Raw genomic sequence first — 142,143 nt, forward strand, 5'->3', positions numbered from 1 at the left:
GGACTTTTGCAGGCTTCTGCAGGACTTTTGCTTTATACCTCAGATGGCCCATCAAAGCCCATCCCCCCCTCTGCCAATCTTGAAAGGCGAGAAAAACTCTGCGCAGGCCCAGGGAGATGTTGGAGGCTCGTGACATGGCCCGTGACACTAACCACGGATATAATAACTCATAACTTCTTTGAGTGTGGGGGCTTCCCTCCTTCACCCCCAGCGGATCAAGGCCACCACTTCAACTGACAGACATGGAAGTTGCAACTACCGAGTTCCATTGCTGGACCCCATGGGCGGTGACTATATAAATTTTTCCACTCTGCATGTGAAATGACCTATGGCATGGCCACCACCCCACCCCAACCCATCGTTCAGAAGCCAGAAAGTGCCCAGGTCACCAGTCCCACAGCTGGGGTGAAGAGGCTCACCCTCTCTGGGGTGGAGGCTTTCATTCTCTCAAGCCCTCCCCCAGACCCAAACCAGGGGGCCAAAGTCATCCGGGCAGATCCTCAGGGATGGAGGAGGCACAGCTCAGAAACTTTCTTCTCCACCACCACTGTGACCTCAGTGTCCCCTTCCTTCGCACACAACCCCAAACGACACAACTCGGCCTCAGTGGAGAATGTGTCCCTGAGGAAAAGCGAAGGCCTGGAGGAGGAGCAGGGTAGCAGTCCCATGTGCCATGAGACCTCAGTTGGCTTTCAGAATGGCCTCAACCACATCACCATTGACATAGTGGATGGGTCCCTGGCAAACTGTGATCCCTACACTGCTGCCAGGCTGCAGAAAAGCCCAGGCTCAGCCACCAGGGATCAGCTAATCCTGAAGCTGAGATAGGTGCTGACCCAACTGAATTCCTTGAATCCAAGCCTGTGGATATCTCTGGTATAAATAACCTGCTCAGTTTTAGGTATCACGGGGATGGAGATGCACATAAGTTGAATAATCAGCCTACAGGCCACACGAATCACATCAGCCTGGACACAGGAGCCAGAGGCATCACTGCCTGTTTGGATGGAAAACTCACTTGCCAACCTGTCCTCCAAAAAACCTTCACCCCAACAAGCTGAACCCATCCCAGGCCTTCACGCTAAGGCAGGAGCAGAGACACCAGAGAAGGGATGCTGAGGATCACCCCTAGGAGAAGCTGGCACTCACCCCCTCAGCTGCATCGATGAACAGCACGACACTGTCCGAGATGTGAAGAGCCCTCAGAAGCCACCCCTGCTTGTGCCACCATCCTGCCCCCCACCAGCCTCACCTTGGACCTGCAGGTTGGAGAAGCTCTGCACAGGGATGGTGATCCTGCAGGAGCAACCAGGCCATTGGGAAGAGCATGGGGTCCTGCTGCCCCCCAGCTCCACCTGCCCGGGGCTGGGGCAGTGGGGTCTGGAGGATGGTCTCCAACTCAGCCAGACACCCCAGAGGGACCACAAGGATGTGGAGCCCCTGCTGTGCCGTCACCTGCTATCCTCGATCTCCAGCAACTTGTGGTATGTGGTGATCTCCATGTCCAGGGCCACCTTGACATTGAGCAGGTCCTGGTAGTCCTGCAGATGCCGGGTCATCTCCTCCTTGAGGCTCTGGATGTCCTCCTCCAGCCATGCCACTGTGTCCTGGTAGTCAGCCGTCTCCAGGGCATAGCGCTTCTCCAGCTCCTGCAGCTGCCTCTCCAGGGACTCCTTCTGGGGGGCCACAAAGGGTCGTGACACTCTCCATGGCCACCTTCTCCCAGGAGCTGGGGGCTCATCCCAGTGCCCATCTCCCACCCCAGGGGAGTTGCCATTCTCCAGCACTGGGTGGTGTCCCACTGGGGTTCCAGGGAACCTTACGGTGGTGGCAGCCGTGTCCCCCCTCTTGCACCCCATGGCCATCACCTACTGAGCCCCTCAGAGCTGCCAGCTCGTAGGTGAGGGCCTGCAGCTGTCGCCAGTACTCGTCGGCCTCCTGCTGGGCCGCATGCAGGGCCTCATTTTGCTGAGTGGCCGTGTCCGTCAGGTCTGCGAACTGGGACAGGGACACGGCCATGGGATGGGACCACGCAGCAGGGATGTGTCCTGGTGGCACACGGCCTGGGGGCACAGCTCTGCTGTGCTCCACAGGAGGGACATAGCCCTGGAAACATGGAGAAACATCCCTGACACAGGTGGGAACAGCGGAGATCCCAAACCCCCTCACCACCCCCCAACCCCGGGTGAGCAACCCCAACCCTGAGCAGGTGACATTGCAGGTGGGGACAGCCAGGCCACTCCTCCATGGGGCCACTAGCTCGCTCTGCACCTTGGATTTGTATCACTGCTCTGTCTCCTGGGTGTTGCTGGCAGCCATGGCCTCATACTAGCTGCGGATGTCATGCAGGGCGGCCGTCAGGTCTGGTTTGCTGGCGTTCACCTCCACGTGCACCCGCTGCTGGGACAGCTGCTCCTGCAGCCCCTGCAGCTCCTGGGGGGAACAGGGGGATCAGCACAGCCCCCCCTGAGCCCCAGGATGCCCCAGCCCCCCATGGTAGGGTTACCTCCTCGTGGACCTTGCGCAGGAAGGCGATCTCGTCCTGCAGGGTCCCCACATGCTGCTCCAGGTCCAGGCGAGACAAGGTGGCGTTGTCCACATCCTGTCACTGTGGGGGGACATGATGAACAGTCCCATGCTGGCCCCCTGGGTCTGCTCCCTCCTGAGCTGGCTGGCAATGTCCATTCCTGCCCTCTCCTGCCCAGCCCTGCCTGTCTCTGCCCATTGTAACATATCCTGGTCCCTCACTACCTGCTCCTGCCCATCCTTGCTCCATTTCTGCCCCATCTCTGTTCCCTTTCTGCCCTATCACTGTTCCATCCCTGCCCTGTTCCTGCCTCTTTCTGCCCACCATAACACATCCCACTCTCTCACTGCCTGCTCCTGCCCATCCCCACCCCTTTTCTGTCCATCCCTGCCCATCCCTGCTCCATCCCTGCCCCTCTCTGCCCATTGTAACATGCCCCAGTCCCTCACTGCCTGCCCCTGTCCACTCCCTCCCCATCCCTACCCATCCCAAGGAGAGGACAAGATGGGAGCTGAACTCCTGCAGTGCAGGATGTGGCCCCTGCCCTCACCTGCCTGTAGGCAGCCAGGTTGCTCTCGACCTCCAGCCATGGGGTCACCTCGTCCTGCAGCCTGTGCTGGAGCAGGGGCATCATTACACATCTGGCACCATGACCCCTCCAGCACCATGACCCCTCCGGCACCGTGACCCCTCTGGCACTGTGACCTGTCCCTTTCTGCCCACAGACACACTTCCCTGTGCCGACACAGCCCCACAGCCCCAGCACCTGCCCAAACTCCGTGCCAGTGCCTGCACCCATCCCACACCCCCTCCACCATCCCACACTGTCCCCAGGGGTCACCGTGGTCCCCACCACCAGCCTGGTGCACACCAGTGCCTGGTCCCCAGGGCTACCCTGCTCCTGCCTCCATGGCCACCCTGATCCCTGGGTACCCCCCAGTCTCCATCCTGGTCCCAGGGGTCACCCTTGGCCTTGCCACCACCATGGTCCCCATGACATCACCATTTTCCCGGCCACATCACCATCCCCATCACCACCGTGGTCCCCAGGACAACCCTGATCACCACCCTGGTGGTCATCCTGGTCCCTGCTGCCACTTTGGATACACCCTGGTCCCCATTCCAGTGGCCACCCTGCTCCTGCTAATCACCCTGACACCCATCCCAGTGACCACTTTCCATCCTGCTCCTGGTGGCCACCCTGGTCCCCAAAACTAGCCCCAGCTGGACAGTACCTTACTTCTGCTGGAGGCTGCTGAGGTCCTGGGCCAGGTTGAACCTCTCGATCTCCAGCCGGGCCTTGGCAGTGCCCAACTGCTCCACATGGCACTGCAGCTCCCACAGCTGCTCCTGGTAAATGTCCCCCAGGTGGGAGGGCTCCTGGTCCTGCACCTGGTTCAGCTCCAGCACCAGCACCTTGTTCTGCTGCTCCAGCAGCCACACCTTCTCGATGTAGCTGGCGAAGCGGTCGTTGAGCTCCATTATCTCCACCCTCTCGCTGGTGCGCATCTCCTGGAACTCCAAGTTGAGTGCCATGGCCAGCAAGAAGTCCATCCTGCCTGAGCCCAGTCGGGTGGCCGGCTGGGTGCCAGGGAATCCCCGGTGGCTCCGGGTTGGGGGGCTGGCGAGGGGCACCCAGTGCATGGGGGTGGCGGGGCCGAAGCAGTGGCTGTAGGAGGATGGGCCCTGGCTCTCCATGCCTGAGGTGGGTGTGATTTGCCCTCCCGAGGGTTTTTATGGAGCCTGGAGCCCCAGTCTCGCTGGACGCCTCGGCACTGGCCACCGGCCAGGGAGCCACTGGGCCAGCACAAAGCCAGGCCATGGCACCTGGCAGGGGTGTCTGTGCTCTGGCACCCAGCCTGAGCACCGTGGCACAGCCCCCTGCCCACCCCCGGCCCCCCGGGGGGGCCTGGGGCACATGGCAGGGCAGAGATGGAGCGGTGGCCAAGTTCACCCCCAGGGCAGCCAGTGGGTGGAGGCGGGTGCAAGGCTGGGTGCTGCGCCGTGGGAGATCCACACACATGTACATGTGAGATCGGTGTATACACATGTGGGGTCACCTACACCTCCACTTGTACATGTGTGCGCACCCACAGGCACACACGTGCACAGAGACACCTCCAGAGACACACACACGTATCTGTCCATGTCCACAGACACACACTCCATGTGCAAGGCACACACATGTGCCTGCCTAGCATACACGTGGGGGACACACACAGTGTGCACAGATACACACGTGTGCTGCTTTCCCTGAACATGTGTGTACGCACACACGGGACACACCCAGAGCTGCGCACACACAGTTCCCCTTCCACACACACATAGCATGCACAGGCACAGCCACCCTGTTGTGCACACACAGGCACAGCCAGGCCAACATGTGTGCATGTGCACACACATGCCCAGAGTGACACATGCCCAGTTACCCTTACATGTACACACAGCACACACACACACACAGAGCCATCTCACTGTGCACATGCAGGCACACACACACATGGGCACACACATGTACGCATGGGCGCACACACACAAACACGTGGGCACACACATCCACACGTGGGCACACACACCACACATGGGCACACACACCACACATGGGCACACACATGTACCCATGGGCACACACACCCACACGTGGGCACACACATGTACCTCCCCATGTCACATCCTCTAGGATGAGCCCTGGCACGAGCAGCTCAGCACCAGCCCCCATAAGCCCATCACTCCAGGCTATTAATTAAGGCCAGGTGTTAATTAAGTGGTTGAAGCCTTCAAAGTCTTTCCCATCCCACTGGATCTGTGGAAGCACTGGCTGGTGCCCCTGGAGCCTGAACAGGACTCAGGAAGTCTGTCCCCATCCTGGATCCAGAGGGGACTTATCCCACCTTAGCTGTGTGCGCGACCACGTCACCATCCACATGTGCACTGAGTTTAGGGGAATCTTTTGCCCCTTTTGCCCCGTTGGCCCATGGCAGGGAGTGGTGAGAGCCAGGGCCAGGTGCCAGGGGCTTTCCCGGGCGGCTGAAAGGGGCTTTGTGCGGGGCCAGAGCCATGTCTGCCAGGCATAGCCTGGAGGGGGCCTTTGTGCCAGGGCACGGCACTGCCGGGAAACACGGCGAGATGGATCCAGGACCGGCACGGCGCCACCGCCAGCCCTGTCCCCTCCCAGCCACGGCGTCCTGGCCACAAACTGGGACATGGATGGGCCTCGGAGACAGCCCGTGCAGGGGATGGGGGTGTTTTGGGGCCACCAGCAAGACGTGGCGGGGTGGGTGCCCCGAGAGGCAGCTGGGGTGAAGCTGCGGGGCAGGGGCGTCCCTGGGGTGCTGCTGCAGGGATGGAGACAGGGACAGGGACGGGGGCAGGGATCGGGACCAGCCTTGCTGCTGGCAGCAGGTGGCAGCCGATGGCCGGGGAAAGCTCCTGCCCTCTGCGGGACGAGGACACATGGCCGGACCGGAGCCATCATCGCCGGGCCACCGAGAGTGGCCGGTGGTCCCTGTGGGTGCAATCTGGGAGGACCCAGAGCCACTGGAGACAAGACTGGTGGGACTGGGGCAGCTGCCACATCCGCCTTTAATGCCCAGAAGCTCCTTGTCCCCAGCCAGCCCCGTGTCCCCGCAGCTGTCCTGGGCCGGTGTCACCAGCGACAGAAGGGGTTTGCCCTCCGAAACGCCAGTTTGGAGGCACCTACGCACCCCATAGTGGCACTCGGTGTCCCCAGCCAGAACAGTGGCATCCCTGGGGACACGTGCTGTGTGACAGCCCTGGTGACAGGGGACCTCCATCCCTCGCGGGGTGGGGAGGACAGAGCGGCGGCTTTGGGGTCCTGTGTGAGCACCCGCTGCTCCCCAGGGATTGATCCTCTCCCGGCTCCCACGCAGCGAGATCAAAGCACGGGAAGCTGTCAGTGCCGGCAGCCGCGGGGGGCAGAGCTGGGCTCTCCCCCCTCCTCCTCCTCCTCCTGGCCCCCCTTAATGAGACAAACGAACTGCGAGTGGGCTGCGAGTGTTAATGAGAAGCTTCCAGGCTGAAGAAGACAAAGGTGAGATGAGCCACTGCCAGGCAGGGAAGGGGCAGGAGGAGCCGGTGACCCCAGTTCCTGTGGGACAGCGGGACACCCGGAGCTGTTCCACATCCCAGTGCTGCTCCTCCCACTCGTGGTCACCTTTTCCAGGCCAGCTTAGCTAGGAGCTGCTTGTGAACCCCAGCTCCTCCCACGGGAGCTGCTGTGGGAGCCCAAAGAGGGGAGCAGGGCTGTGGGAGGGGACTGTGGAGGCCCAAAGAGGTTGTAGGGCTGTGAGAGGGGCTTTAGGGGCCAAAAGGGGGTACAGGGCAATAGGGGAGGCTGTGGCTTAAGGGGGTGTCAGGTCGTGAGAGCGGCTAAGAGGGCACAAAGGGGACAGCACTGTCCTAGGGGCAGCTGTGGGTGGCCAAAGAGGGTTCACAGGGTTCTAAGGGGTCACTGGCCAGAGTTGGCACAGTGAGGGAATCGGAGCAGGCCTTGCCCAGCCTGGGGCTCCCTCCCCACCCCTGCACCCCCCAGCTGAACCAACCCCCCCCCGAGTGCATGAGGACACAGAAAATGAGATCTGAAGCCATGTCCTCCAGCAGCTCCATGCCCCCACCCCAGCTCCCACCACTGGACACCCTCCTCGCTGGCTACAGCTGCTCCGGCACTCACCTCTGATCCTTGCAGGAGCTCCTGCCCCATCTGCTCCTGGGCTGGGTGGGCTCAGTGGAGCCTTGGATCTACTTTGGAAGCCCCTCAAGCAGCTGTGGGGGATGGGAGGACACAACAATGCCCCAAAACCACACAGCCTGAACCTGTGCTGTGTCTGTACCGGTGCTGAGAGTGGCTGCGTGTCCTGGGGACACAGGGGGTGTGACATGCCAAGGTGCCCCTGCACAGCTCCAGACTGGCAGCTGATGTGACCCCAGAATGCCACATGGATCTGCTGGATGCCTTGGCCCCAGTGCCAGGGCTGCCCCCTCGGCACTGAGCTGGGAATTGTGCTCCCCAGGGGCTCTGTCCACGTGCTTCCCCATTTCCGGTGCAAACCTGCTGGTGGATTTCAATCCCAGCAGGGCTCTCACCGGGCAGATAGAGGCTCTGACTGTCACTCCAGCCTGAACCTGGTGCTGTTTGCAGGGAGCAGTCCAGGTGTCTGGATGCTTTTCCAGCAGCTCTCAGCTGCTCACTGGGGGGTGCTGGATTCCTGCCTGCCACAAATCCCTGAGCTGTGCTGGAAACCTGCCCTTCCCACTGCTACCTCTGCCTCCCAACAAACAAACCACGTGCTGGTGTGGATACAGGAGCAGTTCCCAGCTTCCAGCACCTGTGTGACAGCTCCAGTCCGTGCAGGGGTGGTTCCTGGGAGGGCTGGGGGTGTTATAGCGTGATGGGGGAAGCAGGTTTGGTTCTACTGGGAGATTTTTAGGGATTAAGAGGGGAAGGCAGGGAGCAGTGCTGCCAGGTTGGTGGCTGTGTCCCTCCTGGCCTGCACCAGCCCTGGGCTCAGCACCCAGGGCTCGGCTGGTGCCTCCCTGGGGGTTCTGCAAGGTCATGTCTGGGGGCTGAGTTTGGGGGCAAAGTCCTCAAGGAGAGTCAGGGCTGAGGCTGTGTATCAGGGGTTAATTATGCTGATAGTTTTGGTCTGTGTTTGCCCCCGCCACCTGTGAAAGTTTTGCTCCTTCCCTGCCAAGTTATGGGAAAACAAGCACTGGTAAACGGGAAAGTTGTCCTTGAAGAGAGCTTCTTGTATAAACTGTTTTAATTGGTGTTCTGTGATTGGCTAATTGTCCTCCAAGGTCACTTGAAGGAGAGATTGAGGAGGAGGAGGATGAAGTAGCGCCCCCAGACTCAGTTAAGAAAGACCCCCAAAGCAGACTGCGCGTGTTAGGGGATTTCCGAAGTTCTCACACATGCACAGACATAACCGGGAGGTGAAACTGAGGGCCTCCGGCTGGGCGGTGCTGGCCACTTTTGGGAGGTTGCGGTCACGCATGCACAGAAGAGATGCACTTACAAAACCGGGAGGTGGGACTGAGGGCCTCTGGCTGGGCGGTGCTGGCCACTTTTGGAAGGTTGTGGTCACTCAGTTAATTGTATAAAAGCAGACAGTGCTTTCTTGGAGGGAGCTAGCTTTACCGCAAGGACAGCGTTGCCTTTGGCGGGGACGCCTGCCAGTTTGTGAACTTACTGACTCTCCAAGGATGCAGCTTCTGCTATGGGTAATTATAGGCATGCTAGGTCAGTAAGATAACTTTATGGGCAACAGTTGGGTAACTGGGAAGGTCGTGCTGGGGGCTTATTTCTCTCCTCCTTCCTCCCTTTTGGGTTTGTTCGTTTTGTTGGCCACCTCTTGGTAATAAATATTGGGATTTGTTAAGCTTTTAACGGTGTCATGGTTTCAAGATTCGATATGTTTTGAACCCTCCCTAATACAGGCTGCTTCCATGTGTGGGCCCTTTTGGGGTCATGCCGGCACTCTGGATAGGTGTGTTGCCCTTCAGGGACCCAAACAGCCATATCCCACTCCTCTCACCAAGTGTGGGAGGTGCTGATTGTTTCCTGTAACTCTGTCCCTTCCTGCCACATCCCTTCCCTGGCTTTGCTCCTGGTGTCATCACTGAGTGTTTGGCTCATCCTCATAAGTGCAGATTGTGTCCCTGTAGCCACCCTGGGCTCCCTGGGGGGGCCCTGGAGCCTGGAGCAGGCTGAGGAGCTGCCCTGCCCTGTCCTGGGAGAGGTGTCTGTGCTGCCCCTGTGGCCTTTAAGCTTTGCCTCAAACATTGACTCCCAACTCTGTGCTGAGTTGGGCGAGTTCAAAACAGCCCCAGAACCAGAGATGTTTAATCACCAGGTTAATTTGAAAAATATTTTTCCTTTGAAAAGTCGAAAGCAAAGAAAAAACAGTCAGAACATCGGAGATTTCCAACAGGAGGATGATCCGAGGCATCCAAGTGCCCTGCAGGGGAGACGCTACAACCTGGCCAGTTTCCTGAGCGCCCACCAGCAGCAGTGGCCCAGGTGGGCGAGGAAGAAGATGCTGGTGATGACGGCGAAGCTGATGCCCACGGCCTTCATGATGAAGATGGACTCGGGGTCGCGCCGGTGCTGAGCCGGGAAGGTGATGCTGAGCCAGAATCCCGCCATCATCTCGCCGTCCCTTCAGCAGAAGTAGGTGCCCCTGTCGCTCCTGCGCACCCGCAGGATGTGCAAGTGGTTCCCGAGGTCGAAGAAGACCCTCATGCCCTTCCCAACACCCACGAGGTACTGGGAGCGGTAGAGCCGGACCGAGTCCTTGTCCCAGCCCACGGTGTGCTCCGGGCGGGCCCCCGGGCACATGATCACCAGGTCAGTTTGGGATGGGGACACGGGCTTCTCCCCAATATTCTCTTGTAGATGATGTTGGAGATGGACTGGACTCCCTCCTCGGGCACCTCCTTGGGCAGGCACAGCGCCAAGCAGCTCTGGACAGCCACCTCAGGGCCGTGGAGGCGCGGGAAGCGCCCTTCCTTGGAGCCGCACAGGTAGTGCCCAGAATCCCTCACCTGGGCCCGGAACATGATGAGGCTGAACATGTGGATGCTGAAGCGCTTCAGCAGGTTGCTGCCTGCGGGGACATGGCTGGAGTCCAGCACCATGGTGCCGATGAAGTCCGTCAGCACCGTGGTCTTGCGGCCGCGCAGGTTCTTCTGGAAGTACCAGACGACAGAAGAGACCTCCTCAGGTTTGCACTTGCAGGGCAGCTCGAAGGTCATGTCTGCCAAGTAGGCGACGTTCTCAAATGTCAGGAAGGTGGGACATGCCATCTTCTTGAACACATCCCCTTTCTTCTCAATGGCAAAGGCCTGGAAGACACCAACCAGGCAGAGGAGGATGGTGGCTCCCAGCAGGCTCGGCCCCATTGCTCCGGGCCGGCTCTGCCCCAGCAGAACTCACCCAGCCCAGCCAGAGATGTGCTGGGAGCGACCCCCCTGCCCTGGGACAGCCTGGCCTCTGTGACACCCGCTCTGGAACCTTCCTACCCTCAGCAGCTCTGGAGAACTGTCACCTGTGTCCCTGGACATGATGGGGCTGTGATGGGAACAATGGAACTGCTGCCATCTTATGGAATCACAGGGTCACAGAATGACTTAGGTTGGACAGGACCCTAAAGATGATCTCATCCTAACCCCCCAGAGTAGAGGATGACCATCCCCTCCCTCACCCCCCTGGCCACCCCTCTTTTGATGCACCCCAAGGATGCACTTGGCCTTCAGTGCTGCCAGCGCTCATTGTTGGCTCATGTCCAGCATTTCCTCCACCAAAACCCCCAAAGTCCTTCTCTGCAGGGCTGCTCTCAGCCCTTCTCCCAGTCTGTGCTGATGCCTGGGATTGCCTCGACCCAAGTGCAGCCCCCTCCACTTGGCCTTGGTGAACTTCATCAAGTTCCTGTGGTCCTACTTCTCAAGCTTTTCCAGGTCACCCTGGTTGTCCCTATCCTTTTGTCGTGTCACCTGCCAGGGTGCTGAGGGTGGGCTCTACCCTCTAGTTCCTTAAAGGGAACCTGGGGCTGAGCTGATGAGGAACCTGGTCTGACTGTGAGAGTGGGATGTGTGGAGCCAAACAGGGCCCCCTCGTGTCACTGGAGCCACCATGGCAAAGGGGCTTCGGTCCCAGCAGTGTCAGCCTGGGGGGTGGGAGTGGGACTGTCGGAGCAGCTCCGTGATGGGAGACACAGCAGTTTCCTGAACTTCCAGTCCTGGGCTATGTCACGTGCTGGAGACAGTGCTCAATGTGTGATGATTCCTGCAAGGCACTTGTATCAGGGTGAATTTATGCTGATACTTTTGGTCTGTGTTTGGCCCTGCCACCTGTGAAAGCTTTGCTCTTTCCCTGCCAAGTTATGGGAAAACAAGTACTGATAAACGGGAAAGTTGTCCTTGAAGAGAGCTTCTTGTATAAACTGTTTTAATTGGTATCCTGTGATTGGTTACTTGTCTGTCAAGGGCATTTGGAGGAGAAAGTGATGATGGAGTGAGGAAGGCTCACCCCCAGACTCAATTAAGATAGACCCCCAAAACACACTGTGCATGCGTGCGGGGATCTCCGAAGTTCTCACGCGTGCGCAGAAGAGATGCACTGACATAACCGGGAGGTGGGACTGAGGGCCTTTGGCTGGGCGGTGCTGGCCACACCTTGGAGGTTGTGGTCTCTCAATTAATTGTTTAAAAAGCAGATAGTGCTTTCTTGCAGGGAGCTAGCTTTACTTCAAGGACAACGTTGCCTTTTGGCGGGGACACTTGCCAACTTGTTAACTTACTGACTCTCCGAGGATGCCGCTTCTACTATGGGTAATTATAGGTATGCTAGGTCGGTAAGATAACTTTATAGGCAACAGCTGGGTAACTGGGGGCTTATTCCTCTCCTCATTCCTCCCTTTTGGGTTTGTTCATTTTCTTGGCCACCTTTTTGTAATAAATATTGGTTTTTTGTTGAGCTAGCAACGGTGTCCGTTTTTTGTGTCTGTATATCTCGGACCTTTTCCCTGATAAAGTAACCCCTCCTCGATACAGCACTTCAATAACCCAAGACTGCCTTGTGCATCTCCCGGGCAGCCCCTTAACCCACAGCCTCCCCTATGGCCCTGCACCCCACCCGTGGGCCCCCAAAGGCCCTCTCGGAGGGCTCTGCAACTCCTTTACGCCTTCAAAGCCCCTCTCACCGAGCCCTGCCCCCTCTCCGTGCCCTCACAGCCCCTCGTACACACATTTCAGGCACTTACAGGCTCTCACTCTTCCCCACCACACCCCTCCTCGGCCTCCGCTCTCTCAGATACTGCGACTCCCCTGGTCCCACTGCCACTTTTAAATGGGTCGCGAAGCCCCGCCCCATGCCCTTATTGGCCCCACTTCGCCTCACGACTCCCCATTGGCTGCATGGGGCCTCATGGGAGCTGCAGTCCCACGGACGCGTGAGGCATCATGGGAGCTGTAGTCTCACCGCCCTCTGCGCCCCCTGTCGGCGGCTCCCGGCACAGCGGTGGACCAGAGCCCCGGGGGTCCGGGAGGGTCCGGGAGGGTCCCGGGACCCCCCGAGCTGGGGCTGCGGCCGACAGCCCGGCCCTGCCACCGCCTCTATGCCTGCAACTGGGATCAGAACAGCACCCGGACCTGCCAGGGTTTGGGGGACACACACACACACACCTGGGGGACATGGACACACACACACCCACCCCTGGGGGACACACACACACCTGGGGACACACGCACACCTTGGACACACACATACCTGGGGACACACATACACCCTTGGAGACACACATACACCTAGGGGACACACACACAGAGGCTGGGACACACACACACCTGGGGGACATGAACACACACCTGGGGACACACCCATACCTGGGAGCACACACACACACCTGGGGACACACACCCCCACTCACCCACCCCTGGGGAACACCCCCACACATCGGGGTGATACTCGCCCCCACCCCCATGTCCCCAGGGCTCCCATCCTCTGACCCCACCACGGCCACTCTGGATGCAGCCGCTGGCCCCGAGCACCTGCTGTCACCTCTAATTGGGTCACATCCTGCCCACGCCGAGGCAGCGGGGTAGGGGCATGTGAGCCCGACAGTCCCGGTGCCTCTGTGTGCCCTGACTGTGTCCCCCCCTCACAGTGACAATGCTATGTCCCCTTCATGAGGCCACCCAGCCTCTGGGGACAAGGACATGGTGGTGGTGGCACCCCCAGTATCCCCAGTGGAGGTGGCAGAGTGGCCACAAGCTGTTGGAGCCAGGGAGCCCCCTCCTGTCTGGGCTTGGATGAGGCAAGCGGGGTCTGGGGGGGGGTGGCAGAAGGATCCCGTCCCCATGGTGGGGGACACTGGGGACACAGACAGCAGATGGTGAGAGGTCACAGTTCTGCTTTACCATGTTGTCGCCCCAGGGAGGGGCAGGCTGGTAGCTCCCCCCGTCCCCCAGCGCAGCCCCCCAGCCCGGGGCCAGGTGGGCACTGCACGTCTGTACATCAGGACCACTCTGCCAGACTCCCGGCACCACCCCAGGGAGGGGGGGAACAGCAGGGACGGGGCACAGGGGGACAAGGGGAGACTCAGTCGGGGGGGGGGGGGTTGCAGTAGGGCTGCACGCGGGGTCCCCCAGCCTTTTTGCCACCCGCCCAAACCCTCTGTAGCCCCAAGCCCTCAACTGGCAGTCGCGGAGTGACTTAATGGGAAAAGGGGGGTTTGGGGCCCCGTGGGAAGCCACGAGCACCAGGTGGGGGGGGATCCATGGGCTGGACCATGGCAGGGGGATGCTGCGGGGCTGGGTGGGAGTGAGGGAAGGCTGTGGGGGCTGTGGGGCAGCAGGGAACTGAATCATGGCCCAGGGATGCTGTGGGCCGCGGCACAGGGATGCTGTGGGGCTGGGGGTTCAGGGGGTGCTGGGAGCGATGCCGTGGGTCCAGGCTCAGTCCGACTAGATGATGAAGCCAGAGAAGGTGCTGTACTTGTTGTTGCCGCCGTGGGCTTTGCCCCTGTCCAGCTTGATGACCACCTCGTCCCCCGCCTCAAGTTGCAGGATGACGCTGTTACTCGCGTAGTCGTAGTTCTGGTCGGCATCCCGTGAAATGGCGCTGGCCAGGACCTGCCCAGGGGACACCGCGGGAACGGCTCAGGGCACGCCCCAGCCCGCGGGGCCGACGGGACACCCCCGGTCCCAGCTCACCCTCAGTCGGAGGATTGCACCCCCCTGGATCCCCACCCATGGGTGAACAGGTCCCGCATGGGTGAGGCTGCTCCGGGCATCCCCCGGAGCCTCTCCCTAACCCAGCGGGCACAGATAAGGGACCACGGCTCTGAGTTTGGGTGGGGGACCGTGGCACAGACATGGTGCTGTGGCACTTGGAATCGGATGCAGGACCACAGCTCTGGGTTCTGATGTGGGACCACAGCTCCGACATGGCACCCCAATCTTGGTTGGGATGCACGACCAGACATGGGACTATCCCTCCAGACTCAGACATGGCACACAGACAGGACCCTAACTCAGGATTTGGATGCAGGACCCCAGCTCAGAGACAGGGCCCCAAATCCAGAGTCAGATGTGGGACCACATCTAGGACACAGGACCCCAGCTCCCAATTCAGATGTGGGATCACAGCTCCAACATGGAACCCAGATCCAGGTTTGGATGAAGGACCCCAGATCAGACACAGGACTCCAACTTCGGATGTGGATGCAGGACCATGGCTCAGATACGGGGCTCCATCTCTGGATTAGGATACAGGACCGTGCCTGGGATGCAGGATCTCATCTCTCAGCCCAACCCCAAACCAACCCACTGAATCCCACACATCCCTCAGTGCTTCCCACAAGCTGAACAAGGACCACAAGCATGTGGCAAGGGTTGAGCTCAAATCCCCCTCAGAGCCCCCCCTCACATGGACCCTAACCCACGGGATGCTCCCCCCACAGTGCTCTCCTGGGAGCCAGGATGTGCTGGGAGGTGCCGGCAGAGCCAGAGGAGCTGTCACCGCCTGGAGAAGCAGCTCCACGGCTGGACCCACTGCCGCTGCAGAATTCTTTGGGTAATCAAATCTCCACCAGCGCCTCACGGGGAGATCGCGGTGCTGGGTGACAGTGACAAGGTGGTTGCTGAAATGCAGAAGCGCTGCGCTGGGAGAAGGTGCCGCTAATTACAGCCGACTAGAATCGGCTCTTAATTGGCTTGTGCTGGGCGGGCAGGCACCGGGGTCTGGGAGCAGCAGGAACGGGAGGACTGTGCCCACAGAGTCCTGTCCTTTGCCCCCAGGACAGGGGTCCTGGGGTCTGCTGCTCCTCGGGGATGCAGATGCACCGACCCGAGCCCACGGGCAGCGATGGTGTGGACAGATGCTGTTAACTCTGGAACCTACTGATGGCCCAGCTGGGGATCCCATAGGATTTGCTCTCACCCCACCCAGCCTCGTGCCACCACCAGAACTGTCACTCTGTTCAAAGCCACCCTGTGTCTTCCCCACCACCCTGAGTGTCCCCAGGAAATCTCCATCGGTCGCAGTACCGCAATCTCCAGGGGACGCTGCCTCTCCCAAGGAAGAGGAGAGGGGGAAGAAACAGGAGAACCAGGAAAAAACAGGTTTGGTGCCAGGTTCTTGCCATGGACCCCCCCCCCCGTGGCAGCCGGCGCCGCCTGGTGCCATCCGTCTTCCCTCGTTAAGGAGCTGCCTCCTCACTGCTTGCCTGCCAGCCCTTCCCTAACCAGGGAAGATAAATGGCAGCGCTGGGCCCAGACTCCCGGCACCACGCTGGCAACAGGAGGGGGGGCTTCCACCCACCCCCGATGGCCTCACCCCCCTTGTCCTGTTCTGCGTCTCAGTTTCCCCGTGACACAGCTATGAGGTGGGAGCCCCGGGGATGACACAGTCCCAGCCCCGACTGTGCTGTGCCCGCTGCCCCTGACCCCAGTGATGGCGCTAGGGGTGTCCCTGGCCTTGGGGCAGTTCCCAAGGCGGTGAGCTGCACCCAAGGGTTTTCTGAGGGTGATGAGGGGCAGTGGGGTGCTCCCATGTCTAGGTCGAGCCACTCACGGTGACACTTGGGGCCTCAGGCACATCGTGTGCCCCACGTGCCATGGCCACCATGGCCCAGGACCCCAAAGGTATGGTAGCAGGCTCCCCCCAGACTCCCAAGTGCAGTAGCAGGTGCCCCTCAGGATCCCTGGGCACGGCCCTGGGAGCCCTCCAGGACCCTCAGATATTGTGGTGGGTGCCCTCCCAGCACCCCTGGGCACAGCAGTGGGTGCCCCCCCTCAGACCCTCTGGGCACAGCAGTGGGTGCCCCCCCTCAGACCCCCTTAGCCCAGCACTGGGTGCCCCCCCCAGGCCTCCTGGGCATGGCAGATGGTGCCCCTCAAGGCCCTTGGGTGCAGCAGAAGGTGCCCCCCTGGCCCCCCAGACAGGGCAATGGGTGCCCCCAGGTCCACCTGGCAGGTCCCTGTGTGCCCTTGGGGACTGTCCCCACTGGGGTCTCCTGGGGCTGTGACCCACCCTGAGCCATGGACGGCCCTCATCCCACCATTGGGACCCCAAAGCCACCTGGTGCCACCCCCCTGTCCATCCGTCTGTCTGTCCATACATCTCCCCCCTCCCGCTGCCCCTCGCCTCAGCTATGGGCTAATACAAATAATAAATAATGCTAATTAAGCACCAGCAGCAGCTCCCCTGGCTCTCATTAACTCCAGCCCTGACACAAGGGTGATGGGCTGCCCCCAAACCGGCAGCACGAGTGGAAATTTGGGGGCCCCCCCCACATCCTGACTCCCTCCAAAGGTGCCAGATCAATGCTTATCCGCGCGTGTGGGTGTGGCACTGAGGGTTGGTTCTCCCCATTGCTAGGTGAAGTGGGTAGACCTGTTCCCGGCGACAGGACTTAAGAGCCGGAGCGTCTGGGCTGACCCCAGCAGCAGGAAGACCTGTTGCCGGTAAGGGGACTTGGAGCCTGAGCACCCGGGTGGGCCCCAGTGGAGGGTAGACTTGTTGCCGGCGACGGGACTTGGAGCCTGAGGCCAGGGCTCGTCACGCCAGGCCGCCTGCCCAGCGGCGGGTAGACCTGGTCTCCGACCCCAGCCGGTGTCCGAGCTGGGGACTCCGACCCCTGGTCTCCAAACCCCGTGGGTAGAGCTCCTGTCCAGATCCGGCAGCTAGAGCTGGTCCAAGGGCTCAGCGAGGGCCCTTGGCTGGCGCCAAAGCGCTGCGATTTCCGGCCGGTGCTCCGAGCGTGGCACCGAATTCACAGAGCGAGCAGACGGCGTGCAACTGCTAAATCCGTCGATTGGCGCGCCGGTGTGCCCTTCCGGACCCACCCTGACCTCCCTGATTTCCCACAGTTCTTAGCGAGTCCTTCCAGCGGGCATGCTCCGTTGAGTTCTCTCTCCGGGGGCTTACTGTGGAGACTCCATCTCCCGTGGCCCTTTGCGGCAGACTTCCTCTCCGGCGTTAAGCCTTTCCCCAGCCCTGAGGGTGAAAGAAGAGACGTTCTCTGCGGGGCGGGGAAACAGGGAGAGTAACTCGGACTCTGCCTAGGTGGCATGGCTGTGGCCGCCTCGGCTCCGCTGCCGAGGCGCGCAGCCGGTAGAACTGTCACCTGTGCACAGCAGGTAGACCTCTTGTCCAAAACCAGCGGGTAGACCTGGTGTCCCAGTGCAGCAGGGTTCATTGGCTAGACCCGCTTTCTGAGTCAGGCAGCTAGACCTGGTTCCGAGGGCTTAGCCGAGGCCCTCAGCGGGCACCGAGGCACTGTGCTTTCTGCCCAGTGCTCTGAGTGGGAAAGAAACGGCATTGTCTGCGGTGCAGGTAAAGAGGGGGAGTAGCTTGGACTCTCATAGGCGGGAGTAACTATGACTCTCTTAGGGCGGGAGTAACTATGACTCTCTTAGTAGTAAGAGGGCTCTACGTTACTGACTGGGCGCAGCTGCAGAGGTCGCACCTCCACGCGGTCCCGCCGGATGCCCGTAAAGGGTAACGAAGTCGACCTCTGCCCCAGGTTTGGAGGGGTGGCGTTTGAGCCTCTCTCTCCCTGTCGCTGGCCTCACCACCCAGTGGCAGTATAAACCGGTGAAACCCATTTTTGGTGACAACTCGTTTGAGTCTGTTACCCAACCCCTGCCCACGGGGTAATTAGTTGGGCAAGGCCGGCAGTTATACTTGTATGCTGTCGGCTTCTGTCTCCCTCTACCGGACGGCGTAATGTCCTATCGTGCGAGCTGACCGAACGCACGATAGTACCAGGTCAAAGGTGTTCTGCGGAGACCATGAGACCGCCTCCGAATGTGGTAGGCACGCCATGCTGATCGAGGGCATCCCTGATTCTGGTAGCGGTTGTGCCTCCCTCCAGGCCCTGACCCACGGGGTGGTTAGCTGGGTAAAAGTCAGCAGATGCTCCGGGGGGTAGCCCTGCCTGACTTATGTGACTCCTCTACCGGCCGGGTACCGCCTGATGTCAGCAACCGGGGGCATGTCTCGGGTTGTCCTCTGCATCTGTTGCAGTTCAAGGCTCCCTGGTTTCAACCCAGGCGGTCTGGATCTTGTGGAGATGTATGGCAATTCCAGATTCATGTCTCTGGTACTGGCGGTATCCAAGACACAGTGGGAACTCGTAATGATTATAACAACTCATTGTGTGGTCATGGGTGGAAGGCGTATCGGTGGACGGGCCACTGTCACTTAACCCGGAAAAGGGATGCACTTTGTGTGTTCGTATAAGTAGGTGGCATGGCTGTGGCCGCCTTGGCTCAGCTGCCGAGGTGCCGGCGGGTAGACCCGGCGTCCGAGCCCCGTGGGTAGACCTGGCGTCCGAGCCCGTCGGGTAGACCTGGTGTCCGAGCCCGGCGGGTAGACCTGGTGTTCGAGCCCGGCGGGTAGACCTGGTGTCCGAGATCGGCGGGTAGACCTGGTGTCCGAGCCCGGGGGGGTAGACCTGGTGTCCGAGCCCGGCGGGTAGACCTGGTATACGAGCCAGGCAGGTAGACGTGCTGTCTGAGTTTTTCAGGTTGACCAGTTTTCCCACTTGAGCACACCTGGCCTGTGTCCCGCCGGGTGCCGGCGAGCATCAGGTCTACCCGGTTCCGGGGCCGGTCGCTTCCGGCTCCGCGGCCGCAGACGGCAACCTGTGCCCCGCGGTTGTCCTGGCGCAGGGCAACCAGGTTCTACCAGGGCTCCAGCGGGACTTAGGCACCCGTCGGCATTTTCGGGGTAGACCTGTTCTCGTGGCCGGCCCTGGAAGTTGGGCAAGGGGTTGCTGTTGGACGCTGCCTCCGGTTAGGTCCTGGTGAAAGGTGGCCTGCTCTCGCACGCCTCCCCGCTGAGGAGCCTTGAGCTGCTTTGGAGGCGCGGCGGGGCCAGGACGCGTCTGTCCGTACCATGGGCAGGGGTTGCAGAGCAGTGCGGGTTCCGAGGGCACCGCTTGCCCACGTCCGCTGCAAAGTGCGGCCTTCGGCACGTGCCACAGGCCAGCACCCCACAAGCAGCAGGAAGACCGGCGAGAAAGCCACGGGGCTCTCAGTCGGCTTCCTCAGGCGGCCCGATGATGGGAGGAAGACGAGAGCCAAGCGAAAGTGCAGCAGGGAGTGTGGGACTGGGACGGCCAAGGGGCACACGGGGGCCTAGCAGCTTCCAGCCCGAGCCAGTGGAGGCTGCCGGTTCCCCGAGGGCCCTGGGCGAAGGCGGTTAGGGCGGTGAGGTGTCGTCATCTCGTCCTTCCGGTGGCCGACCTTAAGCTGGCGCCTGTCCGGTGGCGGGTATTGTTATGGGCAGTTGGCGGCTGGGGCTCGGGTGGCCGAGCCAGCACGGGCTTTTTCCGGCCGCCTCCTGAGAGCCCCAAAGATGGCCCAGGCCTAGGTGGTGGTGCCCTGTCCTCCACTGACGACTGCGGCAGTGCCGGTGGCGTGCTGGGGACTGGCGGTGGGTGTGTGGCCTTGCCTGGGCCCGGCCGGTTGCTGGAGGGGCTCAGTGACGGGACTGCCCATTGTAGGGTGAGGCAGCACCCTTGGCGCGCCTTGGCTCTTTTGTTCGTTCCCCCTTCCTTGGCCCTCAACCGGGGACCCACCGAGCGGGCCGAAGGTGGCAGTGCCAGCCGGCCAGGGTGGCCAGCGGTCGCACCTGCAGACCGAGAACCTGACAGAGTTGCCGGAAGCCCTGGGGACGATGGCCGGTGGCGGGTGAGGCGGCGGCACCTCACCCCTCCCTCCTCTTCGGCCGGTGCCAGAGTCAGGGGAAGGGCACGAAAGGGCACCACCAGGAGTGGAGCGTGTGGCTTAATTTGTCTCAACACGGGAAACCTCACCCGACCTGGACACGGACAGGATTGACAGATTAAGAGCTCTTTCTCGATTCCGTGGGTGGTGGTGCATGGCCGTTCTTAGTTGGTGGAGCGATTTGTCTGGTTAATTCCGATAACGAACGAGACTCTGGCATGCTAACTAGTTACGCGACCCCCGAGTGGTCGGCGTCCAACTTCTTAGAGGGACAAGTGGCGTTCAGCCACTCAAGATTGAGAAATAACAGGTCTGTGACGCCCTTAGATGTCCGGGGCTGCATGCGCGCTACACTGACTGGCTCAGCTTGTGCCTACCCTCTGCCGGCAGGCGCGGGTAACCCGTTGAACCCCATTCGTGATGGGGATTGGGGATTGCAATTCTTCCCCGTGAACGAGGAATTCCCAGTAAGTGCGGGTCATAAGCTCGCGTTGATTAAGTCCCTGCCCTTTGTACACACCGCCCGTCGCTACTACCGATTGGATGGTTTAGTGAGGTCCTCGGATCGGCCCCGGTGGGGTCGGCCACGACCCTGCCAGAGCATCGAGAAGACGGTCGAACTTGACTATCTAGAGGAAGTAAAAGTCGTAACAAGGTTTCTGTGGGTGAACCTGCGGGAGGATCATTACCGGGGGGCTGCGAGGCCGGCGGTGGCATGTGCCGTGCCACGTCTCGTCGCGCTTGCTAGCTGAAACGCTCGGTTCCTGCCGGCGCCGCCCAAGCTCGCGGCGGGGTACACCGCTTCCTGTCAAGCCATGCGCTGCACCCAGGCAGGCGAGAGAGAAGGAACAGGGTGGCCAAGGCGCGCAGCCCACTTGGGGGGAGAAGCAGCCCCAGCCGGTGACGAGTGCCGCACGCCCACCACCGTGCATGCAGGTGGGGCCCTCCTTGCTTGACCGCGTGGCGCGGCCACGCGGCTGAAGGTCGGCAGCTGCACACTCGCCGCCCCAGAGGCTGGTCCTCCCCTCCGCGCCGCTCCGTCACTGGTCCGTTCCCCGCCAGAGAGCAGGGCACGGTCGGCCGGCCGGAGCCCTCGTCCCCACCAGAGAACACGGGTGGGCGGCGCCGCCGAACGCCGTCTGCGCTGGGTTCCTTCCCCGTGCGGCTCCGAGTTGGCCCGAACCTGCAACCCTCTCCTCTGCGCCGGCCCGCTGGCTGCGGGTGGGAGGGGTCCCCGATGGGGCCACTGCCGGAAGGCGCGCCACGCCCCTCCTTCTCATCTTTTGCTGCTCGGCGGCTGGCGGCCTGCTGCCGCCGCTGTGCCCCACCCATTGGCACCTCGGTCGCTTCCCTGTCCTCCCCGTGCGTGCGGGGGGGCTCGGAACCATAAACCCTAACCCCAACCCTAACCCTAACCCTATCTGTGTGCCATTGGACACTTTGTGATGTCATGGCCTATCCTCTCCATTCCAGAACAGCCCCAAAATGAAAGGACCAACACCCCACACTCTTACAGTGCCACCTTACCAATGTGCCATGTGCCTTTTTGTGATGTCACGTCCTACCCTCTCCATTCCAGAATGGTCCCTGGAACCCAAAGAACTAACGTCCCACAATGTCACAGTGCAGTTCGGCATGAGTGCCATAGGCCCCTTTGTGATGTCATGGCCTATTCTCTACTTTCCAGAATGGTCCCTAGCAACCAAAGAACACACACCCCACAATGTCACAATGCCGCCACACCGCTTTGCCATGGTGCCCCTTATGATGTCACGACCTATCCTCTCCATTAGACTATGGACCCTGGAAATGAAAGAAACAACCCTACAGCCCAACAGTGCAGGCCCCCTGTGTGCCATGGCGCCCCTTTTGATTTCACAACTATCCTCTCCATTCTGGAATCGCCCAGGGCAACCAAAGAACCAACACCCCACAATGTCACAGTGAAGTCCAACCCCTGTGCCATGGGCCTCATTGTGATATCACAGCCTATCCTCTCCATTCCGGAATAGCTTCTAAAAAACCAAGAACCAATGCCCCAAAATGTCACAGTGCAGCCCCATAAGTGTTCAATGGGCTCCTTTGTGATGTCACAGCCTCTCCTCTCCATTCTGGAATGGCCTCTGGACACATGCCCCACTCCCCAAAATTGCAGCCTTTCCTAGGAGCCGTGGGCCTCATTATGATGTCACGGCCTATCCTCTCCATTCCACAATGGCCTCAGGAGACAAAAGAACCAGCGTCTCACAATGCAACAGTGCAGCCTCACCCGTGTGCTTTGGGTCCCTTTGTGATGTCACGGTCTATCCTCTCCATTCCAGAATAACCCTGGGAACCAAAGAACCAACACCCCACAACGCCATGGACAGCCCCATCCGTGTGCTACTGGCCACATTGTGATGTCCCGGCCTATCCTCTCCGTTCTGGAATGGCCACTGGAAACCAAAGAACCAATGCCACACAAGCCCACAGTGCAGTCCCAGTTGTGTGGCATGGGCCCCTTTGTGATGTCACGGACTATCCTCTCCATTCTGGAATGGCCCCTGGCAACGAGAGAAACAATGCCACACACCCCCACAATGCAGCCCAACCCATGTGCCATGGACCACTTTGTGATGTCATGGCTTATCATCTCCACTCCGGAATGGCCCCTTGCAACCAAAGAACCAGCTCCCCACACCTGCACAGTGCAGTCTTACCAGTGTGCCATGGCCCCCTTTGTGATATCACGGCCTATCCTCTCCATTCCATAATAGCCTCTGGAAACCAAAGAACCAACACCCCACACCCCCAAAATGCAGCCCCACCTGTGTGCCATAGTCCCCTTTCTGATGTCACAGTCCATCTTCTCCATTCCAGAATGGCCCCTGGCAACCAAAGAACCAACGTTACAATCCCAAACATTCCAACCCCATCCATGTGCCGTGGGCCCCTTTGTGATGCACCTGTCCTCTCCATTCCAGAATGTCACCTGGTGACCAAAGAAACAGTGCCCCACACCAGCACAGTGCAGCCCCAACTGTGTTCCACAGGCCTCTTTGTGATTTCACAGCCTATCCTCTCTATTCTGAAGTCGTCCATGTCTACCTGTTTCGGCCACATCCTTTTCTTTTCCTGAGAGGAAGTTTTTTCCCCACGGGACACCTTGTGGAGGGCTAAGAGAGAGAGACTGGTCCATCTCAGAGCGAGGTATTCTGCCTTCGAGACCACCTGTGGAAGAGGACTCTTTCACTGCTGGCTGCGAAGCCATCGGTGGCTGCAAGCACGCGTGGCTGCAAGCAGATCTTGAGCTCCCGGGACATTTAACCTTCAGTGCCCCCCACCCCCCCGGGTTGTCGTGGGTTTCTCCCCCCCCACCTGTGGAATTGGGACTTTGTTTTATTTCTTCTGAAAGTCTTTGATTATACCATTTCTTGTTTATTCAGATTTTGTTAATAAAAAACTGTTCTTTTCCTTTTCCATAATTCCACATGAAGTTTCTTAATTTCTAAGTTCTAATCTTGTTAAACTAAGACACCTCTCCACTCCAGAAGGGCCCTTGGCAACTAAAGAAACAAAGCCAGATGCCCCTACACTGCAGGTGCATCTATGTTCCACGGTTCCCTGTGTGATGTCACATTCCGTTACAACCGCCTATCCTCTCCATTCCAGAACTGCCGTTGACAACCAAAGAAGCAACGCCCCTGTCTTAGGTTTACTTTTTCTAAAAGAAACAAAACCTGGAATTTTTTCCCCTGCACCACTGTGAAAGAAAGGTGTTCAACGAGGGAGGGGGAGGTGGTGGCTAGAGTGATTCACACACACACAAAAGAGCTCACCGGTAGCCTCACATTCCAAGCTAATTGGCCACAGAAGACCTGGGAGGGGGAAGTGTGGGGGGTTTTTTCTCCCAGGGAAACTGTAACTCTTCACTTTTGCCCTGACTCAAGGAAGGTGTGTGTGTGGAGGGGAAGCTCCAGGATTCATTTTCTTTTCGGCCGGGTCATCTGGCTGCCTTTGGTCCCAGTTTGCCTCCATTCTCTTGCACTCTTTTCTGCTCATGGCCCAGACTTGCCTGGGATTTCATTAGAGTAGTGCCATCTAGGCCGGACACTTCCATAGAGCCCTCTCTCCTCAGTTTTCCTCTGCACACCTTGCTTAGTCCATGCTGCAGTCTCTGGGGATTGTGCCTCCAAAGTTTGCAGAGGGGTCTTAGGAGGTGACAGGTGCCCAGAGGCCTTTTGTACAGACAGCTCCACTCTTTGTTCCCACGGATGGCAGGTCGACCTGTGTAACCATCCCCTCCCTGCGCTCAGCGCACCGCAGCCAAGCCCTCGGCAGTTTGTGCCATGGTCCAGCTGGCCACGGGTGAGCTACTGCAGAGCTCCCCCAGAGACCCAACACCGCCCCCTGATGGTCGTGGTTAGAATTGCTCTGAAAGGCAAAAAGAGCTGGGTTTGGGTGGGAATTTGGGTGCAGGATTGTTGTTTGTTTTTTGTTCTTTTGGTGTGCTACCTACAGACATATATCCTTCAATAAAAGGCTGGGTGTTTTTATCTTTCTCCACATTTCCGCAACTGGAGCCTCTTAATTTCGGATTTACAATTGCTTAGAGGGGGAAGCTTGGTCTTCCTCATAGCTTACCCTCCTTAGCAAACACTTCTGTCTCATTGAAGTGAAACATAATTGGTGCCCAATGTGGGGATCCAAGAGAGGAAAGGTGTAAAAGGAATAACTGCCTTTGCGTGATTTACACGCGTATGGAACCTGTAGGCTTGGGGTTGTTGCTTTCGTTTGGCACATAACTATGCCAAGAGGCCTGTCCCATCTCGGTTTGTTTCAGCTCAGATATTAAGGCCCTCATTGTGATAAGTACCTTCGAATTTGTGCATTAGATTTATGAAACCACAAATTTAGCACCTGTGAATCTCATCCAGGATATGTCCTAAAGGATGCACTCCTGCTCTAGCCTAAATTACTTCCTCTGGAGATGTCTCGGTTTAATGAGACAGAAGTGTTTGCTATGGAGGGGGAGTTATGAGGACGACAAAGCTCCTCCCTCTAAGCAATTTTAAATCAGAAATTAAGAGGCTCCAGTTGAGGAAATATGAAGAAAGAAAAGATAACTGCCCTTTATTAAAGGATATATGTGTATAGGCAGCACAACAAAAGAACAAAAACCCAAACAACAATCCTGCACCCAAGATTCCCACTAAAAGCAGTTCAGTACTTTTTGCCTTTTGGAGCAATTCTAACCATGACCAGCAGGGGGCACTGTTGGATCACTGGAGGAGCAGAGCCTGCAGTTGCTCTATCGCGGTCAGCAGGGGGCACTGTTGGGCTCTGGCAGCTGCCGAGTGGGCCTCCCTGTGCACGTGAGGAGCCAAATGGAGACCCCCCCACACACACTCTGAAAAGGGGAAGGAGAAACTGGAAAGGGGGTTCTTCCTATGGATTCATGCTGTCAATGGCTGGCTCTGGCTGGGATCCCTCTCTTCAGTGATGGGTACAAGCTGCTGCCAACACGGGAACGGAGCAGGGGAGGGGCTGCCTTTTCCCTCAAAAGTTCCTCTGCGGATGACCCAGATGATTCATAATGTAACAGTGCAGGACCACAGGTGGGCCATGGCCCCTTTTTGATGTCACAGCGTATCCTCTCCAGTCTGAAATGGCCCCTGGCAACCAGAGAACCAACGACCCACAGTGTAACAGTGCAGCTCCACCCGTGTGCCGTGGACCTATTTGTGATGTCATGGAATGTCGTTTTCTTTCCGGAATGGCCCCAGTCAATCAAAGAAAAAAAGCCACACTCCACCATGTTGCAGCCCCACCCATGTGCTATGGGTCCCTTTGTGATGTTACAGATAATTCTCTCCATTCCGTAACGGCCCCCAGACACCAAATGCTCCACATGCCCACCATGCAACCATACCTATGTCCTCCTTTGTGATGTCATGGTCTATGCTCTCCATTCAGGAATGGGCCCTGGCAACCTAAGACTGGCTGCCCCCAACATCAAAGTGCAGCCCCACTCGTGTGCCATGGGCCCCTTTTTGATACCATGGTCTGTCCTTTCTGTTTTGGAATGGCCTCTGGCAACCAAAGAAATACCACCTCACACCCCACAGTGCAATCTAACCCATGTGCCTTTGGCCTGTTTGTGATGTCAAGGCCTATCCTCTCCATTCCAGAATGGCCCCTGGCAACAAAAGCACCAACACCCCACAGTGTCACAGTGCAGCCCCACCCATGTGCCATGGGCCCCTTTTTGATGTCACAGCTGATATTCTCCATTCCAGAATGGCACATGGAAGCCAAGACCAACAAACCACAATGTAAGAGTGAGGCTCCACCAGTGTGCCATGGGCCCCTTTGTGATGTCACAGCCTGTTCTCTTCATTCTGGAATGGCACCTGGAAGCCATAGAACCAACGCCCCACAATGAATAGTGCAGCCCTACCAGTGTGCCATAGACCCCTCTGTGATTTCATGGCCTATCCTCTCCATTCTGGAATGGTCCCTAACAAACAAAGAACACAAGCCCAACTCCCTCACATTGCAGCCACACACATGAGCCACAGGCCCCTTTCTGATGTCACGGTCTATCTTCTCCATTCCTGAAAGGCCCCTGGCAACCAAAGAACCAAGACCTAGCAAAGACCCACCCTTGTGCCATAGGCTTCTTTGTGATATCACAGCCTATCTTCTCCATTTCAGAATAGCCCCTCGCAACCAAAGAACCAACACCCTGTCCTATGGTCCCTTTGTGATGTCACAGTCTGTACTCTTCATTCCTAAAATGTCCTCTGGAAACCAAAGAACACAGGCTCCACTCCTCCACATTGCAACCCCACCTTAGTGTCATGGGCCCCTGTGTGATTTCAGTGCCTATCCTCTCCATTCCAGAATGGCCCCTGGCAACCAAAGAACCAACGCCCTACAATATAACAGTGTAGCTTCACCTGTGTGCCGTGGGTCCCTTTATGCTGTCACTGCCTATACTCTCAATTCCAGAACATCCCCTGGAAACCAAAGAACCAATGTCCTACAATGTAATAGTGCATCCACACTATGCCATGGGCCCATCTCACGCTTCATGGCCTATACTCTCCATTCCGGAATTGTCCCTGGAAAACAAAGAACACACAACCTGCACACCCACAATGCAACCCAGCCCAAGTGCCAATGGTCTCTGGAAACCAATGAAACAACGCCCCACACCTCCACACTACAGCCCCACTTGCGTGCCATAGGCCCCTTTGTGATGTCACGGTCTATCCTCCCCATTCCAGAATAGCCCCTGGCAACCAAAGAACCAACACCCCACAATGTCATAGTGTAGCCCCACTCATGTGCCATGGACCCCTTTGTGACGTCGTGGTCTATCCTCTCCGTTCTGGAATGGCCCCTGGTAAGCAAAGAACCAACACCTTACACCCTCACAGTGCAGCCACACGCTTGTGCTATGGGCCCCTCTGTGATGTCACAGTCTATCCTCTCCATTCCAGAATGGCCCGTGGCAACTAGGGAACTAATGCCCCACATCCCCACAATGTAGCCACACCTTGTCCCATGCGCCCCTTTGGTTTGTCATGGTCTATCCTCTCCATTCCAGAATGGCTTCTGGCAACCAAAGAACCAACACACCATGATATCAGAGTGCAGCCCGACCCTTGTGCCATGGGCCCCTTTGTGATGTCATGGCATATCCTCTCCATTCTGGAATGGCCATTGCAACCAAAGAACGCACACCCCACAGTATAACTGTGCAGCCCCTCCAGTGTACCATGGGCCCCTTTGTGATGTCACGGCCTATCCTTTACTTTCCAGAATGGCCTCTGGAAACCACAGGACACATGCCCCACCATGTAACACTGCAGCCCCACTGGTGTGCCATAGGTCCCTTTCTGATGTCACTGCCTATCCTCTCCATTCCGGAATGGGCCAGGGCAACCAAAGAAACGACACCCCACGCCAGCACAGTGCAACCCCACCTGTGTGCCATGGGCCCGTTTTTGATATCATGGCCAGTCCTCTCTGTTCTGGAATGGCTCTGGAAACCAAAGAACCAACACTCCACACCACCACAGTTCACAACATCCATGTGCCATGGGCATCTCTGTGATCTCACTGCCTATCCTCTCAGTCCCAAGATAGCTCCTGGAAACCAAAGAACTACTGCATCACACCTCCAGAGCACAAACGAAACCATGTTCCATGTGTCCCTTTGAGATGTAATGGCCTATCCTCTCCATTCAAGAACAGCCCCTGGCAACCAAAGAACCAACACCCCACAATGTCATAGTGTAGCCCCACCCATGTGCCATGGGCCCCTTTGTGATGTCACGGCCTATCCTCTCCATTCCAGAATGGCCCCTGGCAACAAAAGAACTAACACCCTACAGTGCCAAAGTGCAGCCCCACTGTCTTAGTTTAACAAGATTACAGCCTAGAAATTAAGAAACTTCAGGTGGAAGTGTGGAAAAGGAAAAGAAACAGCTTTTTATTAACAAACTCTGAATAAACAACAAATGGTGCAATCAAAAACTTTCAGAAGAAAAAAAGTAAGGTCCCAGTTCCCCAGGTGGGGGGGAGAAACCCATGGCAACCTGGGGCTGGGTGGGGGGAAAGCAGGACTGTCCCGGCGGTTAAACGGTTGCTCGCAGCCATGTGTGCTCACAGCCAGCACTGAAAAAAAAGTCCTTTTTCCCACAGACAGTCAGAAGGCAGAATACCTCACTCTTAGATGGGTCGGTCTCTCTCTCTCGGTCATTTTCCGCAAGGTGTCCCATGGGGAAAAAAACCTTCCTCTCAGGAAAAGAAAAGAAGGCGGCAGAAACCAGGCTCCCCACTCTGTCTGGTTCATGCCAAACCCAAAAACCCCCAATCAGCAGACTCCCAGCCATCCCTGTGGCCACCGTGTTTCCCGAGAGTTCTTGCCCTCCCCCTGCTCCCACGCTGCCCAGTGTGTGCGGCTTTGCTCCGTTCCCCCCCATCCCCGGAAGAAACAGAAGGGGGGGAGGCATTGGGAAAAAATTCCAAGATTTTTTTTCAAACCTATGACACCATCCACCCCAGAATTTTCCATACTAACATGCTATATCGGATTCAAATTTTCCAACCACATACATACATACATACGTACATTACCCCAACTACATACATATTACAAATATTTACATACAAATACAGGCACAATGTTATGGGATATTCACCCAAAAATGAGGTCCCCTTGAGGTATACACTGTGTTTCTCCATCTTCCAGCATTACCCACCACATGCTACCTGATCCTTCAGCAAAAACAATGCCATGAATGGGTTTGCCTTTGCTCGAGGCAGGATTAATCCAAACTGTTTTACCTAATATACCTCTCAAGTGAATTACTGGGACTTTGTCCCCATCTATGGTGTGAAGGGACTCTGACTGGGCAGGGCCAGCTCGACTGACAGAGCCTCTAGTATTGACTAACCATGTAGCCTTTGCTAGGTGCTGATCCCAGTGCTTGAAAGTCCCTCCACCCAACGCCTTCAGGGTGGTTTTCAACAGTCCATTACACTGTTCAACCTTCCCCGCAGCTGCTGTATGGTATAGGATGTGGTACACCGACTTGATGGCATGCTCTTTCGCCCAGGTGGTATCTAAGCTGTTCTTGAAATGGGTCCCATTATCTGACTCAGTTTGCTCTGGGGCGCCATGTCACCACAGGACTTGCTTTTCAAGACCCAGGATGGTATTTTGGGCAGTAGCGTGGGGCACCAGATGCGTCTGTAGCCATCCAATGATGGCTTCCAGTATGGTGAGCACATAGCGCTTACCTTGCCGGGTTTGTGGCAGTGTGATGTAATCAACCTGCCAGGCCTCCCCGTACCTATACTTATTCCAATATCCACGATACCATAGGGGCTTCAGTCTCTTAGCCTGTTTAATGGCAGTGCATGTCTCACAATCATGGATAATCTGGGAAATAGCGTTCATGATTAAGTCCACCCCTCAGTCTCATGCCCATCTACAGGTGGCATCTCTGCCCTGATGGCCTGAGGCATCATGGGCCCACCGTGCTAGGAACAACTCTCCTTTGTGCTGCCAGTCCAGATCCACCTGTGACACCCTGACTTGTGCATCTCGGTCTGCCTGTTCATTGTTGTGATGTTCCTCATTGGCTTGATTTTTGGGCACATGGGCATCTACGTAGCAGACTCTCACAATCAACTTCTCTACCCGTGTAGCAATGTCTTGCCACATATCAGCGGCCCAGATGGGTTTCCCTCTACATTTCCAGTTGGTCTTCTTCCATCTGTCCAACCACCCCCACAGAGCATTGGCCACCATCCAAGAATCAGTGTAGAGGTAAAGCCTTGGCCACTTCTCTCATTCAACAATGTCTAATGCCAGCTGGACAGCTTTGACCTCTGCGAATCAACTCAATCCCTCTTCCCCTTCAGTAGCTTCTGCAGTTTGTCATGTGGGGCTCCATACAGCTGCTCTCCGTTTTCAGGTTGTTCCTACAACGCGACAGTAACCATCAGTGAAAAGGGCATAGTGTGTTTCTCCCTTGGGCAGTTGATTGTATGGTGGAGCTTCCTCAGCCCATACCACTGGCTCGTCTTCTTCTTCATCTGCTAGACTGAAGTGTTCAACTTCAGGCCAGTTCATGATGATTTCTAGGATCCCAGGGCGATTCGGGTTTCCGATTCAGGTGCACTGCATGATCAAAGCAATCCACTTGCTCCATGTAACATCAGTGGCATGATGTGTAGAGGGCACCTTTCCCTTGAACATCCAACTCAGCACGGGTAGTCAAGGTGCCAGGAGGAGCTGTTCTTCTGTGTCAATCTTCTCTGAGGCAGTTTGTACTCCTTTATAAGCTGCTAGGATCTCCTTCTCTGTTGGGGTGTAGTTGGTTTCAGATCCTCTGTAGCTTTGGCTCCAGAATCCAAGTGGGCAGCCTCGAGTCTCGCCAAGCACTTTTTGCAAGAGTCTCCAGGAAAGACCCTTGTCCCCAGCTGCAGAGTAGAGTACATTCTTCATATTTGGTCCTGTCCTGACTGGCCCAAGGGCTACAGCGTGGGCAATCTCCCGCTTCACCTGTTCAAATGCTTGCTGCTGTTTGGGGCCCCAATGGAAATCATTCAAGTAGAGAGGGCTTACTATCTGACTGTACTCAGGGATGTGCATCCTCCAGAAACCTGCGGTGCCCAGGAAGGCTTGCGTTTCCTTCTTGTTGGTCGGTGGGGCCATTGCTGTGATCTTATTGATGACTTCTGTCAGAATCTAATGACGTCCATCTTGCCTCTTCACCCCCAGGAACTGGATCTCTTGGGCAGGTCCCTTGACTTTACTCTTTTTGACAGCAAAAACAGCTCCCAGGAGAATCTGGATGATTTTCTTTCCTTTCTCAAAAACCTCCCCCCATACAATGATGTCATCAATATACTGCAGGTGTTCTGGGGCCTCACCCTTCTCTAGTGTAGTCTGAATCAGTCCGTGGCAGATGGTGGGACTGTGTTTCCACCCCTGGGGCAATCAGTTCCAGGTGTACTGCACACCCCTCCAGGTGAAAGCGAACTGTGGCCTGCACTCTGCTGCCAAGGGGATGGAGAAGAATGCATTTGCAATGTCAATAGTGGCGTACCGCCTCGCTGCCTTGGACTCCAGCTCGTGCTGGAGCTCCAACGTGTCTGGCACAGCAGCACTCAGCGGTGGGGTGACTTCATTCAGGCCACGATAGTCCACAGTTGTGGTAGTTTAGTCTGGGCCTTCCTTGGTGACCAATTTGTAACCAAGGAAGTGCCCAGATTTACCCAGTATTCCCTGCGATTTTTACGTAAGCCAGGGTATAAGAAGAAAGGAGGAGAGGCTTTCATCCCTCTTTCCTTCCAGCAGCTTTGGAGGTGTGGGTTTCCCTGCTGTTGAGTCTGTCATGTTGGGGAGTGAGGCCTGGTAAGGCCTTGCCGACCTTGGGAGGCGGAGGTTGTGGTGGTCGTTCCGGCACGACTTTCCGTTGTCCCAAGGAGAGTAGTAAAATATTCTTTTGCTAATTCTTTTAGTTGCTAGATCTTGGGCTATTGATCGTGTATATTTTATTTTGGTTCTGTTCCTTTTTTTTCCTTCCCCCTTCCCTTTCCCTTTTCCTTTGAAATTGTACATATATTTCAATTGTATATAAATGTAATATAAGTGTATATATATATATTGCTTTAGCTGCCTCTCTCTTGTTTCGGTTCTCTTGGGTTTTTTTTCTCTTCTCCCTTGGTTTTGTGGGGGGGGAGCTCTTGTGGTGACGTTTAGAGACTTGGCAGGGAGCCAGCTTCAAACCACCTCAACAGTCCATCTCCATTCTCCATCAGACTTATGCACAGACCAGATGAGGCTGTTGAAGGGTGAATGGGTCTTACCGATCACCCCTTGGCTCTCCAGCTCACATCATCTTATGGATGGGGATCATAGGGTCTCGGTTTGTTCAGTACTGCCAACGATGCACTATTGTGATGGCAATTGGCACTCACTGTTCTTCAACCTTAAACAGTCCCGCAGCAGAAGGATTCTCCAAAAGTCCATGTAACGAATTCAACTCCTTAGCCACTTCTGCCTTCACAGTGACTATTCCAAAAGCCCATCTGTGTCCCTTTGGGCCTTTGAAATATCCATTCCTGAGGTAGTCAATGCCCAGGATACATGGGACGTCTGGGCCAGTCACAATGGGGTGTGTCTGCCAGTCTTTCCAGGTCAAGCTTACTTCAGCTTCCAGCACTGTCAACTCTTGAGAGCCTCCTATCACTCCAGAGACATAAAGAGTTTCTGACCCCACATGTCCTGATGGCATTAACATGCATTGAGCACCAGTATCAACCAAAGACTGGTATTCCTGTGGGTCCGACGTGCCAGGCCATTGGATCCACACAGTCCAATAGACACGGTTCTCCCGTGCCTCTACTTGGCTAGAGGCAAGGCCCCTCTAATACTGGTCTTCATTCTGCCAATCACAGTTTTTTCCTGTGAATACCAACGGGAGGTACCTTCTAGCAGGTCAGATCCTTGACCACAGGATACCAGTACTGCACTCACTTTCATTAACTTTTCTTTTTCCTCCCTCCTTCAGCTCTCATACTCTGTCTGCTAGAACACGGGTGGGTTTCCTGTCTTACTGTCTCATGTCTTCTCCATGATCAGCTAGGAAATACCACAACTCAGTTTGTGAGGTCTGTCCGCTCTCTCTGGCTGGGGGGCTCACTGGTGCCATATGGAAGCTGTTTCCCTCAATCCTCTCTCTCAGTCTCTCCTGTTTATCTTTCATATCTGTAGTTAGTGTCTTGAGGTCCTTAACCAATGCCTCTACAGTGGAAATGCGGGCCTGTAGCAGGCCTTTGATCATACTGTCATACAACCAAAGTTTATTTATTATAGACATCACTGGGTCTTGTTTCTCCCCAGCCTGCAATGATGTCAGGTAACTAGTATGTGCGGGCAGCCCCATACATGTGAGGATCCACCACATCTGTGGTGTACACCTAACCCTGTCAGGATCGTTGATGGGTTGCCCGTCCCTTCCAAAAAGTACCTCCAACAGTGCCTTTTCCCTCAGGCGTAGGATGCCCTCCTCTATGGTCTTCCATCCCTTTGCATAATGGTCTGCCTGCAAGGAATCTCTGTAAATAAACCTCTCCCTCATACCATTCAAAAGCCAAGCCCAGAGAGACAGGGGCTTTGATTCTCTCACGAATGTCTCCTCGATACCCATATCCTGGGCAATAGACCTCAAGAACCTCGCTTCACCGCCATCAAGGTTTATGGCATCGCCTGTAGAGTCCCAAACTTGGATCATCCAAGTCAGAATGGACTCATTCGAGCGATGAATAACTTCTGTCCGTAAGCTCCGGAGGTTGTTATATGATAAGGACTCAGTGATGATTTCTGGCTCTGGGCCTGCTGCCTGTGAGGGTGCTACCTCCCCGTCATCATCAACTTGGCAAACTGATTTGGTCTTATATTTTCTCTTTTGAATAGGGGCAATCTCCATTGGTTTGGTCTGTCCCTTTGATTTGGCCCTATCCTGAGTCACCTTGGTATCAGGCATCTTGTTTTCGTCTTTTCATTTTCCCTGGAAGTGCTGCACCATAACGAGCAGCTTCCAGTAGGCAATGGCCAAAGCCCCACAGGCAGCCAACTGCCTCTCCATGGGTCTATCAGGATCTCTCTCCCTCATGGCTTTCATTATTTTTGTAAGGTTTAGGAGTTGCTTGAGGGTGAGCTTCCATGTTGTAGGAGCTGAACAACTTTCTAGGAATTAGCCCATATCCTCCCACAACCCATGCTATTCGAGATTTCCTGCCCCTGGGGCAGGCTTCTGGGTCTGTTCTTGATAATTATTTGCCCTAGCTTTGTATAGTAGGTATACCATAATGGCACAAACTTGTATGAAAAACCCAAAAAGTAAAACGTCTCTGACATCTAAGGAGAATTTAAACTTCCCAGAGGCAATTTCCAAAGGGGAAATGGATGAAGGGTTGGGCAAACATGCCTCCCTGCGTTCCTCCATAAGGATGGGTGCCATTATCCTTAAATTCCCAGAGGAAGCAGCTTAGGCTTGAGCAGAAGTGCATCCTTGAGGACATATTCCGGATGAGACTCACAGGTGCTGAGTTTGCCATGTCATAAACCCAATGCACAAACTCAAAGGTACTTATTGCAATGAGGGCCTTAATATCTGACCTGAAATAAACCGAGAGATGGGACAGGCCTCTTGGCATAGTTATGTGCCAAACGAAAGCAACAACCCCAAGTGTCATGGTGCTTACAGGTTCAATATGTGTGTAAATCACACAAAGGCAGTTATTCCTTTTACACCTTTCCTCTCTTGGATCCCCACATTGGGCACCAATTATGTTTCACTTCAATGAGACAGAAGTGTTTGCTAAGGAGGGTAAGCTATGAGGAAGACCAAGCTTCCCCCTCTAAGCAATTGTAAATCCGAAATTAAGAGGCTCCAGTTGCGGAAATGTGGAGAAAGATAAAAACACCCAGCCTTTTATTGAAGGATATATGTCTGTAGGTAGCACACCAAAAGAACAAAAAACAAACAACAATCCTGCACCCAAATTCCCACCCAAACCCAGCTCTTTTTGCCTTTCAGAGCAATTCTAACCACGACCATCAGGGGGCGGTGTTGGGTCTCTGGGGGAGCTCTGCAGTAGCTCACCCGTGGCCAGCTGGACCATGGCACAAACTGCCGAGGGCTTGGCTGCGGTGCGCTGAGCGCAGGGAGGGGATGGCTACACAGGTCGACCTGCCATCCGTGGGAACAAAGAGTGGAGCTGTCTGTACAAAAGGCCTCTGGGCACCTGTCGGTTCCTAAGGCCCCACTGCGAACTCAGGAAGCATCACCCCTGAGAGACTGCAGCATGGACTAAGCAGGGTTTGCAGAGGAAAACTGAGGAGAGAGGGCTCTATGGAAGTGTCTGGCTGAGATGGCACTTACTTCTCCAATGAAATCCCAGGCAAGTCCAGGCTGTGGGCAGAACAGTCCACGAGAGAACGGAGGCAGACTGGGGCCAAAGGTAGCCAGATGACCCGGCCGAAAAGAAAATGAATCCTGGAGCTTCCCCTCCACACACACACCTTCCTTGAGTCAAGGCAGAAGTGAAGAGTTACAGTTTCCCTGGGAGAAAAAACCCCCCACACTTCCCCCTCCCAGGTCTTCTGTGGCCAATTAGCTTGTAATGTGGGGCTACCGGTGAGCTCTTTTGTGTGTGTGTGAATCACTCCAGCCATCCCCTCCCCCTCCCTCGTTGAACACCTTTCTTTCACAGTGATGCAGGGGAAAAAATTCCAAGCTGAGTTTTTTTTAGAACAAGCAAACCGATGACAGAAGTGTGCCAAGAAAGAAAGCCTTCGATGTCCTACCCCTTCTAATCGCACCCTTCTATGCACTCACAATGGAGTGGCAGTCCTTTTTGCCTTGCAGCATTTAAACACTACCCACCGCACTCTGCCTTGCATGTTCTTCTCAGCTAGATGTACCCTGAAGCACTTTCAGGCTGGCTCAGTTCAGAGTGTCCACTACAGCTCCCACAGATTAAAATGGGCCAGGGCACAACCATTTGCTGGCTTAGCCCTTCTCCTTGCAGCCTTTCTACTACACATTACACCCTGGGGCTCTGCTCTTTCCTTCTCACATAGACGGACTTCCACCTTCTCTTCCACTCACGCACATCTCACTTGATAACCCTATAGACCCTAGCAGCTGAGCCTGTGCCAAATGTCCCAGAAGGAAAACTTGCCACTGATTTTGTTGATTTACCTCATACCCAAAGGCTACAGGCTTTCTTTCCTGGGGGATAGGGCTTTTGTTCACCTGCAGGAGCTGTGCACTGAAATAGCCATTATGACTCCCATAATGGAATATGGACAAAGATTCCTCCCAGGCAAAAGGTGTCAGGAGAGGAAGTTCGTGCTGCTTATGGAGTGCCCACAGAGGCCCACTAACTGTACCTGAAAGCCAGAGGTTATGCGCTTTCTTTCCTGGGGAGAAACAGCTTACATTCCCTTGCAGAAAGCCTGCGCTGAAATTGCCTGTCTGACTTTCTAAATTAAATACGGATGAAGATTCCTCACAGACAAAAGGTGCCAGGACAGAAAGCTTCTCTGTTTATGGAGTGCCCAGGATGGCCCACTAACTCCACCTGAAACCCAAAGGTTACAGGCTTTCTTTCTTGGGGCAAAGGGCTATCATTCACTTGCAGGAGCCAAGCATTTACATTATCAATCCAACTCCCAAAATTGAATACAGACGAAGATTTCTCCCAAACAGTGCCAAGACAGAAAGATCTTGCTGCTTATGGAATGCCCAGGGTGGCCCACCATCTGCACATGAGAGACCGAGGGTAAGGGCTTTCTTTCCTGGAGGAAAGGTTGTCATTCTCTTGCAGGAACACTGTGCTGAAACTGCCAGTCTGACTTCCAAAATTGAATACGGACGAAGATTACTCCCAGACAAAAGGTGCCACCACATAAAGCTCTTCTGCTTATGGAGGGCCCACAGTGGTCTACCAACTCTACCTGAAACCCAAAGGTTACTGGCTTTCTTTCATGGAGAAAAGGGCTATTGTTTGCTCGCAGAAGCCCTGAAATTGCCAGTCCAACCCCCAAAATTGAATATGGACGAAGATTCCTCCCAGACAAAAGGTTCCAAGACAGGAAGCTCTTGCTGCCCATGGAGTGCCAAGAGTGACCCACCACCAACTGCACATGAAAGACCTAAGCTAAGGGCTTTCTTTCCCGGGAGGAAGGATTGTCTTTTGCTTGCAGAAGCCCTGCAGTGAAATTGCCAGTCTGACTCCCAAAATTGAATACGGACAAAGATTCCTCCCAGACAACAGGGGCCAGAAAAAAAGGCTCTAGCTGCCCATGGAGTGCCCAGGGTGGCCCACCAACTGCACGACAAAGCAAGAGGGTAAGGTCTTTCTTTCCTTAGAGAAAGGGCTGTTGTGCACTTGCAGGAGCCATGTGCTGAAATTGCCAGTCTGACTCTCAAAATTGAATACATAGAGTCCTTCCAGACAAAAGATACCAGGAGAGAAAGGTCTTGCTGCACATGGAGTGCCCAGGGTGGCCCACCAACAGCACCTGAAACACAAAGGTTACAGTTTTTCTTTCCTGGGGGAAAGGCTGGCGTTCAGTTGGAAGAATTGTGCGTGGAAATTGCTAGTACAACTCTCTCAATTAAATACAGATGAAGATTCCTCCCAAACAAAAGGTGGCAGGATAGAAAGCTTTTGCTGCTTATGGAGTGCCCACATTGTTCCACCAACTCCACCTGAAACTCAAAGGTTACTGGCTTTCTTTCCTGGGGGAAAGGGCTATTGTTCGCTCACAGATGCCAGCCCTGAAATTTCCAGTCCAACTCCCAAAATTGAATACGGATGAAGATTCCTCCCAGACAAAAAGTGGCATGACAGAAAGCTCTTGCTGTTCATGGAGTGCCCAGGGTGGCCCACAACTTGCACCTGACACTGAATGGTTATGGGCTTTCTTTCCTTGGGGAAAAGACTTTCTTTTGGCAAGCAAAGGACAGTCCTTTCCCCCAATAAAGAAAGCCTGTAACGCTTTTGTGTCATGTGCAGTTGGTAGGCCACCCTGGGCACTCCATGGGCAGCAAGAGCTTTCTGTCCTGCTGCCTTTTGTCTGGGAGGAATCTTCATCCGTATTCCATTTTGGGAGTTGGACTGGCAATTTCAGCGCAGGGTTTCTGCTAGCAAATGACAGCCCTTTGCCCCAGGAAAGAAAGCCTGTAACCTTTGGGTTTCAGGTGCAGTTGGTGGACCACCCTAAGCACTCCATGAGGAGAAAGAGCTTTCTGTCCTAGCACCTTTTGTCTGGAAGGAATCTTCATCTGTATTGAATTTCAGGAGTCGGATTGGCAATTTCAGGGCAGGGCTCCTGCAAAGGAAAGACAGCCCTTTCCCCCAGGAAAGAGAGCCTGTAACCTTTGGGTGTCAGGTGCAGTTGGTGGACCACCCTGGCCACTCCATGGCAACAAGAGCTTTCTCTCCTGCCAGTTTTGTCTGGGAGGAATCTTTGTCTGTATTCAATTTTGGGAATCGGACTGGCAATTTCAGTGATGGGTTTCTGCAAGCAAACAACAGCCCTTTGCCCCGGGAAAGAAAGCCCTGACACTTGTGATTTCTGGTGCAGTTGGTGGGCCACCCTGGGCGCTCCATGGGCAGCAAGAGCTTTCTCTCTTGGAACCTTTTGTCTGGGAGGAATCTTCGTCCGTATTCTGTCTTAAGATAAAGGAAAAAAATGGGATGCTTTTTTCTTTTCTTCCGGGCTCCTTCTTTTCTTAGACTTCAAATAAAGTTCTCCACTACCCAGATTACCTGAAAGTTATAAACTCTTTCCAAACAGCTGGTGAGGTTTGCAGGTAATGGATTGATTCCATAGTGAGGCCCCAAGAAAAGTACAGGTGACTGAGAATAACAACATGAAAACTGGCCAGGCAGCCTTATTCCATAAGTGTAACAGGGTCTGCACAGTGTCATCCATGATATTCTCCTATTTTCTTCTTTCAAGGTGGGCAAAGGTTGCTGTCAAGAATAAGTAGCTGGAGACTTTCTGTTTATTCAGCAGTTCCCTGGCCCTGTATAGGGTCTTGCTATCTAAAATAGCTGTGCAAGAACAGCTAGTCCCTGGGGCTCCGTGTAGCTTATTTCTACAGTGCGTGCTGATGGCACCAGCTGCTGCTGTGGGCTTCAGTGTCCTCCAGTAGCTGGAAGAAGAATAATTCATTTGAAGTTTGTGTGGAAGAAATCTTCAGCCACAGAAGGTTCATGAGGGCTCAGCCCAGGGCTGGTGTGGGGCAGGGAGCTGATGGAAGTGCTCTTGGCTTTTGTAGGCAGCTGCTCCTCTTTCACCTCAGGTCCTGAGGCAACACAGCTGGGCAGTGCTGGAGGGTGGGATCCTCTCCCAGTGCTGGCGTGGGGAGCTGGCAGTGGCTCCTGTGTGTGATCCTACTGTCACAGCTTATAAGGACTTAAAGAGCCCTGTGGCCTGTCTCAGACACTGTCAAGGCCACAGAAGGAAGTTGCCACAAGACAAGCCACCACAGTGGGAACTTCAGATAAGCACAGAAGAGAGGAATTTGCAACAGGAAGGTGCTAATTCCAGGCCTAGCAGAGGCAAGATCTGGTCGGCACATCCTGGTTAATGCATCTATACAAAAATTCCCACTGTGGCAAACTGTGGTAAAGGAAGCAACTGCTCACACACATATCACCCCAAGTCACCACAGCCTCTGCAAGCACCCCATGGATATCTGGAACTTGGACTGTATACCAAGAAGAATGACTCTGGGACACCCCTCACACCAAGAAGCCCAAGGTGAAGAAAGACCAACAGGACACTGCCGGATACACAGGTGGTGACTGTCTTCTACTTGATCTCTCTCTCTCCTCTCTCTTTTCTATTTCTTTCTCTCTACTTCACATCTATTGTTAAATAAAATGTGTAGTATTATACTCGGGCATTTGGTCTCGTTTGCACCTTAATTTAGGCAGATGCATCTCTCACTAATCAGATCTTAATACAGCTCAGCCCTGAGCAGTGGCTTCAAGGAGGTTTGTGACCCTCTGCTCCATCTTGGCTGTTGAGCACGAAGACAGCTCTAGTGGCAGCTGTTGAGCTGTCCCCATAGCAGCTTGCCAGTTCACCAAGAAAGTCCTCTTTTGAAGCCAAGACTCCTGGAGGGAAATTTACTGGGAAAAGACAGGTTTTGAGGACAAGATGCTTTACCCAGTAAAGCTGGAAGAAAACAGTGAGTTTTCTATTGAACCAACCCTTCCCGAGCTATGCAGGGGAAGGAGACAAAGACCATGAGAACCACATCCCTGCTCAGGGCAGGTGACTCCAGCTCCATCTTTTGTGTAGTCCCACTGTATAATTCCTTAACATGCATATTTACAATCAAGTGCCCAAGCCCCTGTATCCCACAGACATGACACTGCAGCTCATGCCTTTGTTTGCAGACATCACATTGCGATGCCACTAATTGTATGGTGAGGATTAATAAAACATGAAGTTTAAAGATGCCTAAATCACAGTGGGAAGCTGGTAATCTCTGCCAACAATAATATTTGCACTTTATTTTCATCCTAACATCCAGCCATGAAGTGGAACCTGGGGCAGGGAGCAGCACGACTGCACGGAAATGAAGAGGGTGAGGATGGCACGGGGGTCCCAACCTGCTCCTTGGGCATTGCATGTAGCTCATATGGGTGGGATGTCCTTCCTCATCTGTGTTAGGGACCTCATCCCCCTGGGATACTGTGTCTGTGCCCACAGCAGGACCAGCAATTCAGGGCTGAGTTTAAACCAAGGTTGAGATAGGGATGAGACATGAAGTGGCCTCTCTGCATGTAGAGATGATATCTCTGCATGGATGTATATGCTCTGCTCTAACAGCATATCCTGTGGCCACCCACGGTCCATGCTCTGAGGACCTGCCAGCCAAGGGTTGTCCCTTTGGGATGTCCCATCTGGAGGGGACAAATGATCCAGGTCTCTGGTACTGGGAGACCTGTTAGCCACCAAAGGTGTAATTTGGCTTTTGCAGAGTCTGCCTGTGTCCCCTCTCCCTGCTACAGTCCGAATGCCAGTGACCTGGCTTGCTGGGCCACTATAGCCCGGTAGCCCTGGGGTTGAACTCAGAGCTGGGAATCTGCAGCTTCCATGGCGGGGCTGTTTCCTCTCCATTTCTTTTCTGCCTAACAGGCATCCTTGTCAAAATAGCTAATTTCCTTCCAGAACAAAAAGTCACCTGAATACATTTGGAAGCTGTATTGCACTATCACGGTAATCAGAATTTAATTTGATGCAGTCAAGGCTCTAAAAAAAATGTTATCAAGAGGAACATGAAAGCTGGATTCCTGCACTTGGAAATGCAACTGGAATTCTTAGTCCAGATTTCTTATTTTATTGGAAACTTTCAAAAATCAGTCTAAATAACAAAAAAAAATATTAAAAGCATTTGCAAATTAATGTCTTTTGTAATTGAACAAAAGGTCCACTTCTTTTGCATGTCTGGGACAGTATGTTATTAAATCTTACTAATTATATAATTTTGTTGTGTCTAATAATGTCTTTACCTGCATGAATTAAAGCTGAGGCTTATTTCCCCATATGTTGTACCACATTGCTCTTACGAGTTTCAGTCCCAAAAACTAAGGATACTTCCACTGAAGACAGGGAGACCCTGGAGGTAGGGAAATGGGGGGGGGGGGGGGTAAGTGGGATGGGGACCTGGGCTGCTTCTTTTGCACCTGTGTCTCTATTACATCCTTGGGGCCTTTTATCATTCCCAGCTCTTGGGATAGCTGAGGTAAAGCTCCAGCTCTTCCTAGTGAATGCAATTGTGTGACAACTACAGTTTTTATTTTAAAAGTACAATTTCAGAAAGAAGAAAGGTGCCTCTGAGTCTTTTGGGTGCCAGGAAGGTTGGAAATGTGAGCGAAACACGACCTGGGAGATGTGATGCTCCTTTGGGGGAGGTTTTGTTTGACATGGGGGGAACAATGTGTTTGTTAGTGCAGCAGCTGGCGCTGGGGCAAGGGATGACAGAATAGTGGCCTTGACCATTTTCACTTCAAACACCATGATTTCTGTGCCAAGCTCAGGCTGTTCGGCTGTGCGGTATGTGCCAAGCTGTTTGCAGGGGTGCGTGATGGCAGCCACTGCAGCCATGGACACCCTATCCTCCCTTAGCTCCTGTTTCTGCAGAGCCTGATCCCAAACACCATCACCCCCTTGCAGAGGGGACACAGAGGACAGCCCCAGAACCAGCTTTAGCCCTCAGAAATGTGGCAGGGGAGCTTTGGGGGAAAGGAGGTTTAGTCAACTTCATCAGGGAAATAGTATGGATCTTGTGTTCAAACCTTTGAAGTGTTAATTAAAAAGAATTATGCAAAGGAGTGAGGATTTGAAACATTTATTTGAATCTCAATAAGGCATCTGTATTAAAAATAGCAGCAGGATCAACTACAGATACAGCAGTTTTGGAGCAAAATGGCCCTGGCATCCCTGGTGCTGCCGGGCAGAGTTCTTGCCTGCTCCCTGCCCTGAATGGGTGCTGCCGAGTGGAGCACAGTGAAAGGCTGGGCAAACACTTTGTGCCTAATATTTAAAGATCTTGATAGCAACTCACTTAAGAAAAGATCCACTGGGGTGTGGTGTGGAATTAGATGTAGTACATGGGCAGGTAGAACAGATGTATGGGCTGGTATGGTGGGTGCAGGGCTGGGATCACTCCAGGAGCACTTAACACGAGGCACTAGACACCCCACGCAGACCAGACCCCAAGCCTCTGCCCAGCACAGCCCCTTCCAGGGAAACCAGGGGAAAGCACCTCTCCAGCCCGGCCCTTGATTAAAACCCCCAGCACGTCCTTGCCCTCGCTCATTCCAATAAAAAGCATCCAGGGTATTAATTACCAGATCAGCGGATAACGTTGTTAAGTTTGCTTTTGCACTGCACAGACCCAGCAGGAATGTCAATGCTTTCTGCCCTTGGTGTTGGCACTGGAAGGGCATGAGGGGGTGGGTGTCCCAACCAGCACTGAGGGGGCACAGGCCAGCAGTGCCATGGGGGTACTGGTACCAAGACCCCAGGTTTGCAGAGAACTCACGCTCTTAGTTCATTCCTGGCACGGGGCCAGGGGAGTGGCAAGGGTGTGGGGCCTCCAGTGGGAATGGTTTAGTCGGGCAGAGTGTTGGGGGGGTTGCAAACAAGGGCCAAAAGAAGCAACGGGCAAAGCTGAAGCCTCACTGCAAAATTCTGCAGCAATTTCAAAGGCTGTGGCTGTAACCTCAGCTGTGGGTTTGATTAAAAATGGATGAATAACAGCCTGACCTTGGGCAGGGCTCAGGCGGGCACCCCCACAGCCCCTTGCCATCAGGAGAAGGTGATGATCTCAGCCAAAATGTGGTGCAGGGATAACCCTGAGGCCTGCCTCCCCACCCCACGGAGTGAGATTTCCACAGATGGGGCCTTCTCTGTCCATTTGGGATGCCTGAAGTCTGCAGAGGGGATCTCGGGACCAAAGGCTGGGTTTTCAGCTTCCCCCTTGGATGCTGCTGGTCCCTGTGTGGGTGTGTGTAGGATTTTCCATCCCCTGCATTGATAAGCCAAAACTAGACCCAGTGACATCATCTTAGGAAAGGGCCTTTCCTCCTGGTGTCATGGAGGTGGGAACGATGGGAGAGGCAGAACATGGAAATCTGCCTGCTCTGTCCTCCAGTACACTCTTCAGAGGCTCCAGTTCAGGAGCATTTCACCAGCTCTCCATAGGATGGAAAAAATTCAAATCACCACAAGAGAGTTTGAAAAGCTTTTTAGCTGTTGCACCAGAGCAAAACCCTTTGAACAGTGCAGGTTGAAAGGACAGCAGGGCTGCGGGTAGTTGGTGGCCAGTGAGGTGTGTGAGGTGCACGTTGGCAGAGCAAATAGTCACTGTGAGCCATCACTGAGCCCCAGTGGTCAGGGACTGGAGAGAGGATGGGCATTTTTTTGGTCTTTCTACAAATATGTTCGGAACAAACAGATACCAGCTTAGGTTTCACAGGGAATCCTTGCTGGTTTTACTTGGTAGCACACATCTTGCAAAAGAACTAACAATGCATCCAGCTGCCTTGGAGCATGGCTTTTCCTGTAAGAGCTGGTTTGGGGCAGGATGGACTTGCTGCAAATACAGTGCAAACCTGGGGGTCAGTTTCTGGGTGCAAAGTCTTGCCCCTCCAAGTGAAAGTGAGCTGGAGAAGCTCTTCCCTCCCCCCACCCCAACTCACAAAATCCTCCCACACAGTTATGCAGATCCCAGTACTTTCTGCTCCGGGCTTTTCCTGGTGTGGTTTTTGCATCTCCCGGCCCTGCTCTGGGGGATGCCAGTGCCCTGTGGCCACACTGCTCACCGGAGACCTGCCTGAGAATGGGAGTTGGGGGGAGTGGGCTTCAGGAACATCCTTCTCTGTGATCTAAAATTTAAAAACCATTTTGTTTTGCCTTGGTCTCTTTAACCAGCAATTTGCTTAGCAAAAGAACACAATACCCCTTCAGGAAAGAAGAAATAAACTCATTCTTTCAACTAAATTTCTCCTGACCTTACTAAAACTTTTCCCCTGTTTCCTCTTCTGAAGAAGCAGCTTTTCTTTTTTTTTATTTTATTTTTGTGATCTCCAATTCCACTGAGACAGAAGAAATCAGCATATCAGAGAAAACAACGATCCTTGTGATGCCCAGCAGTCACTAATTAGCAAATTATTAAAAAAAAAAAAAAGACATCTCTCTGCAGATAGAATTGTTTTCTGACAACGTTACCTTTTTTTTTTTTGTCGGTGCTGTGACAAGGAACTTCTTTATTGCTGAATAAATCTCTATTGAGATAGAGCACATTAAACTATCTCTCTCATACTGGATGTGTTAATGTGGCTCATTCTTTCAGTCCCCAAATTAAATGTCCTGCCCTCACTTCTACCTTGTTATGGTGGGTTCCTGCCTAGATGGGAAAATTGCAAGAGCACATTTGAGCCATTGCGTCTGTCCCCTGGCTGGACCAGGCGTCCTTTTCATCACCATGAGCATCCCGAGAGGCGGGGGCTCAGGGGAGTTGAGCTCACCTGTGTGGATTCAATTCCAGTGGAACATCTGCAGAACAGCTGGAGTCCCCCCAGATGGTCCACCTCCCTCCTGAAGTCCACAGCCCCAGCTGGCAACAGCCCCAGGAGATCTCCTCAAGCGGCCCTGCTCTCCTTCCCACCATCTTTCCAGGTTTCTTCTCCAAATTTCAGGATTATTTTGTCCCAAGCTCTCACAGCCCTACTTGGGGACAGCACCTCAAGCAAAGGCTCTGTTGGGAGCTCCTACTGGCTGCAGGGGCTGAGCCCCCTGTTCATGCACTGGTGACCCAAGGTGGCACCCACAGGTCTCCAACCTCATTTTGGCTCATGGTCTCCAATGGTGAAGAGCAAAACAGGACCCCAAAGCCAGCTGCCACAGACTCATCCTCCAAGGCTCAGCATGGGGGTCCTAGCCTTGTGAGCAGGTCTTGGGGGCTCTGCTGGAAGAACGCAAAGGGCAGGAAACATCCCTGGGCTGTTGGAGAGAGCCAGCTGCTTGTCTTTGGCCAAAGAACCTTGTACTCCCTCTTTGCCAAAGTCCTCTCCAAGGGCCAGTGTCCTTCTGAGGGCTCTGAGAAGTGTTGCCTGAGGCCTATTTACAGCGGTGGAGAACTGAACACATCCTGGGGAACATTTAATTATTCCAATACCGACAACATCACGGTCCTTCGATTGTTCCATAAATGTTCCCTTGGGGCTGCTGGTACCCCCCAATACCCCATGGGGTGGGAGCATGGGGCACACCCCACAGAGAAATGATGAGCATGAGCCTGAGTCAAGCATGGCTGTAGGCAGGAGCCCTATGCTGCCCAAACCTTTGCATGCTGCCACCAGCACCACAGGGACATAGCCCTCCTGGCAATCACAGCACTGCCCAAACCTCTGCCTGCTGTGACAAGCAGTGTGGGGCCACAGTGCCCTGAGGGCACAGAGCAGGGGACATGTACAGCCCCAGCACAGGGATGTTGCATGAAAATACACATTTTTTTCCCCTCTTTTTATAAATCATACATATTTCCCTACTCAGGGGCCACAGGTTTGGGTGGGCAGTGTGTGGAGAGCCCTAGCAAGAGCGGGACATGGAAACCTGGTTGTTCTGTGCAGGCAGCTCCCTCATGCTTGACTCCTGTACTTGGTGACCTAATTAAATGAATTTTGGTGAGTGGTTGGGGTCTTTTTGGGGGGGGGGGGGTGTATGTGGCTTAAAGATAATTAGCCAAATAATGCCCTGATTTCTTTCTTCAAAGATCTGCCACTTTTCAGCTAGTGTGTTCTCACACACAATTCATGTTCCAACACACTGCAGATGTGAATTAAGGACTGGCTCTGAGCATCCCATTGGGACCCTGCCCCAAGGATTCCTACTGGGAACTTACTGGTGTTTGCTGGGATCCTGCACAGTGTCCAGCCTGCCACTACCAGTGCAATGAGTTTGCCAGACTTGATGGCATGAGGAGGGATGCAGGAGGTGCTGGATGCTTGTGTGTTGCTCGACAGCACAAAAGCCCGCTTTCCTGCTCCTCCAGAAACTGAAAAAAATGTGTTTCCTCCCAAAATGTTTTCTTCTCCCCATGGTCCTGGAGTGGTAATAAATCATCACTTATTTAACCCAAAATGCAGCTAATAGAGCAGCTGCCTAATGCATGCTTCCAGGGAAAGCTGTCAGCATTTCCGAAACTTTGAGGTTAAAATACTGTCAAGTTGTTTTTAACAGCTTTTAATTCATTTTAATTTTCCACTTGTTAACATGCAGCATGGGATGCTTCTTCCTGGTGGGTTGTTTTCCCAGCTGACAAATGTGGCCTCGGCCCACCCCTGTGCCACCAGCCAGAGCTGGGACTAGCCGAGCTGTGTCGTGCCATGCCAAATTGTGCCATACAGAGCCAGGCCGTGCCATGCTGTGCTGAGCCATGCCGACTTAAGCCATACTGAGCTCAACTATGTGGAGCAAGACTGTACAAAGCCATGCTGTGCCATGCAGAGGTGTGCAGGGACAGACTGTGCTGAGCTGAGCTGTGCTGTGCCTCTGGAACACTTCTGCTCTGGAAACATGCTGAGAGAGCTGGGGTTCTTCAGCCTGGAAAAGAGAAGGCTCTGGGGAGACCTTAGAGCCCTTCCAGAGCTTAAAGGAGCTTCAGGAGAGCTGGAGAGGGACTTTGGACAAAGACATGGAGTGACAGGACAAGGGGGAACAGTTTCACATGACAGAAGGCAGGTTTAGGTTAGATGTTAGGAGGGAATTTTTCCCTATGAGGGTGATGAGGCACTAGCACATGTCGGTCAGAGAAGCTGTGGCTGCCCCATCCCTGGAAGTGTTCAAGGCCAGGCTGGACGGGGCTTGGAGCAACCTGGGATAGTGGAAGGTGTTCCTGCCCATGGCAGGGGGTTTGGAATGAGATGGTCTTTGAGGTCCCTTCCAACCTAAACCAACAAAAGTCTATGGGTCTTGATGGGTTTCATTCAAGATTCCTCAAAGAGGTGCTGATGTCATCACAAAACCTTGCTCGATGAGTTTTGAGCGGTCTTGGGAATCTGGGGAGCTCCCAGCTGACTGGGAGCTGGTGAACACTGTCCCAATTTTCAAGAAAGGCAAGAAGGAGGACCCTGGAAACTACAGGCCCGTCACTGTCATTTCAGTGCCTCGTAAAGTTATGGAGAGGATTATTTTTGGAAAAATTGAAAAACATCTTAAAGACCGCACAGTCATTGGTCACAGCCAGCACAGCTTCAGGAGAGAAAGTCCTCCTTGTGAAACCTAATTTCCTTCTATGACAAGGTAACCCACTTGGCTGATCAAGGAAAGCCAATTGATGTAATCCTTTTGGATTTCAGTGAAGCCTTCGATCTTGTCTCTCACCGGATCCTTCTGGATAAACTGTCCAGCCCACAGCTGAATAAACACATCATGTGGGGGGTGAGCAGTTGGCTCACGGGTAGGGCACAGAGGGTAACAGTGAATGGGGTAACATCAGACTGGTGACCTGTCACTAGTGGGGTTCCACAGGGCTCCATCTTAGGCCCTGTGCCCTTCAACATCTTCATAAATGACTTGGATGCAGGACTGTAAGGGACACTGAGCAAGTTTGCAGATGACCCAAAACTGGGAGGAGCTGCTGACTCCCTTGAAGGCTGCGAGGCCCTGCAGAGACATCTTGACAAACAGTCAACAGCTGTATGAAGTTCAAGAGGGGGAAGTGCCAGATTCTGCACCCAGAATGGAGCAACCCTGGATGTACAAACAGAGTAGGGAATGAGATCTGGAAAGCAGTGCCAGGAAAGGGACTTGGTGGTCCTGGTTGATGGCAAGTCATACATGAGTCAGCAGCACCCTGGCAGCCAGGAGAGCCAACCATGTCCTGAGGGGCATCAGGCCCAGCATCGCTGGGCAGGCCAGGGAGGGGATTGTCCCGCTCTGCTCTGACCTGGGGCAGCCTCAGCTTGAATATTATGTGCAGTTTTGGTCACCACAATGTAAGAAAGATATTAAGCCATGAGAGAGCATCCAAAGGAGGCAACAAAGATGGTGAAGGGCCTTGAGGGGAAGCCATGTTGAGGAGCGGCTGAGGGCACTTGGTGTGTTCAGCTGAAGAAGACTGAGGGGAGACCTCATGGCAGTTTCAACTTCCTCGGGAGGGGAAGAGGAGGGCCAGGCACTGACCTCTTCTCTGTGGTGACCTGAGGGAATGGCCGGAAGTTGTGTCAGGGGAGGTTTAGGTTGGATATTAGAAAAAGATTGTCGGGCACTGAAACAAGCTCCCCAGAGGAGTGGTCTCAGCACCAAGCCTGACAGAGTTCAGGACACGTTTGGACGATTCTCTCGGGCACATGGTGTGACTCTTGGGGATGATCCTGTGCGGGGCAAGGAGTTGGACTCGATGATCCTTGTGGGTCCCTTCCTACTCAGCATATTCTGTGAATCTGTGATGCTATGATTCTATGCCATTCCACGTCCCGCCGGATCAAGCCGTGACAACCCACACAATACCATGTCAAACTGAGCGAAACCCAACCGTGCCAACACCAACAGGTGGCGACACGTCCCTACTGCACCCCAAAACCAGCCGCGCCGGGGACGTCCCCGGCGCGTCCCCAGCGCAGCGTTAAAGGACTTCCCAGAGCTCGTCCCCGCCTTCCTAAACCCCCCCTCCCGGTTTTCGGGCTGGTTAATCCCGTGTGTAAATGGCAGCCAATGGATGCGGCCGTTGCGCGGGGCTGGGATTAGCGGCGGGGCGAATGGCTGGCACTTTTACTGGGATTACAGAACAAAGAGCTGCGTTCCCTGCCCGATTTGAGGTGGGGGAAAAAAAAACCCAAACCACCCCCCCGGGTTTTTTTCCCTTCCTTTAGGCCCCCATCGGGTTATATCGGCTCCGCCCGGGAAGCGGCGGGAGGCGGCGGGAGGCGGCTCCATCCCGGCCCCCGCCCGTCCGCCCCCGCCGCTCCCGCGCAGCCTCACCGGGGGAGGCAGCAGCGCCGCGCCCCAGCCGCCCGCGGTAAGAAAAAGTTTTGCCCCCCATCCCTTCGTCACGGCTCCCCCCCACCCCCAGTCACGACTCTGGGGGGGCAGCGGCGGGAGGGATGTGGGGGTGGTAGGTGCGATGGAGTGCAGAGGGATATTAGCGCTGGGGGGATGCTGGGGGAGGATAGGTCTCGGGGATGCAGGGGGGGCATCAAGGCTCGGGGGATGATTGGAGTTGTTAGGGCTGGGGGGATGCAGGGGAGCATTAGGGGTCCTGAGGGAAGATAGTGCTGAGGGATGCAGCAGGACATTAGGGCTGGGGCGAGAGGGCTGGAGGATGCAGAGGGGCAACAGGACTGTTGGGGCGTGATCGGGCTGCGGGGGTACAAAAGGATATCAAGGCACAGGGGTGGGCAGTGGGTTGCTGGGGAAATGATAGGGATGCGGGGTGCAGGGGGACGGCAGGGTGGGAGGTCATGCTGGACTCTTTAGGGCTGGGGTATGCTGGGGGTGACAATGCTGGGGAATGCAGGGGGCAGTAGGGCTTCTGGGGGGATGATAGGTCTGGGGGATGCAGGCAGACATTAGGGCTGCTGGGGGGTGTTAGGGCTGTGGGGATCTGCAGGGCATCAAGGGTTGGGATGTAGGAGAGTAGTGGGGTTGCTGGCCTGGATGCCGAGCTCATTGGTGCTGGGGGGATGCTGTGGAGGGAATGCCAGGCTCATCAGTGTGGGAGAGGGCAGGGAGGCAATAGGGATACTGGGGGCTGATAGTGTTGGGGGATGCTGCAGGGCAATAGGGCTTGGCAGGGATGCTGGGGCTATTAGGGCTGGGAGGGATACTGAGGAGCTGTAGGGCTTGGTGGAGATGCTAAGGATATTCTGGAGCTCATTGGGGCTGAGGGTCATTAGGGCTGATGGGGGGAATGCTGGGGGTGATGATGCAGCTTGGGGTTGGTGGGATCCATGGGGGCTGTTGGGGAAATGCCATTAGGTTTGGGAGAGTGTTACGGGTTGAGGGCAATAGTGCTGCAGGGGAGGATGCAGGGAGCAATAGGGCTGGGGAGGCTGCTGAGGCAGTTGGACAGGGGATGTCTGGCTGGCCCTCAGTGCCAATGGTGTCCCACATCCTGAAGGCAGCTCCGGGGCCACCACCTGCCCTGGCTGTGTCCGATGGTGCCAGGCAGGAAGGGGAGCTAGAAGCAGGGCTCTGCCAGAGCTTGCCTCCTCTCCGACACCACAGGGATCAGTGGCAGCACTGCTGGAAATAGAAACACGGCATTGAGCTGACAAAGCGCTTGGGGCTTTGGCTGGGCTGGTTACCGGCCTTGGCACCATGGCCCACGGGCTGGAGGGATAGACATCCTCTCCTATGGCAAGTGGAAGATTCTGACCGTGATGAGGAGAAAGTCGCTCCCTGGAGATCGGGTGTCCTTGTCTTTCCAGTGCGTGGGGCTGGCAGTGGGTTTATCTGGGATAAGCTGTAAATTGGAGTGATCCTATTAATGCATCTTGTGCAGGAGCAAGTTTGCGACCCCTCAGGTAATCCTGGGTGTTTGTGGCGAGTGCCAGGCACAGCCAGGCAAGAGCACTTTGGGAGGCGATGGTGCCAGTGAGCACCACAGGGTGGGTGCCGGAGGCATTTTGGGGTGGGTCACCCGCCTACTGCTGCATCCGTCCGTCACCTGTCAGTGTGTGAGTTCCAGACATCAGAACCGCCTGGGGACATCAGCATGGAGCCTTGCATGACGGGAGCCCTCGGCTTCAGGGTGTATGCTCTTCACGCTGCTCTTACTTAAGGAGCTGCTGGAAGTGCTGCAGCTGGGGAATAATCCTGTGGATGTGAGCACCTTTAATTCCACAGGATCCCTTGTTTCCTGTCCCCAAGAGCACAGGCAGACCCAGTAAGTCAGTTGTTGCCCATCTGAACCCACAGAATCCCCTCCTGTGGAAACTGCTGCGGCACTTGCTCTGAAATGAGAAAGCTTTATGGGGACCTGACCCTGCCAGCAGCTTAGTGGCTGGGGTGCTAAAGGCCATGTCCTAGTGCCGCAGCCGGAGCAGCAAGCCCTGGCACAGCAGCACGTGCTGCCATCGGAGCAATGTCAGCAGCCGGTTGGATGTCAGGGTTGCCGTGTCAGGGCAATGTGGCTCTGTGACCACCCGCAGATTCTCTGCTCCTCTCCCTTCAGCCCCACACAGCCAGACTCCAAGTGACCACCAATGGACAGGTGCCCTTCCTTGGGGCTGTGCCACTGATTTTCCCATGCACTGTGGCTCTCCGAGCTGGTGTCACCTCTCCAAGGCCACATTTTGGGCTGAGCCCTGCTTGGGATGTGTCACCACTATGCAGGCAGAAGAAAAGTTCAGGCAGCTGCCCTCACAGGGTGCTTGCAGTAGTGGAGGAGTGACACCAGAAATATGCTCTGATGGCCACTGCTGCTTGCTTCTGCTGTCCCTCCTGAGAGAGCTTTCCATCCTCTGCAGGAGTGGCTGGTGTTGCCACTGGTTGCTACTCATTCAGGTTTGCTAATGAGAAGTTGGGACAGGAAAGCAGGAACCTGCTCAGGGACATGTTTATCAACCTGGCTCTACCAGCCCGAGTGAGAGACACAGTGCCCTTGCTGGCAGGCTGGTACTGTCATGGGAGCCTGGCACATCCTTGCGTGGGGCAGGAGGTGACAAGGAAGGTGGGCTTTGAGGCCAGTGCAGAGGGCACAGGTCTGGCTGTCCAACATGATGTGCATCACATATGACTAAAGTGATGCTCTGCTTAAAGGAAGAGAAAAAAAAAGTCTCAGGTCAAAGCACATGACCTCTTGCTGCTGGAGTTAACGGGGGATTCCCATCTGCTGCTCCCACAGGAAATAGCTCAGATTTTTTTTTGGCAATTATCAATCCTCTATACTTCCTTTGGGAATTTCAGTGACTGCACCCCAGCAGGCAGTCTGGAGGAGTGCAGAGGGACTGGCCAGCTGCCCGCTGCAAGGCTAACCCCTGGGGTGGGTGCAGGACTCAATGCTGGCTGAGAGCAGGGGTGCCATCAGCATCCATTTGCAGGTGCCAGTGGTGGGTGGATGTGCTGGTGGTTCAGTACTGCTGCTCCAGGATGATTGGGCTTGGTGGTGGGTGATGGTTTGAGGAAGGGGATGCTGAGTGGGTGAGGGGCTGTGTTGGTGTCCTTGCTTTACTTCTGGCCCTTCAACCACATCTGCCTTGTGTTACGCTTTGCTGGCAATGACAAACCTTCTTCAGGGGTTTGGGGGGAGTAGAGGCAGATGCTGAAGGCATCTGGGCTGGGTTTACCGCCACCAGAAGCCTTCTCCTTGCAGACAGGGAGGAGGAGAGGAAAGGACCTACTGAGTGCCCCTTCTGAGATGGAGATAGCTATCCAGGAGCTAAATATGTATTTATTGGTTCATTTATTGGGAAGAGCCCAGCTGGAAGCTGTAGAGAAGAGCCTCCAGTGTCCATGTGGATGGTGGCCAGAGCAGCGGGGCTGGGGGCATAGAGCAGCCCCAGATGGAGGTTCGCCAGTGAGGTGGCAGCTCTTTGCAAACCAGAGCGAGGCTTCCCAGGACCTTGCTCTGCCCTATGGCAGCCTCTTCTATTTACATCTCTTGAAACATTGTCTTTAAAAAGAAGTCAAGAGCTGCAGAAGGCTCGTAGCTGGACGGTGGTGTCTGTTGGACTTTGGGGATTGGGAGTTTGGGGGTTTCTGGTTCACTGTTTTGATGCTTCGTTTCTTGGTACAGCCTCAGTTGTTGAATTTGCTTCAGACCAGAGAGAAAAATGTGAAGTGGGTCCTGGTGGGTGCTTGCCCCTGCTGTGTGGTGCCCCTAGAGTGATGGAGCAGTGGGCTGGGATGGGGGTTTGCTGCCAGAGAGACCCCCCAAAGCAGCTAGGGCATTGGCTGGTGTGGGAACACACTGTGTCCCATCCTGGTTCAGGAGTTGCTGCCAAACGCCACCCTACAAATGATGGTGTTGTTTCCAAGGGATTTGCCTATGATGCAGCAAGGCTCCTTTCGCTCTGGGAGCAAGGGAAAGCATCCCTTGAGTTGGGATGCTGTGGAGAAAAGCATTGGGTACATGAATCCCCTCCTTGGGAGCAGGCTGTGCTGAGCAGGATTTACATTCCTGCATGCAAATGGCTTCTGTTGGAGTTTTCTGTCTTCATGGGGCCTTGTCTCTGCTCTGTGCTGGTCTGCCTGGTTTAAGAAGATAATTAACCTCAGTGGAATGAGCAGGGGACCAGCAAGGAGCATCACTCTGCTGCTGCACAGCCGTGTGGTTGACATAGTCCTTTGCCAGCGTGTCCCTCCTCAGAACCAAACTCCACCTCTCGCATGAGGGGTGAGATGTCCGTCTTATTTTCTTTAAACCTGTAACATTAAGTAGAGCAAATGCCAGTGGGGAGGTCAGTGTGGACCCAGGATGGGTCCTGGAAATGTGTCATCCAGTGCTCACCTGCGTGCCTGGGACCTCTGCCCCAGGAGATTGAAGAGGACAAGACGGAAGTTCCCTGCCCATGGGTGACACCCCCTATAGGTGTGCCAGGGTCTGGCAGTACCCCTGAGCCATTCAAGTGGGTGTGAGCAGTCGGGTGCAAAGGCTTGTAGTGGGTACCACGGACCTGCTGTTGATCTGTTCCCACAGCCCCATAGGCAGACTAAAACCTGGGAGCTCAGAGGGTGCTTTGGGGTGTAGATCCCTTTGGAGATGGTTGGGAGGAAAACTGGTGTGCAGGATGTTTTGTAAACATTTTTAATTTTTGGAACATTTCTTGAACTTTTTGGTGATGTGTGTGGGTGGTGGTCCCTGCCAGGGTTGTGTGTCCCACTTAGCTTGGATGTACCCTGTAGGAGAAACCTCCCCCCCAGTGGGTGGACAGAGGTTGGAGGGGTCCACATGCTTCTGAGAGAAATCCATGGTGCCTGGGCCCCGGTAACAAGCAGCAGGTTTTTCAGTCCCACTTCAAATCCCTGGACAAGGCGGGATAGAGGCATGGAATCCCAGCCATGGGTTGTGCCAGCAGTGTGGCCATCGAGGAGCCCTTAGCTTTCGTCTCCCTCACTTTAAAAAAAAGAAAGCAAAACCCCCCCCCTAAGTTTTCGTTTTCCAACAGATTGGAAGAACATAGAGGCAGTTGGTCTTGCTCAGGGAAAACTCATGGAGTGGGAGTCTTCCAGAGCAAGGTGACACTGGAAAATGAAACCAATGCAGTAAGTGAAGAAGATCTCCATGGTTTTATCTGGTTGCTGTACAGGAAGATGTTTCACCCATCTTTAAAGGGATGAATGCATCTCTGTGCCCAGGTTTCGGCAGAGCTCACGTCCTGCCTTTAGTTCCAGCTGCATCTGCTTCCCTGCCTGGGAAACCTCCCATCCCTTAGTGCCCACAAGAGGTGACCTTGCCTTAGGGCACTGACTGCCATGCCAGGTTGCTCATCTGCTGCTGGACTGCAGCCTGATGGCGCCAGAGAATTGGCCCTGGGCAGTGGGGACAGCTCTGGCCATTGCGCCAGGATGGAGATGGCTCCCTGGAGGTGGTCAGAGCCCTCCACAGATGAAAGGGACAAACCTCGCCCTGCCTCTAGTTAGCAGCAGCCCTCATGCCGGAAATGAACCAGGGGGTTAATTCGGAAGGGCTCAGTGCCAGGAAGCGTGCGTGGCACATCACGTCGATGAGGGCACCCGGGAGCAGTGCTGATAAGGCAGGCGCTGCCTTCCGCTGCCTGCCTGCCATCAGGGAGAACTGTGGGATGCTGAAAGGTTTTGGATAAGGCTTGAGGTGAGCTCCTGGTCCATACCCTGTTGCAGGGCAGAGACCATAGAAGGACATGGGTGGCAAGGGTAGGGTTCTCCCTGGAAATGCTGCCTCTTGGACCTTCTCAAAAGGGACCTTAAAGGATGGGTTGTGTTCATGGCAGGATGGGTACTGAGCTCAGCGGGATGGGTATTTTGGCATGTCTCTCTGGCACCAGTAGGATGGGGCTGCACCCACTGTGGCCAGGCTTTAGGATCTGCTTGAGGCTTCCACCAAAGCCACACTCCTCCCCACTGGGCTAGTTTTCTGCTTGTTTCGCTGCAGGGTAAGACACAGGGATGGAAAAACCTGTAGGGAAGGCAAGATTATGTCTTGCTAATTAGTAAGAGCCTGATTATCGTTTCTTCCCAGACCTCTGGTAATGATTAAATATATGGGAATTATCTTTATTATTTGTATTGCATTAGTATTTAGAAGGCTGGGACCCTGTTTGCTCTGCAGACAGGGAATGACAGTCCTTGCCAGGAGAAATGCTGTCTCTGGTGTTCTGAATGGGCTGGGTAGATTGGGAGTTGAGCTCTGTGCCCATGGCATCACCCAAATTGCTTCAGCTCCACATCCTGACACTTAGAAGTATTTAAAGTATTGAATCCTACATCCTTTTGCTTGCATGTGAGTCACATCTGCTTTAGTATGGGGGGAAAAAAATCAGTGTATTACCATGACCCCTAAAATTGTGATTTATATAGAGATTTAAAATACATACACGTATTTTTGGCACCAGGGTTGTCAAAGCGCAGGAGTTGGCCACTCCTTTTAGATGCTCTAGCTTTATTGTTGGAGGGCTACAATAAGGCAGTCTTATTAGGTAACCATAACAAAGTTAGGAGCCACCATCTGCTGAAGTGCTGCTGTAGGGAGCAGTGGGAACTGCCTGCCATGCCACTGCTCCCCTGCTACTTCCTGCTGGCATCTGCCATGTCCTAGGAGAAACATGAGTGGTTGGTATGGATGGAGAAAGGGCTTTTCCTTGTGGCTTTGTCCCTTTTAATCACCTGGGGTATGAGCTGTTGAACCCTTCCAGCTGGTGAGGACCAATTCCCATCGGAGTGTAGTGGGGCTGTTGGGGTGGTGTTAAGGTCCTTGATAAGTTTCCCAAAAACTGGGTCACCACGTTGCTGAGCTGTGGAGACCCAGATGTGTGGGGATGCTCTGGTCTGCAAGGACACCCCATGATGCCACCAGGTCCCTGGGTGCCACAGCATCATCCTTGCTCCCACCCTACTCTGTCCTGGTGGCAGCAGGGACCCCTGCACCTCCCTGGGCACTGAAAGCATTTTTGTAATTGCTGGCAGGAAGGGTTGCACTTAGTTGGCAAAATATCTGAAGAACCTTGCTTGTTTAAAGTACCTTTGGGGTATGGGTCTTAAACATCCTAGTTGGGGTTTGGGTTGGAGGTTTTCATCCTGGGAAAGGCAGGCGGGGGGAAGGGAGCCTCACTGATGCCCCAAGCCTGCTTGCACCTTCTGACAAGGTTATAAATTAGCTTCGTTAGAGGAGGATCACTAGAAATAAATTGCTCCACGCCCTTTAGGGGCATCGCTGGGCTGTAATTTCATTCATCTTTTTGGAGGAAAATGCCTAGGAACCCCTTAAGTGAAATTACAACATTTTACCCTGAGCTAGAGCTTGGTATTTTTGCTCCCCAAAATGCACGTGCTCCCATGCCCTCAGATGAAGCTCATCCAGGAGCTTGAATCATGCAACCATAGAATGATTTGGGTTGGAAGGAGCCTTAAAGATCATCTCATTCCAACTCCCTGCCATGGGCAGGGGCACCTTCCAGTAGACCAGGTTGCTCCAAGCCCCATCCAACCTGGCCTTGAACACCTCTAGGGATGGGGCAGCAACAGCTTCTGTGGGCAGCCTGTTCCCATCAAAGATGGGGGGTTAGCTGGGGTTCACTGCACATGGCAGTCCCCTGCCACCCCTGCCCCACAGCTCCTTGGGAGATGCTGAGCTGGGAGAGGAGCATGCTGGACATCAGGACCCTATGAAACAGCACAGCTCAAGCCAAGTGCCCCAGTGCTCTTAGTACAGATCCACGGACAGAAGTGAGTGGGCAGTGACCTTTTACAGGATGTTAGACATTTATTAAACCTGTTAGAATTAGCATCGGGTTGTATTATTTATTTAATTTTAAAAGAGAGGGGAGAAAAGATGTGTAAGAGGGGTGAGCCATGAGTAAGTGACCCGTGCCATGAGCTGATCAACCCAGTGCAGTGCAGCCCCGTCACTTCCCATGTGAACTCTTGGAGTGAAGACCTGGCTCCGGGACAGGTGTGCCCTTCCCATGGCTCCTTGCTGGATCCTGCTGCAGGGAAAAGCAAGTAGCATCCAATTCCACCTCTGTCCTGGGCCCCTCAAATAGTTATTGTTTAGGTGGCCTAATTTTTCCCCCCACCTGCTCAAAGGTTTATTCGTTTGGAGCGTGGGAGAGCATGAGATCAGCCCTACATCTCACCAGCATTGTCTTCCCAGAGCCACCTGCTGGCTTTCCCCATGCCACCCCTCAGAGGGTTATGTGGTCTCTTGAAAACCTCTTTGTTTCCTACATTTGCTGTTGTAATTTATGTATGATGTTGCTGCTTCTTGAAAAACAAGGTATTAATCTCCGTGGGAATTACACCTGCAGAAATCCAGCCCTATCGCTGCCTGTGCGAGGCTGTCCATGATAAAAACCAGCTCTGGTACTGCTGCAGCGATGCAAAAGTTTCCACTACTTTAGCATTCGACAAGGGCGACGCTTGGCTCCCCTCTGCACCTCATCTCAGTACTCTCTGAACATCAGCTGCTCAGTTTGGGGCTTCATTCCCCAATAAACTTTTTCCCCCTGATTTTTTTCTCTCCCCCCATCAGCATAGGATCCCTCAATATATTTTTTTGCCTTTTGGTTAATTTTTTTTTAATTTTTTTTCCGTAAGCAAGATGCATATTTCAACACTCTCTGACCTTTGGGTGCACTATGGACCTGACGTGGTGATGCTGATGGACAGAGTGTGTGTCCCACAGGGCCAAATCTGCCTGTGGCTGAGGCTGACAGCGCACTCCTGGAAAGGACTATTTGTAACTACTGGGCTGGTGCTGGGTTGCCATCAGTGCACTGGAGCACACAGGCATCCTTTATTATTTTAAATTTGAAAATTCAAAATAATGTGGAGTTGTCTCTGCTGTGGGGAGCTGCTGCTGACAATACTTGAGGATATGGCTTTCCCACATTATGGGGGGTCTTATCTGTGCCTGGACCAGCAGGTGGGCTTTGCTGTGGCGCTGTCCCAATGGGGCAGGTAAGCTGATGCCTGTCAGCATTTGGAGCTGGCCCTTTGGAGATGCAAGACCAGAAGAGCATGGGAAATGTCTTCTGTCGGGGCTGCAGGTGAGGAGAGCAGTGGGAGAGTGACTCTTCTTCTGGTGCTGGTTGATGACAGTTGGCTGCCCCGTATCCCTGCGGCTCCACACACTCCAAAACCAAAATGGCAGCATCTGGTGCACACCAGCATTGCCTGTGTGGGACATAGGACACAGTTCTTCCTCTTCCCCAAAACATCTTGTGGTTGGATCAGGCTCAGGGAGTGCCAAGCTGAGTCTGCACCCCCACTGTGTGCTCCCTGCCTGAAAGCCATCACGATGCCTATGGAAAACCTTGCAACAAACATGGTTCCTCTGTGTGCTGTGGGTGATGCTGAGTGGTTTTCTGTCCTCCCCACCTCACTAACCTGCTTTTCCCAGTGATGCTATGACAGGCATTTAAGCCCAGAACCTTCCTTCCAGTATTGATTTTGCTTTCTGCTCGAGACTCTGTATTGCCCTTGGTATTTGGGGAGCCGCTTGAAGGATGCTGTGGAGAGCCAGACTGCCACCTCAGGGTGCTTCATGTCCTTGGCAGTGAGGTGATGGGCATGGGGTTTGGGAGAGGCATTCATGGGGACGGATCCTTGGAGGTGCTAATCTCCGGGGGGTTGTGGGTTTGGGCTGTGAGAAGCACTCCTTGAAGATGCTGGAGAGGTGTGAGATCACACTCAGCTCCTGAGGAAAGCCTCTTGTAGGATGGCTGGGGCGGCTTCTCCTCCCAGTCCCAAATCACTAGCCTTGGGCAGAGGTTAAGGTGTTTCCATCCATCTTGAGGAAAAACAGCATTTTGCTTTGAATCAGATTTTGGGGCTCCATCTGGATCAACAGATTCACAGAGTATGAGGCACAGTGGCAGAGTGGCCAAAATAAACCCTATTAAATATTTACCCGCCCACTATAAAGAATCTCTGGGTTTACCCAGTCTGGCTGCCTGTGGAGCAAAGAGCCTTGCTGAGCACTTGCTGGCTCCCCAGGCATGGCACCCTTGCTGCACCCCTTGCCTAATTACTTCCCACCCATTTAAGAGAAACTGGTTGAGAAAGGAATTCACAATCCCAGGCTCTATGCGTCCTCATGTGAATGCTGTAATCACTGTGGAGCAGGAATGGATGCGGGCGAGTGTGCTGCTTCCTGTCCTCCTGGCTGAAACGAGAGGTCGTTAGAGGCCTTTGGTGTTGCGGTGATTTGATGTTTGAAAATTCTCATTTTTTTCAATTTCTACAAGTTTTGTGACATATGAGGCTGCATGAGTCTTGACAGGGCTTGGGGTATGGATCTGTGCTCAGCGATGTCCTGAATTGGGGTGATGGAGAGGCTGAGCTGATTCCCAGCAGTGCAGCCCCTTGTTGCCCATTTCATGGATGACCACACTGGAGGGTTCCCATTTTTCAACCCAACAAGTCCATGTGCAAAAAATTAGCTGCAAGCCCCAAAAATAAGCCGTATGTCATCTGCCTTCCATGTGACAAGATGCTCTCCCTTTTTTCAACCCCAAAAATCTCTTTTTTTGAAGGGTGAGCCCCCACCCCTGCTATCACCTCTCCTGCAAGTGTCACCATCACAGAGCTAAGTGATCATCAAGCCACTTCTCACATCCAAAGCATGATGCACATGTATTTATTTTCTGTTATTTATGGGGCACCTGAGCCAGGCTCTTGCTTTCCCTAATGGCAAGGAACCAGGGTGCCTTATGGCTGCTTTGGCATCCCAGTCCTGCCTTGGGCACACCAAGAGGTGGTGAGTACTGGGCCTTGGGTTCTTATTTCCATGCCATTGCACCTAAAGCAGGCTCAGAATTTGGGATGCCACTTCTCTCAATGCCTTGTTGGGTGCCAGAGTTGCCGATTAAGGGAAATGCGCCACAAGGCAGGTTTGCTTTGCAGGATTAAAATCAAATAAATATTTATGCGCTATGCAAAGCAGCTCTAATAAGATATGCGTGTCATTGGGAATTTGAAGCAGTTTCGACTTGGTCCTGAGATGAAGGGGTGTGCATGTCAGTGCAGTATGGGGGTTTAAAGGCATGTTTCTTCTGCTGCACAAAAATAAAAACAGAGAGAGAAAAATAAGGAGTTATTTTGCATCTTGGGCTGCTCTGGTCTTGGCTTTCACTGTCTTCTGCATCCTTATGTCTTTAGCTGCAGGGATGGAGAGGAGCCAGGGAGAGAGGGCAGTGCAGGCAGCATTTCGGATGCAAATGTAATGCTGGCCCCGCTCCTAATATTCACTGTGTTTACATGTAAATGCAAACAACTGTTGACTTAGTTTCAATAGATAATGTGTTTCATAACACAATGAAAATGAGAATTAAGCTGGAATTTAGCAGAGGGAACATGTGTTTGTGCAAGACTTCGGGCTCTGCTGGCCCCATGTGCTGTATTATGGTGATGGCAGTGGGTGATTGGCATCACTGGAAGCCCACTCTTGCTGGTATTGGGGCCAATCATTTCCCTGCCTAATCCTCCCTGAAACATGTGAGTGGGATGAGGGCAAGACTGGGTGGCTGCAAGTTTAGGGAGCTGAGCTGACCCATTGGGGAAGCTGGGGAGAGGGCTGGCGTCTCCCCGTCCAGGGTTATAGGGACCAGGGCTGATCTGGGCCTGTTTCACCCTGGGAAAGAAGGAGCTCATGTTCTCTGGGGTGGGTCAAGGTGTCAGGGAAGGGAAATGCTGTCCCAAGTTGCCATGTTGGAGCCTGAGTGCCAATGAGTCCCAGGAGGAAGGAAGTGTCAGCAGCCAGGTCACCTTGTCCTGAGATGACTCCAAGCAGAAGCATGTGGGAGAGGGCCTAGCTATGTTTTCGAGCCAGATCCTGGCCAGCCCGGAGCCATCCTCGCAGGGTTCCCTGAGGCCAGCCCCGACACCCACCCAGGCAGCCTTTGAGTCATGGCTGCAATTGCCACGATCAGAGCTGCTCCCACCACCTTTGCCCTAGGCTGCCACACTCCCCACCCCACTGCAGCCCACATGCCTCTGGAAGCGAGCCATAGCAAACCCCCCAGGATGCTGTGCTGCCCTTCCCAGGTGAAGGCACTGATATGTGTGGGCAGCTCCCTACAGCCCCTAGGGGAAGAGGCATCCTTGGAGAATTGGCAGGTTGGGACCAGCAGGTGTGTGATCACTGTCCCTGGGCGTGGGTCTGTTCCGTCTGTCTGTCTGCCTGCCCCTGTCCCTGGCTGGCTGCCACCTGTGCACCAAGCAAGGCTTATGGTGCTCGAGGCTCAGTGTTAAGAAACAGCTGAGCTCCTGTGAATGTGGTGGGGGTGTGGTGCACCCAAGCTGTATTAAACAGTGGAGAATCTCTCCACAGGAGCTGTGGGGATGGTCACACTGGTGGGGATGCCTTGGCTGGAGGTGGCATGGCTCTACCAGCCTCTGGGTGCCCCTGAGCCACAAAGCTGCTGCTCCTGGGTTTCAGGAGCAGCACAGCAGGACCTGGCATTGCAGCCCCAGTCAGGATGCTGGGCAGCCCAGGGAAGCTAAAGCTGCTCATGGCCATCCCCAGTGGCTCCTGGTGTGTTGCCTCACCATGGAAGGTGATGTCCCTGCTCAGGGTGAGTGGGGGCTGTAGCACCCGCAGGTGTTTGTGTCTGGCAGCAGTGGTGATCCCAAGCCTTGATAGTACCACAGTAATGGCAGGGTTTGCATGAGCAACTGCAGGTTTTGAGTGTCACAGCCAGAGGCTGCCCGAGGAGGAAATGGGAATCCCAGCTGGCTGCCCCTCCCTGGTGGCACTGCCTCTCTTGATGGGTCACACCAGGGCAGGTGCATGCTCAGCTTCACCCAAGACTCCTCCACTGCCGGTGTGAGTCACCTGCCTGTGCGGGATGCCCAGTTCTGGACAAACATCGAGGGCATGGGTGACAAGGAACAGCCAGCACTGGCTCTCTACACACATGCTCCCACTGTGGGGTCGGGGTGACGCAGGACCTGCTCTCACCTTTCTGACTCATTCCATAAAATAAAATAAGGAAGAAGGGAGAAGGGCTTCTGTCTCTGAGCCTCCTTACCTCCCCTTAAAAAGGCATTCTATTTTTTTTATTGGGTTCATTTATGTAGCAGAGAGACAGGCCTGGGATTAGCAAACAGCCTGTCCTGTAACATGGCAGTACTGAGAACCTGTAACTGGTTCTCAGTACTGAGAACCAGTAACAAGAGAGAAATATTAGAGATAAAATTAAACATAATGAGATAGGTGTCGGCTCTCTATCAGGGATCACCTTATGCAGAGTTAATTGCCTGTGCAGAGCAGAAAGTGGGTGACTAGCAGTAGTGACCGTGGGATGGGGTTGGTGAGGGGGAGGTGGGGAGGGGCTGGTGCCATCAGCAGAAGCTTTGCAAAAGGAAAAAGTGTTGGGGTTGAGTGTTGAGGAGAAAGATGAGGTGCCCAACAGCATCTGAGGTACTGGGGTGGACCATCCTCTGCAGAGCTCTTGTGAACTCATTGCCCCCAGCCCGGGCTCTCTGTGTATTTGCGGCTTGGGTACTTTTTTGCTAGATAATTCAGATGATGACGATGATGATGATGACGATGATGATGATTATCTGGAGCACTGTCCTGTTAGATGGACAAAGCGGACATGCTGATCGAGGTGACAGCTATTGAGCACTGTTTGGAGAAAGCAAACCTCATACTAGAATGTGGGGCCAGGGCTGCAACACCTGGGACTCAGTGCATATGTGATTTTTCCTTAATTTAGTGGGGAGGGATAAAGAAGGCAAAAAAAAAAAAAAGGCAAAAAAGCATGTGTCTGTGTAATATAAAATTCAAGTTGGGCTCTTGGTGACTTCACAGAAAACAACAGGCTTTTTATGTTGGCTCTGGGGGTAGGAGGAGAGCAGGCTAGAATAAAGATTTACAGTGTTTGGGAGATTAAAGGCCCTTGGTACATTGCTCAAATACCACGAGATTAGTTTCCAAGGAGACGGATACCAGTTGCCATAGGCACTGGGGGGGGGGGGGTGGCCAGGAATTAGGATTGCGATTTTTTTATCCTGATCACGCAACCAGTAGCTGAATGCTGTTAAAACTGGACTTTAAATAACCCCAGCATTAGTATATGCACTGCTGAACTGGGGGCTGGGAACTGGGGTCTGCCTGCCTTCCCCTGGCCCCAGCACCCAGTTAGGGGTGCAGGGTGGGACCCAGGTGTTGATGGAGGGATGCCAGGAGGTACAGGGCTGGGGGCCCAGGTTGCTGCAACGCCAAGACCTTCCTTGCAGGTTATTCTGTGGCTTCTGGGTTCATTTCATCTCACTTGTTCTCTAAGCAAGGAACTGATGGCATCTTCTTGCAATAACCAGCAGTTGTGGCAGTGCAGGGGCCAGGGATCATCATAGAATCATGGAATAGTTTGTTTTGAAAGGGACCTTAAAGATCATCTAGTTCCAAACCTCCCTGGCCTGGGCAGGGACACCTTCCACTAGACCAGTGGGATGTACCAAGGGGTAGAATTAGCAGCCTGCTAATTTTGGCTTCCCCTGGCCACTTGCTCCTAGGAAGTGCAACCTGAGCCCTAGTGCGTGAGGTGCTGGATCCACACCCTCGCTCCCGCATCTGTTCCCGCCTCTTCTTCTAGGAACTGCCAAGCAGTGCGTTTTGTCTGGGCTGGGTGGGAAGGGGTGCTGAGCTCCCCGATGCTGAGTTTTGGGGCTGGGCATCCCCCTGGAGAAGGAGGCTCAGCCCTAGGAACCATGCAGGCACCCAGGTCCCTGTGGCTGGGTGGCTCTGCTCACCCACCAGCCACCATGAAGCTCATCATGGCCTCACTGACCCAGCCACTCATGTGGGGCAAGATCCAGCTCTCCATGTGTGATGCTTGCAGCATCCATCCTTGCTGAGGTGGGAATGTTCTGATTAACACTTACTTTTTTTCCCCTCCCTTTTTTTTCTTTTAAATTTCTTTAATAACTGAAGAGGCAGTTCCTGGAAGCAAGAGCTTCTCTGCCTGCCTACCGTGAGATTGTGGCATGGAAACTTGTCTGGAACTGAAAGCCATGCTTCTGGAGCTCCACAGGCAGAGTGGTCCCCAAGCAGCTGCCATGCCATGGAAGTGTTTATCCTGGGGGAGATGACATACAGCTTCTGAAGGGCACTTGATCCTCTTCTGTCTCTTTTTGCACTAGCAGAAGCCTACTATAATTTTACCATATTATATTAAGATGTGCACCTGGGCTGGGCTTAAGGAAATCAAGGTGGCAGCAGAATGCCATGCTCTAGTGGGGGAGACAAAGTGAAATTCCTGTGGCAGACACTTTCCCCCACAGGACCCCCCAGTTTGCTCTCTGCTTCTTTCATAAGTGGGACTAAACCATGGCAGATTAACCAGGAAAGTGGAGTTCAGGCAGTGATGCTGTTGAATGTTGTGGTGCTGGGGTGTATGTGAGGAGGTTTTCCAGCAGGTGCCTTGAGTTTTTTGGGTAAAACAAAACAGGGAAGGAGGTGTTTGGTGATGGGAACTTGTTCTGCCCTGTACTGCCTGTTTGGAAGGAGCAGGGAGGGGAGATACAGGGTTTGGGAAGGCTGGTAGATGCAGTGAGGTAAGACCTACTGGCACAGTGGGGATGTGGGCACAAGCAGTTGGGTGCCCCAGACTGCATCGGAGGCTGTTTGCCCCCCAGCTCTGCTGCCTTCAGGGTTTGGAAAAAGGTATTAGCTTGAAAAGTAGCAAAATAAAAGGGAATTTGTGGATCTGGGAAGAGACATAGCAATAGCTATGGGGCAGCACTTAGACAAGATTTGGGGTGGGAGTACGCTGACACTCACATTTGGAGGATACAGATGTGTCCTCAGCAAATGCTTCTCACACGAGGTGCATCAACTGGGTCCCCTAAAACCCAAATCTCCCCACGTGTCCCAGGAGAGATGTGCTGCAGGGGTATACACACGTAGGGCACAGATTAGGAATTTGGGGGATTTTGGGGGTGTTTAGACCTTTGAGGGTGTTTCTGGGCATTTTGTGAGTACCCTGGACTGCAGTTAATCTGCTGTACCACTGGCATCGTGCTGATGGTGCAGCTCTGCAGCTCACCAACCACCTGCTAACCGTGCACCGTTAGGGAATGAGGCATCATTAGGGACAAAGTAAACCACCTTGGCATGGGTGTGAGTGACCTGGCTAAGGATGGACAGGATCTGGCTACAGAGGCTGAAGACTAGTGCTGAATTAGGCGTAAGGGATTCAGGTTTAGTCAGGTAGCATGGATGGATTAAAGCAGGTTGCCCATGCAGAGCAGAAATCTCCACTGCTGTGGCAAAAATCCCAAGGCCAGCTATTTGGCAAATGCAAGACAGCTTTGATCACATCCACTGGCTCCGCTGATACTGGTGTTTGCTTAAGCAATTAGAAAAAAACACAAGCGGAAATTCAAGCCTGGTCCCTTCCCTGGCTTTCGACCTGCTGTGGCTGATGTGGTTTCCCGGGTTTTTTGCTCAAACGACTCCAGCTTGCCAGGCACCTTCCTGCTCACAAGTGCCTCCAAAAAAAGAGACCTCCAAAATCCCTGGGATGGAGTGGGACAGGGAAATGCCTTCTGAGTTGCTGCCCCTTTCTCACTCGTGACATAATCCTTAGTGTGGGTCCTGCTCCAGAGCGATGTCCCAAAATGAGAGACAGGGATTGGCCCCTTGCTTGGAGAGGGGACACTGTCCCAGCACTGGCATAGGACATTATTTGTCCCTCAGGCTCCAATCAGGATGACTCCTGGTCGACTTAAAAGCATGTTTAATGATAGCCAGAGCTATTTGCTTAAAGGTCTTCCAAATCTGGTCTGTTTTAAAAATCCCTTCAGATATGCCCTCCTGGAGAAAAAGGAAATAACAAATGAAATCACTGGCATCTCATTTTTACATTCATGGGCTGGAGGTGTCCTCCCAGCAGATGGGCTGGGGGTGCTTGTCCTGTTCCCTTGGTCCTGGGGGGGAATGGAGATGGCTGTATGTGGTACTTGACATCCCGGAGCTTATCAAACATTTCAGGTGACCAAAAAGCCCAAGTACCACCTTCAAGTTTCCCACCCACAGCTGTGCTTTCCCCTGCTCTAATATACCCCTAGGCTGCCCCTCCCCTACCCAGGGTAGAGGGCCTGTAATCCATCTCAAAACCTACTCATATATATATAGATATATATAAATATATATAAATAAAAATATATTTAAAAATATATAGAATATATATTCCATAGAGATTGATATATATATATATATTTTATTTTCATTGTTTTGTTGGAACTGAGGCTGGCTCGCTTGGGCTTTCTGCCATCTCACCAGCACCACTGAAGCAACAGGCAGAATTTTCCTGGAAAAATGAATTAGCAGATAATTTCCAGCCGCTGTTGTATGGAGATGTGGACAGGACCAGTGTGAGGATCATATTTTTCCCCTTCTTTTTTTCTTCTTTTTTAACCCTCAATGTGCTGAATAGTCAAACTCTCACTAATTTTAATTCCTGTTTAGCTTCCCGAACTGGGAGCCAGTCCACACTGCCGCAGGTTTTTTAAACATTCTGGGTTGGCAGGCGCAGGGGGATTTCCATGGTGATCCTACAGTCTCCGTAGGGCAAGCAGGCAGCAGTGGCAGCGTCTCTTTGGGACTCTCTGTGCTGCTCCTCAGCTTTTCACTTCTCCTTTGCTGGGTCTGAGCCAGTGCTCTCCAGTTTGTCGCCCAGTAGTTTAAGGGCTGAGATGGAAGATGCAGCTGTGGCAGCCACCAATTGGGTTGGGGCACCAGCCTGAGGATGCTTTGTTCTGACAGTTTTGAGGTCTGGTGTCCTTTCCAGGTCTTTAGTACAGAAGATGCTTCACATGGTGGGAATGGACAGTTATATTTTTAAGATACAGTAGGCCTGCAGGAAAAAACAAATCAATTAATTTAAACACAATACGCATCATCCCTGGAAGTGTTCTAGGCAAGGCTGGACAACCTGGTCTATCCGAAGGTGTCTCTGCCCATGGCAGGAGTCTGGAGTGAGATGGGCTTTAAGATCCCTTCCAAACCAAACCATTCCATGGGTCTTTGATTTAGTATTGATAGTAAAAAAACCCAGTATTTGTAGAAGTCAGTGGAACAAGAAGCAGATGTGGGATGTCCTCAGTCCCTCCTGGGCATTTGGCTGTTCCCATCTCCCACGCTGCACTGAGTTTGGTCCTGGGTAATACCCAAAAAAGGGGTCATTCCTTTACCTTTTTCTTGCTGGCAAATGTGGCCCAGAGGATTGAAAGGCTTGAGGAGAGCCTTTCAGCCCAGTTTTGCGAGTCCTACACAAGCACCCAGTTTCCTTTGAGGAATGAGATTTTGGAGGTTTACACTAAATAAGGTTTTTACTCACCCCAAGGTGAAGGCCGTGGGGAGGATGGCAGTGGAGGTTCTACTTCAAGGACCATTGCAGTGTGGAAACACCAGCTTGGGTTAAATAAGATGCTGTTGCTTCTGGTTGTGGCATGGGGCTGGAAATCACTGTAAGACTTGAAAAGATGAGGAGGAAGAAGAAGGATGAAAACTCTCTCATACTGAAGTCAACAGCAGGAGCACCCTGTAAGTTCAGTCTTTGCAAGGGCCCGGGCGTAGTGTGCAAGTTGCTGGATCGCATAAACTCCTTCTGTTTCTCCTAATGGGACCTATTTATAATTTGAGGGGTATAATAACAGTTTTCTGCCTGGAAATTTCCTTGGCAAGGTTGTCATTGGCTCACTAATAGGGGGTTTTTTACTGTTTTGTTTGCTCTGTAGTGTTTGGAAATGGTGATGTGGGGCAGAAGGCTGGAGGATGTTTATTTTGGGGAGATGCTGCCCTGTGGCAGCAGTTGGGGGACTGGTGAGGGGACATGCCTGCTGTGAGTGCAGGGTTGGGGGAGGCCCCAGCCCTTTCCAGAGGGGTTCATAAGCCTCCCCACGTGCCTGTTTTTTCCTTTGCTGCAGCTCAGGTGATTCATGAGTGAAACTCCCTCGAGGCCAAATTTCTAATCTTTCCCAGGATTATCAAGGGAGGTGTCATAAGAGCCAAGCAGGAGATGACATCCTGTGCCAGCTGTTGCACAGCACCCTGTCCCCCCAAGATTCCTTTGGGGAGGAGAAATAATTAATAAAATTTAATAGCATTTAAAAAAACCCCTGAAAAATGTAAAAACAATCTGCAGATGTTTGCTTTGGCCTTGTGACTATGGTGTGATGGTCCCCATGCCCCTGGGGATGGGACTCGGTGTGCAGAGGTGGAATTGGGCTGGGGCCAGAACAGAGTCCCTCGCAGAGAGGAACATCAGTGATGTCCCAGGGAGGGATTTCAGTAGGACAGATGTGTGGATCCTTGGGAAGCAGGGCAGGATGCTCTGCACCCATCCTACCCACCTTTCTCCATGTCGCCAGCCTGAACTGTTATAAGAATGGTTTACCCTAGTTTTCCTAAAGATTACTTTCCCTTTGATTAGGCAGACAACATCAAGCCCTTAATTTGATTTAAATAAGCCTAGCACTTGCTGTGAAGTTTTTTTCCCTCCCTTTTGTTCTCCCCTTTTCTAAATCCACTGTCCCTGCTCTTTGTGATCACAAATGATTAAAAGCTTTACAGGAATATTGTCGTCTCCCCCCATCCATTAAAGTTCTGCTGTGTTACTTGGATCATATTTTTATTATGTTTGTTTTTTTTCTTGTAGAATAATTCTCTCTTCTCCTTATTAAACAATCAATCAGGTGAAAGGTATTATTTTTGTCCTGGTCTCCTGCAGGAGAGGGAGGGGATTCAGGTACCCTGCCCCACTTCCCATTGATGTTATCCCTGTCTTTCCCATCGGTTCTCCCTCTGGAGCCAGATCCATCTTGTGACTTTGGTTTTTGCAGTGGAGGGAGGAGCATCTCTTCCCTGGAAGTGCTGCTTCCCGTGGGAGGCTGTGGCCAAGCAGGTTGGTGCAGCTGGAGCTCTCTGAGGGGATACGACCAGCCCCACCGGGGCAGGGATTGGCTCTCCAGATTGCCAGAAGGCAACAGAACATCCATGTCATAGCAGTCATATTTAATAACAATTAGGGCCCTCAGAAACATGTACGGGCATCAAAGTTAAGGCTGTTTTCCAAACGAGTGCTTGGGGGGTTTAAGAAGGGAGTGATGCTCCCTGGACCAAGTGATGGCTGGTCCCCCAGCTCAGCCTGGAACCGAGCATCGGCACCACCAACACCTCACTGTTTCCTGCCAATTGCAACAAGGCACCTCTTAACACAACATCCACAGAATGTCAAGTTCCCTGCTCCTTCAGGGAAGTGCTCAGGAAGCTGCTTAGGAGCTTGCAGGTGAAATGGTTCCTTGTCTGTCTGTCTGTCCATGCACATACTGCAGGGCTGGAGCAAGGAGGAGTGCCTGGTGTTGCTGCAGGCTCTCATGATGGTTAAGTTGGAGGTGCCTGGCAGAGCCCTGTCACCAGCATGTGGACACCTGTGGTCTGTGCCCAGCTGCAGGACCATGTGTTCGGTTTCCTGCTTTATTTTCCAAGCTGGTACCTAGTTAGGACAGATTTTTCCCCCCAGGATCATTCTGTGGAAGAAGAGTTGTCTGTAAACTTTGTTAGGAAGTGTCACATGGATGGAAGAGGATTTTCCTGTGTGGCTGTCAGCCTGGATGCCGCTTTGGCTCTGCCATTCACAGATGCCAGTGGAGCCCCAGCGCTGCTTGGCTGCTTTCACTGGCCAGCAATGTGGGGTAACAACCTGGAGGGCTTATTCAAAGCAATTCCTGAAATTTAGTCATTTGTCTGCCCTCTCATTAGCTTATTGGAGACCCTCATAAGAGTTTGCGCAGAGAAACTGTGGCTGCCCCATCCCTGGAAGTGCTCAAGGCCAGGTTGGACAGGGCTTGGAGCAACCTGAGATAGTGGAAGGTGTTCCTGCCTATAGCAAGCGGTTGGAACAAGAGGATCTTTAAGTCCCTTCCAACCTAAAACATTCTGTGATAAGATGTGCATGCTCAGACACCTATGGAGATGCCAGCTCAAGGGACTTGTTATTTTGGGCCAAAATCCACCATTTCCCCAGTTGCACAGGCCCTACTTTGTGTTCAGATTCCTTCTGCTTGGACATAGGTGCAAACTGGGGCAGGAAGGTGAACTGGGGGTATTTCTGTTGCCTTTAACCCCTGTTTCCAGCAGGGCCAGGCAGTGTGATTATTGACTGAGTGGCAAATTGAATTATGCATGGGCAACTTCATTCATATTCCCTGGCTCCTGCCCATCCAACCTTGTTAGGGGTTCTCTGGCCTCTTTTATCCACTTGCAAGCTCATGATTTACGATTTGGTTTGAGTGGCTTCTGAGCTAATTTGTCATCCTTTATTCGCAGGATTAAAGCTGGACAGTGCAATACTGCCCTCTGGATGGAGAGGCAATAGCTGAGAGGGATGTGTTGGTTGCTGGGTGTGATGCTGTCTCGGGTGTGGGTGTCCCAGCATTGGAATGGGGTGATTTATGCAAGGCGAGACCTTGCCTCAGTTTCCCCTGCAGCACTGGCATTGCTGTGGGTCGCAGTGAGGGCCGGTGCAGTGTGCACCCGGGCACAGAAACCTGGTGCTGTTGCTGCATGTGTAACTGGGTCCCAGCATTTATCCCTTTTTTCCCCATTTTTCCATGAGCGATAGAGCTTCTGGGGCTGAACCTCTTCTCAGATGTGCAGTCCCTGTGCATCACTTGGTCTTGTTGCCACTGACACCCGGAATTGCAGGGCGGGATGATTTGATGTGGGAACTCCTTGCCATGAGCTGCGTCTCTCCCTTGGGGTGAAAGCAGAGCACCCTGTGGTTTTGGCCTGTTTCAGCAACACTTTTGGATGCTAGGTTCTCCTCTTGCCCAGGGTGTAGGGAGGGAGGCACAAGGATGGCTGGCACAGTGTCCTCATGGGGACACAGCCATCACCCCTAGCTCACAGCTGCTGTAAGAGCTCGGACACAGGAGTGCTCCACGTCTGCTTCAGCACTGTGTCCTCTGGCTTGCACAGCCTCAGTCTGCACATCCGGGGTGTGCCACCATGCAGCTGATCCAGTGCGCCCTGTGCAGTGGTGGCATCTCCCTGAGGGTGAGCCCCAAGGGTGGAGATGACCTGGCTGCTGCTGGAACACACGGCATTCGCTCCAGAGTTTGATTACAGCTCAACAGCATCCTCAATTATCTGCCTTAGCAGAGGACACAAGGGGATTATGGGGTTCAGGCTGCCCTGGCCCCTGTCCATGCCTCAGTTTCCCCTGTGTATCTGTGCCAGCATTGCTCCCATGGCACACTATGGTAATGGGTGGTGCTCAGCGCCAGCTCTCCATTAGTGACAGTTGTGCGTAGCTCTTGTTTTTTCTGTTTTCAGGTGAATATGGCCCTGGCAGGGAAGCCTTTAGACGCGACTCTCACCACCTCCAGAGCTGACCAATGGAATATGGTTTTTCCCCAGAAAGACGAAATCATCACCAGCTTAGTGTCTGCCTTAGACTCCATGGTAAGAGGCCAGTGGTATCCCTGTCAATGTTCCCCTCCCTCTGTTGGCCTCCATTTAACAGGGCTGGCTGGGTGCAGGGCTGGCACAGGAGAGCTGGTGAGCTCATCCTGCTCCCCTCTGCTACTGGAAAGCCCAGGGAGCTGCTGGAGCTGGGAAATAAAATCTCTCTCCTACCCTGACAGCCGTAAGGATCATAAAGTCAGCCCAAGTTAATCTCAGATGTGTATTGTTTTTCCATTAATATTTATGTTGGCATCAACTGAATGTAGGGTGGTTGTCTTTTTTTTTTCTTACCGTTTTACCAATGTTACTGTGAGCTTTTACACAACATCAGAACAATGGCTTTTTATCTTCAAGAACAAAGAAAAAAACTTTCATATCTTTTGACGTAGAATTCCCTGTGGAAACCTTGCCTAAGTCAGCTGTGCTTACATAAACAAGATAACTGTCTGCATTAAGTCTCGTGGACCAGAGCTAATCTTATTTTTAACTGTGAATATGATCAAGAAGGGAAAGCAGATGTGTAGTAACAAATGTGTAATGCAATGAGATATGCTAAATAGCCCTCCTCTTTTAAAGTCAAGTCATATGTAATACATTTGTCTATGTGTTTTCTTCTCTCTGCAGGTAGAGGTTTTTTCATTAATACCAATTTCCTTCTCTTTGACATCACTGCCCCAGTAAGGAGCAGGTTCCCTGGAGCTGACACACCCCAGGCAGCTTTGATGATTTATATACATGCCATCCCATACAACATACTGTGTTATTGTAGTTTGGCTTCTTAATGAATATACATTATTCCACAGTCTTCATTAGGTACTTACACCAGGACTAGGGAGCCAGGCTACTCCTGAAATTCAGCCTTTATCCCAGTGCTTCACCAGTGCTAGGCTCTGTGCCCACTGAAGCCTAGCTGCCTGCATGCCTGGTAAATAAACTGCAAGGCCACGTGCATGTCACCAGGTGGGCTTGGGGTTTGGATTTGGTCTGCCTCCAAATTTCACATACCTTAGTTGTGTTTATCTTTTGAGTGTTGGGCTTTTTGAGCAAAATACTTGTGTTTGCTACTGGGTTTTGAAGGGATGTTTCCTAAAAATATCTATTTTGGGGGATTTGATTTGGTGCATCCTTGAAGAAGGTGATCAGGAGGTAGAATGACCTGGTATAAAGGCTGGTTTAGGCCCACACAAGTGAAGCTCATAGTAGACGCATTCAGTGAGCTGAAGGTAGCTGAAGGGGGTTTAGTCCATGCTTTCCTGCTCCCAACCCCTCCATGGCATTGTTGATGTGTCTAACCGTGGCTGCTGCTGGAAAAATCCCCCCTTTTTTACCCTTTTAAAACATGACCTGGGAATAGCACCGTGCTGTAGCTATGGGAATATGGCTCAGGCTGCCAGCACTGAGTAACTATTATAATATAAAAAATACTAATAAAAGACATATACATGTGTATTATGTAGAGCTGGAAGCGCACATTACATAAAACAGATTAATAGAGGAAGTCTTTTCCATCTCTTTGTTGTTTTGCATAACTGTACAAGAAGAACCGTTCAACTACTCCAGACTTTGACCATATTAGTGTTCTGCAGCTGAAATAAGATTCTCATGTTCCTTATTCCATTAGAGCTGGGGGAAAGTTGTTGTTGGTTGTGGTGTGGGTTTTTTGTTTCTTTTTTTTTACAGAAATGTTTTCTTTTAAAGAAATTCTATAACATGTTTACTTTTAGGATAGGAAAAAATGAAGTAAAATGATGGGAATATAGTTCTTGTTTTCCAGCAAAGCCTAGCTCGGCCGGATATCTTTGGGAGCAGTAAAGTCACCAAAATATTTAGGGCATGTCATAAACCCATGAAATTCTGACCCAAATCAGAACATTGCTTTTGATAGGGGAATCTTTTGATGGGAACTAAAAAATCCCACTGGGAAATGGCAAGGATTGGGAAGCAGGGATGCTATCCTGTCCCATGCTGCACTAACCTGGTGCCTCCCGCAGTGCTCAGCGCTCTCCAAGCTAAACGCAGAGGTGGCCTGCATTGCTGTCCATGAGGAGAGTGCCTTCGTGGTGGGCACTGAAAAGGGACGGGTCTTCCTCAGCACCCGCAAGGAGCTGCAGGCCGACTTCCAGAAGTTTTGCAGTGAGTATCCCCTACCAGAGATCTTCTCCCATGCCAAGGTGGGTGCTTCAGTTCTGCAAGCTGGGACTCCCACCATGCACAAAGTGATTGTGGTTTGGGGGGCACCACAATGTTGTCTTGTCTGTCCACGGGGCTGAGTGGTGGTTGAAGTGATGGCAGGTGGGAATTGTGGTCAGAGCCTCTCCCCTCCCAGGGAGGGCACTGTATGCCCTGGCTCTTCTCTCCAAAAGCATCCCTGAAGTGGCACAGGGCTGGATGGTTGCTCTGTTCCCCTGGCTCTGTTAGCCTTCAGCAATGCTGCAGGAGTGCTGGAGTGTTTTCAGAGGGCTTTGCAGAAATAGTTTGTCCAAGTGATCCCCCAGGAGCCAAGAAGCTTTCTTGGTCCTGGGCTTTTTTCCTGGTTTTGGAAAAATAGGGGTGGATTTGGTAGATGAAGGTGTCGGTTGTGGAATTGCTTATATTTTTGAGGGATGAACAGGGGTGACAGGATGCCTTGAGCAGGTGCTGTGTCCCCCCAGTCTTAGATCAGGTTCACCAAGTATCTGAGGGATACCTGTGTCTTGCAGGCCCCAGCTCTGTGCCTCTGCCAGCTCCCCAAAACCAGCCTGGGAGCTGAGGGGAAAGTGGGAGCCGTGCTGTGAACAGGGACCTGCGTTTCTTGGTCAGCATCATCCCCGGCATGCCAGCTGCTGCTTTCCCTACTCCATACAGAAACTGGGAAAGAATATGGTTTTGATGGTGCTGGGGACCCCAGCCTCATATCTGTTCCTGTACGCTGCCCATGGTGGGATGTCACTGGAGAGAAATGACCCGGCTGTGTGCGCACACACATGGTATTGACAGAAACCATATAGGTGCTTAATCCATTGGAGAGATTGTGCAGGAAGGGTTTGCTCTGGTGACAACACCAGTGCTGTGAAGCTGTCCAGGTCACTGCTCAGCTTGTTCTCGGCACAGCTCTACAGGAGCAGCTCCCTGCCATGGTTCTGCTCTCCCTCTCGTCCTGCTGCCCTGGGCATCCCACTCGCACCCAGGAGAGATGCCATTAGTTATTGCTGTGCTGGGACAAGGCACCTGGCACTAGATCCTGATTCCCGTCTCTTTGGTTTCATTTATACCTTTGTCAAAAAGAAATAGCTATGTCTGGTTGAAAGCACAAAATCTTGATGATGGTGTTTGGGTGAAGCAATGCTGGAGACAGGGTGAAATGTGATAACTCCGTCTTGAATTATAAATGGTCCAGGCTCAACTCAGCTCCATAAAGCTCTTACAACTGGCACGCAGTGGAAAGCATCCCTGTAAGTGCCTCTGATTTATGGTCTTGCTGCCCTCTTAGAAAGATCTGAATTAATCTAAAGCAGACATCGCTGGGAGAGGTAAGAAGCCTCTTATCTCTCTTGGGTGCACAGACCTCACTTGAACACCCTCCTTCATCTGAACCTCTGGCTCAGCCTTTCCTTGTGCACAGGAGGGACCTGACAGTGATCTGGATTAATGTCAGCAGAATAGTATTAATGCCCAGCTGATGGGAGAAGCAGTAGTTGAAGGGTGCAGATATATATGCATTTCATCACCGTGGTAAAACACCCCAAAAATGTTTTCCAGGGCCTGTTTTGCTGTTTCATGGGAGGCATGTGGAACTTGCCAGGGGTGGCATAGTGGCTGTCTACTTTCTTATGTCTAGTTCTATGGGTATCCCACGTGGCTCTTGACCCGTCCCTTTTCAGTGCTATTGTAGCCACAGGCCTTTTCCACAGGAAGGATTCATGAGCTCCTTCTCAAGCACCCAGGTGGCATGCAGGGCCAGTCATCGGCAGGAGGCTTTCGAGGATGATGAAGGAATTAGTCCTTCACCAACAAAAATCCCTTGTGAATTACTGTGGATAGAACAGCAATAATGCACTTATATAGTGTTTAATTTTCTGTGCATTTAGAGATGCAAGGAAGTCACTGCCAAAGATATGCTTTATTTGAGGTTTAATGGGAGAAATTAGCAGGAAATAGCTGGTATTACTGAGCTACATGATGCTGAAGGGTAAAAAAGCCTCCCAAGAAAGGCAGATTTTCTTTTCCTGCGAGATTGAAGGCTAAGCAGATTGAAACCAGAGAAAAGAAGTGTGCTGCCTAATTAATCTCAGCAGTTTCAGTGCAACTGAAGGGAAAAGCCAGGGAAAGGAGGGGGGCAGGCACAGGATGACGGACCCCACTGCTGACACCACTGCCCATGCCAGCACTTTCTCCTGCACATCGGGGGTTGCTGGGAGGGACATGTTGGGGGTCTGGGTTGGGTGGGAGACCCGGGGGACCCACCTCCCTAGCCAGTCATCACCCATGAACCCTTTCTCACTACAGCGACTCCCATTTTTTCCTCTCCCCCTGCAGGAATCCAGCAAAGGAAGGAGCAGGACGCAGAGGCACAGAAGAAGGCAAAGGAGTGTGGGCGAAGGGTGCTCAGGATCTCCCCGGACCAGGGATCAGACGTGTACCTCCTCAGGAAGATGGTAGAGGAAGTGTTTGATGTGCTTTATAGTAAGAATCTTCATGCTTCCCTTTGGGGATATGGATTGCCCCCATGGCTCTCTGAGCTGCCCAGTGCCACCGCCAGATGTGGCTTTGAGTGCCAGCCCGGCTCCCCAGCAAGAGGAAGTGCCTGCAGGTGCCTGGCACGGGTGGTGTGGTGGGATGTGCTCCTGCATAGTGTTAGCATTGCACTGAGATGGGATTTGACCACTGCTTCACTTTCCAGTGCCCCAAACTGGGCCAAAAAATCCCCATGCTGGGGGGAGCATCCTTTGTCGCCCCTGACCAGGGGAAGCCTCTGCTATGCCCTGGGATGGGATTTCCAAGCACACCTTTATCCCTCACATTTCATCCATTGCACCTTTTTCATAGCGCTGTGTTGGGACTCTACAGACTCACTTCCCCCCTTTCCCTGGAAAGTCTGTTTAGGAGGAAAAAAAGATGATTTTCTAGCAAGCAGCCCTGCAGCCCCAGCTTCAAGAGACAAGCTGGTACTCTTCCATCCCCGGCAATAAACCTTCTGCAATTAAAATGTAGATGACCATATGGCTGTTGATATGGAACCCAGTGGGTTGCAGAGCTCCCTCCAGGCCCAATCTGTGGTGGCTTGAGTAGCAGCAGTGCCTTCTTCTCACTCAGGAGGATCCACTGCAGCCCCCACGGAGTGGCTGGAGGCAGCAACCATGCTACCGGCTCATCCTCTGACAGCATCTCTAGGGCTGTGCTGCTTGGGAAAGGAAAAACAAGGTTGGGTTGGGAAAACAGGGCGACAAGCGTCAGTATTTTCACGTGGTGCTCAGCAGTGTGCTTTAGCCTACTGTGATGTTTCGGGGGAGTTCAGGCCATGTGGCTGGATCAGCTGCAGAACTGGGTGTTTGGCTTTCCTGGGTGCAGCTCCCCATCACCCTCTGCGATTCAAAGCCTGGTAGAGCCCTACTAGGGCTGCACAGGTCTCCCTGAACCCAAGGTGTGGGGCTTGCCTAGGTCTGTGTGTGGGGTTTGGGCATTTCTGCTTGACAGAAGGGGGATAATGGGAACTACCACCAACCACCTTGGGCTCACGTGCAGGAGTTGCTGTTGCTGGCTGTTATACCTGCCACAGGCTTCACAGACAGAAAAGGGAGATGGTATCCCTTCCTCCTCCCCCAGGAGAGACAGTCACTAAAGTTTTCTGAAACCATTCAAAGGATGTGGAGGCAATATTCCCATTAAGGGGGCAATCAGATCCCCTTGCTGCCTTCCAAAGGCTGGGCCCAAGTGTGAGGGAAGGGATGATGCAGAAGAGACAAGGGAATAGGATGCAGAGGACGTTTTTGTGCTGGTGGATCCCCTCTCTAAGCTGTAGGTCTGCCGCTGAGAGAGTGCCAAAATTTGCTGTCCTCTTGGGAATATGAGAATTACTAAAATCTGACATACCATAAATGTATAATTGCATTAAAAAAGCTTGATCAGGATGCATTTGTGTGGGGTGTACAAACCAGGCAGGTAGCCCATCAATCAGGATGATTAGCAATGCTCTTTACCTTGTTGAGGTCTGTGGAGGGGCATGGGGACAAGCTGGTCCCCAGTCCAAGTTGGCCAGCATTGCTATAGCAGGAGGAGGTCAGGCATCCCTGAGCCAGTGGTTTTGGCTCTGGCACTGGGTGTAATTCTGCCTTTGCTGCTGCTTCAGTAGGATCAGCTGTTTCCATCCTTGAGCTGCTCTGTGGCGAAACCTGCCTAGCACTCCCAGCACTCCCACTGGAAAGAGCCTCTCTTGATTGAGTGGAGAAATAATACATGTCCAAGGCTGATTCTGTTTCCAACAGTGAGAGGACTGTGAGAAATTAAGTTACTGTTCTTATGGGGGGCTTTTTATCCTTCTAGTCACCTCCCATCAACAGGGATTGGAAACAAAAAAGTCTTAGAAAATTCTCCGTCAAAAAGGTTCCCTCCAGAGCCAGGTAATCTCTGAACCAACAGGATGACTGATTACTGGCTTCTATTAAACAGGCATGATTATTGCCTCTCTTTAGCTAAACTTAAGCCTCTGTGTGGCAGTGCTAGGCTTGTGAAGGTCACTTTGACAGTAACATGTTCCCCATTAAAATATGTTTGGGGAGTTCTTGGGCATTGGGTTGATAAGGAGGCGCTGTAGGCATCAGGAGCTTTTCCTCATCACAAAGAGAGGTGATGGAGGGAGGTGGAGAACTGCTAGAGCCAGCAGTTCGGGACAGAGAAACTGTCAGCTTGCAGAAAGTGAACTCACAGTGTTCGTTCAAAGGCTCATTTTGAAACTTCAGTTATTGGCTTAATTAAAATATTATCCATCCCATGTATAAGGAACCTTGATGGCTCATGCAAGTTGCACATTGTTAGTTATCATGTATTCCTTCAAAGAACATGTTGAAGAAGCCACTTTTAATAAGGACTTGCTGACAGTGTCACAAGATTTACAGGGTTTCTGTAAGATATTTAGGTGTGGGGTTTGGTGTTTTTTTTAAGAGGAGAGAAAAAAGAAAATATTTAAAAGAAAATCCACAATATAAAATCCAACAGTAACTTAAATGTCCAGTACTCTTCTCTGCCTGTCCCTCAGCCTGGAGACAAAGGTGCAGACACCGTGCCATGGTGCCAGATGTTCTGCATCTGGATACTGTGTTGCCAGACCAGTCTCATTCCTTCATGGCTGTTTCTTCTGCTTCATGCTTTCAGCACCAAGTTTGTTGCTTACAGTGCCTTGGGTTGATTTCCAAAATAATTCTTCCACAGAGAGCAGCTTGAGGGTTTTGGCCATTTCTTGGAACCCTTCAGAAGGGACTGTTTTTCTGACAGTGTCCTGCCTGGAGAGCACCATAAACAGCCATGGTTTGGGTATGTGGGCTCTTTACCTCATTTAGAAAATCCCTCTATAATGGCAAGGCTTGCTGGTCATCTCTCGCTGCCAGGGAAGGGAAAGCACTGTGCACCCAACTCCTTGAGAAGATTTTGATGTCAGAGGTAAAATGGAGCCAGGCTCATGTGATGGGGACATGGGGGGACTCTGTGGCCATTGTTGAGGGGAGCGGGTGACAGTTCTGGGCTGCTGGAGGTGATTGTGTGGTCAAACGGATCAATATCCAAGCTGTCTGAATGGTGGGATGGAGGGAGATTATTGTGTTTTTTTTTTTTCTTGTCTGTTAAAGGACATCAAAGCTGCTTGATAGCAACAGGAATCAAACTACTTCTCATTCTTTCAGGAGGTAAAATAAGAAAACTGACTGAAAATAAGGTTCCCAGAATATCTCAGTAAACATGAGATAAAAATCATCATGAGGCCTTCAGCCTTCTTTGTCAGCTTTCAGCTCCCTCCCAGCTTGCTGGTGGCCATGTACCTTACTGGCACATTGCTGGGAGCTCCCAGGAGTCAACTTGTGCCAAATGACCCCAGCTGAGGATTTTACTGTGCAACCTGAATGATGAGACATCAACTTTTTGGCTTTTATGAGCTTTTTATTAATTAGTGCTTTTAGAAAGGGCTTGGAGTGCCTTGCATGCTAAGTGCAGAGGTAAGAATGGGTCTTCTTCTCCTAATGGTTTTGTTGTTTCTTGCTCTTGCATTTACTGCTCCAGCCTGGCTCAACTGTGGTCGGGGGCACGGGGTGTTTGTCAGTGTGTAACTCTGCCCCCTCGCCAGGTGAAGCCATGGGGAAGAGCACTGTGGTCCCTTTGCCGTACGAGAGGCTCCTGAAAGAGCCGGGCTCACTTGCAGTTGCCGGCTTGCCTGAAGGGGTCAGCTTTAAGAAACCCATGGAGTACGATGTGAAATCCCTGATGGCCATCCTAGAACACAGCCACAGCATCCGCTTCAGGCTTAAAAGGTAATTTTGGGGATCCCCAAGGGGTGAGAGAGCAGCAAGCCCTTGGGGTAGTGGCTCTTACAATGCTGGCAGATGGTGAAGATTTCATGTGGCACAAGCAAGAGAGTCCCTCCTATGTCCCAGCTTCTCTCCCAGACCCACAAACCTGGGTCCAGCCATGCCAAATCCAGCCTTGCACAGAGATTTTTTCATGTCGTGGGGCTCGAGACCATTTCAGGCTTGTTTCTTTTAAGTGCATGCAGACATGCAGATTAACTGCATCGTTTTACATGTCTCTGCCAAAATTTCCGCTGCAGTAAGCTAAGTGCTTTTCTTGTTTCCAGAGGAGTTTCTGGGGTAAGTGCTGCAAGTGTCTTCCCAGACTGAAATGGGTTTTTTAATGCCAGATGAAGAGGGAAGTGGGAGACTGCGACAGGACAAACTCCCCCTTTTGGCCACATTTACACAAGGGGTTTGGTCATTTTGGGTGCGTTTCCCTTGTGTTTGCCTGGCTGGCAGCACCTCAGATCCATTCAGAGAAATGCTGAGCACTACCAAATACCTCATCTGAAGGCTTGGTACCTCTGGAAAATCAGGCTGAGACAGCTAAAAGTAGGACACACAGAATTTGAGGTGTCTGTGAGCTCGTGGCTACCTGTCTCATGTGGAGCACTTGTATTTCCTTGGTCTGTAGCTCATCCCTGGGCTGACTGAGGTCCCCTTTGAACATGCCATGGGTGCTGGGGGCTGGCACAGGCAATATAGCCAAGTGGTTGTGGTCACACAAGATTTTACCTCTTAAATGCATCAGGCATGGAGCTGAACAGCTTTACCTTAGCTAATACAAACACTTTGAACCACCATAAGACCAACCAGATCCACTGAAAGAAGACAAGAACAGTCCAGGTGCCTGAAGATGCTCTGGAGGTTGGGTGATGGATGTAACTTCTAAATCATAGAAAAGAACTAGAATAGATCCATAAAATGGCTTGGGTTGGAAGGGATCTTAAAGACCATCTTGTTCCAACCCCCTCAAGGACACCTTCCACTAGACCAGGTTGCTCCAAGCCCTGTCCAACCTGACATTGAACACTTCCAAGGATGGGGCAGCCACAGCTTCTCTGGGCAACCTGTACCAGTACTTCACCACCCTCGCAAGGAAGATTTTCTTCCTACTATCTAATCTAAACCTACTCTTTTCAGTTTGAAGCCATTCCTTGTTGTCCTGTCACTCCCTGCTTTTGTCAAAAGTCCCTCTCCAGCTCTCCAGTACCTTTAGGTAGTGGAAGGCTGCAGTAAGTTCTCCCCAGAGCCTTCTCTTGTCCAAGCTGAACAATCTCAACTCTCTCAACCTTTCTAAATAGGAGAGGTGCTCCAGCCCTCTAATTGTCTTCATGGCCCTCCTCAACAAGGAGCCTGGCAGCCAGTGATGCAGCATGTTTCACCCTCCTGGGCATGGCTCTCCTTCCCCCTCCACATCCTTGCTTGTTGAGGCTTAGCAATGCCTTGAGCCCAAAGGAACCTGTTTTCCCTCCTCTTCTCCCTTCCTTCCCCTCAGGCCAGCAGATGAGCCCAGCCGAGAGCCCAACCCCAGCGTTGAGTTAACTTGTTCCTCCCTCGCCTCCAAGGGCAGCCGAGACTCCGGTGCCAACGGCCCCATGGCCAAGCCTGCCACCCAGGACACCCCCTCCACCATTGCTGTCACCAACTTCCTATACAGCGTCTCGCTGCCCACTCCTGTCGCCGTTGACCTCAAGCAGGAGGTGTCCTCGGGGCTGCCTGGGCCGACCGCGGTGGGCGAGGCTCTGCTGGCCCGGCCGGCAGGAGAGCTGAAGGTGCCTTCCTCACAGGAGTACAGCGACTGCTGTGGTAATAGCCTAGAGTTTGCTCTAAGATGAGGGCCCTGTGCGCAGCCCATCCCGGGCACTGGCAGGGGACAGGCCGGGTGTTTTGGTGGTCCTCAGATGAGTTTGGCCCGAATGAAGATGAGTGGAGCCCCTGCCATGCTGCACTGCCCCAGCCCTTCCCTGGGTGGCTGCAAAGTGCCAACGGGGCACACCTCTATTTTTGCTCCAAAATACTGGGTGCTGCACTACCAGGTAGAAGGACAGCTGGAATGGGGATGGGAAGGGTCGGTCTGGTCAGCATCACACCGGGAGTCACAGGCCAGGGTGCATGGAGGAGAGAGAGAAGAGTCAGGTCAGTGTCACTGGCGGGGGTCAGCACCTGGAGTCTTGTTGGGATGCCTGGAACATTGGTCAGGCTCTCATCAGCCTTTTCTCCTTGTCTCCCCTCTTGTCCAGGACAGAAATCATCGATCTCTGGAGGTCCCCTCATCCAGAATGTGCACTCATCCAAGCGCATCCTCTTCTCCATCGTACACGACAAGACAGGTCTGTGTTGTGCTCTAGTGTTGGAGGCAGTCGGCAGCCGTCTCTTAGGGAAAGGTTTCCTCTCATCTCTCCCCAGCAATCTCGCAGCCCTACAGGGACTGCATGCTCTGCAAGGACTTGGCAATGCTGGAGATGATGCAGGAGGGGATTTTTTTCCCTTTCCTTAATGCAACATCTCATGTTGCAGCCCAAACCTTCATCTCTGCTCAGGTCCATCCTTGCTGTCTCCAAGATGCTGCCAGTGGTTGTTGAGCACTGCTGGCTGGGTGGGAATTCCCATCTCTGCTTCCTGCACAGGAAGGCATGGCTTTGGGAGAGGCTGTTTGCTCCAGCTGCAAACAGCACATACCTGCTGAGAACTTGGCGTTATTTCAAAATAACTAAAACCCAATAATCCCAGTGTTATTCTGCAGCGGTGCCCGCAGGGATCAGCAGTGGGGAGGAGACTGCCATTTCTCCACCTCCACTCCACCCAAGGAAAATGCAGCGTAAAAATGCTGACGTGTTTCCATCAAAACCCTCACCTGCCTGCCTTAAAGAGGAGAAAAAAACATGGGTGGGAAAGTTGGGAAAGAGGAGGAGATTGAAAAGCTCCAGTGCGAAATGGCTGTTCCTTTCAAAGGTTCATTCCAGGTGGAGTTGGCTCTGTCCCAGAGGGTCTTTCATTGCAGGGTTTAGAAATTTTGTGGGGTCATTTCTTAGTAATTTGCTTTTTGCACATGCTCTGGAGGGTGCTTGGGGCTGAGAAAGCCCAGCCTGGCAAAATCTGCTCAGGAAGAGGGAAATAAGTTTTAAAGCAGCAAAGTCTTGTTCGTGCTTCCCAGCACTTCGTGGGAGAAAAGTGCATCTGCTGTGTATGAACCATATGGAAGTTTCTTATTTCTTGTATTTTGTTTTGATAGATAAGTGGGACAGTTTTATAAAAGAAACTGAAGATATCAACACCCTTAGGGAGTGCGTACAAATTCTGTTTAACAGCAGATATGGTGAGTAGGAGTTAATATCCCATTATGCATCTGTAGCGCTTGTGGATTGCATATCATTATATAGCAATCATTTTTGTTCCCTAACACAGCAGCAGAAGCCATATGCTAGAGCTCCCTGCTCTTCGTAACACATTTAGCTCAGCAGCTTCCAGTCTTTGGGTGTCTGCTGAAGGTTATGTCAATATTTCCATTTGGAAACACCCCCTCTGCCGTCAAGGAATTTATCACTGGGCTGTAAAGCATCTCCGGCTGGGAGTGTGGCATGCCAGATCAGAGCACCCGGGGCACCGGAAGCGGTGACATGTAGCCCTTTCACATTAACATGGCAGGTAAAAAGAAGGTGGTTGTTATTGCAGCTGCTCTTTTTTCCATCTGCATGGCTTACAGATGTCATTGGTGCTCCCTTTGCAATGGGCAGTGCTTCAAGGGTAGCTACTGGGCATTTGAGCAGCTGGAAGCTTGGGAAATAGCTTGGGAATGGGTTGATGGGCTGGCTCTTCACCTGTGCCATCCCCATCAGTCTGTGTAATTCATGTAATTCATGTGTCACCTGTGAGTTATATATGGGCTTGAGATGAGCCCCTTAACTTATGATCAATATATGTGGTGCTCGACTGTGTACAGAGAGTAACAGAGCTGGGGAAGGGTCTGGAGCACAAGTCTGATGAGGAACAGCTGAGGAAGCTGGGGGGGCTCAGCCTGGGGAAGAGGAGGCTCAAGGGAGATCTTCTCACTCTCTACAATTACCTGAAGGAGGTTGTAGCCAGGTGAGGATTGGCCTCTACTCCTGGGTAACAAGTGACAGAATTAGAGAAAGTGGCTTCAAGTTGCTTCAGGGAAGGTTTAGATTGGATATTGGGGAAAATTTCTTCCCTGAAAGGGTCGTCAGGCACTGGAAGAGGCTGCCAGGGCAGTGGTGGAGTCACCATTCCTTGAAATGTTCAAAAAATGTGTAGATGTGGCACTTGGGGACATGGTTTGGTGGTGAGCAGGGCAGTGCTGGGTTAACAGTTGGAATCAATCTTAGAGGGTTCTTCCAGCCTTAGCAATGTTATGATTCCATGTGCTATGCAACTCGTGAGGCATAGAGCTCACAAATCTGCTGTGGTGGGTTACAGGGAGTTTGGGGATGGCATGTGGCTCACCCTTGGTTTGAGCATCACTGGGCATGTTTGGGAGTTTTGGAGGACACAATTAGCTGTGTTTACTGCTGCTTTCTCTCCTATTGTCCCATTTGGCATGGGAGATCTGCTCCTGGGGCTCACCTTCTGGGACAAGCAAAGAAGAGGACAGAAGACACTTGCTGTGCTTGAGTTCAAGCCTTTACACCTTCATTTTAGCATCTGTAAAAAAAAAAGTGCTTGTGTAAATAAAAACCATGTGTTCACTTTTCAGCTGAAGCCTTGGGGTTAGACCACATGGTCCCTGTCCCATACCGGAAGATTGCCTGTGACCCTGAGGCAGTGGAGATCATCGGCATCCCGGACAAAATACCCTTCAAAAGACCTTGCACCTATGGTGTCCCCAAACTCAAGCGGATATTGGAGGAGAGGCACAACATCCATTTTGTTATCAAAAGGTGGGTGGTGAGGAAGGCAAGGGGGAGTGCATGGCTTGAGGGTACTGGGGACTTGAGCTGTGTTCCCTCCGTTGCTCACAGGGTTTGTTTTGACACCCAAAACTCATTTCACCCTTTTTAATGGAAAAGAGCTGAAAGCTCTTTCCCCCCACAAAACCTCTGGTTTTCATCTCTCTTTTTGTAAGGATGTGACAGGTCTGGCTGTACCATGGTCACCCCCAAGCCCTGCCATCCTGTTTTAAGTGATGATGGCACCAGACATTGCTCATGCCACCCGAAGCATTTCAGGTTGTTACAGCACCCTCTGTTCACAGCACAACCTTTTCCAATGGCATTTGGTGGATGGAAGTGGTGCCTGGGTGGGGGGAGGAACATCTGTATCTATGATGCACAGGGATTCCCTCCACCTTGTTTTTCGTTGATCACTTGTGCACGTCCTCTATATCTGGTGACAAGGATGGGCACTGTGTCTGGGTGTCTGCATTTGTACTAGAGTAGGAGGAGTGGATGCATTCCCAGTTTTGTCTGTGGCATGCAATCCCTCTTTGCTTCTCTATCAGGAAAATCTGCTTTATAATATATTTAATTATTTAGTCCCTGCCTGTGCAGCACTTGTATTGTTTCCCTGCTAGAAGTGTGAAACTATAGCACTGAAAGATCCCAGCTAAGTCTCCCAAGGGCGCTAAAATCACCATCATCAACGGAACTCAGGCATCCTAAGAGGAATTAGCTTTCCATATGTCAGCTGCTAGAGGAGCTACTTTCTCCCACCCTGCTCAGGCTGCACCAGTCTGGATCAGGCCCTGGGATATGGCCCTGGATACACTTCACTCCCATAAGCAAAGTTGTGGGTAGCACCAAAATATGATATTCAGGAGAGAGGTGACATCTGGTCGATGGTCTGTCTTGGGAAGTGAAGGTCCAACAGCTACTTTGGTCCTGCTCTCTCTTTTGGTAAAGCCAACCTATAGCAACCTCATTTAATAAGTTAATTAAATTAAGCAAATGATTTATAAGCAGATTTAGAGGTGCTTTAGTTAAAAAACATATGCTGTAAGGTTGATTGGTTGCACAACAGGCTAGAAGGCTTTTTTTTTTAAGCTGAAAAATTCATTCTCTTTTTTTAGAGAATTAATAAAACCACTATTTTGACTTGGTTTAATGCTGTTCATTAATAAAACCTCCAATTCAGTCATTAGAAGCACCTATTTCTAATCCTTTTTTTTCCTTTCCTCCTAGGATGTTCGATGAGAGAATTTTTACAGGTACGTTCTCCATGTCCTTTGATTTATTGCCCACAAAATTAAACTATTATCCAGAAAGCAGAGTTGAAATAATGTCATCTGTAAGCAACGGAAGTGCAGGACACATGCAGTTATGCTCAGTGAGGAGAAGCCTTGTCTGTGCCCTACACCAGGACATGCTGAGATTTCTTTTGCCTGGGATTGGTGCAAGCTCTGTGCTCCCCTTAAAAATTGAGTTTTGAAGGTTTAAGCAAGAATTCCTGGTTTGTGAGGCTGGGCTGGCTCCCTGCACCAGGTTGAGTTGCAGTACAGGCAGCACACAGCATGTTTTTGTGCTTTCAAGAAAATCATTGCTGTGTTCCTCACTGGTAAATTATTATCTTTTTTTGTCTGGGAAGTGCTAGCATCATCCAGCTGCTGACTGTTTTTAAAAGAAAAATAACAAAAGTCCATTTTTTCAGTGACAAAACCCTGATGAGGGAGTTCTTTGACTTTCTCTGCTCTGTGTTTTCACTCCTTTTTCTCTGAGCTGGAGAGGCTGGATTAAGTCTTTACCGTGAGGGTGGTGAGGCCCTGGCACAGGTTGCCTAAAGAAGCTGAGGATATGCTATCCCTGAAAGTGTCCAAGGCCAAGTTGGACAGGGGTCTAGTGCAAGCAACCTGGTCTAGTGGAAGATGTCCCTGCCGACGACAGGGAGTTGGAATGAGATGGAAGGTCCCTTCCAACACAAACTATTCTGTTATTCCATGATAAGTACTTCTTGGCAGATACAAGGAAACAGGTACCTGTGCTGTCCAGCTCAACCCTCACTCCAGCAGTGCCCTCATCACATGCCGTCATACACACCTGTAATATGGCACCGCATCCAAATTTATTATGCCCAACCCTGCTCCTGGATCACCTGGGCTTGGCTCACAAGTAAAGACTTGAGGTGTTGGGGTACTGTTTTTTTTTTTCTCTGAGCTGCCAACCACACACACACTCGCAACTCTCCAGACACCTTCTCAGATATCTCTGCCAGCCAAATTATCGCTCTGGTCCCATGGCAGCCCCCGCCCTAACATTGCTTCCTGGGCATGATGATGCTGAAGCCACCCAAAGGAGACCTCCGGCAGAGCCTGAAGGGGTCCCCACCTGCATGAGGGGGTTCTTTGTCTAGAGTAATTATTGGCTTTTTTTTCTCAAGAAAGGATTTCTTTAAGCTTTAACCAATCCCCAAGGGATGGCGCACTGAACTGTGTCTTGGGATGCTTGGGATTTCCTTGCATAATGGCTGCACAGTATCTGGGGGAGGCATCATGTACATCTGTACATCAGCTCAGGAGCTGCTGATGGAGAGCACTGTGCTGTGAGCTCAGGGGTTACATCGCAGGGAGCTGCAAGTAGAAATTAGGAAACGAAGAAGCAAAGCCAGCAGAACTGGGGTGGGTAGCAGGTTATCTCTCTTGACTGGTCCCTGCAGGGCTACTAGAAGCAAAACCCATTAAACCTGTCTTTTTGTGGTTTGCATCAGCACATCAGCCTGTGCAAAAAAAAAAGCATCTGCTGAGTCAGGAGGTACCATTTCTGCAGAGATGCTATTTTCTGAGTGGAGCTGTATTTTAAGTTGCCAAGTGCAAAGTATCTCAAAGGTTCCCCATACAGTTTTGCTTGCCCTTTCATTAAAATACCCACTACTGCTTGGAAACCTATTTTTGCTCCTCCCCTGGGTAACAGCTTCAGGCAGGCTCTGCTGCTGGAAGAACAAGATTTGGTCCATAGAAAGCACAAATTAAAAGGAGCCCTTTGGACTGTAGATAAATAGTGTCTTTAAGGCTCTATATTGCTGCTGGTCCCATTGCCAGAGCCCTGCCCTTCCTGGCAGGCAGGAACCAAAGGGACAGAGGATTCACATTGCCATGGATGAGATATGTTTTAGAAGGTGGGGATATTGCAATGGTGCTTTGAGACCAGCAAAGGGCCTTTGGCAGCAGCTGTTTAACAAGACACCTCTGTGGTTTCTGCAGCCTCACAGTGTAATCTCATTCTCTCCTTCCCCCAGCCCTCATCCTTCAGCTCTTTGCTCACCTTCCCTACCTTATTGCATTTCCTACCCTGCCTTCAGATTACTCTTTTCATCTCCAAGGTCATTGCTGAGGCTTCATTTCAGCTCCTTTCAGGCTGCTGAGGAACAGGGAAGGGAGAGAGGAGGTTTTTCATGGTGATGGGATGCTTTCATTCCTCTTGGTGTCACTGCCTGTGGGGCTTGGAGCTGCAGGACAGGGCTGCCTGTATCACTGATACTCTGGGTTTTGCCAAGCTCCTATCCAGTGTAGCCCATCCCCTTCCTTGGAACAGGGCTGTCCCCACTTAGAGATTAGTTCCTACAGTACTGGTCCATGGCCCTGGGTTTTCTGACCCTAGTCCCTACCTCTTGGAACCTTGTCCTGGCAGCCAGCCCTTTCAGGAGATGCTCAACCCTGGCAGGGCTTCTCAGCACACGCATAGTTAATGCAGAGGTTTAAGCAAATGCCTTGCTATTATTTTAACATGTAAACCAAATTAAATCTGCATTTGTCTCTTTGCAAGCAGGTGACACTTGAAAACGTGCCCCCCACTCTGACCTCAGCTCTGGGACTAGGAGGGGACCAAGCTGCATCATTGACATCTCCAGTTGCTAATTCTGTTTTTGCTTTTCCTCCCAAAACCTGCCATGCGCACCTGGCACCAGGAAGCAAATTTACCAAAGATCCAACCAAGCTGGAACCCTCCAGCCCCCCCCGGGAGATTTCCCCTGAGCCACACCGCGGGGCTGTGCTGGACCTGGCGGGGACCTCTCAGGCCAACAGCAGGTAAGTGAGACTTCCGACCCTGTCCCCTGCCAAGTGACATTCCTCAGAGCTATTTGGGGAGTGTTAGTGTGCACAGCAGGTTACTGCTGTATCCATCAACAGTGTTCAATGCATGCAGGAGGTTGCCATGGATGTAATTCAGTAAGCTGCAGCATCAGGTCCATGTAGGTCCATGGTGGGAAGGTGAGTGATGATGAATTGATGTTGCTTTCCTGCCTTCTTAAAATCCCACTGCAATGGTACAGCTAGACTGCACAGGAGGAGGCCAAGCAGCCCTGTCCTTTTGCAAGCCAAAAGTTTGGAATCATTGATTTTGAACAAAACCGATGAAATCGGGGCCATAACTGGGCATGGGTTATCTGTTGGAGCCCTCTGGTGTTAAAACATGACCTAAGGATTCACCCTCAGCCCACACCATAACAGCATCCTGCTAATTAAGTGTTACTTGCTTATAAAGCTCACAGGGAGACTAAGAGTAGATTTAATAAAGACTGGGTTATAGAGTTCAGCAGAGCAGGAAGCTTTTTATAAGAGTACCTGTTTCTGTTGCAGTGATGCCACAAGCTAGACAGGTCCATGCTGGCAGTGCCTATGGAACATATAGCGCATAGCGTACAGCTTTCCAACCCAGACTAGGAGATCCAGGAGGTGTTTTTCTCTGTATAGCCCCATATTCCTTCATTCTTGCTTCAATGGAAGCAAGGTATAATTTAGTCTTTAAAATCACTTTGAAGAAGAGAGGCAGGGCATCAGTTTATAGCAGTATAAACTGCTCTAAGACAAGGAGCCTTCTCCTGGCCTTGCTTCACACAGCTGGCTCAGTCATGGATGGGGTGAGAAGTGTTCCTCAGCCTTTCCATCACGAAGCCTCACTGCCCAGCACTGATAGCTCCACCAGCTGGAGCTGCTGACTGTGCTATGGGGTTGATAAGTTCTGCAGGTCAGGATGGGGATACAGGGTGACTTGTCTCCTCCATGACATCTCTTGGGTTCCTCTCATTTCTTGGCTCTTCATTGACATGAACTTGTGACAGGCTGGAGTCTCCTCTGGTTCTCCTCAGTGCTGTTTCAGGTTTGTCCCCTTGGATGTGGCTGCCACATGCCCCTTAAGCTGTGCATGCTCTGGGCAAGGGAACCTGCATCACTAGGGCAGGCAACAAGTGAGCCCAGCAATGTGCCCAGCACTGAAATCTCCATCTTTGGAGGGCATAGACTTCCTGACCTGCCAAGTCCACAGGACTGGCATTTGTCTCCAGCCTTCTGGGTATCTTCAGCTTCAAAGGAGGGTTTGCAGCAGATTTTACTTTGTTCTTCCTGCAAATGAGGAACCTCTGTGCCTTGGTAGGAGCATTTTCGTAGCAATGGTCCACTCAGATCAGAGTCCTAAGCCAGGCAAAGGGCAGTGCCCAATACTCCAGGAGAAAGGCCATACACTGTGAGGGGTAACGTGCTCTCCAGGGAAGCCCTCCTCCCAAATTTCCCTGGTAAAAGGTTGACTTTGACCTGAAGTGGGAGAGTTTAAAACCCTTTCCAAAGCTCACCTTCTAGACCAGTGATCCTTTCTACAAATACCACATTTAGGAAGAACATTTCAAGAATACTCCTGGCTTGTTCTGTGGTTTGTTCTGCTGACACTGCTGAGTGGATTTAGGCGAGTGAGAAGTGGTTTTGAACATCACTCCTAAGCCAATAGGGGTATGGCACTGGCTCAGAAGGGTTTTCCTTCCCCATGAAGGACCAGCACTGGGGGAGAAGTGCATTTCCAGAGTGGTTCCTTGGGTTCCTTACTGCCAAAGAGCCATGGTTGTTCTTGTTTAAGAGAGAGACAGAAAGCATACACATCCTGAGAATGCTAAATAATCTCATTTGGATGCTGAACACCTTGTGTAAATTCCTGAGCATGTGAAGTTAACTGTAGATGGGAGATTGGGATAGTGCCCAGTTTTTGGGGAAAAAAGGCTTTGAGCAGTAAAAATATTTACCAAATCAATTGAGTTTTTTCTTTTATCCCTCTTTGCTTTAGCTCCATGAGTAACCACATTGTAATGATACCTTATGCACTCCTCTCTGTCATAAAGGGATGGAGCCAACCAGGTTTCAGGCTTAAAATGTCTCTTGCTTTCCAGAGCTCTCTGCTGTGGTTCCATCCGTGAGTGTCTAGAGGCAGGACTGCCATCAGTGGGGTAGCAGGACCAGGGTGGATTTGACAGCAGGGCTTATTCACAGAGAAACTCACAGACCATGGCTTTCCTTGCAATCATGGATGCCGTGCCACTATTGGTGCAGTGACCCTGAGGACCTGTCCTCAGCCCTTGCAGCCCTCTATGATGGAAGGCAGGGTTTCCCCCTGTGAAGTAAGATACATACAGGTATTCCCCCAAAATGCTGAAGCAGTGGAAAGAATTCAGAAAGGTTTATTCAAATGCAAGAACCCTAGAAACTCACAAAGAATATTCTGCACCAGCAGTGAGAGTGCTGGGCCTGAGAAAGTAATGCCTCCTGATCTTTTCCAGGCTTCTTATCTTCTCTGGCCTCCCTTCCCCAGCCTCCAGGCAGTCACATCCTGTAACACCACGAGGGTTTATCTCTCCTCAGACCAGAGAGAGAGAAACTGCTGCTTCCTCTCTGGGACACAGGAGGGAAAGAAACATTTCCCCCATCCTTGAAAAAGGGGTTTCTTCTTAGGCAAAAAGTCTCCCTAAGCGACATTTAATTAAGCTCTAATTTTCCCGTTACAAATTCTTCCAAAAAGGGGTACCTATTCCTACACCCCTCCTGCCAGGATTGGTTCTACACACACCACTGTGTTTTTAAGCTCTCTCTTTTCTTGTTCCTTGACCACCTCTCTTGTCTGCCTTTCCCTTCCAGGTCTGAGAAGTGTAGTGTTTCTGAAAGCTGTGAACCAGGTGAGGAATAATTCATTTTCTCTTGCAAAACAGTGATATTGGGGGACAAACTAGAGAAAGATGCCTGCAAAGTAACTTGGATATGTGACATCTGATTGCGGCACAGTACAGTTCTCTAACAACTTTATCCCCATTCGATAGATGCAGAGATGAAGGCTCTTACTGTGTGACCCTCCAGCTGGGGAGGTCAAAGTGCATAAATTGAAATAATGAGGCTTAAGCACATGCTTAAATGCAAAGCAAAAGGAAGTCATCAGTCTCAGTTCCTTTGAAAGCCATCACTTAGAAGTCATGGGTGTCAGTGTTCTGGGCACCACAAATGAGAAGGAAGTGCTTTTCCCCAAATTTAGCAGTTTTGACCTATTGGAACAGCACACCAGGCCTTACTGTCTTGCTTGCCCAAGCTGCAAGCTGGAACTCTGCCTCTTGCAGTGGATCCATCCCATCCTAAGTGAGGAAGTTTATCCTGAGATAAGAGGAAGCGGGTTAAGCACTGTGGGCAGCCTCCTCCTGGGGCAGCCTCTTCCTGGGGCAGCCTGTTAGCATAGGTTCCCATCCACTGGGGTTGAAACCATGCTGAATTTTGCAGGGGTTCAGCTGGTCACATCCTGGTGTGATGCAGCTGCCGTCAGCCTTCTCAGAACAGGGGCATGTTCTAGGTATTTGGGAGCACTAAAAATACCAAAAGCATTCACTGGAGACAGCTTCTCTGTGTCCCCACCAATGCCTGTTGGTGGCCCAGTTCATTTTAAGTGAAGAAAACCAGGAAACAAGCATATAACAAGGGCCAGCAGCCACTTCGAGGGCCCCAACAGCTCCTGCCAGCTGACCTGTTTGCAGAAGCCATACCTACAGATGTCCTTTTGGGTACCTCTATGCCGTGGGCTTGATGCCACTGGGCCACTTGGCCAAAGCCTTGTTGATGCGGGATGCTCAGTTGGCATTGACATCACAGCCGGCCACACTTTCCCTGCATTGGTGGGCACACATGGCATTGCTGGATCCTGTTGGCGACTGCCTTCCGTTGCCTTTCCCCATAGGTACCTCAGGAGAGCTAGGTGGGATCAGGCAGATCAAAATCGAACCAGACGAGCTGGACATCATCCAGATCACCGTACCAGGTAGCTGCTGGGGTACCGTCTGTGTGCAGTGGCCACTGCGCAGGCAGGGCTGCCGCATCATGTCTCAGCATTTTGCTTTGAGAAGAGGCATTAGCAGGGTATCTCCCAGCACAAAAGGTTCCCTTGTGCACGTGCAACGGTCTTCCTTCACTGACAGTCATTTTAAGGAGCATATTGAGATTTCCTGGGAGCATTGGTAGGTGTTTTAGGGTTCTTTGTTGTTTTTCTCTCTCCTTCGTTGCTTTCCTATCTTGCCTTTCCCTTGGAGAAAGTGAGCCTGGTTTGCTGCTTTCCTTCACACATGGGCTTAGAGGATCCCAGGTGTTGAGTGCAGGATGCTTTTGATGAGGTCCTTCATTTAGAAAACCAGCTTGGTTAGGAAGAGTTCATAAAAACAGGTCTAACCTGCTTAATGCAGATTTAATATTAAGCATGTGCTGAAAATGTGTTGGAATTGTTGACATTGATGGGGGAAATTCCCTGCATTTCTACCCGCAGAGGTCAGTGTCAATGGGTGGTCATGGAGATGAGGTGCTTGAGGGGCAACTGCGAGAGTTATTTTCTACTTACCTGACCTGGACAGTACAGCAAATGGTAGGATGATTCTCAGGGTTTAATGAGTGGATTGTTAGCAGTTTGCATTTTCAGTGTGCTTTACAACCATTAATTAATAATCTCACCAGAAGAAGGGCAACAACAGGACTCAAACATGCCTGAGGGTGAGCAATGCTGGGGACAGCAGTGACACCCAGCCCCACTGCACCAGTGTTTCACCTCTGTTGCACCCAAATTGTAGCAGTCCCCTCAGTAAGGTAGTAAGATAGTAAGGAGATTCACTCCAGGATTGGTGTAGGGTGGACTTATCTATGGTTAATATAGGGGAAGAAGAAGGAACAAGGTATAGTGGTACATCAAACATTTTAATTTTCAACTTGGCAGCTAATGAAAGAGAAGGAAGCTAATGTGTAGAGCAGGAGGAGGGGGAATAATTACCACTTCTCCAGTGCCAGGGTGATCATACTCCAAGTCCTGAGTCCACCTTTTTTTACCTTATTTGAAGATCGAGTACAATCAGAGGGAATGCAGCTGAGGACAGGGAGGAGGACTAATAGAAAAGAGGTTCTCACCTGCAGGGAAAAATTGATGAAATTGGGATTATTTTTCCTGTGAGGTCAGAAGTGACCTGATTGAAGTGTATAAACTAGCTATAACTTTATTTGAAGATTAATTTGGATGGCTCTTTGAGGGCATTGGAGAGCCTAGCACATGGGAAGACAGATTTAACAGAAGAGGGCAGACAAATTGCGTAAGGGAAGCCCAAAGAGGGGTGATATTTTGGAGGAAGTCAGTGTAAGTGGAATGGTTTCCCTCTGTGTAGTAGCTAAGTTTAGCAGCATTAACTTTTTTAACCAAAATTGAATGTCTATATGGAATTAAGCCAAGTAAATAATTTTGAAGTATTTTTGCTCTTTGCCTTCTGTAGAGGTTAGGAAGAGACTTTTGCTTCTCGGGCTGAGTGGTTGAGTGTGTTTCAGGAATGAGCTTTGGGTGGTTCTGGGGAGGAAGAAGGCAAATGCATCCCCAGATCAGCTTCTGGTGGTGTGTGGGGCTTTCAGAACTGGGAGGCCCTTTGCTCGGTCTTTGCTGATGGGTCAGGACCTTCTGAACCCTGTTTTGGGGACAGTGTGTCCCTGGCATCAGAACAAAAGGTGCCCATGGATTTTTGTCTGCAGACCGATCACCTGGTTTAGATGAGATGCACGACCCAGTGCCCACACAGGTGGCCTCTGAGGAGCCGAGCTACATCCTGGAAACAGTAGCAGGTACCAGAAATGAAGCATGTGGGAGGCTGTGTGGTGGCACTGGTGTTCACGCATGTGTCAGAAATGAGTAAATACCATTTCTGAGCCAAAGTGGTGGAGTTGGGACCCAATTCCAGAATCTTGGCCTCAATCAGGCCAGCTGGGAGCTCCGATGAACTAACTGGTGGCTTTTCTGGCACTCCTGTTCCTTCCCAGCTCCCAGCATTCTGCAAATCCAAGCTCCTCTTCCTGGTTCATACCTGGGATTTACCTGTGGAATGTGTGCTGGCCCAGTGGCTTCCCTTGCTCCTGCTGGGTCTCTCCTCTCCCAGGGAGCCCATACCGAAGGGCAGACAGACCTCTTGTATGTAGGCAATGAGTTATTCTGCTGATGCAACTCCTGGCATGCTGGTACCAAGTCCAGCTTCTGCTGGGACACATGTTCAGAGCTTAGTGAGGGGAGGGAGCATTTGACTGGCTGTAGGGCACACAGAGAACTCCTGCTCATCTGGTGTGGTTTTGCTGGTGCCTACTACTGCTTACCCTATTCTTCCTCATCAGAGGCAGAGAAGGGGCCAAGTGAGGAGTCTCGACATGAAGAAAGGCAGATGCAGGGATCAGGTGAGTCTACGGTGAACTCTGAGCATTGCCCATCATTGCAGGTTTTTGGAAGGATGGATGAACACAGATGTATTTTGGGTTCGGTTTTGTGGGCTTTCTATGTTATCAGCAAAGCCTTCAGCCTCCAGAACCTCAGCACGGAAGGGCACTGCCATGTTCCTGGGCTCTGTCCTCCCCTCTCTTGCTGGATTTACTTTTCTACCATTTTTTTTCATTTCTGGCTGCTAGCACCGCTCTGTGGCAGGTGCATCCCTGCCCTTCCTTGCTAGGGGATGAGCTTGGACGCAGCTGTCAGAGGTCTGGCACTGATCTGCGGGCGTGAAGAGTGCGCAGCCGGCTCTGCCAGAGATCAGGGGCTGCTCACCTGTGCCGTGCGTTGCTTACTCTCCTGAAGCAGCTGGTTGCTCAGACCAGTTCTCTCTATTGGTTTGTTGTTTTTTTTTTTGCAGATGGTATTGGGGATGTTTTAAGTCATTTGAGGAAACAAGTTGAAATTCTGTTCAACTCACGATACGGTAAGATGGTCATTAACACATTTCATCATGCCGAGTGTCGGCCTTGTCACCTACCATTTCCAAACCAGCAGCTGAGTGAAGGTGCTATCTAATTTGTTCGTTTGCTGTCTGCTGGGTTTACAAATGCATTTGAAATCTCCTCAGGCCTTGTTATTGCAGCTCTTTCCCTTAGTTTCCTCAATGCTGTTTCACTGACTGCAGCCCAGGAATTGCTGCCGTGGCCTTCAGCCTTTTTCCCATGGAGGAAAGGTCCAGCATGGTTCCAGCATCACTTGTTTGAAATGTCAGAGAGGGTTTTCCACTCAAGGTGGTCATTGCATAGCTCAGGAAGGCTGATGGCACCTTGATGGTGGGGACTGGCACTCAGCGTGCTCTGCTCACCTCTTCTTAGAGAGGTTATTTAATTGAGAAAAAGTACAAGTGAGGTCACACATGCATTTTGAGAACTGGCAGAAAGTTTTTGCCACTGGTAGGACCAGGAGATGTGGGTCTGCCTGGCAGTCCTCACAAGTTGAAGGCAGAGTGGAGCTGCATCCCCTGGGCTTGTAGAGCCCATTGTAACCAGGGAAAGAAGGGCCAGGATGCTCTTGGACAGGGCTGGGCACTGGGGATGCAGCTGAAATGGCCATCAGAGTGATGGTCCTCACTGCACCCCATGCTTTAATAACAGACTGGGAGTTGTCATCCACACTGCTGGGGTTTTGTCCTGGTTTATCATCTCTGCCTAAACAGTGCTGCTTGGCATTGGCTGCTCAGTTGCGTTTGGCAATATTTAGCGGAGCAAGGGGAGCCCTCACCATGCTGGGCTTCATGGTGTACCACCAGGCATATTCCCTGTTCCCTCACCTAGGAGAGGGATTTCCATGGGGGTCTGAATGTGGGGTCCCATTGCTTGCAGCCTTTTTAGGAAGGTAGGCTGTGACAATGTAGCAAATGCAAAAGCCAGCTCCAGCTGGCTGCCTGGCTCTGTCCCTCTTCTCATGTCTGCCAGTGTCAGGGACATCCCCACCAGGGTCATCCCCACCAGGCACAGAGTGACAATAAACTCCCCCAAAACCTCCACCAACATGCCTTGTTGCTGTTGCTGTGACCTGACACAGAGGCCCAGCAAACTAATGAGATTGGGTCCCCATGCAGCGAAAGCCATAGGAATATCAGAGCCGGTCAAAGTCCCCTACTCCAAGTTCCTGATGTACCCTGAGGACTTGTTTGTTGTGGGCTTGCCAGAAGGCATCCTACTGCGCCGCCCCAACTGCTTCGGGATTGCAAAGCTGAAGAAGATCCTGCAAGCAAGCAACAACATCCAGTTTGTCATTAAAAGGTAAGGTGGGTGGGGTGGCCATCCCCTGGGGAGGATGTTTCTGCTCAGAGCTCCTGCTGCTGTGCAGTGTCCTGGGGAACATCCATCTCTTGGTCACCTTCAATAAATTGGCTTGATTAGAAGCAAGAGTTGTTGCCTCGTTGGAGCCATCCGTGGGAGGCAACAGTGGTGTTGTCATCTGTCCCTTGATGTCTATTGGGTTTTTAACCTGCTTTTGCAAATGTTGGCCACAGCAGCAGGGAGCATGCAACAGTGGGGGAAGGAGCCTTTAAACTTCAGGGTGCCTTGGTGTGGGACAAGGAGAGGGGCTGGGAGCCCTGAGGGGTCTTCCTACAGAAAATGAGGTAGCTGCAAACATCAGGGAAGATGCCAACCCTGTGCGGAGAAGGGGGGGTGTCATAAGAACTGTGAGAGGGCTGTGAGAAGCCCAACCAATGTAACATGGTAACATTGCCCTGAAAGAGGGAACAGATCCAGCAGAGATGGATTTTAAGATGTCTTGGGTATTTTAGTGATGTTTCTCACCCATCTGCTGGCACAACCAATGCAGCGGGTGGCTGAAACAGAAAATAAACATTGGCTGAAACAGAAAATAAACATTGGGAGCATGGAGATTTTGTGGTGTCAGAGCAGCAGCTCCCAGACCAGCCCAACCATACTTTGGGGTTTCTCTTGTCCTGATCGTGGACCCATTTCTTAGTGATACAGCTTCAGTGCAGCTTGTAACAAGCCTTGCTATTGCCTCACTGTGCAGTTTTAGCATTAGGTACCAAGGTAAAAATTTTTGGGGCCAATTGTATGTTGAAAGGAGCCATGCACAGTTTCTCCCATCCCTGAGAAATGTTCAGGACTATGTCCACTTAAAGTCTGTAGCTGCTGACTTAAGCTGCTCAGTCATCACTTGATTAATCTCATTCCAGGGAGCACCACATCAGTTCATTATAGAGTCTGTCAGTGTGAAAACTATGTCCAAAGTTCTCCTGTTGCATTGCAGGAGCTTTTAAAATGGTGTTAGACAGGGTGAGTGGTTTGTGGTTGTAGGAGTGGTGGTCCTGGAGATGCTGAAGCAACAGTCTCACTGGCCAGGAAGGTCAGTCATGTGCCCTCTGCTTCTCCCTTTTTTTCCAGACCTGAGCTGCTGGCAGAGGGCATAAAGGAGCCAGCGTCGGACAGTCCAGCAGCCAAAGGTAGGTTGAGAGACGCCCGTCAGCTGGGCCATTAAAGGCTAGGTAGGAGAGGAGTGAGAGTGATTTCATACAGCGTTTCTCTTGCCTTATCTCTCCACCTCGTTTTTTTGGCTGGAAACCCCTCTCCCGTGCATCCCCCTTGGCAGCACTGCAAATCCTAATTCCTCTTATGTCCCCTGTCTCAGCCGCCAGCGAGAGGGACTCGAGCGAGGTGCTGATGGAGGACGCTGTGAAGAGACAGGGCTTTCAAGGTGGGGGGCTGGAGGCATCTGTGGGGGCTGAGGCAGAGCCCCTAGCCCACTGCAGGGGCTGCACGTGACAAAAAAGCGTGAGAAGGTGCGGGTGTTGGGGCTTGGTGGGTTGGCAGAAGAGCAAGGCAAGACTGGGAGGAAGGAGAGGAAGTGGGATGAGGGGATGGGAAGCACAGGCAACTGGAAAACGAGATGTACAGCTGGGACAGGCAGTCCCACAGGTCCAAGAAAGAAGCTCAGACTGCTCTGCATGGTGCCCTAATTAACCCACTTTGCTTATCTCCCTGTCTGACCTTGTGAGATGCATAATTAAGTTTCCAAGCCTCGGGGTTTGCCTTTTCTGGGGCTTTTTCCACCTGGGTGATACCTGTATAAATGCCACTCGAGTTCAGCATGTGCTGGCAACAGTGTGGTGGCTCCCTTGGGGGAAGTGATGGTGAGAAGCCTGTGGGCTGGGTGGGCAAATGCTGCCCTTGCTCAAGCATCCCTTCTTGGGCCTTGGAGGCCTGCAAGGGTTTGCACAGGGAGGGAGCCTTTTCAAAGCCTTTGGCTTTTGCAAGAGGCTTTGGAGTGTGTTTTATTTTAACACAGGTAATTATCGCAACTGAATCTTCAATTTCACGTGGCTTTTATTCTTAGCAAACAGGCAGAGGAAAAAGCCCCATATTTCTGTTTAGATTATTTTTAAGGACTTTGAATAGCCCACTCCAGAGATTAGCTAATTGCAAGATAAGGACTTTCCTATAATTAGAAAATGGCATTACTTAAAAGTCACAGAGTGCCTTTTAATTTACCAGTAGAAGTCCATAATTGATTCTTTATTTTACAGAAAATTATGATGCCAGGCTTTCCAGAATAGACATTGCTAACACGCTGCGGGAACAAGTCCAGGACCTGTTCAATAAGAAATACGGTGAGAAACCAGGCAGGGAGTTGGTTTTATTCCCCCCTTATTCCCTCTTAATTCTTTGCGCCCTGTCTCTCCCCTCTCCTCCTGATTCCTCCTTGCCAGGTACTTTCTTTCAACTCCCCCTTGAGCCACTGACACCTTGGAGGGTCAGAAAGGAATGGCAGGTCTGGGAATTGGTGCTCTTTGCTGCAGGAGCTGTGGGAGCAACAGGGGGTGGCAGGAGGTTGGGAAGAGAGTAAGAACAGGCTGTACCGAGCACCTGCAGAAGCAGTAGGGGACAAGTAGATGCTGCCTGTCCTGTCCCCAGGGCAGGGAAATGCTGTTATCCCCATGTCATGGTTTAGAAATAGTCTTCCCCAATTTAGTGTTCCCACTGAAGCACTGAAAACCATGTGCTGCTTGCTCGCTCCTTCCTCCCTTCCAGTCCTCCTCCCCCTGCATGTGGGTGGAGAGGAGAATTAGAGGCACAAAGAGTAAAGATCATGGGTTGATATTTACTAGAAACAGCAATGGAATAAGAAAACGAACAGTAACAGCTACAATTTCAGGAACAGAGGGAATTGGTGCTATCTGACTGCTCCCTCTGCCGTGCTTACTCCACCAGAAGGGACCCCTTCCCTATCCCCCAGAAAATAATGTGAGGTGGTACAGAATTACCTTGAGGTCCTGGCCTTGCCCCCTCTGGCTACTGCAAAAATTAATCCTGTCCTGGATGGAACCAGGACATTATCCGCCCCTTATTCTATACCGTCTATGTCATGCTGAAATCCTACACTTTCCAACTATATATATATATATATATATGTATATATACAAGTATAGGTATCATTTCCATAGTCAATGGGCATCACTCCAAAATGTCTGTTGAGTTCATTTAGTCCATGACTGTGGATTCTATCCATCCTAGATGTCTTCCAGAGCAGGAGGGCTGGTGTGCTGTCAGCTGGTTGCAAGCTGCATCAGGAGCTCACAGCTGGTATATCTGCAGCAGCCCATCCTCATTGTCCATGGTAGTTGTGGCAGACAGTGGCAGTGTCATTCAGCAACTAGTATTATACGATTCAACATTAGAGACTGTTCTCGCCCAAAAATCAAATCCCCAAACACATTGTGTTTCCTTGTCGCTCTGCATCACCCACCAAGCGCACCCAGGTCCTTGAGCAAAAATGATCCCATGGGTGGGTTTGCCTTTGCTTGACATACTTTTACAGCCAACTTCTCTACCTGGGCAGTGATGTCTTGCCACAGTTCAGCAGCCCAGATGGGTTTCCGTCTGTGCTGCCAATTGGCCTTTTCCCATCGGTCCAGTCACCCTCACAGAGCATTTGCCACCATCCACAAGTCAGTGCAGAGGTAGAGCACTGACCATTTCTCTTGTTCAGTGATATCTAAAGCCAACTGGACGGCCTTCAGCTCTGCAACCTGACTTGATCCACCTTGTCCATCAGGAGCTTCTGCGACTCACCGCCATAGGACTCCATACGGCAGCTTTCCATTTTCAATGTGTCCCTACAATAGGGCAGGAACCAACGGTGAACAGTGTGTGTCACCTTTCATTTTCTGGAAGCTGATTATATGGTGGGGCCTTCACAGCACATGTCACCTGATCCTCCTCTGGTAATAATCTGAAATTTTCACCTTTGGGCCAGTTTGTGATGATCTCCAAGATTTCTGGGCAATTGGGGTTTCTTAGCTGAGCTCACTGCATGATCAGAGCGATCCACTTTACGTGGATCATGTGGAAGGGGCTTTCCCTTTGAACATCCAGCCCAGCACTGGCAGTCAGAGTGCCAGAAGGAGCTGTGCTTTGGTGGCAGTCACTTCTGAAGTGGTTCCAACCCCTCAGAAGCTGCCAGGATCTCTTTTTCAGTTGGGGTGTAACAGGCCTTGGACCCTTTGTATCCCTGACTCCAGAACCCTGGGGCTTGTCCTCGAGTCTCCCCAGGTACTTTTTGCCAGAGACTCCAGGAAGGACCATTCTCCCCGGCTGTAGTGTAGAGCACGATTTTTACATCCTGTCCTGTCCTGACTGGCCCATGGACTACTGCATGGGCAACCTCCTGTTTAATTTGTTCAAAAGCCTGTTGTTGTTCAGCACCCCACTTAAAATTGTTCTTCTTCTGTGTCAAATGATAGAAAGGGCTGACAATCTGACTGTAATCTGGAATATGCATCCTCCAGAAACCCACAGCATCCAGGAAAGTCTGTGTTTCCTTATTGCTGGTCGGTGGGGACACAGCTGCTGTTTTGTTAACTGCTTCCATTGGGACCTGACAATGTCCATGTTGCCATTTTACTCCTAAAACCTGAATTTCCAGGGCAGGTCCCTTGACCTTACTTTGTTTTAAGGCAAAACCAGCCTTCAGGAGGATCTGGATTATCTTCTTCCTTTCTCAAAATCTGCCTCTGCTGTGTTCCCCCACACAATAATGTCATCAATGTACTGCAGGTGTTCTGGAGCCTCACCCTTTTCCAGTGCAGTCTGGATCAGTCCACGGCAAATGCTGAGGCTGTGTTTCCAGCCCTGGAGCAGTCTGTTCCAGGTGTACTGAACAGCCCTCCAAGTAAAAGCAAACTGTGGCCTGCACTCTGCTGCCAAAGGAATGGAGAAGAACCCATCAGCAATGTCAACAGTGGCACCACTTGGCTGCCTTGGACTCCAGCTCGTACTGAAGTTCCAGCATGTCTGGCACAGCGGCATCAGTGGTGCTGTGACTTCTTTCAGGCCACGATAGTCCACTGTCAGTCTCCACTCTCCACTGGACTTATGCACTGGCCATATAGGGCTATTAAAGGGTGTATTGGATCTGGCTGAGATGGAGTTCATCTTCCCATAGCAGCTGTCCCAGTGCTGTGCTTTGCAGTGGTAGCTAGAAAGGTGTTCATAACACACCAGCATTTTGGCTACAGTGCTCCCACAGCATCAGCGCTGTCTCTCAACATTGCCCCCATCAATAGGCTGGGGATAGGCAAGATCCTGGGAGGGGCCAGCTGGCCCAAATTAACCAAAGGGATATCCCATACCATAGGATGTCAGCTCAGACATAAAAGCTAATGACAGGAGCTAAAAAGGAAGGGGGGCATTCATTATTTACAATGTTTGTCTTCCTGAGCAACTGCCACACGTGCAGAAGCCCCACTTCCCGGGAAGTGGCTGAACATTGCTTGCTGATGGGAAGTAGAGAATAAAACCTTCTTTTTCCTCTTTGCTTGTGTGTGCACAAACTTTCACTTTTGCTTTAGTGAACTGCCTTAACGTATGAGTCATTTTCCATCTTATTTTCTCTCCTCTGTCCAGCTGGGATGGAAGTGATAGAGTGGCTTTTGGTGGGCACCTGGTGTCCAGCCAAGGTCAACCCACCAAAAAGGTCTTGCTGACCTGGCTCTCAAGTTCACAAATCATCTCATGGATGGGGGTCACAATATTGTCAACGGTGCACTGTTGTGGTAGAGATCAGTACCTGATGTTCTTCAACCCTCAGCAATCTCACAACAGAGGAGTCCTCTGAGACACGAAGCATGGTATTCAGCTGTTTAATTTCCTGTCTCCACAGCAGCTATCCCAAAAACCCAACAATGTCATTTTGGGTCCTTGAGATACCCTCTCCTGAGGTAATCTATGCCAAGGATAGACCGGGCCTCTGAGCCAGTCACAAGGAGGTGTTTTTGCCATTCGTTCCCAGTCAGGCTCACTTCAGCTTCCAGTACAATTAGCTCTTGGGATCCCCCTGTCAGCCCAGAAATAGAGATGGATTCTGTCCCTACATATCTTGATGGCATCAGGGTACATTGTACACTGGTGTCAACTAAAGCCTTGTACTCTTGTGGGTCTGGTGTGCCAGGCCATCGGATCCACACAGTCCAATAGCTCTGACCGTGCCTTTCCTCCACCTGGCTGGAGGCAGGGCCCCTTTAGTCCTGGTCATGGTACTCATTGCTCACTTCTTGTAAATATGACCTGGAGGTCCCTTCAAGAGGATGGAACGTAATATCATCCATTCCATTCTGTCTGAGGACTTGCCCTCTGGAAACCGGAGCAGCATTTATCCTTGAAGAACTTTGTGTGGTGGTTGTCCTACCTTTCAACTCATGCACCCGTGCTGCTGGGGCAGGGGTGGGTTTTTCATCCAACTTCCTCATGTCCTCTCCATGGTCATGCAGGTAAAACCACAGGTTACCTCGTGGTGTATACCCTCCCTCTTGAGCAGCAGGGCACCTGCTCCCAAAAGCAGAGATTCTAGTCCATACTGGTGGGGCATAGGACACTTCCTCTCTAGTTTGCTCAAGTCTTTTGAGTCTGCTCACGGTCTTGGACAGTCTTTCCACAGCTGAGGTGCAGGTCGGTAGGGAGGAAAAAAGATGATCTTCATAGTGCCAGCGTCAAGTAGTCACCTGAAGCGCTGTTTGTCCTCCTCCTTTCATTGACATCAATGCCAATGAGTTGGTGTACAGCGATGGCACGCTCCACATAAACTTCTGGCACGTGGATTGTGTGCGCTGGACCTCATCTGATCTACAGGGGACTGCTCATTACTTGAATCTCTATAGATTACCTCCAGGACAGCTAATTCTCTCAGCTACTGTATACCTTTCTCCATGGTGTTCCACCTGCTTGGGCACACTATTAGGTCACCCTTGAGAGAACACCTTTCCTTCATGCTTGACAAGGAGTTGCTTCCAGAGGCTGAGTTTTGTCCTCTTCCCAGTCCCCTTGTCAATGCCCTGGGATCCTGGGACAGGGATCAGGGATCCCAGTTGCTTGGCTTCACTACCATCTAGTTCCATATCCTGGGCCGTGATATCCCAGCACTGGAGCAGCCAGGTCACCAGGGGCTCTCCTGTGCATCTTGCATCTCACCCAGGGATAGGGATCAGCTGATTGTCTCTGGCCCAGCCTCTTCCTCCTGTTCTGAGGGCCCTGCTTCCTCTTCATCCCTTACCAAGTGAACTGATTTTGTCTTGGATTTCTTTTTCTGTATAGGGGCAACTGCTACTGGCACAGGTTGTTCCTCTGGTTCAGCTGCAGTTTGAGTGGCCACAGTGCCTATAGGTCTGCTTTCCTCCTCCTGAGGCTGTGAGGGTGCTGTCTAGTGACAAACAGTGTCTGATAAATAGTAGCCAGGATCCAGCACACTGCATAACTTTGCATCCTTCTGTAACTGCCCCAGCATTTTTTCTTTCAAATATCCTGCCACTTTGTCTGGGTCCTGTAGTTGTTCAGAGGTGAGCTTCCAAACCATTGGAGCAGAATAGTCCTTCAAAAATTGGCCCATTTTCTCCCACCACTCATGACTATCCAGCCTCGGGGTAGATCTTTGGAAGACCCTCTAAAAAATCTCTTTTGTAACTCTAACCGTGGTTTGGACAGCACTGGGGAGACCTAGCAGACTTAGCAACAAAAACATGTTGTCCTTCACATCCAAAGGGAATTCAAAATTCTCAAAAGCTGTTATAACAGACCTGAAGGAGAAGAAGAGGGTAAAAAGCTGGGGAAAATCACCCTTCTGTTCCCCCCACAGGCTGGGTATGATTATTAAGGAATTCCCTGAGGTAGCATCGAAGGCCAGGGCAAGAGAGCAACACTGAAGACATATCCCAAATGACCCTCACTGCCTTTTATGTTATCATGTCATAAGCTGATGTCACATAGTACAGCAAAAAACCAGCAATGCTGATCCTTCTACCTGCTCTGAAAAAGAGCACTGTGAGGAGCATGATGTTCATATACGGGAGTTTGTGCAGGTTAGGTACCACAACCAGGTGAACAGACCCAAGCAACATTGTGACCTAAGACCTCCAGGTCTTAGCTAAGGCCCCTCCTGGCTACTGCAAAAATTAACCCTCTCCTGGCAGGAACCGGGACACCCCATTTTCTAGGCAGGGGTAAGACTTGTGCATGTTTCAAGCTACCTTAGAGAGGGAACATGCCTATGGAGTTAGCTCCAGATAAAGTCCCAAAGCAAAGAGCAGCAGCTTTCCATCCCTCCCACTGCAGTGCATGGTCATCATTGTGCAGGATGATACCTCTCTTCAGCCCCACTAGCTCTGCTGCACATGTGCCTGTCTTGGGATCTCTCTCTACTGCCATCATGGAGGTAGCCTGAAAATGTTGGTCCTTGATCTAATGCTGACCTGGTGCCTCAGGCAGCCTGCCCACGCTGTTCTGTGCCTTGGTGGGGTAGGGATGGAGCCAGAACCTCGGTAGAAATGGTATCCCTGGCATCCCACACACTCACTGCTTACTTACCACTCTCTTCTTTCCCAGGTGAGGCCTTGGGGATTAAATACCCTGTGCAAGTGCCATACAAGCGGATCAAGAGCAATCCAGGGTCAGTGATTATAGAGGGACTGCCCCCTGGGATCCCCTTCCGGAAGCCCTGCACCTTCGGCTCACAAAACCTGGAGAGGATACTAGCTGTTGCTGATAAAATCAAGTTCACTGTGACGAGGTACATGGCAAGGAGTGTCAGCTGCCCCATGAAGGGGAAGAGGAGGGAACCCACCTAAATGCACCCTCTGCTTTGTAGCCCTGCTCGAACAGGTCTGTAAATGCTGTAAGTGCCTCCAGCCCCCCAAGGCAGCAATTAAGTTGACAGCTAGGGTCAACAGAAAGGACGGGACCATGAAATGGACACTCCTGCTCTTTCCTCCCACTTGCTGCCCCGGGGAGATAGTGGGGCAGGCACTATCAGGAGAAAAAGGTTCTCGGTGCGATTGATGTGCAAGCAGAGAACTCTCAGCCCCTTTTTTAGGAGGCATGAGGCAGATAATTGCTGGTGCAGGGAAGTCCTTTAGCACTGCCTGTTCATAGCAGGGTCCTCTTAGTTTCGCATCCAGAGGGGACGGACACAAGTGGGAGGGGAAAAGCACTTTAGCTGTGTATCACACTAAGGTGACACGGGGGAAAAAACGGACTTTTAAGAGTGACTCCATCACCCTCTTGCTGGACCGTGCTGCCTGTCTTCTTATCAACAGGGTACATGCTGCCCCAAGCAGGGATCTCATCTCCACAGAGCTCCTGCTGGTCCCCCATGAGTCGTGCCACAGCATGTGAAGGACAGGCTGATTCCCAGCCTTCCCTGGGCCATAGGAGGGTGTTCTGTCCAGGCATGCTGGCTTCTCAGTGCCATTTCATTTTAAATCTCCTTTTTTTCTTATTTTTCACAGGCCTTTTCAAGGACTTATCCCCAAACCCGGTAAGAGATGATGCCTTTTTGTCCAAGCAGTGTATTTGCCAGGTGTTTAGTGGTGGTCAGGGAATTGTAAACTGTGGATGGCAAGCAATAATTTTATCAGCTGGAGAAAGGTTGTCCCAACTTCACTTTCCTGGGCTTCCCACTTTGGTTTTGTTGTTGTTTGGTGCATTTGTTGCCTGAGACAGCTGGCTTTAGCATCACCCATCGGTACTGCTGCTATTTCCTTGAAATGATGGCATTTTTCAAGGGCTAATCTAGGGCAGGGATCTGTTTTCTATTTAAGAAAGCACCCACTTGCTTAAGTGTGTTCTTAAAATAAATCTGCATTGCAATGAGCTGGCAAGTTTGGTGGCAAGGGAGGGTCATGGGAAGGGATGGTTAACCACAAAGGTCCATGCTGGGCTGCAGGAGCGTGGCACTGAAAGCCCACTCCAGCTTGTGGGAATTTCATGTGCGGATACACTGGGGAAGTCGTGGCAGAGGAGAGGACAGGGTGTCTGGGATGCACTCCATAACAGCTGCTCAAAACACCATCCCAGAACCGTGTCCTTCACTGTGTATTCCACAGTAGCTTTGTCTCTCATTTCTAGGCTGCCTCAATAAAAGAGCTGCCATCAGAAATGTGGGTAAAAACCTGTCTCGATTTTAAATGTCTGTAATTACAACTATTGGAAGAGCACAGCTGGGTGCAAAGAACCTTGTCATCTTTATTCATGGCTTTCCATTTCCTTGGCCAGCCTCCATGGCGATGGCACAATTTCGGAAAGACAAATATGGCAGAGAGGAAAACATTTATATACCCTTATTTGGAACAGCAGAAAGAGCTCTAACAAAAGGTGAGCTGTCAGAAAAATTCAGGCATGGTCTTTGTGTTCACCTTCTGTGTCCCTGTGTAGGCTCCAGCCAGTGATGCCTCAAGACCTCTGCAGACCTTGGCCTTAGACTTGTAGCTAGACCTTAAATGAGCTCTCAGTGAAACACAAGTTTTGCAGAACTCTTGTTTTCCACAGAATTACATGGTTATGTATCTGCTCCTCCAGCCACATCTTGTCTTCCCATTCCCCAGCCATAATCAGTGTAATTGCGTTAAGAGACCCTGATCTGACACAAATCACACCATTAACAAAGGAGAACATCAGAAGGCAAATACTTCAACATGCTACCTGACTGGGAGATGCAGCCTGATAAATAGAGATGGAGAGGAAATTGATTTTCTTTTTGATGCACAACATCTTTTTCTCTCCTTCTCCAGCTGAATGCTCCCCCCATGGACTGGCCTTTCTGCAAACCTAAAGATATATTTTATTATGTGTATTGTGGTACCTTGAGTAGACTCAGCAGGTTGCAGCATCCCTGCCAGGCTCGGTGCTTCAGTCTCTCTCCTCCCACTGAGGTTTTAAATAAGAGGAGTCACAGATGAGAGGTTTTCCTTACTTGACATCTCAATTTGTTATAGGTTATTTCCCATACTTGCCAAATCTTCAGAGACAATTCCAGGACTTATAATGGTTTTCTAGTAGTCAGATTACTATTGGAATATCTCCTCGAGAAAAGAGCTATTCGTATTTTGCCCCCCTGAAAAATCCCCACTGGCAGCAATTAACCTGTCATTTGCTTTTCCGTGCCATTACACAAAAGTTGATGGTGGCAACACAGTAGTACACTCACTGCCTTGGCTTTGATCGCTTTTCATCTGCCTTAACAAAATGAATGATTTCCAACTAGACATAGTTCACTAAAAATTTAAATTTAAGAGCATCCTTTTATCTCAGTCTTGTGTAGTGAAGCCCTGCCATGTAAAATGAGCAGCAGTGTGCTTGGCCTTAAAACAAAATCAATAAAAATCACTTTTATTTCATAGAGGAGGGTTAAAATGAAAGCAATAGTTACTCCCAAGCAGGATGGTATTGCAGAGGTCTCTAAAACTGAAAAGCCCAGGAGGTGACTTTATAAAGATAAGGGAAATTAATGGGTTTTATGGATCACTTTGGCCAAAAATCACATGAAAAGTACACATTTTAAGGAAAAGGGGACATTTAACATATTTTTTTAAAAAATCACTTTGGAGTGATTTTAGTTGCCTTTAGGTTAAATTATGGGGTTTAATTTGCTTTAAAGTTGTGCACCTCCTGCATTGCAAAGAGCATTCCCAATAAGTGCAGTACCATGGATCTCTCTCTTTTGTGGACACCCGTTTTTTCAGTGCAACAGAAACAGAGAAAAGGATTTCAATATGATCTGAGCACCTCAGTGCTTTCTTCTCAAGATAATCTGTAGTTTATCTGTTGAGGTGGTATCTCCCCTCTACTGGGAAATGGGGATGGGGGAGCTGCTGGTGCAGAAGCAGCTGGGGGCGCTGGGCCTTCAGGGATGGTGTTTGCAGAAGGAGGTGGATTTTGGAGGGAATGAGGTGGTGTTTGGAAAAAAACCCATCCACAGTGCAGGTTTGCAGCCTCTCAAAGATGGGACAATAGCCCTGAGACCACTGATACCAGCACTTCACCTCTGTGACTCCCCCGAGGGCTTTAACCCAGAAGCATAACCCTCCTGGCATCAGAGGTTTTTGTTTTGATTTCCAGTGTCTTTTTTCCGGACTATTAAAAAAGTCCGGTCTCTGCTCTGCAAAAAGACCTTCAAAACCCCTTTTTGAAAGCAGAATGATCTTTCACCATTTAACAGGAGTGAGTGAGAAGGGGTAAAGCTCCAGTGCTATAAACACTGTGCTTATCCTTTCTCTTTTTCTTTCCTGAGGCACAGAGATACAAAACTGGCTTAATACAAGCCTTTGAAAAAAATACCAAGCATAAGTAATCTAACACACACATAAAAAAAATCTTTCTGTATGTTAATTTTTATGTGCTTTGATTGAAAATGTACACCAGCTACATCTGTCCTATTCCCCAAGCTCCCTACCACCCTGATAGATTATTTCCCATACTCCAATTAATAAAGTAGGGCAGGCAGTGTTCTTTAATTAAAAAAACCCCACACATCCAGGCATCCTTTTTAGATATTTTTTTTTAATCACAAGAGCACAATCCTCCTCAAGACTTTGATGAGATGTGCCTTGCATTAGAAACTCCTAGCAAGAAAAAAAAGAAAACAGGAAAGGAGTGATGGGGCTGAGCGCATCTTGCTCCATCACCAGGTTGCTTTTTGAGGTCCATGTGCCTCTCCCTTTACTCCTCTGCCCTGTTTACCCCTCGTGGGAGCAGCCAGGCCCGGGGTAAATTATTTTTCACTGTTTCTAGTCTGAAGGTGAAAATTCAAGCAGATAGTGTGAGTAGGTGTGGAGCTTCAAAGCCTGTCTGTGATTCCAGTCACCTTTTTCTTTCCCTAATTTTGGTCTCCTTTTCCCATTTGCCTGTGTGTTTGGCATCCTCTCGCTTTCAAGAAGGCAGCACCATCACCCAGCTCATCCCAACACTCGTGTTCACTTTACTCTTACCTCCCTCCTGCTCCCCACCACCCTTATATCCTGCTGGGTCTTTCAGAGACCCCCCACTCCATTTTTTAGGTTGCTTATCACAGGGTGAGATGAGTACTGCTCCATCCTGGTTGTGGTCCAGCACTTTGGGATGCGGCCCATACCTCACAGCATTGTGGCCCTGAGCCTGGTGGAATGCTTCCCATGGTTAAGGCTCAGCACGTGTGGGTTAGCAGGGCAAGAAATTTTAATTATCTTTCTTAAGCAGCATGATTTCATAACAGCGTCTTGAAATCTTCCCCTCAAATGCTACAAAAACCTTTGAGTTGCTGCCAACCAAAGGAAATGCAGTACTGCCCTTCCTAAACTGGTTCTGATCCATATTGGAAAGATGCTGTCATATGTTTCTGTACCTCACTGCTTGCAGTCTGCTTGCACTCCTGTCTGCATTCCTCCTTGACAGAAGTCATGCCAGGACCTTGTTCCCTCTTGGCTTGGACTCTACTTTGCTTTCCCAGCGTCAGCATAATCCATCTGCATCTCTTTCCCTGTGATGAGCATTTAGTGCTATGGGTGCTGCCCTCAGGGTGCCCACTAAAGCAGACTGTCACCAGCGATTTGGGAGACCAGGCTGCAGAGAGCATCACTTATTTTCAGTGATCCTGCTGTGTGACAGCAAGCGGCAGTGCTGCAACCACTTATGGCAGGATTTGTCCTGCTGCAGCCCAGGGGTGCAGGGCCCAGCTCAGTGTCCCAGCTTATGAGGGTCTGAGGTCTGTGCCCAAAGGTCAGTGCGTGCAATTGCCCTGGGCAGAACCCCATGTTTTTCTCTTTCTTTGGTGCCACTGAACCGAAGGGCTCTCGTCCCCCACACAGGGCAGCAGAAGAGCACTGTGCTGCAGTGGCTGCTTTCCTGAGCCTCCTTGAAATGTGGAACATGTATTTTGAGTTATTTCAGATTGCTTATGCCTGTGTTAAGAAAATTTGGACACATGCTCCTGCTGTCTCCCCAATCCCCTCCAGTTTGCCAGTGCCAGTGCACTGCAGTTTGGCAGTAAGAGCCTCCCCACTGAGCCCCTTCCTTGCCCTGATGCTGCAGCCTCAGCTTCCCCACTGGCTGTCCCTGTGGCTGTGACTTCAATGGGATGAGCCGCTTCGTTCCTCCTTTTGCCCATCATGCAAATCCTGGCCCTAGCCCTGTCCCTGCAGATTTTTACCAGGAAATTAATTTCTTTTTGATATGGCTCGTCACTTTGGAGTCAGTGGCAAGCACCAGCCTCTCCTTAGGGACTCCTTTTTCTCCTGTTTTCCCCCATTGCTGCAGAACTGACACAAGTTCCCTGTTTGCTTTTCATCTGCTTTAACCTCAGATTTTTTTCTCCTCTGGTGCTGGAACAGCCGTGCAGCACAGCTGCTGCTGCTCTGGCACATGCCATAAATGCTGCCATTCAACCGTGCATCCCTGGGCATGTGTGGACCTTGAGCTGCCCAGGAGTGCAGCATATCTCAAGGGATGCTCGCAGGCTCAAACACATTCCAAACAAAGCAGGTGCTGGTACAAGGCGGAGAGCCCAGCTCACCACTAAATAGCTCACCCAGCAGTTATTTAGCTAGACAGAAAGTGTCTCTGTGCCAAGGGGCCTCGGGACCAGAGGAATTTTAAGCTGCTAGGGACAGGGTCGTCCTGGGTTTTGCTTTAGTTTGTGACCAAGAAACCAAGCTGCAGCACTCATGGCTCTCTTTTTCTTTCTCTTTCTTTTCTTTTTTTTGTCTTCCGGTAACTTGCACTGTAGCCCCTAGACGGATAACATCCTTGGAAAAAGCGTACGCTGCCTTGAATGGTACGTAGCTCAGTTGATGCATCGTAGATGGTAGCAGACAAGAAATGCACTTGCGTTTTAATATGGGAATGAAAATGTCTAAACCCCCCAAATTTCAGGTATTTTTTCCTCTCTGCTCTGTTTCCCTGTGATACTCCAAACTGAATGATACAGTGTTTTATTGTTGTTATTATTCTCTCTGCATTTCTAAGCGCTGTTGCTGTAGTCCCTGGGCATCAGAGCCAGTTCTGCTCCAACCAAACCACCCTGCCACATTCTCCTCAGCTCACCCATGTGTCCCAGCAATTAGTTTGTTAAAAATCCACTTACCATTCAACAGAGAGCTTGCATGGATTTGGGTTGGGGAGTTTTTGCTTTGCTTTAATTCATACTCTGGGCTAAGGTTTGTGTGTAGCCATGAAGGCTTGGGGGATTTAAGATGTAGACTAAAATACAGGAGTAAGGAAGAGCTCTCCTGCCTGTACCTGTGGCAGGGCAAGGCAGATCCAGCAGTAGTGCAAGCAGCCAGCTGGAATTCTGGCTGCGTGTCTGGATGTCAAGTTTATAGCTCCGTTTTAAAAATATACATGTGTTGAGGTTATTTTAACTGCATTTAAACCTGAGTTACTGCGCAATAGCCTCAGTAAAGACAGTAGGTTTATTCTGGATTTGCACAGGGGTATAACTGAATTGCAGCCATGGAAGCTTGAGGTGGAAAGAATTCTCTTAGGAGTAAGGGCCAGATCCTGGCTGTTGTAAGCATCCTGCCATGGCTGGGTGTTTCTTTAATGCGTCTGGGATTGGCTGCAGAAGGGATCTAAGCCACATTCTCAGTGGGATGTGTTGGGCAGTGGCAGTTTTCCTCATGAAACAGGCTTCATGACACGTGTTTTGGTAACAGAAGGTTTTTACCCCGTGCGCAGTGGCCCAGTGGAGGAGGGGCATTGCCTGGAGTAGCACTCAAAGGATGCTGTTGCTGGCATGGGAAGGAGAAAGGCTCCACTGGGTACCCTGCTTGGCCATGCTGCAGCTTCACTGCCAAGATCAAGGCTCTGCACGTGCCATCATGAACACAGAACCATTGTTTATCCTTGGGATACCTTGGATTTGGTTTTGTGTGGGTTTTTTGAGTCACTAGAAGAATAGGCAGTGATTTGGATCCTATTGTCCAACAGCAGACACCTAAAGCCCAGTTTAATAATTACTAACTGTAACTTGGTGTTTTTCAAAGAAACATCAAGTTCTGACAAGGAAAAAAGCAAATGGTGCTTTAAAAATGTGACCATGTGGATGTAAGTGCCTATGGAGGCCAGGGCTCCTGGCTTCAGGCAAGTAAGATTGGGGAAAAAAGGTTAATCAACTGGCTGCTTTTTGGAAAAAAAAAAAAAAGATAACACAGAGCTGAAGCCAGCAGCATGGATAAACCTGCTTGATGAGAAAGACTCTGCACGTTTCAGGAGCAGCAGTGACTTCCTTGAGTTGATTAATTCCCAAATCCAAATGGGTAAAGTCAAAGGGACATGGAGATCTCTCTTGCCTTGGGACGGAGGGGCAGGTCCCCAGGAAGCAGCACCACTGGGCAGAGCCTCCTCTTTGGCTTCTCTGTTATGCATGCTCAGTTCCAGGTTTTTCATATTTGTTTGTGTCCTTAGATGGGAATTCATGAGTACTGCCCACTGCAAGGTGGAAAAAACCCCTTGGGATCTTGTTTTTGGCACTCATATCGCTTGGGGCGTGAGCGGAAAGGAAAGAGTTGCTTCATTTTTCAGTCCCAGAGAATTACATGAGTGAGAACACTGAATTTTGGTGTTTCTTTGTCTGCTACCATCTACACATCCACACGGGTGTGTATATACAGCCCAGAAACTGAGCATCGATGACAAGGAAGTCACAGAGGGAGCCTATAGGGTTGGTCCCCACTGGTCTGCCACGGCCTCTGAAGCAGTGCTGGAAGGCATCACCTTGAAATCAGAGCTCCCTGGCAACATTTGAGTTTCATCTATTCTATTTATTTTTTGTTTCATGCCATTCAAGCTACTTTGTTGCCCTTTCTGGATTTGAAGCACAACTTGGCCCTGGGGTTTCTTTGCAGAAATGTCTTTTTGTTTTTTCCTAGTTATATCAAGGCAAAACAATTGTTTTCCAGGTGGAGAAGAGGCTTTTTTGAGGCTGTACTGTGCAGTAGCAGAGTGCAGAGGTTTAAGGGTGCCAGCTTCTCTCCAGCATCTGCAGCAGCAGAGTAGCCGAGGTGTGGGATGGCGTTGTTTCTGCCAGGGGTGCTGAGTGTTGGGCTCAGTCCCATGCTGAGGGACTCGCAATGGGGTTTCACCTTGTGTTTAAAACAAAACTGCCAGCCATTTGTTTGCTTAAAATCAAACCAAAAATCATGTGCTCAAAATAATCAAAAATCATAATCATGTGATTGCTTAAAATGAAACTAAATAGCTTCAGACTGGAGGCAGAGGATGCTTGGATCCCTCATGCCAGGGTTTACAGGGCTCACCTTGATGCTATAAAAACCCACTGTGAGACCCCACCTGGAGCACTGCATCCAGCTCTGTGGCCCTCAACATAAGAAAGACCTGAATCTGTTGAAACGAGTCCAGAGGAGGCCACAAAGATACCCCAAGGGCTGGAGCACTTCTGCCATGGAAACAGGCTGGGAGAGCTGGAGGTGTTCACCTGGAGAAGAGAGGGCTCTGGGGAGACCTTAGAGCCCTTTCCAGTACCTAAGGGCTACTCTCTCCAACAGAGCTGGAGACAAACTTTGAACAAGTGAGAGGACAAGGGGGAATATCTTCACACTGGCAGAGGGCAGGGTTAAATGGAATATTGGGAAGAAATTCCCCCCTGTGAGGGTGGATGAGGCACTGGCACAGGTTGCCCAGAGAAGCTGTGGCTGCCCCATCCCTGGAAGTGTTCAAGGCCAGGTTGGACGGGGCTTGGAGCAAACTGGTCTAGTGGAAGATGTCCCTGCCTGTGGCAGGGAGTTGGAACTGCATGGTCTTTAAGGTCCTTTTCAACCCAAACCTTTCAGGGATTCCACGATGTCTACCCAGTGGCTTGCCAGCCAGGGTGACAGTGCCTGCCTTGGGTGCAGTGAGGGTTCTCTTTGGGAGGAAAGAATGTGGGAAGGAGACCCCACTGAGCTGATCCTGCACAGCACATCACAGCTGGCTCGGGACTGGAGGGGCGACCCCAGCAAGAGGCAGATAAAGTTCGTTCACTTGGTCCTTTATACCTGTAGGGGTAAAAAAGCATCGAAGGGGACCTGTAGTGACCCCACTTGTTTGTCCTGGAGCCTCCTGAGGATGCTAAATAGCTGAGGGTAAAAATCTACTGAATTAGACACATCGTTTGAAATGAGAGAATGGAGGAGAAACTGTTTAGCATGATGAGGATAATTGAAAAAGCTAGTAAAGCCAAGCTGATTATATGACATATTATAAAACAATACTGTACTTAGGAGCCTAGCCATAAAAGTGTTCTCTCATTCCTTGATGTCACTCGTGGGAGCATTCACGGCACTGAGAGCTTTAGCATCCATTGCTTTGCATTTTTTCTAGTCATACACCCCTCAATGTAGATGTAAAATGCTCTCAGCCATGGCAGTGCATGGCAAATGGAGATCTGTGGGTAGGCACAGCATTTTAGAGCTGCTTTGCACAGTTCTGAAAGGCATCACAGGGTGCAAGGATAGAGCAGCACCTCTGAGGTGTCCCCAGGCCGTGCTGAGGCAGATGGACAGGGACACCCCCCTACATTTTGGCAGTGGGATTAGTTTTCCAGGGGCTCAGAAGGAAACAAGGTGTGTTCATGCCTGTCCTTGCTTTTGCAGATGAGGATGATGCCAACAGGCTCGGAGAGAAGGTGATTCTCCGAGAGCAAGTGAAAGAGCTTTTCAATGAAAAATACGGTGAGTCTCCGCCTGCATGCATCACAGAGAGAGCCTGGTTTTGCTGACAGCAGCTGTAGTTAAAATTAATTCCACCAAAGGCCTCTATTTATAGCCTGAGCACACCGCAGCTGCCGCAGCGCAGGCTCCATCCTGCTGCTCCACGTTACAGTCTGTCCCCAGGAACATCCCTGTGTCTTGCTTCTGGCAGGTGGGACTGTGACCTGCCTGTTGACAGCTCATCCTTGGCAAGGGGAAGGAGGATGGCAAAATGCAGTACAGGAGCAGGATTTGTTCAGTCTGCTGTCAGCCTTTGATGTGTTTTTAACATGTTCTGATCTGGCAGGAGCCAGATACTGAGTGTGCTGCCCTGTGCCAGCCCCTGCCTGCCAGGCTGAGAGTAAGGCTGGAACCCCATCCTGACATGCAGCACATGTGGGGAACAGTTTGCTGAAGCTGCAGTGGAAAAGGAGGTCAGAATATTGACAATTCGAAAATGCCATCTGCAGGCTCCTTGTGCTACCCAGCAAACCTCTCCTTCCACCCATCCTTGGGAAAAGGAGCAGCAGGAATAGCTGGGGGTGGGAGGACTGTAGGAGCCAGTGCAGGGTGCATGACCCTTCATCTTGACCCTGCAGGTTGGGCTGCCCCTGCTCTTGGCTGCCCCTTGCCATTATAGGGGCACAGCTTGTGTAAGTGCAGTTATTTTTCAGCCTCTGAGTCTCCAGGGCTTCACAGCCAGGCCACAGCAGCTCAGTGGCACCCCACAGCTTCAGTGTGGTGTCTAGCCTCCCTCCCCAAAATAACTGCCTGAGGGAGAAAGAAAATAGCCAAATTCATAGCCAAGTAGTAGGGAATGTCATTGCTGTCCTTTCTCATCTCCTCTTGTCAAGGCTGCTCACCCTTCCCAACCCTGTTTATTTTGGGGTGCTGCTTGCAGCAGGGGCTGTGTGCTGCTTTGAGGGTGGATTTGTGTCACTGGAGGTGCCAGCTTATGGGCACAGCACCCCAGGAGGCTGGTGCCAGTGCTCTGAGCATCTCTATCCATTCAACCCTTGGGAGGGCTGAGCCCACAGCAGATCCCTGCTTTCTCATGATCCTGGCACTGTTTATGGAGCAGAAGATGCCAGGTAGGCTCCAGGGACAAACTTTCTGTGAGGAAAGCCAAAAATGTGGCTGAGGTGCCACTCATACCTTCATGTTTTGGGCTGCATAGACACAAGGCAGGAGCAGGCACTTACAGTCAGAAAGAACCAGCACAGGAGGGAGGGATGTTCACTGTTCCCCACCAAGTAGGAACTGAAGGGGTATCTGGAGAGGTGAGCAGCAGGTTTAATCGCACAGAAGGAAGTGCTTTTAATGCAGCAAGGAATTAAATTGTGGTATTTTGCTGCCATAGGATGTTGTGGAGGCCAAAGAGAGAAACTGATTCAAAAAAATGGGCAGGAGTGATGTGATGTGATGTGATGTGATGTGATGTGATGTGATGTGATGTGATGTGATGTGATGTGATGTGATGTGATGTGATGTGATGTGATGTGATGTGATGTGATGTGATGTGATGTGATGTGATGTGATGTGATGTGATGTGATGTGATGTGATGTGATGTGATTGATGTGATGTGATTGATGTGATGTGATGATGAGGCATGGCAGTGATATCCACCCCAGTGATCCCCTAGAGGGAAGTGGAAATGGGCAAATCTCTCCCATTTGCCCCCTGTCCTGGGCTATCTCTCATGCTGCTGCTGCTGGTCCAGCTGCTGGTGCAAGTGCGGCAATGGGTGTGCTCTGAACTCACCTGAGGCTCCTGCAGAATTCTAAATGGAGGCTAATAGAGCAGACAGTAAATTGGGCAGGTAGATGTGAAACAGCTGGGTGGGGTGTGGCTGCAGCAAAGGTCAGGCATTATGGCAGCCATGGCTTCCCAAAGTCCCCTGGGGCTCTTGGTCCTTCAGTTGGTTGGGTCTGGAGCCCCTTGGGGTAAAGCTGGTATGCTGTCCTCTGCTCTGCCATTACAGGAGAGGCTCTGGGCTTGAACCGGCCTGTCATGGTGCCCTATAAACTCATCAGGGACAGTCCTGATGCCGTGGAGGTTACTGGGTTGCCAGACGATATCCCGTTCAGAAATCCCAATACCTATGACATTCATCGGCTGGAGAAGATCTTGAAGGCACGGGAGAGCATTCGGATGGTGATTATAAACCAGCTCCAGTAAGTCCCCCCAGCTTTGTGATGGGGGAGGTTACTGTTCTTTAAGTGTTGTCTTTGCTTCTTCAGCCACGAGTGGGGTAACTCACCACAGGGCCACCAGAGCCACCACATGCACTGTCCTGTGCTGCAGGGAGGTGCTCACCCGTGGGTGGGCACAGCAAAGGGTTAGCAGGGCTGATTTTTCCCCTCTTTCTTGTGCAATTTGTGATGATCATGCTGGGAAGGGACATGACACGGGGGCAGGAAACTCAGAGACCCAGCTGAGTTCTTTCAGGTTGCTTCCCTCTGGGGCACACTGGGGATGCTCTGAGTCCCCTCTCCATGCAAAGGGGTGTTGGAGGAGGCAGCTCAGGGCTGGGGTATGGGCTGTGTCCCAGCATGGGCAGGCACACAGGGTGAAACAACATCATCTGCCTGACTCACCCATTGTCTTTTCCACAGGCCATTTGCTGAAATCTGCCCCGAGGTCAAACAAACAGGTAAGGGAAGGGCTAGGACATAACTGGCTTTCCCAGCTCTACAGAAGAGAAAATACACAGGCAAAATGGATGGGGGTTGTGAGGTGGTGTTTGAACCTCCCACATCCCTAGGGCCGGCTGGGGAGAAGATCCTACCTCAGTAGGCTAAGCATCTGTTCATTAGCAAACCATCCTCTTAAATGATTCCACTTCTGTGAGCTGCAGGAAGACTGGGCTGTTCGTCTCAAACTTCCAGCATATTCTGGAGGATGTGATTATCTCTCTCCCATTAGCAATTTACTCACTGGTTAAATTTGATCCATTGTTTAGCACTTGAACTTCTAAGGAAACAAGGTTTCTGTGATCACTGGGAATGTGTTTCTCTCTCTATCCCATCCTCCCCAATAAATCTCAGCCAGTTTTAATCAAATGTGTCAGAATTAGCAACCCTAGAGAAAATTATGATCCTATTAGTGTTATGAAAATAGGTGGCTTTGTAGAGAGGGGAGATCTGGCAAGCAAGAGCATGCCTTCAATGTGAGGAAAGCTGGCAGCTCTGTGCCAGATCATGGAGGCTGAGCAGATTGCTGTGGGGAGATGTTTTGGGGGAGGCGAAGTCAGAGCGGCAGGAAGAGACCCTACATTTAGGGGCCACTTGCAGGGCTTGGACACCTCACACCTTTCCTCTCTTCTTGCAGAGAAAGACATCAGTGTTCCCAAACGGAAGCGGAAGAGGATCTCTGAAGGAAACTTGGTATCTTCCTCTTCCTCGTCTTCCTCTTCCTCCTCTTCCAATATGGAGTCTACATCATCAACAAATCAGATCTCACTTGTGGTAAAGCCTTCCAAATATTAGGGGGGTTACTGCCTACCTATCTTTCTGCTTCTGGATGCTGCTCTTTGTTCTCGAACCGTCACCACCTCCCTCTGCCTGACAAACACTATTAAGTGTGATGTAAAATGGCACAAGCAGGTTTGGCAAAGAAGGGGACACACCTGTGGGGCTACCTTTTCCTGCTGGGTTTGTCTGGGGGAGGTCAGCAGACCAAAGCATCTGCCACTGCTTGGGGCTCTCCCACATCCCTGCTGGGTGCCATGGGGGTGCTCAGCTTTAGTGGGAGCCACACGTGAGCTGCACACAGACTCGAGCAAATTCTCCCACCCCACTGGGTTAAAACACAGATGCTGGTGGCATCGTCTCAGGCCCGTAGCGCCTCTTGGCAGGACCCAGTGGTTCTCCGTGATCTGAGCTGTGCCGGGTGTACCTCCAGCTCGGTCCTGGGAGTGATGCAGAGCTTCAGCATGCCACAAACCCACAAAAATAGGAAACAAATCAGGGAGATGCATACAGCTGCACTCCCTCAGGGCTTGGCTTTGGTTGTGGATGATACAAAATAAAACTCCCCCCAAAAGAGGAAAAGAAATACAAATTTAGAAGTTTTTTTTGTGAAGTTTGCCAATGGTGTTTTGGTTTGGGGTTGGTTCTTCTCTTCTCCTTGGAAAGTGGGAGCAACAGCTGGTGTCGAAACATGTCAGAGGTTTGATGTATGCATGGTTTTGTGTTGTGTCCTAACAGAGACTTTTGCCTTCTTTTTCTCTCCCTCTCTTTCAGCAATGGCCCATGAACATGTACATGTTAGACTATGGTGGTCTAAACGTCCAGATCCCAGGACCTATTAACTATTAGACCTCAATACCGAATAAGAACCTCAAATGAGAGAATAAATAAATAAATAAATAAATGTAATTTATGTAAAAAGTGTATATTCCAATATGTATCAATGCCTTTTAGTTTTTCCAATGATTTTTACACTATATTCCTGCCATCAAGGCCTTTTTAAATAAAAATAAAAAGTGTTGCCTTGCTCTTAAAAGTACTTATTTTATTACATATAGTATTGATAAATAGCATTTATAGGTAAGAGTAAGGGCAGAAGGGCACCCTTGGACAGACCTTGTCAGGCTTTGGCTGCTCAGTAAATCCGTAGTGTCACCAGTGCTTGAAGCCAAGAGGTCTGAAATGTTTTAATGCTTCATTTAATTTAAATCAAAGTTGTAAAAATCCATGTACAGAGCTGCCGGAGGAGTGGTACCAAACTGCAGTGGTGACAGAGGAGGGAACCAGCCCTTCTGAGCATCAGGCACCTGCACTCATGAGTCCTGTTGGCTCTGGAGCTGAAGTGCATTTGCGTTAAGAAGGAAGGAGGTTTCAGGCCTCCCAAGAGGTGAGATCCTCCCAAGCCTTCCCTTCCAGCCTCCTGCCATCCCAGGTCTTGGAAAGGCACAGAAGCATTGGGTTGCATGAGTTTAACTACAGTCTAAACCAGAAAAAGATTTTCATCCATTGAAGTCCTTCACTATTTATGATTTTATGATTATCATTCTGTGACTCTATGACTTTCTGGGAGGCTTTTATGCCTTATGGGGGAGGAAGTTCCTTCAATAGAATCACAGAATTGTTTCATTTGGAAAAGACCTTTAAGATCGAGTCCAGCCATTAACCCAGCTCTGCGATGTTTGCCGCTAAACCACATCCCTATGAACCACACCCTCATGGATTTGAATGGGATTTGAGTGGGATGATAGTGACCCTCACACTTCCAGGGATGGTGACTCTTGCACTTCCCTGGACAGCCTGTTCCAATGCCTGACCTCCCTTTTGGTGAAGACTTTTCCATAGCACGCAATCTAAACCTCCCCTGGTGCAACTTGAGGCCATTTCCTTTTGTTACCTGGGAGAAGAGACCGACCCCCACCTGGCTAGGTAGTTGTATAGAGCAAGAAGGTCCCCCCTGCACTTCCTTCTCTCCAGGCTGATCCTGCTGAGGCTGCACAGGTTCCAGATTGCTTGGCCACTGCAAGTGGCAATGCTGAGGGCATCTGGGGAAACCCCTGGGCTCCTCCACACACCCTGGGCCACTTTGCCCCATATAAGAAACAAGGCAATAAATTGAGGGATATTATTTGAAATTTCTGCCTTGTATATTCCACCTCTGAAGTTTGGCAGCAGAAGCAAATGGCCCTGACTGCTGTTACTAACCATGGCACATTTTTAATTTGTGCTTTATGCCTGCTGAGAGCCATGCACAGGTGAGACACGGTGAGAACTAATCCTGGCATAAGAAACCAACAAGAAGAAACATCCTGGCTTGGGTGTAGGTAAATGCAGCTCAGCATGAGCCACCAGGGGATTATAACTTTGGAGTCATCCCAAGCAGCAACACATGGCATCACTGGGGGGGGTGACCATTGCTGGGTGTCCCTCCAGGATGCAGGATGGGTCAGAGCCTTGTCACAGAGCAAACCTGCCATGACAGTAGCAGCTGTGGTCTGCCAACAGGTGCACTGTGGTGGACACAGGATCAAAGTCACTCATGACAGTTTTTCTGAGTGCAATGCGATCCTTTATTTCTTTTACATGTTTTTGGTCTGCTTGAGTCCATGTCTCTTAAGGCCACAGAAGAGTTTCGGATGGTTGGTAGAAGTGTTATTTGATGGTGAGTAGAAGTGTTTCAAGACAGCTGCAGTTTTATTTCCTGGCTCTGGACTTGCATTTGCTCTAGAGTTAGATGTAAATGATCACATAAGATAACAAAATCCGAAACAAATGTAAGATAGTGCACAAAGGTGGCAAAGCCTGTATCAGTGACCCCAATTATAAATACAGTTTGACATCTGAGCAGTTGGCATCAAAATCTGAGTCTTGTTTCTGCCTGATGCTCAAACCTGCAGCATCTCCAATTAGGAAACAAAGAACCATGATTCAGAGGTAAAAATACATTTTTCTCTTCCCAAATGTCTGAAAGGGGCTTATTCACAGGTCAGATCCCACTGAGTCGGTGTCACCTAAGAGAGCACACTCATTATATTTTCATTTTTTTTTTGCTGTGAAGAACATAAAGGTCTGATGCCAGAGCACCGAAGGCAGTTGGGCAGATCAGTAATGATGGGGATGTTGGAGGCTGCCCATCCCAGCGTCCCTCAAGCAGAGGCTCTGGCGGGGTGGGGCTGAAGCACTGTGCTCCCACAGGCCCTAATGATGCTGCCAAAAGGTAGGGGTGAATGCAGGCTATGGAGTTAAATTAGAGAATGGGAGCTGTGCTGGGAACTAATGATTTGATTCAGAGAGCTGAATGTAACCATGAAGGCTGTAAATGGTTGACGGGGGTGGAAACTGACCAAGGAGACTCTTCTCCTGCTGGCATCCTCAGCTTGGAATCTGGTGAGCAAGATGGGGTAGAGGAAGGCTGGCTGTGCCGCTCCGGCACAGGCTAAGCCAAAGCTCTGGGCTCAGATTTTCTTCCCTAAGTTTCCTGATCCATGATATGGAGCTCTGCATATCCCCAAGCCCCACTTTCTAATAGGCAGCTTGTGCCCTGCCCTGTATGCTAAGCCAGGGAGTCCTGCATCCGCCTGGCACCTCCAGGTTCCCCTGGTTGGGTTTTGAGGCTGCTGGGTTCTTATAACAGATATATTTTGTGGACTGAATAGCAGTGATTCCTGCTGTAATTTTGAGTAGTTTAAGGGCCACAATATCCACTTCCATTTTCCATGGTTGGAGTGGGAAACTCTTGCCCTGGTGCCTGTGTTAGCTTGTGACCTAGGAGCGCTGACCCTTCCCACTTTGGAAAAATGATAGATCATTTACTTTATTACTGGCTTCCCTCAGCTGTAATTCTTACAGCTTCCCTAATCTTGATCCTGCAGTGGCAAAGTGGCACTTGTTTTTTGTGTATATTGCGATTATCTGCTGAATGGGAGCCACTCCATTACAATTAGATGAGTGAAGATGCAGATCTTAACACTTCCACTGTGTTTCTCATTTATTACTTTTCAAAGCCTTTGGTGTTTTTTGGGGGGTTTGTGTTGCTTATGTGTTTACAAATCCAATAACAATCTTCATTAAGAGTTGCAAAACATGAAGCCATTTTGATCCAAGACAGATGGCAGCTAAATGAAGTTTAATTAAAGAATGAGAGCTTTGATTCAAATCATTTTTTAAAGATATAGTGCTACAGAACAGTATAAACAGCATCTGTGCTTTTATTCAGAAGCCTGAAGGCATTTGCGAGGAATCCCTTTGCGAAGCCCAGAGCAATTCCGGGTTGTGGGATGCAGCTCAGCAGACAGCACGGCTGGTGGGTGCCTTCAGAAACCACCTTCTCCTGACACTACAACAAGGCTGGGAAACTAAGAATGCACCGAAGTGCGAGATCTTGCTTCCTTCTTTGTGTGGTTTGGTTGGTTGGTTGGTTGGTTTTTTTGTTTTGTTTTGGTTTTGGTTTTGTTTTTTTAATTTTTATTTATATTTATATTTTTGAGGAGTTCAGCTAATGCCAGAGTAAGACTTGGTCTGAGCTACAACCAAATTTCGAACTGTTTCCCAGCAGTCATCACAATCCACTCCTCCCTGCAGTATCCAGCCCCTTCCAGCTGCTCACAAAGCAGCATCATTTGTAGCCTACATGGCTTAGAGCAAGTTCCTTATCCAAGGCTAAAGCTAATGGAATAGAGGCTCAGGTGTTGTGGGAGGCTCTGTCTCGGTGGTGCCACAGCCTGACTGCCTTCGGGAGCTCCTGGGCAGCTCCAGCCAGGGCTCAGCGCTGCCCTCCAGGTCAACCCCCATCTGCCTGCCTGGCCATGGCAGGGTTTAAAGCCCATTGTATGCCAGTGCCAGATGGTGCAAGATGGAGGAAAGCCTGGTGAATGTTTTTCCATACCATTTCTGCGGTCCCAGTGAGAAGCACTGGTTTCTGTGCAGGGTCTTTCATCAGCACAGTGCACACCGGAGCCTTTCCAAGGAGTGGCAGCTGCTTGACGGCGCAGTGACTTTCATTTATTTCATGTGTCTGCAAGTTGTGTGACCTTCAGACAATGGCTTTGCTTCCCCACATAACTTTTTGCATATATATATATATTCGCAAACCTTGGGTGTATATATATATATCTCCCATATAACTAGTATATAACTTGTGCTTTGCCATTTCTCGAATTATTTTCTTCTGTTAATGGCTCAAACACCGCTCAGTTTAGACTGTTAATTCTATTGATTAGGATTACCTAATCCAGAGAAAGGAACCCCACTGATGTGCTTGTGCTGCTGGTCAGGGAGAGCTGGTGGGTAGCAGTGACACTGGAGGCTCTGGGGTCAATTGAGGGATGGAGTTGCAGTGATGTAATTCATGGAGAAGCTGCCAGTGGAGTATCTAAGTCTTTTGTAAAATGAATGTATTGCAGAGCTGTCTCACACTTAGATTTACAGGTCTATGGGGTATAAAGGCAGGTTGATGCAGCTGAACTGAACTGGAGCATTCTCTTGCAAAGACTTTTCATGAGTGGGGTTTTTTGAGGGGTGATGTTTAAGTGGAATGAAGCTCCGTGAGGCATCACAAAATTTATTTATTAGTATTTTTCCCAAGAAGAGTATGAAATGGGTATTCCTAGAACGGACAGGCCATCCCTGGCAGGACCATTTGTCTTACTAAAATGGTTTCATAGTCCTCATGGTAGAGGCTGGGATCTCATCACTGCCACCAGATTTGGAGACACAGGGCTGTGGCACATCCGCTGCCGCCAGCGGCTCAGGGAGGAGGCAGCCCTGCTGCTTTGCCCTGTCCTGCTAATGGCAAATGGTAGCAAAGAAGACAGATGGACCTTGGCAGCTGCTGCATGGTCACAGGAGGGTAATGAGGCTCCTCATTAACCTGCACACTAATACCACTCTGAGAAGGGCATGGGCAGGAGCTTTTTAAGACAAAAAGGAGGAGAGAAAGAGTGCTGGGAGTGGTTCATCGAGGGTCAGGGAGTCATCTGTGCAACTGGGTGCAAGCCAGCATCACCCACCAGTGAGGGGCTGCTGCGCTTAGGGCATGGCCCATCCTGGGAAAACCCCTAGAAGTGACTGCAGTTGCGTAGCCTGTGATCACAATCTCTCCTCCTGTACTGCTGCAAAGTTTTCTCCAAAACACTTTCCACATTTCTCTGACTAAATCAACACAACTCGTTTCCAAGCACGTGAAGTGAACTAAGAAAACAACCTCCACATGTAGCACCATCACTGCTCTGCTCTGTGGTGGCACAGGATTTCTTCTCTGTTCTAATGGTGCAACATTACCTTGCCAGCTTGGAAACCTCCAGCTTTAGGACGCTGGCTGGTGTCAGCCTATGGAGAGCTGACTGCATGCTCAAGGTCTTATAAAGGATTATAAAATCTGCTGGAAATAGGTGCATCCAACTTGTCTGTGGGTAGTGAGCTTCCTTTCAGTTGCTCTTCTAACATTAATGGCTCATTTTAAGTTGCTGGTTATGTTGCTGATGTCTGCATCAGTAAATCTGTCTTCTGTTTCAACCAGTACAAAAAAAAAACCCTTCTTTTTCATGGCCAAATGTCAACCGACCTGAGTGCAAAATAATTGAAGATAACGTTGCAATATGCTGATTACATTTAGAAGTGCTGTTGCCTTAAGAGACCTCAGAGAAAAAAAGACTCCAGGCCAATTTACTGTGTAAGATACAGAGAGTAGGTCCTTTAATCTCAGGCCTGAGATCCAAGGATGTGTGCACCTCTGGACAGTGGTTCTATGATTTTATAATAAGGTCCATCCAATCCCAGATTTGTCCAGCCCTGGTTCTGCCCTCCAACATGCCCCTTCGGGAATTGGGTCTGGGGTCTTTGGGGCCCCTTCGGGAATTGGGTCTGGGGTCTTTGGGAGCCCTTCTTCCTCATCTTCATCTTCTTCGCAGCATGCACAATTCTTGGAGTTCCTCCAGAGTTCTGGGCTTGAAGGTCAGTGTCTGTGTGATATCTTCTGGTCCAGGCCTTAGGGTGTTTTTCTACAATTCTACCTTGAAAAGAAGACTAAACACACTAACGGAATTTAAGGGGATTGATATGGAATGAGGTAACAGAGTTGGGTATGTGTAACTACTATGTTAAGGGTAAGGGATATAATACAGCTACATTAAAATCTACATTCACTACACAACTACTTCTAAAATCTACTGATGCCAATTTGTGCCCCAAAGAAGGCGCGGAAGAACTGCTCAGAGACAGAATTTTCAGTCTATAAGCAGGAAGTATTTATTTTTACGGCCGGGGAGCAGCCAGGTTGCCCTGGACACACTGCTCCCCTCGAGAAACTTACAATTGAGCTTTTTGTACACTTTTTGCCAAGCAATTACATCACATATTATGAATATTCATTATCTTGCAACATCTACTTTTAATATTCATAATGGGCGGAGTCGAGGCAGAGTTTGAGGCGTGGTCTCTAATTTGGGGAGAACTTCGGTGGTAGTTCCTGTTTTCCTTCATCATGAACCCAGTGTCCTTTCATCATCATCTTCATAAACTTTTGAACCTTCCCTAATTTGGGTAGTTTCCTTGTGCATTTGGCAGGGATTTTCAGTATCTGGCAAGAGTACCTGATTTCTTGGCTTGTCCCTTTTCTTATCTCCCTTTGTGTTTCCTCCATATGTCCTTTTTTGTGTATGCTAGCATTTTTAGTTCTTTCTGTTCATGCTTGTGCTCTCTCATGTCAGTGTCCTGTATTCTAGTGAATTTATTGCCTCCGCTATTTCTTAATACTAAGTTCTCCATGCCTTGCTTAAAACCTGCATTTGTGTTTAACTCTCTCTGATCCTTACATTGCTCTACTAAATTCGCTTTCCAGGTTTTACCTGGCTTCACTACAAAAGTTAAAAAAAACCAAAAAGCTCTGAGGCATCATGCTAATAGATCTACAGGCATATAAGGAACAGTGACAGTTGATGGTGTTCAGCCAAAAATAACTAAGGTGGCCTGGTGTTTGCCTCAGGAAGCCCCTGTAGAGGACAGCAGTGATGTGTGAGAAAGCTCCTGCACAGAGTTCTGACATACTGCTTGTGCTGGTGCTGCCAGGGGACCTTCCCGGGAACATCACCTCTCTGGGAAGGATGGTGATGGATGTGGACAAACATGCTCTCACTCAATGAAGATTCCTGAATGGTTAGTTTGCACAAAAAAATACCCAGCTCTGCAGCTGAGGAAAACTGATTCTGGTTTGGACTTCTCGCCACCAGATGCGCAGGGCAGAGCACTCCCTTGCATGTCCTGGGCAACCTGTGAGGACCACTGGCTGCTTGTTGCTGTGCAGTTTTCAATTCCTTCACCATCACTTTCAGATGGCTTTTGGCCTCTTAGGAGAAGTTGTATCTTGGAGAGATTGGTAGATGATGAGATGACAGTCAGCCCTGCTGAGTAGCTCCTAACCCTGGAAGATGATCCCATCACAACCAGCCTGCTCCTGCTTCTTGCTGACGGTCCCCAGCCATCCCTGCACCACCTGTATGTAGGAATACCTAGGGAGAGGGACAGTGCCTAGGAAGATTGGAACCATAATCTTAACACAGGCAATTCCATAAAATTTTTATTGGTTTATTTGAATTTTTTTGCTTTTGTGTTTTTTATAGTTTAGCTGCCAACGAAATTGTTCTGTAATGTAGAGCAAAAATGCTCCCAAACTCCTTTCTTTCAGAAAAAAAAGATTGAGTAGAAATGTCTGTTTTCTTTTATTGCAGACAAGTACAAGAATTCCTTTTCACCCATCGTGGGTATTTCTATCAATTACTGTGGTGTCCAAATTGCTGGTCTGTTTGTCAGCAGCTTGATCTAGGCTCCATAATCACACTTGCAAAGATTTCTTAGGAGGGAGCATGAAGGGTGAAGAAAAACCCAAACCAAAAAAACCCAAAAACCTTCTCTTGGATGATAATGCTTTGCTGGCAAACTCCTGATCTAATTTCCTCCTACGAGCCAAAAGCAATGTAAGTTTATTTGAGGGACTGGCTGAACATATGAGGCACAAGCACTGCTGGCTTCCGCATCATTGAACGAATTTGCAGTGCATTAGCTCTGGACCTGAGCTATTGCATTTCTCTTTTGCTCATGTTGTCCTGTCTGCTGCCCAGGACTCTCCACCAGGCCATGTAAGCCTGGCACGGGGCTGGAGCAGGGCCAGGGTATCTGGTGGCATGCTGGCACCTCTCCCTCTGTGCTATCTTGTGTACAACACTCTCAGCTTTCATTTTAGAGACACTTGGTCCCTGGCTGGTGTGGCTGGCAGGAAAATTTGGGAAGCACAAGCTTCTACATCAGTGTCTGTACAAGCCTGCAAGGGCAGCAACTGTTCAGAGACATGAATGCTCAGCAGCCATGGATGCTTTTAATGTCCATGTTAACCACTGTGCTTATTGAAGCATCTCACCACACAGATTTGCTGGATTTTCAAAGTTTTGTGATGGAAGAAAATGTGTTTAGGGGTGACCTGCTGCTAGCACCTGCAATTTTGGATAGCATGTTAAGCTGGGAGGTTTTACTCTGATCTTTGGAAAAATGCATATTTATTGTCACTGTAACCCTCTGTCGCAAATGGTGAATTATTTTTTAAATGCTTCCCTCTTCTTTTGGAAGAGTTACAGTTCACGAACCAATGTAGAATTCTTGCCTGCTCTGTAGACTTTATATTGTCATTAAAAATGGTGGTAATAGAAGGTTCTTGATCACTTGATCTAAGATATCAATGTGGGGGTACATGGAACCAAGACATTCTCGTAAACATTCCTTGCTAAACTCCCCAGAACATACTTCACTGAGGACAGAGCAATAAATGAGAGGAGAAAATAGTGCTTGTGCTTTTCCTAGACAAATATTTGCACTGCCCGGGCCCGGCCCTGGGCCACGTGTGTCGATTCGGCGCGGGCCCCGCCCGGCCCTGGCCCCGGCCCAGCCCTGGCCCCGGGCGCATAAAGGAGCGAGAGAATGGGAGCTTCGCCTGTGCAGACAGTACCATCATGGGAGTTGAGAGGGGAGCCCCGGAACACACAGAAGAGAAGGACAACTCTAAAGCCGGGCAGATGGAGCTCGTCAGCCCTGTAAGGCCATCCATCTAAGAAAAGGTCACTCTAAACAAACCTGCATCCTGAGCACCTCGCTGCCACCGTCCAAGCTTGCTCAGCCCCGACAGATGAACCTTAGGATTAAAGGGTGGGCTCAGTTCAGCGCACACTGTGTCTCACCTAAAAAAACCATTGCACAGGCTCAAAGGCCTTACCTGCATTTGCAAAGCCCTGTATCACCAGCGTGCTTGTAACAAATGAGGGTAAAGACCTTTCCCTAATCTTCGTTCGCGAAGACTGGCCATGATTTGCACTGCCCGTGTGTTCAGCAGCCTTACCACATGCACCATATTCAAAGTAAAAATACAGGATGCCTTTATTTACTGTTTAATAGAAAAAAAAAAACAACATAGTGAAAGAAAAACACAGAAAAATCTAGACAACTAGAGCAAAGAAAAAAGGGTAAAGAAGCATGAAATAAGCTTATATTGATCTGTGTGCAGGAAAAATATGGATCACTATAGTGTTGTTCCGGTCTGTCATCACTGCTGTGCTGTGACACATAGAGCACGTTACTGTTCCTGGGCTGAATTGAAGCTACACTGGTCTGGGAGTTGTTATTAAAAAAAATAATTTTTGAGAAGGAAAGAGATTATATCTAAATATAAAAGGAGCAATGCACAGCAAGGAACTATGAACCCTGTGCTCTGAGGGTCTGATAGATTTCCTAGAGCTTGCAGACTCTGCAGTCTGACTTCATAGCTTCCTGTGGCTGGAGAAAGTCATAGAGAGGGATACAGAAGAGTGGGAAGAATCCTGACCCAGAGAATACCAAATGTCCACTCTTCTGAAGACCCAGGTGTTATGGTCCACCTCACAAGAGAAGGGTAACCCAGGCTCTTACTAACAGATCTCTAGAGGTCAATTAGTGAGATGACCCTGAATGATCAGTGTTTGTAAATATATATACGTGTAGTGTTTATTTTAGAACAATTTGGTTGCAACGGAGAGCAGGTAGGTAGCTGTTTTGGTTATTATTATCTCTAGTAATATAGCAATATGAAAGCATAAAAATATTACTTAAGAAAATATATAAAGGAGAAGAAAGAGAAAGAAAGCATAAGAGTAGAAAGGTGTACATTCACCACGCTTGGAACCTGTGATGTCACTTGATTGTTGTAATTTTGATGTCTGTTGGTCGAAGTGATGGTTGCAGCCTGGATCCTGGTGTGGAGGGGAAAGCCCGTGGAACACAAAGTCTGATGGGTTAAAATGCACTCAGGCTAGGTGGGAACAGCGTAGTACCTCCCCTGTGGGTGGGGGGGAACTTTTACACTGCCTCTTGCAACAAACTCTGGATCTGTTGCAACACTTTTGGATCACCTGTAGGAAGGCTGGTAGAAGGCCTCAGGGGGTCTTGATGGTTTATGACACCTTCTAAGACATGACAGCTGCCTCTCACAATGTCCTATCAGACCTTCCTGGGGGGGAGGAGGGGAAGTTTTATAACTGAGCAGAGGACAATTACCTTTATAAAGAGCACCATTCCAACTTAAATGGTGTGACCCTCCCCCTCAGGTAGTGCAAACCTCGCCTCAACAAATGAGTCTGTGGATTAGGGCTTTATACCCCGGCCAACCCAGCCAGAGCTTATTGTCAACATAGCTGCTGAGAATGGGATCTTAGAATCTTAGATCTTAGAATCAGACAGGTTGGAAAGGACCTCCGAGATCATCAAGTCCAACCCTTGATCCACTAACACCGTGGTTACTAGACCATGGCACTGAGTGCCACATCCAGTCTCATCTTAAAAACCTCCAGGGACAGAGAATCCACCACTTCCCTGGGCAGCCCATTCCAATGCCTGATTGCCCTCTCTGTAAAGAATTTCTTCCTAATATCCAACCTAAACCTCCCCTGGCATGCCCTCTTGTCTGACTGATAGTTGCCTGGGAGAAGAGACCAATCCCCACCTGGCTACAACCTCCTCCCAGGGAGTTGTAGAGAGTGATGAGGTCTCCCCTGAGCCCCCTCTTCTCCAGGCTGAACAGCCCCAGCTCCCTCAGCCTCTCCTCATAGGACTTGTGCTCCAGTCCCTTCACCAGCCTCGTTGCTCTTCTCTGGACCTGCTCCAGCATCTCGACATCCTTCCTAAACTGAGAGGCCCAGAACTGGACACAGCACTCGAGGTGTGGCCTCACCAGTGCTGAGTCCAGGGCAAGAATCACTTCCCTGCTCCTGCTGCCACACTGTTCCTGATCCAGGCCAGGATGCCATTGGCCTTCTTGGCCACCTGGGCACACTCTGGCTCCTGTTCAGCTTCCTGTCAATCCCAACTCTCAGGTCCTTTCCTGCCTGGCTGCTCTCCAGCCGCTCTGTCCCCGGCCTGTAGCGCTGGAGGGGGTTGTTGTGGCCAAAGTGCAGGACCCGGCACTTGGCCTTGTTGAACCTCATCCCGTTGGAATCGGCCCAACTCTCCAGTCTGTCCAGGTCCCTCTGCAGAGCGCTCCTGCCTTCCAGCTGATCGACACTCCCCCCCAGCTTAGTGTCATCTGCAGATTTGCTAATGGCTTTCTCTGTGGACACATTCTTCTCCCCTCAGGCTTGTTTACTTCCCCTTAGACCTGAGATATTTGGACAATAGTACCATCTTTATCTTATCTCAAGTTCCCATCAGGTGGCTTAATTCACAGTCCAGTTCCTGTCAGGAAGCATATGTGGGGAGGGATGGGCTTCAGTGGTCGCAAATGAGCAGTTGCTTCTTTGCACATTTTGCTACAGTGAACAAGGTGATTTTAACAAGGTTTAAGCCATTAACTATAACATTTCAGTCTCTCATACCACGTGGTAGTAACAATAGCCCTACCAGCAAGAAGCAGCTGCCACATATGACTCTCAGAATAAATCATGGCATCATGCTGTGGAACCAAAAGGCATCTTCTCTGCCCCCAGAATAATCCATGCCTGCAGAACATGGTCTGGACACAGCCTCCCATTGATATCCTGGCAGTGAGCTTCCATTTCTTAGGCAGGTAAACTACTGTCTTCCAGAAGGATTTGCTTGAGTAACTTCTGGGCAGGGTGTACTTAGGATATCTAAATCTATACGAAATGGCCAGTACAGGCTGTGTGTGCAGTAAGGTGCAGCTGGAAGATGGCAGCATGAAGTTATGGTGGAGCATGAAGTTATGGATACCTTCCACTAAAAATGCCATCTAAACAGCAAAGGGAACGGGCAAATTGATGCAGAAAATGTTTGTGGTTGCTTAGAAAGATTTGGTGTACCTTGTGCTGAAGTTTTTCATCAGCATTATGCCTTTCCCTACCCAGAGTCTGCAAAAAGGAACCACCCAAGTGCTGCAGGGTGAAATCTTCTGGTTTAGGTTAGGGTGGCAATCAGTAGGGAATGGCTTTTTTTAATCTTTTGGGAGTTTTGGAGTGTTTTGGTGTTGGGGTTTGGGAATTTTTTTTGAGGTGTTTGTTTTTATAGGCCACTGCAGAATGCTTCTGTCTCCCACTATGTAAATTATGAGAACAGTGATGTCCAATTGAACACCGGCAAGGAACTAAAAGAGTCACGACATCTTGATTCACTCAGATCGTTTGCTCGGGGGATTCTGGTTAGTGTTTGCAGCTCAGCATTTGTATTGCACAAAGTCCACAGCCTCAACAGTGATGGTACAGGAATGTACCACATCTCCTGCAAGGCCCTTTCCCAGCTTCTGAGATTTATTCCCCAGATGTATTTATTGCTATTTATTACCACTAGGAGGAATCTGAATGCTTTCAACTGAGCACACTTCCATTTCTTTTATGAACAAGATTTACTTGAAGTTGTAGTGTGTGGTGGTTACTCTTGACAAACTCTAAACACACTGTGAACGTTTTGAAAATACAGTTAGCGCTTTTATGAACATTTTAAGTCGTATACACACTATAAACACTATAGACAAAATGTTGATGTTTATGAAAATCATAGTTTGATTTAAAAACTAATTGTTTTTAATAGCATTTCATTGGTGTTGCCTAAAAGACCATGGAGAAAAAGACTCCAGGTCAATTTAAAAGAATTTAATTAAACTCCTTTAATGAGTCCGTATGTTGCAGAATGATTCAAATTTAGTAGTAGAATGGTTAAGGCTTAGTAGGAGAGTAGGCCTAGAGAGCAGCACTCCAAAGTAGTAGGTTAGCAACTTGTTCGTGAGAATGGAATGTACTGAAGAGGTAGGAACAATAATCAAAGGATTTAACCAAGCATGTATATAACGATTTGTTACCTTAGATATAGTAAGGGTCTGCTGAACAGTTTCTATGGGGTTTCTATAGGTAAGACAACTTAAACAGATTTATGATTAAAAGTAGATGATTACCAATTGTTATCAGTATGAAATATGAGTTTGTGTTTGTAACTAAGTGTAACTGCTTACAAGTAAGAACTGCACGTAGACATGTTTGTGTGAGAGTATAAAAGCTGTATGAAAAATGAGGGTCTTCGGAATCCTGACTTGGGACGCTAGTCCTCAGGTTCCCGGGCCCTAAATAAAGCACCGCATAAACCGGCACTCTGTTGGTTTGTGTTTTCGTTACGGCCAACAGTTTTCTGGCGACCCAGATGGGACTTCGGGGGTAGCTGGGGCGGCTCACGAGCTGATCCACTCCATGCCGGCAACCAGGTGATTTCTGGGGAGACATCGACCCGTGCCCGACCCCGCGCCCGACAGACAACCATCCAGGTAAGCCCGGAGGTGCTTTATTCTTTCAGGTTTGTTGGTTGGGAGCCTGCCCGTAAGACGGGACTGTGAGTTTACCCGCTGGGTTGGGCAAAGGTTTTATTGGGAAGCCTAGGCGCTGGTCGTAAGACGGGGCGAAAGCTGCGCTGAACCAGCACTTGTCACTCATAGTGAGACTTGACAAGTTGGTGTAGGAAGGTATTGGTTTATATTGTTTGTATTGTGTTGTTTATTGTGTGATTGTACAGTGTGTGTGTGACTATGATGCCTTTTAAAACCTTTAGGGCACTATCTTGTGCAGAAAATGATATCCCTAGCGATTCTCCGCTTGGTTGCTTGTTAAAACATTGGAAGGAAGGAAATTTCGGACAAGAGTTAAGTAAGAGACAACTGATTGATTGTTGTAATAATGTATGGCCTCAATATGAGACAGAAGGAATGCAGTGGCCTAGGAATGGTACATTAACTTCGGAAATTATAACCCCCTTGATGCAATATTTACGAGAGAATGAGATGTGGGATGAAATACCGTATTTAGATTTGTTTTATTATTTGAAACGTAAGACTGGATGGCAAAAGGAATGTGGTATGTTGGTGTTGAAAGAACTGGATGATAAACGTATAGGATGTCAAGAGCGGAAAATACGGTTTTCAGAACCAGAGGAAGATGTGTCTTTGTTAGTCTCCCCCAGCATAACTCCAAGTGCGCCCCCGGGAGATAGTCTCTCTTCACGTGGGAGGGCACGATCACCCACCGTGCCCCCACTAGAATCGTCCTCGGATGAGGAAGAAACGAGAGAGCGAGAATGTGGTTTTGATAGAACTCCGCTAGCAGAACGGACTCGGAGGGGGCGAAAAGAAAGGGGAAGGAGTAGAGAAAAGAGACGGGGAGGGGGAAGGGAGACAGATGTTTCGCCCTCACCCCCTAGATTGATGGCCCCTTTGCGGGAAGCAGTTGGAGCAGACAGGAGGAAAGTTATGGCAAAAGTTCCTTTTTCACCTAATGATTTATTAATCTGGAAACAGTCAGCTGGGACATATCGAGAAAATCCGGAGCGGGTAGCTCGTATTATAAAAATGGTTATAAAAACTCAAAATCCGGACTGGAATGATTTACAGGTATTGTTAGATACAATTCTGGATTCAACAGAGAAGGAAATGGTATTCAGGGTGATGGTGGAAAAAGCGAAAGAAAGAATTCGAATTTTGCCACGGGCAGCACGGGGAACAGTAAATGATTTTGTGCCGCGGGAAGATCCTGAGTGGGATCCGAATGTGTCTGGAGATTATAAAAAGTTAAGAATTTACCAGGAATTATTGGTAGAGGGAATACGATGTGGGATACCAAAAACATTAAACTGGTCAAAGTTATACTCAGTAAGACAGGATAAAGGGGAATCTCCTTCAGCCTTCTTAGAGAGGCTAAAAGAGACAGCACGGAAATATACAAATTTAGATGTTGAAGATGAATCAGGAAAACTGCAATTAGCATTGATTTTTATGGGACAAACACAAGAAGATATTAGGAAAAAACTTCAGAAGTTAGAAGGTGGGGAGACAAGAGATTTGGAAAAATTATTAGAAGTAGCTTGGAAAGTGTACAATAATAGAGAAAAGGAATCTACTAGGAGGCAGCAAGCAAGCTTATTGGCACTTCTGCAAGCTCCAGGAGGGAATAATGGGGCCAGTAGCCATAGAGGACGGGGTCGCGGTAATAGAGGAAGGGGAGGAATGGGTAGAGGATTTAACAAACAGTCGGGATTCGGAAATCAATGTGGGGGAGGACGTGGTAAGATAGGCCCAAATCAATGTGCTCTTTGTAAAGGACAAGGACATTGGAAAAATGAATGCCCACTGAATGCTGGAAATGGAATGAATCCGTGGCAACTGAATGCTGGAAATGGAATGAATCCGTGGAGCCCCCAGAGCTTTGCAAATTCGTAAAACCCTGTTAATATGGGCACGCCACAAGGTGTCGCTCAAGCATTTATGTTAGGGAATTACCAGAATCAAAGCTGACTAGATCGAGATTTAACAGTTGTTTTAGAAGTAGAGGGAGAGCCGACAGAATTTAGAATAGATACTGGAGCTAGTTTCTCGGCAATGAACAAATTGATGGGGCCATTAAGTGATTCAACTGCATGGGTGGTAGGAGTTTCAGGACAAATAGAGGAAAAGACGTTTTTGCGACCTCTAGATATTAAATTTAGAGGAAAGGAATTAGATCATCAATTTTTGTACATGCCCAACAGTCCTGAATGTTTACTAGGAAGAGATCCGCTCTCAGCCTTGCAAGCTAAAATTATATTTGAAAAAGGGAGGGTCAAGATAGAAATTCCGGAAGAGAACTTAGCAAAAATTTTTGTTGTGAAAGAGGTAGAAAAGGAAGAGATATCGCAGGAAATAGAACAGGCTGTAGTGCCTTGGGTATGGGAAACAGGGGTCCCTGGAAAATCCAAAGCTGCTACTCCAGTTAGAATAGAATTAAAAGAAGGAGCACAACCCGTTAGAGTGCGACAATACCCAATTAGTTTAGAAGCCAGGAAAGGAATAGCCCCAATGATCTCACAGTTTTTAGTTTTAGGGATATTAAAAGAATGTGAGTCAGAGTTTAATACTCCCATTTTTCCAGTAAGAAAGCCTAATGGTAAGTATAGGTTAGTACAAGACTTGAGAGCAGTAAACCTCATTACAAAAGACATACACCCAGTTGTAGCAAATCTCTACACTTTGTTAACATCTGTTTCTGAGAGATTTCAGTGGTTTACAGTGATTGACCTGAAAGATGCCTTCTTCTGCATACCACTGGCACCAGAAAGTTGGAAGATTTTTGCCTTTGAGTGGGAAAACCCAGAGACTGGACGAAAGCGACAGCTTACTTGGACTCGATTACCGCAACGATTCAAATGTTCACCTACGATATTCGGTAATCAGTTAGCAAAAGAACTTGAAGAATGGAAGACAACTCAGGTAAAAGAATCTCCTTTTTCATATATAATACTTCAATATGTTGATGACATCTTCCTGGGAGCTACAGAACAGGGACTCTGTCGTCAGTTAACCATTGAACTGTTAAACATGCTGGGGCAAGCAGGCTACCGGGTTTCAAAAGAAAAGGCTCAACTAGTAAAACAGAAAGTTATTTATCTGGGATGTGAAATTTCTCAAGGAGTCCGGCGTTTGGGTGCAAATCGTATACAAGCAATATGTGCTATCCCAGTACCCCGAAATAATCAGGAATTAAGATCTTTTCTAGGAATGGTCGGATGGTGCAGGCTGTGGATTCCCAACTTTGGACTAACTGCCAGACCATTATATGAAGCAGTAAAAGAGCCCAAGCTGACCTGGGGGACGAAGCAGGAGAAAGCATTCCAGGAACTGAAAAGAGCCCTCCAGGAGGCACCTGCCCTGGGACTACCAGACCTAACCAAAGAATTCCAGCTTTATGTCTGCGAGAGACAACGAACGGCTTTAGGAGTACTCACTCAGCGGTTAGGATCCTGGAAGAGACCGGTTGGGTATTTCTCCAAACGGCTGGACGCAGTAAGTGGGGGATGGCCGGGGTGCCTCAGAGCCGTGGCAGCGACGGTTATTCTAATTCAAGAAGCATGAAAATTGACTCTGGGGAAACACATGGTGGTGTACGTGCCCCACATGGTCATAACAGTTTTGGAACAAAAAGGGGGGCATTGGCTCTCATCTAGCCGCATGTTACAGTATCAGGCTTTGTTAAGAGAGCAAGATGATGTTGAACTGAAAATCACTAACCATCTTAACCCAGCAGAATTCCTTAGGTCCACAAAGGAAGAAGGTGTCCTGGAGCACGACTGTGTAGAGACCATTGAACAGGTCTACGCGAGTTGAAAAGACCTGAAGGATGAACCACTGACAGATCCTGACTGGGAGTTGTACACCGACGGATCTAGCTTTGTGGAGAATGGCACCAGGTATGCTGGGTATGCAGTGGTCACTCTACAACAAGTGATAGAAGCAAACGCACTACCCCCAGGTACGTCTGCACAAAAGGCCGAAATTTGGGCATTGGTGAGAGCTTTAATACTAAGTCAAGGAAGGAGAGTTAACATATGGACTGACTCCAAATATGCTTTTGGAGTAGTTCATGTTCATGGAGCACTTTGGAAAGAGAGAGGACTTCTTACTTCTCAAGGGACATCAATTAAACATCGAGAAGAAATTTTACAATTGCTGGAGGCAATACACAAGCCCTCAGCAGTGGCAATAATGCATGTCAGAGGACATCAGACTGATCCCGGACGAGAATTTCAAGGTAATCGACAGGCTGACCAAGCGGCTAAACAGGCCGCAAGAGAGGTATGGACTCAGATGGCTCTTTTACCCGTTCGGAATAATCCAGCAATAGCATATATGGAAGAAAAACCATATTATTCACAAGAAGATGAGAAATTAGCTCAAATAACAGAAGCAAGGAAAAATATTAAAGGGTGGTACATTACTCCCATAGGACAAGTAATCTTACCTGTCAGAATAATGAAAGCAGTACTCGAGACAGAACATAACAAGTGCCACTGGGGTGCAGAAGCAGTGGTAAAATTTCTGAAAAATGAGGTTCTCTCAAACCAGATGTTAACACTAGCAAAAAGGGTAAATGCAATGTGTCCCATGTGTATTAACAATAACCCAGTAGTCAGAAAACAGGTACAAATGGGAAAGTTACAGATAGGACAGTTACCAGGAGACTATTGGCAAATAGATTTTTCTGAGTTGCCTAAGGCCCAATCCTACAAGTATTTGTTAGTATATGTTTGTACCTTTTCAGGATGGCCAGAAGCCTTTCCATGCAGGACTAATCAAGCAAAGGAAGTAGTTAAGACTCTTCTGAGAGAAATTATTCCGAGATTTGGGGTACCTCTAGGGTTATCATCTGATCGAGGGCCACACTTTACCGCAGGGATAGTGCAAGAAATATCTGCTATATTAGGAATAACATGGAATCTCCATACACCATGGAGACCGCAATCCAGTGGACAAGTAGAGAGGATGAATCAGACATTGAAGGGTCAATTAAAGAAAATTTGTCAAGAAGCAAAAATTCCGTGGCCCCAAGCATTACCACTCGCCTTGTTGAGAATCAGGATTAAACCCAGGGAGAGAATAGGAGTAAGTCCATACGAAATATTGTATGGCAAGCCCTATCATGCAGCTACCTATCAAGGGGATCCTCATGTGGTGGGGGATCAAGCAGTGTTTAACTATGTGTTATCCTTAAATAAAACTCTCACAGCCCTCAGAGGAGCGCTGCAGTGGAATCGACCTCTGCCCCTGGAGAATCCGGTTCATGACATTTCTCCAGGAGACCAAGTCTATGTGAAAAACTGGTCGGTGGAACCGTTAAAGGAAACATGGGACGGTCCTCGCCAGGTGATAATGACCACTTACACGGCAGTGAAGGTCGAGGGAATCGACAATTGGATCCATTACACCCGAATCAAGAAGGTTCCAGTCTCGTGGTCGGTAGAACCTCTCTCACCTACAAGGATGGTATTTCGAGCCAACCATTGAGGATCGTAGTATTCCTGGGGTTGATGAGTTTAGCAGAGACCACCGTGAGAATTGAGACCCCAGATCCTTATTTATTTGTACCAGAGTACACTGATGTGAATTTAACCTGTCTGTTTTCTGATGACCAGGGAGCTGAATTAAGAGATGTTAAAGTCAAGTGGAGATGGAGAGATCAAGATCGAATCATGACAGAAGGAGTGACGACAGTTTGGGATGCGACACAACAAAAAGGTTACACCGTCCTGCAGGTACCCAAAGTGTCTAAAGCTATGGAAGGAACATATATGTGTGTAGTTTGGATTTGGGAAAGTTTTGATTATGAACATATAGAAATACGGACAATAAACACGACCCAGAAAACGGTGACCAAAGTGCGAGTTATGCCCACTAGGAAACAATTTGACATGTGGGATGGTCCTCCCTTAAAAATCAATTGTGCCTTCCAATTTGATAATTGTCAGAAATCAGTTAAAGTAAAGTGGTGGAAATTGAATATGACAAATCAATCTTGGGAATCACAAAATCAAGGAGTTAGCTGGTGGTCAAATAGTAAGGGAGGTAAAGGGTGGCTGAATATTTCTGATCCCAGAGTAAGAAAAACAGAGGGTACATTTCTTTGTGTGGTCTCATGTGGAAAAGAAAAAGATTACGGGATAAGGACAGCAGTAGCCGTGCCACATCAAGCGGTAAGAGTTAGACCAGAACACAGTGTTTACCCGGCCCAGGAAGGGAGAGATCTGATTCTAAGTTGCAAAATTTCAGAAGGACAGTATTCTGAATATGGGTGGTGGTTTAAGGGACAGAACTTGAAAGTCGGGAAGAGACATCAGATTGAAAAGAGGGCAGATGCAATAGTTTTGAAAATCAAAGAAATACGAAGAGGAGAAGATGAGGGCCAATATACTTGCTGGATAAATAGAGATGACTGGTGGGATACTGGAATTACTGTCGTCTACATAAAGACTGAAAGAACAACCCGGCAAGTAAGTAACCTGCAGATTCCAGATCGAGAAGTAGAACAAGAAAACCTAGTCGTAGGCCTAATTCGTGATTTTGGGAAAGTACAGAATGTCACAAAAATTACTGCATGTCTCCCTATGCCTCATGCTGCAGGAGACCCAATCCCATGGGGAATAATTCCAGTGCCAGAAATTCCTAAAGTGTTTAAGAATACTACATGGAATTGCAGATTTGTAACCAAAACATGGAATGAAATGACAGATGCATGTTTATTAAGAGACAAAATGACTAAAAAACAATGTGAACAGATGCCTGGATTTTTCCGATGGGTAGTAGTTGGAACATGGGTAACAAGCGAAGACATTGGCCAATTAA

At 50.6% G+C, this 142,143-nt stretch overlaps 3 protein-coding genes and 1 pseudogene across 7 annotated transcripts; 2 read left to right on the forward strand and 2 right to left on the reverse strand.

Annotated features, from left to right (window-relative positions):
• Window positions 1-1,451: 1,451 nt before the first annotated feature.
• On the reverse strand, window positions 1,452-4,081 carry LOC116796862 (annotated as a pseudogene).
• A 5,247-nt stretch (window positions 4,082-9,328) lies between these two features.
• LOC116796864 (Ig-like V-type domain-containing protein FAM187A) lies at window positions 9,329-11,325 on the reverse strand. The gene is given in 2 exon segments (XM_032707848.1): window positions 9,329-9,932; window positions 9,980-11,325. Coding segments are annotated over 2 exon segments (882 nt in total). The 5' UTR covers window positions 10,448-11,325; the 3' UTR covers window positions 9,329-9,518.
• A 9,001-nt stretch (window positions 11,326-20,326) lies between these two features.
• LOC116796865 lies at window positions 20,327-21,033 on the forward strand. Its single transcript, XM_032707849.1, has one exon. The coding sequence runs from the start codon at window positions 20,500-20,502 to the stop codon at window positions 21,031-21,033; it is 534 nt and encodes a 177-aa protein (XP_032563740.1). The 5' UTR covers window positions 20,327-20,499.
• Window positions 21,034-49,858: 28,825 nt separating this feature from the next.
• On the forward strand, window positions 49,859-121,536 carry GTF2IRD1 (GTF2I repeat domain containing 1). Of its 5 annotated transcripts, none has more exons than XM_032707833.1 (28): window positions 49,859-49,914; window positions 72,382-72,510; window positions 74,505-74,646; window positions 77,029-77,175; window positions 80,822-81,005; window positions 82,543-82,853; window positions 83,288-83,377; window positions 84,280-84,363; window positions 85,759-85,942; window positions 87,182-87,207; window positions 89,898-90,018; window positions 92,887-92,924; window positions 93,965-94,045; window positions 95,779-95,868; window positions 96,409-96,468; window positions 96,918-96,983; window positions 98,121-98,304; window positions 99,433-99,491; window positions 99,677-99,742; window positions 100,572-100,655; window positions 106,918-107,101; window positions 107,820-107,848; window positions 113,069-113,116; window positions 116,934-117,011; window positions 119,012-119,204; window positions 119,646-119,683; window positions 120,361-120,497; window positions 121,275-121,536. In XM_032707833.1, the coding sequence occupies exons 2-28, from the start codon at window positions 72,388-72,390 to the stop codon at window positions 121,347-121,349; spliced, it is 2,922 nt and encodes a 973-aa protein (XP_032563724.1). In that variant the 5' UTR covers window positions 49,859-49,914; window positions 72,382-72,387; the 3' UTR covers window positions 121,350-121,536. The 5 variants fall into 5 exon arrangements, with proteins under 5 accessions (XP_032563724.1, XP_032563728.1, XP_032563725.1 ...); XM_032707837.1 differs by having other exon boundaries at window positions 120,361-120,416; XM_032707834.1 differs by lacking the exon at window positions 113,069-113,116.
• Window positions 121,537-142,143: the final 20,607 nt, after the last annotated feature.

This window comes from Chiroxiphia lanceolata, chromosome 20 (genome assembly GCF_009829145.1).
Source record: "Chiroxiphia lanceolata isolate bChiLan1 chromosome 20, bChiLan1.pri, whole genome shotgun sequence".
Taxonomy (NCBI): domain Eukaryota; kingdom Metazoa; phylum Chordata; class Aves; order Passeriformes; family Pipridae; genus Chiroxiphia; species Chiroxiphia lanceolata.

Coding starts and splice junctions, on each gene's coding strand:
- LOC116796865 (XM_032707849.1), top strand. CDS start 20,500: ATGCTAACTAGTTACGCGACCCCCGAGTGGTCGGCGTCCAACTTCTTA.
- GTF2IRD1 (XM_032707833.1), top strand. CDS start 72,388: ATGGCCCTGGCAGGGAAGCCTTTAGACGCGACTCTCACCACCTCCAGA. Junction 85,943..87,181: donor ATCCATTTTGTTATCAAAAG/GTGGGTGGTGAG, acceptor CTTTCCTCCTAG/GATGTTCGATGAGAGAATTT. Junction 92,925..93,964: donor TTCTGAAAGCTGTGAACCAG/GTGAGGAATAAT, acceptor CTTTCCCCATAG/GTACCTCAGGAGAGCTAGGT.